This window comes from Physella acuta, unplaced genomic scaffold (genome assembly GCF_028476545.2).
Source record: "Physella acuta isolate Inbredline_101_S28 unplaced genomic scaffold, ASM2847654v3 ptg000466l, whole genome shotgun sequence".
In the NCBI taxonomy this organism is placed as follows: domain Eukaryota; kingdom Metazoa; phylum Mollusca; class Gastropoda; family Physidae; genus Physella; species Physella acuta.
Window position 1 is genome coordinate 893,558 of NW_026731985.1, and position 144,179 is coordinate 1,037,736.

General features: G+C 39.9%; 9 protein-coding genes across 13 annotated transcripts in view; 6 read left to right on the plus strand and 3 right to left on the minus strand.

The window, feature by feature from the left end:
* The window catches only part of LOC131943769 (uncharacterized), an 11,683-nt gene extending 6,772 nt beyond the window's left edge, over nt 1-4,911 (minus strand). The window contains exons 1-2 of one of the 2 annotated variants that reach the window (XM_059304037.1): nt 4,818-4,911; nt 2,157-2,224 (exon numbers count right to left, since the gene is read on the minus strand). The gene's annotated coding sequence lies outside the window, so the exon portion shown is untranslated. Of the gene's footprint in view, nt 1-2,156; nt 2,323-4,817 lie in introns of those variants that run through there. The other variant, XM_059304036.1, reaches the window with a different exon arrangement.
* Nucleotides 4,912-4,952: 41 nt separating this feature from the next.
* LOC131943764 (activating signal cointegrator 1) lies at nt 4,953-13,147 on the plus strand. Its single transcript, XM_059304025.1, has 12 exons — nt 4,953-5,091; nt 6,253-6,391; nt 6,544-6,678; nt 7,031-7,151; nt 7,403-7,521; nt 8,471-8,682; nt 8,998-9,307; nt 9,712-9,881; nt 10,253-10,374; nt 11,682-11,779; nt 11,919-12,015; nt 12,938-13,147. Exons 1-12 carry the CDS (start codon nt 5,021-5,023, stop codon nt 12,985-12,987), a joined length of 1,644 nt encoding a protein of 547 aa, XP_059160008.1. The 5' UTR covers nt 4,953-5,020; the 3' UTR covers nt 12,988-13,147.
* A 1,695-nt stretch (nt 13,148-14,842) lies between these two features.
* On the plus strand, nt 14,843-42,722 carry LOC131943759 (zinc finger protein 608). The gene is made up of 6 exons (XM_059304018.1): nt 14,843-15,400; nt 23,488-24,328; nt 26,870-27,101; nt 28,732-28,819; nt 30,912-34,366; nt 40,768-42,722. The coding sequence occupies exons 2-6, from the start codon at nt 23,630-23,632 to the stop codon at nt 40,827-40,829; spliced, it is 4,536 nt and encodes a 1,511-aa protein (XP_059160001.1). The 5' UTR covers nt 14,843-15,400; nt 23,488-23,629; the 3' UTR covers nt 40,830-42,722.
* A 4,259-nt stretch (nt 42,723-46,981) lies between these two features.
* LOC131943767 (sorbitol dehydrogenase) lies at nt 46,982-57,140 on the plus strand. The gene is made up of 10 exons (XM_059304034.1): nt 46,982-47,025; nt 47,357-47,419; nt 47,930-47,963; nt 48,958-49,122; nt 49,662-49,821; nt 50,077-50,195; nt 51,760-51,825; nt 52,158-52,333; nt 54,771-54,892; nt 56,740-57,140. Exons 2-10 carry the CDS (start codon nt 47,366-47,368, stop codon nt 56,903-56,905), a joined length of 1,062 nt encoding a protein of 353 aa, XP_059160017.1. The 5' UTR covers nt 46,982-47,025; nt 47,357-47,365; the 3' UTR covers nt 56,906-57,140.
* A 630-nt stretch (nt 57,141-57,770) lies between these two features.
* LOC131943781 (hemicentin-1) lies at nt 57,771-80,516 on the minus strand. The gene is made up of 14 exons (XM_059304059.1): nt 80,255-80,516; nt 76,882-77,276; nt 75,016-75,119; nt 68,388-68,595; nt 68,087-68,114; nt 68,046-68,053; nt 67,911-68,014; nt 66,197-66,401; nt 64,946-65,107; nt 64,099-64,224; nt 63,563-63,616; nt 60,152-60,272; nt 59,252-59,415; nt 57,771-57,987 (listed from the first exon to the last, which is right to left on the minus strand). The coding sequence occupies exons 2-14, from the start codon at nt 76,958-76,960 to the stop codon at nt 57,977-57,979; spliced, it is 1,374 nt and encodes a 457-aa protein (XP_059160042.1). The 5' UTR covers nt 76,961-77,276; nt 80,255-80,516; the 3' UTR covers nt 57,771-57,976.
* A 19,197-nt stretch (nt 80,517-99,713) lies between these two features.
* Nucleotides 99,714-101,712, plus strand: LOC131943782 (heterogeneous nuclear ribonucleoprotein 87F-like). Its single transcript, XM_059304060.1, has 2 exons — nt 99,714-99,760; nt 101,313-101,712. The coding sequence occupies exons 1-2, from the start codon at nt 99,714-99,716 to the stop codon at nt 101,710-101,712; spliced, it is 447 nt and encodes a 148-aa protein (XP_059160043.1).
* Nucleotides 101,713-108,409: 6,697 nt separating this feature from the next.
* Nucleotides 108,410-112,537, plus strand: LOC131943802 (oligoribonuclease, mitochondrial). Of its 4 annotated transcripts, none has more exons than XM_059304088.1 (7): nt 108,410-108,459; nt 110,235-110,341; nt 111,004-111,087; nt 111,180-111,257; nt 111,576-111,796; nt 112,062-112,115; nt 112,329-112,537. In XM_059304088.1, the coding sequence occupies exons 2-7, from the start codon at nt 110,270-110,272 to the stop codon at nt 112,393-112,395; spliced, it is 576 nt and encodes a 191-aa protein (XP_059160071.1). In that variant the 5' UTR covers nt 108,410-108,459; nt 110,235-110,269; the 3' UTR covers nt 112,396-112,537. The 4 variants fall into 4 exon arrangements, with proteins under 4 accessions (XP_059160071.1, XP_059160070.1, XP_059160068.1 ...); XM_059304087.1 differs by lacking the exon at nt 108,410-108,459 and adding an exon at nt 108,554-108,664; XM_059304085.1 differs by lacking the exon at nt 108,410-108,459 and adding an exon at nt 108,625-108,664 and having other exon boundaries at nt 110,062-110,341.
* A 2,253-nt stretch (nt 112,538-114,790) lies between these two features.
* On the plus strand, nt 114,791-130,110 carry LOC131943783 (transcription termination factor 2). The gene is made up of 24 exons (XM_059304061.1): nt 114,791-114,879; nt 116,645-116,741; nt 117,023-117,109; nt 117,577-117,643; nt 117,764-118,528; nt 118,653-118,776; nt 119,258-119,337; nt 119,599-119,701; nt 120,020-120,119; nt 123,154-123,293; nt 124,043-124,162; nt 124,562-124,715; nt 124,951-125,056; nt 125,134-125,321; nt 125,491-125,555; nt 125,842-126,019; nt 126,682-126,925; nt 127,237-127,392; nt 127,979-128,049; nt 128,244-128,397; nt 128,762-128,844; nt 128,989-129,063; nt 129,349-129,432; nt 129,661-130,110. Exons 1-24 carry the CDS (start codon nt 114,849-114,851, stop codon nt 129,719-129,721), a joined length of 3,333 nt encoding a protein of 1,110 aa, XP_059160044.1. The 5' UTR covers nt 114,791-114,848; the 3' UTR covers nt 129,722-130,110.
* Nucleotides 130,111-130,192: 82 nt separating this feature from the next.
* LOC131943743 (chondroitin sulfate proteoglycan 4) lies at nt 130,193-142,541 on the minus strand. The gene is made up of 3 exons (XM_059303991.1): nt 142,418-142,541; nt 134,383-138,948; nt 130,193-133,589 (listed from the first exon to the last, which is right to left on the minus strand). Exons 1-3 carry the CDS (start codon nt 142,539-142,541, stop codon nt 131,053-131,055), a joined length of 7,227 nt encoding a protein of 2,408 aa, XP_059159974.1. The 3' UTR covers nt 130,193-131,052.
* Nucleotides 142,542-144,179: the final 1,638 nt, after the last annotated feature.

A 144,179-nucleotide genomic window follows, 5' to 3' on the forward strand; every position in this document is an offset into this window, starting at 1 on the left:
CCCCACCCCCTCCCCCCCCCCCGTAAGTATTAGTAAGTATTAGTTGCCCCTCCTTTGGAAGTAAGTCATCCCCGCCTGGAGAAAAAGCCTGCAAGAAACCCTATTCCCCAGCTTAGTCCGCTTAGTGGGCTGTGTCTCCTTTCCCTGAATGTAGGACCCGTCTCTGAATAAAAAAAACAAACGAAGATTAACATGCCGATTATTTCATTAAAATATACTACTGAACGTATTAGGCAAATTACGTCACATTTTTACATCACATTGCCAGAAAAATCTTACCTCTCCACTTAACGGCATGAGATCACTATCTGGAAAATACTTCGAGCTTAACACACTATTTTCAAACTACACGAAGAACCAACTATATAAATTGCAGTGTTTCTTTTCACACTCCCCCTAAATGTTTGACGTCATTTAACTTGCGCCCCCTATACACGTACACCATCTCTCGAGATAGGTTAATAATAGCTTGCCATTGTGTTTGAGGCCAGGCTATGAACAGTCTTTCTTTGAGGAATCCCCCACGGATGAAATATATATATATATATATATATATATATATATATATATATATATATATATATATATATATATATATATATATATATATATATATATATATATATATATATACTTTAACCAGTGTCCGCCACCCCAATCCTCGGAAGGTTTAAGTACTCCACCCCACATCTGCGAGAAAAATGTCTGAAAGAAACCTTGAGTCCGCGATGAATGTCCCAGCTACTTTTTATAAGTTACTCAGGGGTCTCCAAACTACGGCCCGCGGGCCGGATGCGGCCCGCGAGGCACTCTCATCCGGCCCGCGGATATCTTTTTGTCCACAGAAAAAACGTTTGTTGGTGATGTCTGAGGAACTTTGCCCACATAAATGAAAGACATGCCGGAAGAAACTGGCCCCCGAACTGAAATTCGATAGTTAATGCGGCCCTCGGACTGAAAAGTTTGGAGACCCCTGAGTTACATCAATACCAAAGCCGTATGGAAAGTATTTGAAAAATGAAGACACCGGAGCAATACCGAACTAACGACTTTCGTTTATCACAGTTTTTAATGGTTGCATGTCCATACTAGATCTAAATCTTTGGATATTTTGAATATTTTTTTGTATTGTTCTGTTCTTGCTGTCGGTCTAGATCTACTCAAGGCCCCTAGGCCCTTAGCCTATATAAAAATTACACAGACGCCTATTTAAAAAGAAAGTTCTATTGGAGTCGTAGATTAAATTAGTTAATTATTAGATCTACACAGAGGCGTAGCGAGGGGGGGGGGGGGTGCGGAACGCACCGGGTGACACCACTTAGGGGGGTGACACCAAGGCAAAAAATAGTAAAATATATAGAGGAAAATTTGAGATGGTGTGCAAATCGAAAGTTCGAGGGGGGGGGGGGGTGCAAATCGAAAATTGAAAGTTTATCCCCGGGAAGAGTCGCTACGCCCCTGGGGGTGGGCGGTGTCACCATTAAGTGCCGCATCGGGTGATACCCGACCTCGCTACGCCACTGGATCTACATCTATATATATCTTAATCTAGTCTAGATCTAGCTTTATTGCAGCTTTGGGGGGTCATCCATAAATGACGTCACGCTTTTTTTGACGATTTTTACCTCCCCCTCCGTCACACATCGTCACAAAAAGCCAGACCCCCCTAAAATGACGTCACACCTCAGCCTACAACCCCCCCCCCCTCAAAATTGAATTTGTTTTTAAACATCGACATTTTTCCAAAATCTTGTCTGAACTCTGTCAAAATAGAGTATTTTAATCAATTCCTATTACAATTTATTAAAACAGTTTTCTAAAATGCGAAATAATGTCTATAATTCGTTTTCTAACATTGCTTTTTTATAATGCAAAAGTGTGACGTCGCACCATCTGAACCCCTCCCCCCTCCCCCTCATCACACACCGTCACAAAATTACGAACCCCCTCCCCCCTAAGAGTGTGACGTCATTTATGGACGACCCCTTTATAGTTTAAATTGATATTTAGATCTAGATCTAGGTCTAGACTCGGTCACTAGATCTAGATCTAGGTCTAAATTTATTCTGTTCAACTTCAAATTCTCCGAAACGGCAAACTTTTGTCTCGAAATAAAACTAAAAAGATGGATTACTAAGCACAGGCTAAAAGCTTACCTTACAGCTAAAGTCTAAAGGACCGGCATCCAGCTTTTGCCTGCCTCAGCCACCCCCCATGGAGTGTCCTAGAAATGTGAGAAGAGGTTTGTTATTCTCAATGGCCACTTAATTTTTTTGGCGTGGAAGTCCTTTGCGTACACTTATCGCAAATCTTTTACTCAATTTCAATTATAAATCTACACATTAAAAATGACGTCATTAACTTTAGCATTAAAGCAAAAAATATGGATTCTAATTACAAAATAAATTGACACAATTTAGAAGTAACAACTAAACAAGACTGCTTTACGAACAGCATTCTAAAAAAAATGTCTTAAAATTTTTAATAAAAACGCATAAAAATATCGCCTGCCACCTGCTTTTCAAAGCCTTATACCCAGAGTTTCTTCCAGGCATCTCATCTAACGCCCCCTCCCCCCCCCCCCCCTAGTGTCCCTCCCTCCTCCCCGAAAGTATCACCGGAAAAAAGTCTGGAGGAAACACTGCTTATACCACCCACCAGCCCAGCTTAACAACCCCTTCCGCGCCATGTTTGACACCCCCATCCATCCGACTGGACCCCCCCCCCCACACACACACACGCACACCACAGTCCCCTAAATTCGCGCATTACGTAAGCTACTGCCGACACTCAACAAACAATAACAATGTACACAATTATTACAATGTGGGCAATATGTTCCACACATTACTGAACGCTCCTCGCCCTTCTCGGCGTCACGTCACGAAAGTCAGGACACCCCCCCCCCCCTTCACCCCATTCCCCACTAGATGCATGGCCAAAACATAGAGAAGATCCATGCAGCTAGAATATGCTGGAAAGATCGGCGACAGACCTATGGTCTGCTGGTGAACGGAAAAAAAGTCACAGGAAACCCCCCCCCCCCCTCCCCCCAAAAAACAGTTTTTGCTAGGAAGAAAGTCAGAAAAAAGTCACAAAGGAAAAATTTTATCGGAAAATAAACTGGTAGTGATCTCCCCTAAACTTTCTCGAATATTCTTATATAAAACAACAGGGGATGGTAACTAGGGATATAGTTATGATTTTTAATCCATTTTAAATACTGAAACTTTTAAAAATAGAATAGAATCTCAGTAAAAAACAATTGCGCACCAAGCGAACGCCTAATAAAGGTGTGTATAATGGTGCGCAATAGTATTAGTACTTTAAAAATTTACATTAGTTTTTTGAGAAATCGGAAGTAGCGTAAATTACTACTTCCAGTCAACGGAAATTACTCAAAATTTAACAGAAGGTAGAGAATTAGATCTTTTACTTACATGTGAAATTTCATTTATCTATCTGAAATAGTACTCAAGTTATAGGCTTTTGAAAAATTCAAAGTAGAAAAAGTACCACTTCCGGTTGTCGGAAATCGCTCAAAAGTTGATACGGATCTACGATCTTAATATAATACTTATATATGAAATTTCATCAACCTAGCTGTAACGGTACTCAAGTTATCGTGTTTACACACGGACAGACACACACACAGACAGACACACACACACACAGACATACGGACAAGATTGCAAAATTATGTTTTTCCGTATCAGTGAGGTGTAAAACGTCGAGATTTGTAAAAATCTCGATTTTTTTTTTTTTTTTGCACGATTACAATACTTTCTCTATACTACGTATATACGAGAAAGTAAAAAGTCACAAAAATAAAGTCACAGAAAAAATGTCACAAAAATCTTTTAAGAAATATTTTGATTTAATTGTTAAGAATTGTAAATTTGTGGGTGTTTATTGGCGTGGGTTGTTTTTGTTTTAGCAGCATTTTATAAACGCAAAAGTATTATGGTTTTTAACAACAATACGTAAAAATAATATGACGTAATTTACACAGCAACCTCAACTTTTGTTACGTATTTAGTTAAATACTCGGTTAAAAAAATTAATTACAAAAGAAATTTTGGCACATCATTGTGCTTTGCATATTTGTTTTTGCCGTTGGCCATTCCTTGGTCGGCTTCTCCTCACTCGGCCTTGTCCGTCCATATTGTGTTGTTGACGTTTTGCATCAATGACAGCCTTTGTACCGTGTTGGTTTTCTGTTTTGTCCTTTGCTTTGTCATGTAATGAGCGTGATAAATGTGGGCAGAGGCGTATCGAGGGGGGGGGCGAGGGGTGCGGACCGCACCGGGCGACACCATTTAGGGGGAGTGACACCAAGGCAAAAAATAGCAAATTATATAGAGAAAAATAATAATTCCACTTAATTAAGTGATTAATTCGAGTGTTAAATAGTCTTTTAAGAGGTGCAAATCGAAAGTTTGAGGGGGGGGGGGTGCAAATCGAAATTTGAAAGAGGGTCGCTACGCCTCTGGGGGTGACACCATTAAGTGCCGCACCGAGTGACACACGACCTCGCTACGCCACTGAATTTGGGCAGTACAAGTGGTTCACCTATTGTTGCAATGAGTTGAGAGCAGTAAGTCACATTAACTACTTTTTTATGCCATTTCGCGCTAAATTAAATTTAGTATTGAACAAACACTATGAAAAAAGAGAAAGTTGGAACATTTTGTTAAATTCTAGATCTAATAAATATTAGATCTATAGTCTATATGTATAAAGGAATTAAAATGTAAATACTTCACATTAAATATTTACGTGTTATAAATATCACTATACGCATACAACCTACGCACATTTCATTAAGATTAATTAATCGTGGGGGGTGGGGCGGAATAAATTTTGCGGGGGCAGACACAAGTAGAAGTAGATGCCTGGAGTAAGAAACACTGATTCCACCCAAAAAGGGAAAAAAAGGTTTAGGCCGTAAGGGCCTAACTTGGAGTTCTTCAATTTTAAATAATCACTTTTGTTTGTTGTTTTCCATTACACATCAGAAATGGCTGGAGAAACAGAAAGGTGGTTATGTTCAGAGCTTGCAAAGTTTGGTTTAGCAGAAGAAAATGCCCAGTATGGTGTAGTTTTATAACTTAATTATTTTATTAATTAAATTTAGTCCAAATTATTTTACTTTATTATTTCAACGATTTTAATTAAAATTAGAAAATGTGGTTTTACTTGAGTGTTCGCTGTAGTAAAAAAAACTTTTTAAAATTAAAATTTTAATCGAGATCTTCGATCTGACCAGATGAGATAACAGATGGAGTGAAGAATAATAAAAAAAAAATTAGGCCCTATAGATTTCTAGATCTAGACTGTAGATCTATGTGATCTAGATCTAGATTCTAGATCTAGATACACTTTCTATTAGTTGTGCAATCTTTTCACTTAGTTTAGAGTTCAGAGTAGCCTACTCTTAGAACTCTTAGAATATTACTAGTGATTGTGTGACTCTTGAGTACTAGTTACTAGATCTAGTTAGTAATTAAGTAGGCCTAATTACTAGAGACCAGATTAGACTACTACTAGATCTAGAGACTAAAGAGAGAGATCCAACATTTTTCTTACAAGGCCTAGTTGCCTAGTCCTTATAATTCTTTTAGTGTAGCCTACGTTTATAATTTTATTTCAATATTAGGCCTAGGGCCTTTTTAATTTTTAATAGGCCTAATGTACATTTTACAGTGTCTCACCATTACTGTTTATTTAGTATTTTTTAATTTAGTCAATATTACTACAAGATGTAGATCTAGAATCTAGTCTAGTCCTCATAATTTTGTCAATATCATGCCGATTTATGACACTTCATGCTCATGTCTTTATAATTTAGCCTGGCCTATAAGATTGGGGGGGGGGGGGGGGGGGGGGAAGGCTATAATATAACCATTAATCTTATCAGTTATCACAGATAACTTATAACTATGTTTATTAATTAATATTAGGTCTCTTAGACTCCTAGTATTATGTCTCTGTCAATCTAAATCTAGAATTTCTAGATTCTATGCTGAGGTCAAGAAACATATAAGCTCTACTTCATCTGCACAGTGGATTGCTAAGTCTAAAGAGAAAGCTTTACTTTACTCACTAGTAACTAGATTCTTGTTTAAATCTAGACTTGAGCAAGTAAAGAATTGCTATGAAAATGTGATACAATTAGATTTAACACCATATTTATTTATATTTACTAATAGCTTATGGAAATGAAATTAATAAAACTTTGTTTTTTAACAGATATGTTTTGTCTATGGATGATGTTAATGACAGAAAAGAATACTTGCAAGGAGTTCTAGACTTTTCAGATTCTCATGTTAAAAATTTCTTTGATGAGTTAAGCAAACGCTTTGTTATTAAATCAAATCATAATATGCAGGTGATTCTATTTTTTTAAATTTTTAACCTTTTATTCTAAAGGAATTATTTTTAAAATTTATCTTTAAAATTTAACCATGTTGGCAATGTTTTTACATATATTTTAGAAAATACAATGTTTATTATGTTTTCTCTTTTTTTTTTTAAATCAAGGTTTATCAAAAACAAAAAGATATAGAGTTTGTTGGGAAGCCAAAATCTAAAAAGAAGCAAAAATTACCACCAAATGACTTGTCTACCTCTTCCAGTAATCAAGCAATACAAAAACCCCAAGTCTTTCAAGAAATAGTAAGCACAGACCTAGTTTTAACTAAGGATTACATTTAATACTTCATTAGAGGTAATCCCTTTATGGCATGCAGTACAAATTTTACAAATATTGAACTATGATTTAAATAAGCACTGAAATTTTATTTCAAACACTGGCACTGCAATTTAAATGTATACATTTGATTTTGTATGTAGACATGTTATTGTTCTTTACAGCATATCAATATATTGATGTTATTGTTAAATACAACAAATAAGTGTCTATATAGACACAAAATTCTACAAAAATAAACTTTTTCAGATTCCAGTGGAGTCATTAGTAATAACATACCTTTAATGATACATATTTTTATGTGAAATGTTATTTCAGAATGGTTTTTCAACTGCTTCGAATTTTAATGCTGAAATAGGAGTTGGCGCCAAAAAGAAAACTAAGTTTGTTCCATTATTCAGTACAGAGGGACAGGCCAAGTCAGTTGTTCAGTTGCCTGGTAAAGAAATTAATCACTGAGAAAATTGATTTTTGTTCCACTAACAGTTTCAACTCAGAAAATCTAAATTTTGTTTTTGTGTGCTTTCGTAGTTAGTTCTTGATACAAATATTTTAATCAATTTTTTAAACACTCACAAATACAGATATAAAATATAAATTTAAACTTTATGTAAATATTATCTCTTAACAGAACAGCAAGTATGCTATGTGAATTATTAAAAATGATTTTGTTTAAAAAAAAAATAACAGGTCGACACATATGTGAATGTCAATCAGCAAAGCACAAACTAATTAACAACTGCATACAGTGTGGACGTATTGTATGTGAGCAAGAGGGTGCTGGCCCGTGTGTGTTTTGCGGTGCACTTGTAAGTGGATTTTTAAAGTTTGGTTTTAATAATATAGTATGTGGTGTCTAATACCTTAATTACAATAATAATCTATATTATTACTACTTTATGTCATTGAGTTGCCAAACACCACTTCTACCCAATGCATTGATGCTCTTTAAAATGTCTCATTTGTATTGTCATTACATTAAAAATTCTGGATTAGAAAAAAATATAATTTGTTTCAATAATCACAATTTTCAAATATGTTTCTAAGTATTTCTTTTTAATTGCTGTTGAAAATCAGTTTTATTTATGTTCAGGAATGCAATATCACAAAACTATAACAGGTATTTAAGGAAACAAAATATTAGAAGTGAGAATATTTAATAAAGTACTGCAGACTTGTTGGTTGTCCTAACAGGTGTTATAAAAAATAGTTGATTTTACCAACCTGATAATTTTTAAGAGCTAGTACTAACAAATTAGATTTATTAGTTAGTTTATGCCAATCTTAGGAGCTTATTAATTCCAATAAGATATATTGATGTATATTTTTCTATTTATAAATTTATTTTATAAAAATTAGAATTATTAGCAGGTTTAGTTTTTATTTTGTAAATGTACATTACATGTGTTTAAAGAGTTGTGCCCCTTAGTGTTTTGTGTGGTGAAGGAATGTCTGCAGCCTTATGTTGAAAAGCCAATTTGTTAATTTTAATATGATTAACTGGACCAAATTAAGTAAAACAGCTATCTGGAATAGATTACTTTACAACCTCATTGGTGGAGTTAACATACATTCCTAGATAGGAAAATATCAAAACTGATAGAGCTATAAATAGAGTGAAGAAAACCCTTGAGAATTTTTTGAAAAAGTCTGCTATTTATTAATGGATCTATTCATTAATGGATCTTAACATAGAGTTTTTTTAACACTGGTTAATTTGTAATTTATGTTTGTAAAAAAAAAACAACTTTATTGTAGGTTTGTACTCCTGAAACACAACAGTTAATTGATAGTGGAACTAAAAAGGGGGAAAAAGTGCGTCAAAAACTAATGAATGGTGGAGGTCTTCCAGCTCATTTGAATGTCGAGGCAGAGAGCTCTTCGTTGTTTCCTGTCATTAGGCATTCTAAACAAGAATTTGAAAAAGCTGTTCAGCATAGAGATAAACTTTTAGAGTTTGATAAAAACAGGTTAGATTTCCTCTGTCTATTGTAGTTTGCTTAGAAGTCTTCAGCAATGGCAGAGGATTTTTTACCTTACAATTGACACTAATTAAGTAAATTAATGCTTAAATATGGAATGTAATTTATAGATTAAGTATTAAAATCAAGTAAACTATGTTAGTATGCTACATATTGACATTTAAATACTTTTTATTTTATGCCGAAAAAAGTTTTTTGAAAAAAAAATAGATAGATCATACATTTTGTATTTTTGCATAACATTTAAAATTAATTTACTATTCTAAAAATGTAATAAGTGATGTTTTTATATTTACTTTCTAGTGTCAGAAGAACTCAGGTGATAGACGATGAAAGTGATTACTTTGCGACAGACTCTAACCAGTGGCTAAGTAGTGAAGATAGAGAAAAACTTCGTAAACGTGATGAAGAGCTCAGGAAATCACGCCATGGTTCTAGACTAGAAAAGAAATTTACCTTTGACTTTGCTGGGAGAAGAATTATTGAGACAGAAGACGACAGTGCTAAAAAAATGTACAGCTTGGAAGACTCTATAGTTCAGCAGGTGCACTATGGAAAGGTTGCTGCTCAAAACACCCCAGAGTTTCACAACAAAGATTTTCAGCCATTGAAGGTAAAACTTTTTCTATGGAACCCGTATCTGTTTTACATCTACTCTCTGTAAGATTTTAGAAAGCAATAGGACAGTGATATTGCCCAGTGAGTTGTTCTACATAAAGATTTGTGGGCTATTTTACTGAATGTATAAAAGAATTGTATGTTACTATTTATCAAAATTATGTATGTTTTAAAAATGTTCAGTAGAATGGTGTAATTTGTTTTTAATAGAGTTATCACACTTGCCTACCAATATCAATCTTATCAAACTTGTCAGACATAATCATTCAATGAAATGTGCAGTGTGTTGTTGATGTTACTCTAATAATATTTGACATTGTATATTTGATAACATATTCTTACACCCATTCTTTAACATGTTTAATCATTCAATATGATTATTAAAAATGTTTTAAACAGTTTTTGGAAACCAATGAACCCGGTCGCAGCATCAAGCAACCTCTTGAGTCTGGCTTCAAGAAAGCTGTGAGTAGGATTCAGGATAAAGAACTGCAGGAAATGTCTGATGAAGGAATGTGTTTAAGCATGCACCAGCCTTGGGCGTCATTGCTAGTTGCTGGCATCAAGATGTGAGTTTAGTGCACTAGTTACAACGCAGCCATAATTTTAAGTTGTTACAAACCAAGTGGTTACTATATTGTATCACAAACCCCAATGCCATTTTTTTTTACAAAAAAGATATTTCATTTCTTCTTTACAAACCTAGTTGTTACTTCATTTTTTTTTTAAACCTAGGTGTTACTTCATTTTATAACAAACCTCAATATTAGTTCTTTTTATAACAAATCTAGATGCTAGTTCATTTTATAATAAATCTAGATGTTTGTTCATTTATAACAAAACCAGATGCTAGTTCATTTTTTTTTACAAACCATGGTACATGCTAGTTTATTTTTCTTATGGTTGAAAAAAAAGTCTGAATTAACTTTTTCTTTTTAAGGCATGAAGGAAGAGGCTGGTACACTGCTCACAGGGGCAGGCTTTGGATAGCATCCACAGCTAAGACCCCTTCGTCTGATGAAATCAAGGAGCATGAGAATATCTATCGTCATATCTATAATGGTAAGTTTAGAGCAACTTCCTTGATAAAACTAAAGGCTTATTATAAGTCAAAACTAAACCATATCTGATATAAAAGAGTTTACTGTGTATCATTATAAAGATATGTTAAATGTTAAAGCCTTTTTAACATTGTCATTCAACTAAGGGATGTATCAACACTCAGCTTTTTCACAAGAGTTAATAAACCAGGAGTGATCTCCCCTAAACTTTGTCGAATATTCTAATATAACACTACTGGGATGGCAACTCGGACATAGACAATATTTTTAATCCATTTTTTAATTACTTAAACTTTTTATAATAGAATAGAATCTCATAGAAAAAAGAATTGCACACCAAGTGAAGGCCAAATAAAAATAAAATATTATTAGTACTTTATAAATTCAGGTGCGTTTTTTTGAGAAATCGGAAATAGCGTAAATTACTACTTCCGGTCGATGGAAATTACTCAAAATTTGATAGAAGGCAGAGAATTAGAACATTTACTTACATGTGAAAATTTCATTTATCTATCTGAAATAGTATTCAAAAATTCAAAGTAGAAAAAGTTCCACTTCCGGTTATCGGAAATTGCTCAAAAGTTGAAACGGATCTACAATTTTAATATAATACTTAAATATGAAATTTCATCAACCTAGCTGTAACGGTACTCAAGTTATCGTGTTTACAGACACACAAACACACAGACATACGGACAAGTTTGCAAAACTATGTTTTTCTGACTCAGGGAGCCCTAAAACGTCGAGAATTGCAAAAATCTCGATTTTTTTTTTTTGCACGATTACAAGACTTTCTCTATACTTTGTATATACGAGATAGTAAAAATCAGAAATGTTGATGACCACTGAACTTTATGGGGGCTTAAAAAGCCACTTTCACTCAATGTTCTCTAATGTGTCAGCCCACTTTTAGGATTGAATCTCATAGACTTCCCACTTCTCTTTCTTACAACACCCAGACAGAACTTAAGCTTTTACTTCAACCAACTAGATCAAACCCACTTCTCAGTTCACTCACTTAGACCAACTAACTCCCCTTTTTCTCCACAACAACACAAAGTTGTCACTACCTTACATACAATTCATAATATTGTCCATTCATTATTTCTTTGCACCAACATTCATTCGCACCAAAATACCCTCATATAACACACTCCATAACAGTCATTATGAAAATAAAATTGCAATATTTATACCTAGCTTAAATCTCGCCCAACTAATGAAGTAGCCATGTATGCTATTGTTTTATTACTTCCTTGCGGACCCTTAAAACAGCATGTCTGATAAAGATTGATATTGTATCTCTAGATGCTTCAATAGAATTCCCCAGTAGTTACCCAACTGGCTCCCTACTTGGGTGTGTTAATGTTGATGACTGTCTTTCTCAGGATGAATATAGAGAACAGGTACCTAAATACAAATACTTTATACTGTTTAATAATTAATGCTTTTTACCAAAATTAAAAAATAAATGCTTATTATGTACTACAATCATGATCCTTTAAATTATGTTGCTCTCATGTTTTTATGTGATAAATGTTTCAGTTCCCCAATGGAGAGTCTTCATCTCCTTATGTTTTTATCTGCTCCAACCCTAGACAGTTGATTGTCAAATTTCCTATTAAAGGCAAGCATAAAATATGTAAGTAACATTTTATTCACATTTGTGGGTTTTTTTTAAAAGATGGAATCTACTTTTTATAATTTTGTCACTTTAGAAGAAAAGGTTGTGTCACATCTCATAAATGTTGATATAATGATTTAACTCTAACCTTTACCCTGCTCACAAATCTAAAAATAAATATTTAGGTCAGTGTTTCCCATGGGAGGAAGTATAGAGGTCAATTTGATTGTTGTTACAGTTTGATGCTTTTCGTGTGTGGGGAAAACCTGGAAGCTAAAATATTTTGACCTATTCTAGAGTACTAAATTTAGTTGTAAAATGTATCAGTACATGTGTCCTTAAAGCTAGTGCCAATTAAAATTATTTTGTCAAGAACAAAATGAAGACTGAGACTTATTCTACACACTGAAGTAAAATAACTTAAAAAGTTGTGATTTCCCACTTCAGTTGATACAGCCAGTGCTGGTGGTTTCTCTGATATTTCAAATATCATCAAGAATATCTATCATTAGCGCAAACAAATAGGCCATTAAAATTTTATTTAATATAATAGTTGATAATATGGCTTTGTGAGAAAAACAAAATGAATCATTTGCTGGTTTCAAAACATTGCTGAAAATAATAAAACTGAAGTTAAATATATTGGAAGCTGAATTATATAAGTTATTTTACAAATACTTAGATGTGACACAGTTCAAAACAGGTTGGGAAACACTATCAAGACAGCTTTTAACTTTTGTTTCTATATTTTCGGTATTGGTTTTTAACAATTCACACTTTTTTGTTTGCAAAAATAATAAATCACAACATGAATTAACAGCTACACAAGTAAAACTAGCTCTGTTGTAGTCCTTTTGCAACCTTCATTCATTTTCACCGAGCTCTGGGTCTAGTATATTTCATTTATAGTTATTTTTTTAAAAACATTTTTTCATTTCAGATAAATTAGAGCAAAACATTCATCAAGCTGCTAAAAAGGGAATTAGGTAGCAGTAATCCAAGTTTCTATGGATATCTGCTACAAGATTTTACAAGAGATGTTTTTTTAAACTGTAAGAAAATCATCATAAAACAAATAACTTATTGTGATTCACACTGTACCCACTAGGCCTATCTGACCTAATAAAGTCAACATTATTTATGCTATCAATAGATTTGTTTGTCTTTTTTTTTTAAACATAGCTCTGGTGTTTGCCAAACTGAAGCAGCTGGATTAAACTTAATTAATAAAAAATTTAAAACTCATTATTTTAGTATAGAAGTTTGCTTAATAATAGCTGTGAAATGTAATTCCTTACTGTCCAATGTGACATGCCATTTCCACATTGTCAAATGAGACATGTAATCTCCACTTTGTACAATGTTATATATCTATATGTAATTTCCAATGGTTTCCAATTTAAAAAAAAAAAAAAAAAAAAAATCAGCAAAATTTAAGTCCGAATATAGATTCTATGGCTTACACGTCAAATTTTAGGCCTCAAGAAAATGAGTGTTTAAAAATAAAATAAAATAAAAATGCCGGGCAAGCAGTAAGCAGCAGGTTTATTGAACCACTTTTGGATTTTAAGTATGGGGGGGGGGGGTGTAAGAAGCTCAAGCGCCATGTATCAAGGCGGAACTATCCAACAATCATGATTTTTTTTCCCAAAGACCATGCTAGAATGAGTTTTACAGTATCTTGGGTACCAGAGTTATATCTAAATCAAGTGGGCTGGAGTGAGACATTTAAATCAATAAATAGTTCGATCAACGAAGAACAGACAATCTCTCAGCGATCAGCAGAATATTTTATTAAACTCTTAAATTCTTTATTGTTTCCCTTGTTTATTTGATGTATGGTTTATCCTATTTACACCACTTAATGCTTGACGCGTTATTTATTGAAATAAAAACTGCAGGTAAAATACTGTGCCATAGTTGGATCATGTCTTGTTCGCCTCAACCCAACAACCTTCCCCACACCACCCCAATAATGGATTGCCCTTAGCCAATCAACACGCAAGATTCGCAATCCTCGAACGCTGATTGGTTCACGCCATAGGCTAGACAACAAGCGTATGCGGCCTAAATCTCTCGAGGTAGGCTAGAGAGAGAGCGACTGAAATAGAACTACGTGCAGAAAGGCCTTTAGTGTTTATCAATTTGAAGAAACGTGAGCAGGTGCATGAATTTATTACGTTACGTGATTATTGAACAGACCCACCTTTTATAATGACATGAATTTGGGCCTATTTACAAAAAAAATAAATAATGCGTAGGCCTAGAATCTATATAGATTCTAATTCTATCTACACGGCGTTTAATGCACATGTATTGTTTAAAAAATGCATTTGATTGAGTTCCATAATTAGGCATCCACTTAACCACAATATGGGGTTAGATTTAAAACTTGCAGTTTTTTTTAAGTTTTTATTTTTAATACAGCTACACCAAGTAATAAAACAACCGTAATAGGGAAGAACTAAAAAATCTGTATACAAAACAACAATTCGTGTTTACATCAGCGAAGTATATCTTGCGTAATCCAATCGCCGTCATTTTAATCATCAACATTAAACAAAGAATATTGAATGTGAGGTTTTAAAGCCACAACCACTGGCTTAAACTTAAACGTCATAAATACAGTTATACTAAAATCTAGATTATAAAAGTATATTTTTAAAGCGGGCGTTATTGATTGTTAATTTCACGCAAAATTATGCTTCGATAGTTCTAATAGATTTATAGAATCTGGTAAGTATTTCACTATATGTTTCGTTGCCCCATTTTTAAAAAGTGGCCGTACCCCTTTTTTTTTCATTTTGGTTGGAGGTCTGTGTAGTGGGCCTGTGCTAGGGGTAACCAGCTACGCAAAGCGTTTCCTGGTTATATTTAGAACAGTTGTTACCTTTTTAAAATAAAACGTTTTTAATTGTGCAATCGTAACACGGCGTTGATGATACGAGTGATACTAGTGTTTATAAATATTTCATTTCCAGATAGATTCGCATTATAACGACGTTTCTGTGTGATGAAGTGAGAAGTGGATTGCCACGCTCCAGCGATCCTACTACAACCGAGTGTACTGGCGTCACTACGCTAGAAACTAGTTAGGTGAAATGGATTCCAGTGTGTTGATTGGCGTAGTGTGCTCCGTGCATTTAAGTGTGTTTTAACCAACGGTTTCGAAAAAATATTGGATTTATATTGTTTTAAATATATTCCTACACACATTTTACTGTTTAGCGTTAGAATTAATTGGATTATCTTTAGCTGAAGCGCTGACTGACACATTTGCCTGCATGTGTTAGTGTCAGTCACCTCAAGCCCTAGGCTCAGAGATGGAACAACGAAAGCGGATAGAGGAAGAGGTGTAGTTTTGGACAAAGAAGGCACAATCTTTTGGATTTAGAAAAGCATGGTATGTTATTATATATTTTTAGTGAGTTGTAGCTACAATATTTTAGTTTAAAAGTTTAATACAGTTGTGAAATTGAGTAATTATTATAGGGCCTAATTATATCATTTGAAAATTTTTTTTTTTAAAAACTTTGGAAAACTTTTTGTTTAGGCCTAGTCTAGCCTTTTTAAATTTTTATCTTTCTATCTAGACTCTAGTTTCTAGTTAGACTATAGATCTACTAGATTTCTAGATCTAGATTTCTATATGAATATGGGACTATGAGGTTGTTGTACTCAGAAGCCTAAGTCCTTAAGTCCTACAAAGCTAAGACGGCCCAAGTAAAAAAAAAATATTCTAGAATAATCCTAGATTCTAGATCTAGGCTATATTAAATTATTAACTATTAACATCGTAGTAGGCATAGGCAATACGTTGGATTAGATAACAAATGCTAACCTTTTAAAATTAGGCCCTTTAGTTTAGTCCTATTATTATATTATATAATATAATTCTAGGTTATAGGCCTAACGCCCTAATGGACTAAGATTGATGAAGTTAAAAAAAATTGGCTAATTTAAAGTGCCCTATGGTTTTGAATAGGCCTATGATATACTATCTGTAGTCCTGTATTACACTATCTAGGCTTATGTGTCTTTGATATATAAATCTAGATCTACTATATATTACACCCAGGGCTTGTATACTCCAGTTAGCCCCCCCCCTATATTCAATTTATTAATCACAGTCCTATCTAGATCTAGTAATAGTAGTAAATGTTCTTGTCTATGCCTTACATTTATGCATTGAAGTTCAATGTAAAATAAATAATTTGGTCCTTTAGGTAGACCTATTTATACTTTATAGCCTAGCTACAATAAAGTTACTTTTATATTGGAGTTAATTAATCTCACTAAACAAGCCTAACATAGTTGGCATTGCTAAAATTATTACATTCTAGCTCACTATTGTTTGTTACTTAGGCCCATTCAGTTTATAATACTTCACAGGTTACTTAAAATAGAAAATAAAATATGGGACCAGTTGGGACATGAATAATCTTAATAAGCCTATTATCATATTATGCCTGTAGGTTACATGCTTATAAATATGTTAATAGACCTAGGCTTAACTACATTCCCAATATGCTAATTCTAATAAGCCCGCAGGCTATTTCACACCAAATTTTCTTAATGTTGTTGGGGGTTTATTTAGTAATAATAAAAAGTTGTAGATTCTAGATCTAAGTCACTGTAATTTTTTAAAAATACGAACAGGATCTAGATCTAGATCTAGCTCTACCAGATCTAGAAATCTACATCAAGTTTAGTTCAAAATCTCAGTTAAAAAAAACAAAACAACGATGGTTTTAAATATCTGTAGTTGACATACGCCTGCTTTTTTTTTCTCGCAAAGAAATCTAATTTTAGAAATTACAAATCTAAATCTAGATTCTAGATCTAGTCTATATCTTATTTTAATTAGTACTGATAGACCACCCCGAGCCTAAAATTCCAGTTTTTATGCAAGCAAACGGATTATATTCTACTTGATTTATAGGCCATTGAATGGCGGACTAAACATTATTGGCGATTAGTTTTTTTTCCCCGCAATAATACGAACTAAACGAGGCGTGAAGTGTTTTTTTAATGGATGAAAGCCGATACGTACTACATTTTTTGTTTAAAGAAAGTCATGAGAAATTGAAATTAGTTGGCTATTCATTTAGCCTTTTGAAGTTCTTAAAGAAACAAATCTTGGGAAGCGCCTCATCCGGTGGATCCTGTCATATTTTTGTTGAAAAGAAAAAAAAAGAGCGAAACCGAAGGAGGAAAACATGAAGGCTGAGGCCTGCCTCTCTGATCGTTAATGCTTCAGTCAGATCGACACGAACGCTGTGTGGAGAAGGGGAGTAGCTGGTTGTCTCGTTTTGGTCGGTAATGATTTTAGTTTGCTGTCGAGTTATTAGTTAAATAAATAGCATGTTGGGGGGGGGGGGGACGCTGCGCTTGTTTAATGTTTTCGTATTTACTAAATAATTAAAAAAAACATTCCTGTCTTAGAATTCTTTTCAATAGCCGTGGTTAAACAGTTTTAGAAGTTTTAGTTAACTAAAGACTAGTTAGGCTAGACTCCGAGTGTTTTTGTTTTAAATAACTGTGTATAGCTGTACAGCTTTATAAATTGTGATTAATATTATTTAACCGCTGTCGTCCAGTGGGACATACAGAAATACCATCACTCAAACCAAAGCACTGCTGATTTTCCCCCTCATACTCAGCCCCCCCCCCCCCACACACACATACGGGCAGAAATACCATCGCTCATTTCTCACACATGCCCAAAGACCCCTCCATACCACACGCAAAAACACACCCAAAATATCTTTCAAAAACTAAATGTAGATCTATAGCCTGGGTTAGATTATTAAAAAGCTGCCTGTCAAGTTTAAACAAATTTTACCGTCTGTAAATAAAAAAAAAAGCCGTGATGTTTTGTTTAATAAATCTAGTGGCTCACGTAATTGATTTAAAATGGATACTTTAAGGGGGGACCAGTACTTAAAAATCGCAATTTCATTATCTTTTTGCCTATGTATATTTAATAGTCTAATGCAACTCTAACATCCCATCAATTACTTGAACTAATCTACTGTACTCAAAAATGTGTTGAAATACTTATTTTAGTGTTTATAGATGCCTAGTTTTGATAACATTTTATTTTTTACAAAAATAAGCACTGACACTTTTTGGCCTACTCCAAATTTTCTAGAGAAGAAATATTAAAAACTGTCTTACAGAATACAGTGAAACTTGCACAGTCTTTACAATATAGGTTGTTCTGCAAACTGATAGAAGCTTTTAATGATACCTTTCTTTATTTAATTTTTATGGTTGTTTAAAGTTCATGTCTCTCCACAAAGACTCTTTTTTCTAAGTGACTTTGAAAAAAATTCATATTTTAAAAAGTTTGTGTTTAATCTAAACATCCTTCTATCAGTTTGTTCTGTAACCATTTCTAAATGTGGCTTTTACTTTGTGTGTTATTATGTCTTATACGTACTGAGATTTTTAGCATACAAAATTGCATATAAAAATACATATAAACTCAACTTTTTGGGGTTCAACATTTGTTCTCAACATGTTTGAGATATGTTATCTTTAAAACATATCAATATCTTTGTTTTAGCTATGTAGACAATGTTCAATTGCTGATCTTTAATAAAATAAAAATTAAGTACCGGTCCCCCCCTTAAGGGTATCGAAATAGTGATCTTTCAATTGTTAGCGCTTAGGTTTTGGTTCGTTGTTTTAGTCCATCCTTTTTGTCTAACTAGCGACTGGAAAAATCGTTAACTACCAGGTACACAAACCGTAACTCGCAGTGTTTTTTTTTTACTCCCCCCCTTCCTTTCCCTACTACTGTTGCCAACAAAATCAAAGCCTACTGTCAGCAATCCCGACGGTCATTTTGTAAACCTTTTACAACTGTCAGTCAGAATGTGAACAATAGCTCCACACCCCTACAAGACTAGGGCCACAGGGTCAGAGGTCGGTGGCTGGTTAGAAACCATCTCGCCTTGCCGTGTCGGTGTGTAGTCGTCCTTGTGCGTGATCTACTTGTAAATGTGTACGTGCCGTGTTGCTTTCTCTTTCTTTAATCTGAGTAGAGTTTTTATCTGCGTGTTTTGTGTGTGTGGAAAAGGGGGGGGGGGGTATATAGTCTATAAAATGTTCATTTAGTTTTGTTTAAAATCATTTGTTGACTAAACGCGTGTACTTATTCGTTCAATTGCTTAAAATACAACATAAATAAACAACTGGTGATTTCTGCCCACATCACCGCTGATTGGCTTATATAGACAATTTATTACAGTGTAGTAGTTGTACCAAGTATGAGCCTCAGTGAACACATGTCTACAGTACAGTAGTTGTACAAAGTATAGGCCTGAATGAACACATGTTTACAGTACAGTAGTTGTGCCAAGTATAGGCCTCAGTGAACACATGTCTACAGTACAGTAGTTGTACAAAGTATAGGCCTGAGTGAACAAATGTCTACAGTACAGTACTTGTACCAAGTATAGGCCTGAGTGAACACATGTCTACAGTACAGTAGTTGTACCAAGTAAGGGCCTCGAGTGTGGTGGCATGAACTTAATTATGACCAGGATAAAAAAAAACACTTGGCTTTATTTTTTTTTCTTTGTCACCTCACATCCCGTACATAAGTGCTTCCTGCGTATCGCAGAAATTTCTGCTTGGTAGTTCTGTTTAAAATCGCTTCACAATCTCCTACCAATCATTCTTGGCTTATCTCTACTGTTAGGCTTGACCTTATACACGACAGACAAATACAGGCTAAAAAAAAAAAACAAAAAAAAAAAAAACACTACAGGCTAGCATGTGACGCTACATATAATATTCAGTAGTTGGGCAATAGCAAGTATTTTTATACTTCTATGGTTAGCTATGTTTTTTATATTATAAAACATATTAATCTGTGCACAAAATAAAATTTCTAAAAGATCCATTTTCCCTTAATTTAATAAAACAAATAAGAAAAAAAAATCCATTCGATGAGCACGTGTAAGCCATTAGACCCGAGCAGCTGTTTTTTTAGCGCTTAAGTCGGCCCATTAAAAAGGTTTTTTCCTTTTAGCCCAGCACAAGACTACGACCCCTGTGTTTCCTCGTACACTATCACGCTGGCTTTTTTTTTTTAATGGCGAACAAGAAACTACTGCATCCACTTCTGCCAGTATCTGCTGCATGACGTGGTGCCACTGGCTGGAATTCAAGGCATTTGGCAGATATTCGGTCTGCATCCCTCGGGTCTGTTGTTTCCCCCGATCTAACTACGTGTTGTTCTTCACGTACGATTGTTGTATCTGTAATGATGCGCGTACACTGTACGCTCACTTCCACCCGACAAATAGCCCTAGGGGTATGGGTAGCACATGGTGGGAACCGCTGTTGTAGCGAGTGTTGTTTTGAAGCTGTTTTTTCACAAGCCTAGCCAAACATTTATACACCATTTAAGCTACACACAATTGTCAATTAGTAATTAGGTATGTTGAACGGGTCTGTGTTAAAGCTACACATAATTATGTGTGCTGAACTGGTCTCGGTTAAAGCTACACATCATTATGTTTGTTGAATCTGTACGTGTCAAAGCTACACACCATAGTGCGCTGAGCTGGGCTGTTTGTTAAAGCTACACACGTTTACGTGCCCACAATGTCATGCCTGCAAGGCCAGTAAGAAGTGCTGAATCTGTGCAGATACAATGTAAGCTATTTCATGCATGCTTTACAATTTGTTAGAGAGAGGGAGGGGGGGCGATAAATCTTCACCGTGAAATAAATGTATTACTATTAGCATTACCTCAACTGGACTCCTTTCCCGTTACACATTCAGTGTTTGTTTAAATGTGTAGAAATTATGACCTGGTTTAGAAGTCATGTTGGTCTAAGGAGGCTTTATTGTGCTCGTTGGCTTAAAAATTCTTATCATGATCGCACCTTATTGACAGAAAGCCTCGACCAAATCAGTTGAAATTGAATTATGCTAGCGTTTTGAATACCCGCATTTTAATAACCGACGGATCGATTTATTTCTGGAGACTACTTGGTGTGGTACAGTGGGTCCCCCCCCCTCTCGGTGTTATACATTGGTCCGTCTCCTTCCCCCCCCCCCCCCCCCCCCCCATGTTCTAATCGTTTGTCCAGACGGCGGGTTAGTACAAGCCAAAACAATTTCCCATTTTCTGCGTTACGTCTCCCGAAACAGCTGTGTGCCCCTGTGAATAGTTCACCCCCTGATTACAGGGAGGGAGGTGGTCTTTGTGTTGCCGCGGTCGGCTGGTGGGACGCGGGGGAAATACGTGCGTGGGGGAGGGAGGGGTGCTGGGGGACAGAGTCAGAAGACATCGGTGATAGAGACATCATATGCGGTTATTTAAATATCGTTTGCATCTCTTTAATGTTGCGGCTGTCGTGTTCTCCTAATGTCTACTCTTTATGCCTGCCTCCACGCTCTCCCGCCGAATACCGCAGTATCAAATGTATGACTCAGAAGCAATCTACCCCCCCCCCCCATCCCTCACCACAGCCATGTTTTTCTTTTAAGTGGGGTCGAAATGTGTATACGGTATCACACAAGTATGTGGTCAAGCTATAAGTTTGACTTAAAATATATTCAGCTACTAAGAAAAAACCCATCTTGGGGGCCCTTACTAAGTAGGTTAGGGTTATAGGTAAGGATTTGATATCTTCAGCGTTTTAACATCATGACTGAGCATGCATCCAAATTGGATTACTTTTTTTAGTCACGTCATGTATCTTACCATATTAATGTGCGTGGCGATAAAAACATCTTCGAATAGATAATACAGGTAATAACGCAAGCTCTAAACTAACTACTGCCAGCCCCATTCTTAACCTTATCCTAAGGGTAAAAATATCGGCATTATTGCTGTGTGAGACAATCAATAGGAACCCACACAAGTTAGGCATGTATCAATATCAGGCAACACATTAATGTTGTGTGTCACCACCATGACTGTACACAACCTTACCTTCACATGTTTGCTGTGATAACCATTTACCTAATTATTTTTTGCTTCTCAACTTGCTCAAAGTTTGATTGACAGCACCTTTTGAAGATAAAAAATAACAACTACTACAAAATGTCTTGTAAACTATAAGTCAGCATACACTAAGCTAACTACTATTATGCTCATTTATTTATACTGTTCAGCTTTTCTAGATTAAAAAATAAATCACTTGTTTACTGGCAAAAGCTAAAATTTCTTTAAGCAATTGCAAGCAAAGAGATATTTTGTCTGTTTGATGTTTCTTTTATTCTGTTTGTAAAATCTTATCAAATAACAACTTTAAAAAAAAATCCACCTTTATTACAATTTTAAAAATAATTTTATTAAAGTCTGTACTAATTGTTATATTAGTTAAATTTTGGTATCCACCATCTGATTAAATAGTAGCTACTGCTATATTCCCCTGTGTATATTTTGTCAGCCTAATTCTCTTGTAGCAACAGCCTTATTCCCCTGTATGTGTTATGTAGGCCTAATTCTCTAGTAGCAACAGCCTTATTCCTCTGTATGTGTTATGTAGGCCTATTTCTCTTGTAGCAACAGCCTTATTCCTCTGTATGTGTTATGAAGCCTATTTCTCTTGTAGCAACAGCCTTATTCCTCTGTATGTGTTATGTAGGCCTATTTCTCTTGTAGCAACAGCCTTATTCCTCTGTATGTGTTATGTAGGCCTAATTCTCTTGTAGCAACAGCCTTATTCCTCTGTATGTGTTATGTAGGCCTATTTCTCTTGTAGCTACTGCCATATTCACCTGTATGTGTAGTAGGCCTAATTCTCTTGTAGCTACTGCCATATTCACATGTATGTGTAGTAGGCCTAATTCTCTTGTACTTCCATATTCCCCTGTATGTGTTATGTAGGCCTTATATTCACCTGTATGTGTTCTTGTGGCTACTGCCATAACCCCTGTAGTGTGTAGGTCTGATTATCTTGATCCATTACTTAATAGAAAAAAATATTTATTGTATTTACTCACTTGCAGAATAGTATGAAGGTGGTTTATTTTTTCTAACAAAGCAATGTTGTTTTATTGATGGTTTATCTGCTGGTACAGCAATACCTTCAAAAACTAGCTTTGATTTAGCTGGGATGGTATATCTGGGCCATAGTTACATTTATATCTACCTGTGTAGTAAATCAGTTTAATTGCATGAGTTTTTTTATGACTAGAAATGTTTGTGAAAATCTTGAAATCATAGATCTATTTGCCTTGTAACTACTGTGTTTCTTTATTTTTTCTTTTGGTTTTAACTGCTGCATCTTCTTAAAAGAGAGTGTATTACTGTACACCTCTATTGATACAGGTGCAATAATTTATTGATGTTTGGCTACAAGGTTACCTAGTTCTTAGAACTGATGCAATAATCTTTTGCTGTGTTAGGTATGAACCTGGTGCAGTGTAGGCCTATGGGAATGGAAGTGGGTGCATGAACTGTTGTTGCTTTGGCCAGTATTTGTCTGTTGTTATATGACTCCTTTCTTGTTGCAGGCACATGTCATGTTGTTCAACATGTCCCCGGTTACTTACTGTTAGCTGATGCGGCCTGGAACATCACTCATGTAGTGCCATATGTAACCATTACAGGCACTTCTTGCTGTTGGTGCCCTCTTTGCACCACACTCCCCAAAAGATGAGCAGCAACAACGTGGCACATGTTGCCTCTGTGGATAAGGGTCTAAAGATGAAAATCAAACGCACAAAAGGAATAAACAAAGTTGATTCTAAACATGAAGTTGTCAAATCAGATTCACCTTCCAAAACTTCCACGGTAAAACCTGCTGTCTCATCCCCTGTAGTGTCATCGTGTGGGGTCGCCATGAGCAGCACTACACAGTCTTCTCTCCTGACTCTAGTGACATCGTCAGCTCCCACGCTGGTTGTCACTTCTACAATGGCAGTCACCAACCCCACAGTGACTCTGCTCAAGGCAGTCACAAACACACCAGCTGCTGAAAACCTTTCAGCCAAATCCCCCCTTAAGACACACACCCCAACAGGAACAGAAAGTAAAGATGGGAAGTCCCCCAAATCTAAGGCAGCAGCAAACAAGAAGGGCAAAGACATAAAAGCCAAGCCAGATAATTGTCAATCTTCAGCACCAAGCCCAGCATCCAATCTTTCTTGCTCACCATCCCATGCAGGCTCGCAGATGTTCACACCTGTCACCTCTACAAACTCAGGTGGTAGTAATTCTAGTCTCACGTCTGAACCTAGACCTGGGGATACTGTTCATGTCAAAAGGGAAAACCCACTTCATGATCCCTATGAATTTAATGCCAAGGTTGAGGATAAAATTGAACTTCCCCCAAAGAAGTTAAAGATTGAAAAGGTACTAATTTCTTTTTCATTGTTGTTTCTAGTCATTCATGTCAAAGCACTTTAAACTTTCCTTCACTCCTACACCATCTGACAACTAAGAAAATCTAAAAAATGAAATTACACCTCCCTATATTTTACACTAAGTTCAGTGATACGAATTCCTACCTAGCTATTCTCTTATGAGTAAAACAAATTTAATCCAAAATTAAAAACACTGTTTTTATTAATTTTATTGATTCATTTTCGGCTGCCATTCAAAAATATTTTTTTTTTGTTTGCATAAATAATTAAATGGAAACTGGGTTTTTATTTCCAACATTAAATGCTTAATTACACTGATTTCTAACTTTATAGCTGGAGTATTTATTACATTGATTTTGTATAAAGCTGATTTCTCACTTTATAGCATGAAGTATTTATTATATTTATTCTGCAAAATAAAATAATATTCAGCATCAGACTATAATAAATATACCACCAGGAACTTATAAATTATAATGTAAACAAGAACTTAAGAATATTAAACAATCTTATTTACTTATTTATTATTAAACTTTTTTAAACAAATGCATCACATTTTCCTCATGTGACTTTATCATGTATGTCACATTAGCCTGGACATACAAGCTACTGTTTTATTATAAACTTACACCATATTTTGTCTCACTCCTTTAACACTAAACTTTGGTAACATGAGAGATACAATTATATGCCCTATCTCAGTTTTGGAAGTAATTTTTAACCTGAAAACTATGCTCTAGCTTTTAATGTCTAAACTTACTTTGGAGAAACATAGAGTTGTGGTACAGGGTCAGTGGAACAGTAACAAATCAGTTTTTGGGGTGGTTACATTACATAAACAGTGGAACAGTAACACATTAGTATTTGGGGTGGTTACATTACATAGACAGTGGATCAGTAACAAATCAGTTTTTGGGGTGGTTACATTACATAAACAGTGGAACAGTAACAAATTAGTATTTGGGGTGGAACAGTAACAAATCAGTTTTTGGGGTGGTTATATTACATAAACAGTGGAACAGTAACATTAGTAACAATGTGTTTTTGGTTGATTACATTACTTTGTTGATGGATCAGAAGCAATCTGTTTTTGGGGTTGTTACATCTCAATGTCATTTGTACATATGGCAGCAATCTTTATGGCCCACATTTTAAACAAAGAGTTTAAAGTGTTTTTCAACACGCTACATAGAAAGAGGTACAGGATTAAGTCATTGTAAAGTCAGAGCAGTCCAGGTGAAATCTGAGTCCAACACACTACACATCTCTGATTCACCTGCCTATCACACTTCAGTTCAGATGTGGAATTACTACCACCAGAAAGGTGTCACTTGATAGCTGGTCTTTTTCAACATGGCAGTGAACTATATTTACACTGAAAACTGACACACACACATTGACAATGATAAAGACATTGAAGCTTCCACACATTTATGGGGTTAACCAGATATGAAAGAGGATCTTGTCAAAGATAAAATGTCAAGCAGGCTGTGTTATCTTCCTTCCAACTGAATTTGGCCAGAAGTAGTTTCAAGTTATTAGTGCAATTTTTTCATTTCTTAAATCTTAGCTTGAGTCAGGAGATACATTAAGTTTTTGGTAACAGTTTTTGGTAACACAAGCATTAAGTCCAGATTCTCCTTGTTCTGAAAGTTAAACATCTACAAATAGAAATTTAATGTTCATTAAAAACAAAGTCAATTTGAAATATTGTTTGCTTTATAGGTCTATAGTTTTATTATTATTTTTAACTTTAAGGGAACAGATGAGATAAGTGTATTATACTGGATTAAGTATCCCCCCCCCCATTTAATGGGACAGAAGAGATCTAGGTATTATACTGGATTAGGTATCCACCACATTTAATGGAACAGATGAGATAAGTGTATTATACTGGATTAAGTATCCACCCACATTTAATGGGACAGATGAGATAAGTGTATTATACTGGATAAGGTATCCCTCCATATTTAAGGGGGCAGATCAGTTCTGTGAGGTGTTGTGTGCTGTGACCTAAATACCTGTACACTTTATCTTTAAGCTTTGGTTATTTGTTCAACTCTCTTTACCAATATGGCCAACCACTCTACAGCCAACTATTCTAAAGTGAACCTCTCTTAAGTCAAACAATCTTAATCTGACCATTGAATAATTCTATTGGTTACCTTGTTGGTAATGCTCACAAACTATCTACACAGTTGTTGAATGTATTGCTGTTTGTGTGTTCAGATGTTACACATGTTACATTGAGCAAAAAAAAAGTCAGAGTTGTTGTGTGATTGACATTGTGTGAGGGTAGTTTATGGTGAGAACAAATGTACAGATGTGTACTATTGCCACATTAGTTGTCAGAACAGTTTAGTTGACTGTTGTCTTTGTAAGAGGTACTTAGCTGCCATATCCTAGCATACAACATTTAGTGTTTTTTCTTCAGGCTGACTGCATAGAAACAGTTACAAATACAACCCACAAAGTTTTTTTCTTTAGGCTGACAACTATAAATACAACCTTGAGTGTTTTTTTTCTTCAGGCTGACTGCATTGAAACAGCTATATCCCCACAACCTCAATTGACCTCCACCTCACCATCCATGCTACTACCACCCCAACAACCATCAGGCCAACCTGAAGCACCACAGAAACGGAGTGTTGCTGTGGATGCTTGTAGTGTTGGTCTCCTTACAGAGCCGGACTGTCTCGGCCCATGCGAGCCTGGCACCAGTGTGGGGCTGGAGGGGATTGTATGGAAGGAGACGGATAATGGTAAGTTTTTGGATAACAAACTTTTACTCTGAAAGCAATACTCATTTTTTTTTTAAAGTCTTTTTCTTAAATTTGAAAGGATACTTTCTTTAATGTTTCAATATAGTCAATTCAACTTGAAGATGTCGTAAAAAACCAATCTAAATTAATATTTTTTTTTAGATTATTATTATAATTACATGCATCTAACAATAATCTGCATCTACATGATAATTTCAAAATTTAGACCTCATGGAAAATTAAAACAGAATAGTTTTTGCTTGTACATTTACTTATCATTATGTTAAGGTTAGGAAAGTCAGAATTGTACTTACTCCTGGTGTTAAGGTTAGGAAAGTCAGCAGTTATAAAATTATTTTAGATATTGAGTTTAGGCAAGACAAAGTAAGCAAGATGTAGCATTCAACCATAGAGAATACTAAGAAAGCCTCTATTCTTCTTACGCTGCTATGAAATTTTAATGATCCATGACATATTTTAGTCTAAAGCTTGTGCTAAGTTATGTTATAACAAGAGTGTATGAATTGCTAGTTAGATGAGTGCTTGTTACAAGTCTGGTCTAATTAACAATTCAAGAGATGGGAGATTGTCATAAAAAGTGTGTTGTTCTATTATTAGCTTTCACAAGGCTCAGCTGACACTATACAATTTATGAACCTTCTAGATAACAAAGTTATGTTGTAATTAGTTCTTTAATTAGTTTGTTTATTTACGGTTTTGGATTCCCTGATTACTTTTAAATATGCGTCTTCAAATAACTGATGCCGTTTTAAAAATTCTAAAATGTGAATAAAAAAATGAAGCTGAAACCAGCTTCCATAAATCTTGAAAAAATATGGTTATCACATGAAAGCAATGCCAAAATAAAAAATAAGCAGAATGTTGAAGTGGGGTAGGGAGGGGTGGGGGGAGGGGGGGTGTTGGGAAGAACAGGCAAGGGAAAAAAATTTTTTTTTAAAAGCAGGATGAGCTGAAAGAAATTTGTGTGAATCTAAGAAATGTAATCTTAGCTCTCCCAAAGGAAGCAAAAGGAATAGTAAAAGGATTTGTTATCAAGCATTCGTTTTTTTAAAAGAATGAATATTCAGTATAATGGCACCAATTCATGTCTGGCTGAAGAGAGAGCGCTGCTGGAATGAGAATTTTAAAAATGGCTGCATGTAAGAGAAGAGAAACAACTTGTGAATGTATTTCATACAGCAGAATGTTACACATTGATTCATTATGCTACACCAACAAGCTCATACACTGTTGATAACTTTTATTTTCTCATGCAGAGCCCATCTGAATAAATAATTGGCTAGTTACATTATGTTCTTTTATCTTTCTGTATGCCTTTTATCATCTGCATCTTTTGTCTTGAAAGGATTAATCTGTTTCTTTTCATAGATACTTATAAATACACAAATGCATACATATTATATATGATGTATATATATAATATGATGTAAATGTGTGTGGGTGTTTGTGTTTGTATGTACATATGTGTGTGTATATATATATGTGTATGTATGAAAAGAAAAGTGTATAATATTATACTGTACTGATGTGTATTCATACATACACACATACATACATACAAGTGCTCCTGTAGCTGTAGCCTGAGTGTAATAATGTGATGTTGTTTCAGGCTTGCTGGTGGTAAATGTTACATGGAGAGGTAAAACCTATGTTGGTACTTTAATGGATGCCACCAGATATGCTTGGGCACCTCCAAGGTAATTACCTTTTTTTCTTTTATGTTTAATGCACATCTGGCGTTGTAATGAAATATTTGCACACCATGCTAAATTTTAAAATATTGTAATGATTTTGGGCTTCAGCTTTTGTGTGCTTATCCTGGTATGCTTATTGTGTGTGGATTAGCTTGGTTGTGGTTTAAGTAAATCTGATTAGTGACTACACTGTGCATTAGTCCTTGTTTGTCAAACCTAGGACTTTTCTCTCAAACCTATGACTGTTCCCTCAAACCTATGACTGTTCCCTCAAACCTATGACTGTTCCCTCAAACCTATGACTGTTCTTAAACCTATGACTGTTCCCTCAAACCACTGACTGTTCCCTCAAACCTATGACTCTTCTCTCAAACCTATGACTATTCCCTAAAACCTAGGGCTGTTCCCTAAAACCTAGGACTGTTCCCTAAAACCTACGACTGTTCCCTCAAACCTACGACTGTTCCCTCAAACCTACGACTTCCCTGAACCTTGACTGTTCTCTCACCTTACACTGACTCTCCATTACATTTGAAAATGTTACACTTAATTAGATGCATGTTAAGTTGGCAAATGCAACTTGAACTTGATGGCAAGAATGTCGTCATGTTGACATAAATTTTAAAAGTCATTAATTCGTACTCAGTAGAACATGCTAGTTAGATCTGGCAGTAAAACTTACAGGCTATCTATTTAGTTAAACAGTAGCAGTCCTTGTTTTAATGTAAACAAATTATGTATGAATTCTGTATTACGACACATCTCTTCTGCCATAGCCTATCTACATTTCAATATTCCATTAGCACTTGTATCAGAAATCCTGCATATTTTTCCCACTCCACTCTGATATTATTTGGTATGATAAACCTGCCAGTTTCTGCCTTGTATTATTCAAAGCTTATTTACAAGCAGCACTTGATGGCCACATGGCCTCTAGAGTTTTCTGCATTGGCCAGAATTAAGGGCTGGGTAACACATTTATCTCCTCTTGGCAGCAGCTGTGTGATTGGAAGCAAAATACAATTTGGTCAGGCCAATTGATTGCTGGCACATCACCAGAAATAGCAGGCATGGAAGGGCTAGTGGCATCAGCATAGTGGGTAGAACTTTGGCAATATGGTAGATATAGGCATAGAAGTGTTTATGGCTAGTGGCATCATCATAGTGGGTAGAACATTGGAAATATGGTAGATATAGGCATAGAAGTGTTTATGGCTAGTGGCATCAGCATAGTGGGTAGAACATTGGAAATATGGTAGATATAGGCATAGAAGTGTTTATGGCTAGTGGCATCATCATAGTGGGTAGAACATTGGAAATATGGTAGATATAGGCATAGAAGTGTTTATGGCTAGTGGCATCATCATAGTGGGTAGAACATTGGAAATATGGTAGATATAGGCATAGAAGTGTTTATGGCTAGTGGCATCAGCATAGTGGGTAGAACATTGGAAATATGGTAGATATAGGCATAGAAGTGTTTATGGCTAGTGGCATCAGCATAGTGGGTAGAACATTGGAAATATGGTAGATATAGGCATAGAAGTGTTTATGGCTAGTGGCATCAGCATAGTGGGTAGAACATTGGAAATATGGTAGATATAGGCATAGAAGTGTTTATGGCTAGTGGCATCAGCATAGTGGGTAGAACATTGGAAATATGGTAGATATAGGCATAGAAGTGTTTATGGCTAGTGGCATCAGCATAGTGGGTAGAACAGTGGAAATATGGTAGTTATAGGCATAGAAGTGTTTATGGCAGCCAGCTTAGTTGGTGGAAAGTTGGCAATATGGTAGATACAGCAGCTAGCAATGGCGCAGTGTTAATACATACATGTTGAAATAAAGGATAGCATAAACAATTTAGTCTGATATTGATTTGCTTTATCAGTTGTAGGCATTAGTGTGTGAAATAGTTGTAGCATAAAATATTTGTTTAATGTACTTGAAACAGGCTATTAGTTTGGTCTCATGCAGATAGTTCAAAAGTAAGAAAATTACAGTATAAAGTTATTAGCTGATATTTAGGCATTCATATCAAGTAAAAGAATATTAAAATGTAACGTAGTCAATAGAACTGTTTCTTGTTTTCCAGACCAAGTGGATGTGAATCCCCAGTAAGTGATTTTGAATCAAGGGCCCCTAAAGGCAGAGGTAAGCGCAACTGTAGAAATACTGCACAGCTGAGTGAGAGGCTACCAGAGGGCAGGAGGCTGCGTAAAGGGCGTAGAGGGACAGTGAACAGTGCTAGCAGCAACTTCACAGCCCCACCCAGCCCTGCCAAGTCTGACATCAGCAGCCTCAACTTGAAGAGGAAGGCTCGGGTTAATGAAGTGGACTGTGAGAAACCCAAACGAAGTCGCTCCTGTTCTAGAGGGGTGACTGAAAGCCCCACGCCAGATGGGTACATCATTTGTCCTGAGCCTAACTGTCATAAAAAATATAAACACATGAATGGGCTACGGTACCATCGAACTCATGCTCATGGTAAACATTCTTTGAATGATGATGCTAAAGATGAAGAGGAAGAGGAGGAGGAAGAGGAGAAATGTGAGAAAAAAGAAATGACAACGAGGTCTGAGAGGTCAGAGAGAATGAGAGCCAAAGAAAGGCAGAGACTGAAGGATGAGCAGAGAAGCTCTGACCGCGACTCTAAGGACTCCCTGGATGATGACATTCCACTGAAAGAAATAGCCAACAAAGCCAACAAACCTGAGGTCAGCAGCTGCTCTAGGGCTGAGGAGAACCCAGAGCCAGGTGGGGCTGTTGCTGTCAAGATTGAGCCGCAGGTCGTCCTGACCCACTGCCCCTCCCCCACCTTAAACACATCAGCCAGGAAGCCTGATGTACCCCCTACAGTGCCTTGTATCCCCCAGTCAGCTGGAGTTGTAAACACTAGCAGTCCGGCTCTGACAGCTGTAAACACCAGCAGCCCAGCTCTGACAGCTGTAAACACCAGTAGTCCAGCTCTAATGGTTGGAGCTGTAAACACCAGTAGTCCAGCTTTAACAGCTGGAGCTGTAAGCAGTAGTCCAGCTCTGTCTGGAGCTGTAAACACAAACAGTTTATCCCAGACAGCTGGAGCTGTAAACATCAGTCCAGCTCTAACAGCTGTAAATACCAGCAACCCATCTGTAATGGCAGGAGCTGTAAACACCAGCAGTCTAACAGTCCCCCTGGTGACCACCCTCAAGTCCCCCATCACCTCACAGGTGTACCAGCTCTCCTCCATGAGCGTGTCCCTGGTGTCCCACACCAGCACCACCCTGGGGCTGGTCTCAGCGCAGACCCTCCCCCTCATGAGCTCAGCAGCAGTAGGCTTGCCAACATCCACACTGACCAACACGGTGACCACCTCAGCTGTTGGCATGTCCATCTCAGTAGACAGGCAGTCTGCGGGGAAGGGGACTGCCTTCTGTAAAACTGCCACAGCTCGTCCAATAGTTCCAGCCCCTTCCCCTCAGGTCTCAGGACACGCCCACCCTACAAACTTGTCCTCATCTATGCAAGCCCATAACCCAGCACTCAAACCCATACAACCTAAACCTACAATTATGGGGGACTACTCAACACTGAGTCCTGCATTAGCAGATCTCAACAGAGAGAAGTCGCGGAAAATGAAGAAAAAGAAGGAGAGGAACAGTCCAGCTACTACCCCTGTGAGTTGTGTGGGCCATAAGCCCCAATGGAAAGACAGTTTACCTGCAGAGTCTATACCTCAGGAGGACAAATCTGATAGGTCAGCTGTGATAAAAAATTCAAATCCGTCCAAACAATTTGAAGCTTCCAGTCCTGGCCTTGAGGGGTCAAAGTCTGTGTGCTCACCATTCCAGTCCTCACAAGACTCTCCCAAACTACACAAAGTCAACCCAGACTCTCCACTCACTGGTGGCTCCCGGCTGGCTGTTCCTCCATCCTCCCTCCCTCTGTCCACAAGTTTGGACAAGTCAACCATCAATGAAGATGTCCATAGCCCAGCTTATTCTGATATATCAGATGCTAATGATAGCAACTCTCCCCCTTCACAAGACAGTCCAAAGAAAGATTCAAAGAAAGAGGGCCAGATGAATGGCCCTTCACACATGGGCTCAAGTACTCAGCACTTTGGCAACATGTACTACTACGGAGGGCCAACCAATTATCTCCCTCACAACCTGAGCCCCCAGATGTCCTCCCCTACCATGCCCAAAGGCGGCATGAAGAAAGAAAATGGTGATGAGAAAAGATCCAATGAGCCCAGTGACAAGAAAGATGCTGGCAGGTCAGCTCAAGAGGAGGAGCAGAAGTCTTTCTTGAACTTTTACGCCCACTATGGTGTATCACCAGCAACCATGCAGTACCTGGCTTCCTACAGCCCCGGCTCATTGGAACCCTACCACGCCCAGATGCTTGCCCAGCAGCAGATGGAGCAGCAGAAGCGACACATGCAGCAGCAACAACAGCAGCAGGAGAACCCCAATAGCATGGAGGACAACTCAGGGAAGCAAACACCTTCAGGGGCAGCACAGATGAACAGGTCCATGGGCTTTAGTGGAGAAGACCGGCGCCATGACGATAGGGAGCAGGCGCTACGGGACAAACAAACTGAGAACCACCAGATCCTGAAGGAGAACATTGAGCTCAAGTCTCAGATGGCGCACCACCACGACCAGCAGCACCAGTACCAGGACTACCAGATGCTCAAGCAGCAAAACGACCTGCGCACACAGATGTTTCAAAAACAGAAAATGTTTGAGAACCAGCGTCAAGAAAAGCGTAAAGGACCCCCAGAACTGACCAACTCAAGTCGTGGTTCCCCTGGTCAGTCTGCATCGTCCAGACAGGATCCCAAGCCCATGGACCTCATCCCACACGACATGATAAAAAAGGAGGTTGTCACGTCTAAAGATGTGTCTCGGCCAGATTCACGTGTGGGGATTCTGGATTCCAGAAGGTTTGACATCAAGGAGGAGAACCCTGGCTCTAGACCACCATCTTCATCTTTAGACAAGTCTGGCCCTAGTCAGCCCAACCCAGCTAACATTCCTTTAGTCAGCTCATCTCTCCAGCTAGCCTCCCCCTTACCAGTTCCCATGGTGGCCACCATCCCAGCGCCCCCTGGTGCAGGCTTCCCCTATGCCCCCTACTACCACCCCATGTACAGAGCAGCAACACTCAATTCTCACATTATTGGATACGCTGCAGCCCCAGCCTACCTGGGCTATAGAGTTCCCTTGGACCCGGATAAAATCACTGACGGGAAGTTAGTTGTTTCCCCTGATGTGGACAAGAACCTGGAGCCAGCTGGATTTCCTACTGCTAATGTGCATAAAATACACGAGCTTCAGGAGAAAGGTCGCAGTGGTTCAGGAGTACTTTCCCCTGCGCCCAGCAAGCCTGGGGCAGAGTCTTCAGCCACCGCCCCCTCCCCTGGGCATACAGGCGAGAAGGTGAAGGACAAACAGAGGGAGTACTCCAGTTCCCCACCCACCCAGAGACATGTCCACACTCACCATCACACACACCTGGTGGGCAGCTTCCCACCTCTTTACCCACCTGATGCCTACAGTGGTGAGTAAACCTTTAAACACATCTTGTACAACATTGGTTTATTTGACAGCCCTAAACATTGTTTTATGTGACAGCCCTAAACATTGGTTATGTGACAGCCCTAAACATTGGTTTATTTGACAGCCCTAAACATTGTTTATGTGACAGCCCTAAACATTGGTTTATGTGACAGCCCTAAACATTGTTTATGTGACAGCCCTAAACATTGTTTATGTGACAGCCCTAAACATTGTTTATGTGACAGCCCTAAACATTGTTTTATGTGACAGCCCTAAACATTGTTTATGTGACAGCCCTAAACATTGTTTATGTGACAGCCCTAAACATTGTTTATGTGATAGCCCTAACATTGTTTTATGTGACAGCCCTAAACATTGGCTTATGTGACAGCCCTAAACATTGTTTATGTGACAGCCCTAAACATTGTTTATGTGATAGCCCTAAACATTGTTTATGTGACAGCCCTAAACATTGTTTATGTGACAACCCTAAACATTGTTTTATGTGACAGCCCTAAACATTGTTTATGTGACAGCCCTAAACATTGGTTTATGTGACAGCCCTAAACATTGTTTATGTGACAGCCCTAAACATTGTTTATGTGATAGCCCTAAACATTGTTTATGTGACAGCCCTAAACATTGGCTTATGTGACAGCCCTAAACATTGTTTATGTGACAGCCCTAAACATTGTTTATGTGACAGCCCTAAACATTGGTTTATGTGACAGGCCCAATTATATGTTGGTAAACAGACCTAATTAAAGTTAATTTTCGTCTTTTATTTAAACTGACCCATTTTTAAAATTTTTTTTTTCTTATGCTAAGTTTTGAGTTTTGTTTTTCATTTACTTTCCCAAAAAGTGAGCAAAAAACTTGAGTCCATAAAGTCGTTACAAGTTAACTGGTGGTGGCAGGCGTGAGTTTGAGCAACATTTACTTGTTGCGAGTGTTGCGTGTGAGCTCTAATCCCCCCTCCCTCCGTCTTACTTGATCCTCTTCCACTTAGGCTGGTGGTATTGATTGACTCCTGGGCAGGAGGTATCCTCTCCTCTCCTCACCCCCCCCCCCCCCCTGGCGTGCCAATCTAAGCCGTGGCCAGTGATTAGCCCAAAGTGTGGAGGGTTTCTCCGTCCTAGCTGCCACTGCTACGTGTGGCACCATAGAATTCTTTCCCTCTTTGTCTAACTGCTCACTTTCACACACCCCTTCCCGTCTTACCCTTAACCAGTCCCCCCCCTTCTCAACTGCTCAATCTTAATCCCCTACCTCCCCCCAAAGTGCACGGTCTCTTCCCCAGCCCCTACCCTATGTGCCTGGCCACCCAGCCCCCAACCCTATGTGTTTGGCCACCCATCCCCAGCCCCTCACCCTATGTATTTGGCCACCCATCCCCATCCTCCCCAACCCTATGTGTTTGGCCACCTATCCCCAGCCTTCCCCCCACCCTATGTATTTGGCCACCCATCCCCAGCCTTCCCCCACCCACCCTAACTGCTCGTTATCACCCCTCCCATGTTGTTGCTGCCAGTAGTTTACTTAGGCTGTGAATTAGATGCAGCAATAATTCTTTATTACATCAAGCCGTCAACTCCTCCCTCTAGCTGTATAACGCCCCCCCCCCCCCCCCACTTTCACCCAGCCCCTGTGATTTCAGTGTGAAGAAATGTGTAACACGTCAGACAGATTAATCGGATGTGTGTAGGGTGTGGATGTGTGTGTGGGGGGGGGGGTGAGGTTATTTGATGAAGATATTGATCCCTCTATGGCAAGTTTTTTTATTCTCCTTTAGCAATATTTTCCCCTCCAGGCTGGCGTGTCTGATGATAGGAGTTTTGATAGGTCTGGTCAAATCAGACGGACATGGGGGTGGTGTCCAGTATGGCTGGTTCATTGAGTATCATCTCGTTAGTTCAGACACCATTGTGTCACGGGTCAGACTAGTCATATTTTTAATTATGTCAAGTTTCATTGTTTTTTAGTTCGTTGGTCTGTTTACAAAAATGCCGGGGAAAAAAACCAGCTTAAAATGATAGGGATAGTGTTTTAACAAAAGTGATTGTAGAAAAAAAAAAGTCACACGAAAAAAGGTTACAGAAAATAAGTTATAGAGAAAACAAGTTATTAAAAAAAGTCACAGGAAATAAGTCACAAATGTATATTTACATGGAATTTAACACATTTATGTAATATTTAATCAGAAAGTGCTAATGCCATTAAAGTTTTAAAAACATGTATAAACATCTACAATTTTTACAATTCTCAACAGGAAATTAAAATATTTCCTATAACATTTTTTTGACTTTTCCCCATAAAAGTTTTTTTTATTGTGACTTTTTTTTCTGTTAGTTTTATTTCCCTAGCAAAAACTGATTTTATTTCTGTAACTTTTCCCCCTGTAATTTTTTTTCCCCGCGTACCAACATAACCACGGTACAGAGCTCGCGTTTTAACGTAAACAGTTATACCCGATAAACCAACCAAGTCATGCATAATGTCAACTGACGAGCTGTTAATTTTTGGCGGGAATGTGGACTTGTAGGTCTTGGCCTGCCGTTTACCTGCTGTATGGAGTGTGACCATGACCACCTTCTACTTTCAGATACCTGCTAAGTTAGTCATACCACGGAAAGACAAAAATGATGGTTAAACGTAGGACGGGCCATGATTGTTAAACGAGGGACGGGCCATGATTGTTAAACGTAGGACGGGCCATGATTGTTGAACGAGGGACGGGCCATGATTGTTAAACGTTGAACGTGGGACGGGCCATGATTGTTGAACGTGGGACGGGCCATGATTGTTAAACGTAGTACGGGCCATGATTGTTAAACGTGGGACGGGATTGATTGTTAAACGTGGGACGGGATTGATTGTTACACATGAGATGGGCCATGATTGTGGACCCACCTACTGTCACGTTTTGTTATGATCCATGAATCATATTGTCAATTATTGTCGTTTCTCGCCCCCTGCGCCAACTGCCTGCGGCGCTAATAGCGGGAGAACACACCTCATGCCTGTCCTACTTGCCAGACGGCACACCACACATTTCGCTCTCCGATAGCCAGAGAAGCTATAAGCCATCTGGTTGGTGGTGATTTTATCTCGTATGCTCGGCTGGTACAGATGAAATACCAACACTACATAGTAGCCTAGTGTACAGTTGGTATATTTTGTCGTAGACTTATACCACTCAAGGCCCTAAAGTAGCCTACTCACGTCTATATTGGCCTACAGAACACACAGACCCTTTATTTTTTCTATATTTAGCTTACGGTTCAGTACTGTAGTACACAGAGGCCAGACTTACGCTCTATCACTACGTATTAGCTGTTGTATTGCTTCTTTCCTCGTGTCTCTATTTCCTATTTTTATCTTTTTCTTTCCATCTTTTCAACGCGAAGTGGGTAATTTGGGGGAAAATAAGGGGGATGGGGGGGGGGGGGGGGGAGAGCTCGCGTTGCCCGCTGATGTTGATCCGCGTCAAGTAAACAATGGTGTATGGCTAAACGTGTCATATTCCTCGTGTCATGACATCCAGACATGTTTTCTATTTAATGATACCCCCCCCCAACATACATTAGGTTGTGTCTCGGTATGCTCGATTAAAAAAAGACAAACCGAAAAAGACACCATTAGGAATAATGCTAATCTGAAAGTTGCAAACCCGATTAACTTTAATTCAGGGATTAATGCAGCTGGGTGCGTTCAGCTTACCGAGGTTGATTTGTAAAGGCTTAAACTTTATATACAATATATTCTCTTCTCCTCCCCCTCCCCACCTCTTCTTGGTTCCCAGTCAGTCAACAACTGCAGGTCAATAACCAGTGTTTCTTCCAGACTTTTTTCTCCGGGGGGGCACTTGAAATCTTCGGGGGGGCGGTAAACTTTCTTCGGGGGGGCGGACACTGTTAAAAGTATATTTTTTCTATATAAATTATATAAATTTCCTTTGGTTCGGGGGGGCGGTAAAAATTTTTCGGGGGGGCTTCGCCCCCCCGAAGAGATGCCTGGAAGAAACTCTGTCAATAACGTCTTGGTGAAACGATCAAATCATTTCTTAGCGTATGGCTAAAGGCTTTGGTAACTTGCCTTCGCTCGCTCGCTAGACTTGAATCAACAGTGGCTACCATCTTAAGCCGAGAGCCACGAGGGACGCTTTTATGTGTGTGTTTAGTGTTGGGGAGTGTGTGTGTGTGTTTAGTGTTGGGGAGTGTGTGTGTTTGGGGGTGGGGAGTGTGTGTGTGTGTTTGGGGAGTGTATGTGTGTGTGTTTGGGAGTGGGGAGTGTGTGTTTGGGGGTGGGGAGTGTGTGTTTGGGGGTGGGGAGTGTGTGTGTTTAGGGCTGGTTAGTGTGTCTTTGGGGGTGGGGAGTGTGTGTTTGGGGGTGGGGAGTGTGTGCTTAGGATTGGGGGATGGTCCCAAATACTGTGAGATATTAACACCGGCAAATAACATGTTTACGTTCCAGTTTAAGATCTAACTTTGTGCTTCAATTAATAACTGAGCCAGGGGCACCAGAGCCGAGTCATGCGATATATTGAGTGGAGGGGTGGGGGAAGAAAGGAGAGGCTCCAGCGTAATGGCGTGAGAGGCGGGTGTTGAAATCGACACCCAAAAAAAAAAAATTTTCATTTCTGGACGGGTCTATCTATGAGCGTGGTATGACGTGTCTGAGAGGTGACATCGTCACACACTTGGTGTGTTTTAAATTAACACACACGCTGTTTTATATAGATAGGTCGGCGCTTACGTCCTAGTGGGCTGACATTGATTATTTTACCACTTACTTTACACATTTTCGTTTGGTCTAAAATCTAAAAGAAAAGTTTTTTTTATTCATTTGATCTCTATCGTCAACTTATACTTAACAGTAAGAGATAATGTGCCTCTCGTAAACAACAGGACAACAGCTTACTCCGTGCGATCTACAGGTCTAAACCCCACCCTACCCATGGTGTATGTGGCCAGGCTAACCTTACACAAATATTTCTGACATTTATTTTTGATGGGCTGTTGTGGACGAAACCTCTAAGTTATAAACGTCTCTTCCAAACGTGTTGCATGAGCAAGCACGACAAAGCTTATCAGTAGCTGATCACTGCATGTGTACTGTAGTCTACTTTTAACCCGTTTATCGATAGCCTGCTGAGTTACAGCCGGTCTCTTGATTCGTACAACACGTCCTTAACGTTCCCGAGCAGAACCCAGTCGTATGTCTCCCATGTTATGTCTCCCGTATGTCTCCCATGTTATTGTGTCTCCCGTATATCTCCCGACAACTCTCGCCAGACATACAGGAATTTAATGTCATAAACTGTTGTTCATTGTCTAGTCTTGCATTAAGCTCTCAACTCGCATTAAACTCCCACGTAACATTAAACTCTCGTCTGGTATTGTTTCAGCTGAAAATTAATCTCCTGTCATAAACTTTGCCCTCACGGTTCATTAAGCCCCTGTAATGGATTAAACTCCTCCCCGCCCCCCCCATTAAGCTCCTGTAATGGGTTAAACTCCTCCCCGCCCCCCATTACCGTAGACTTATTCTGAATATTAGGCTATTGTCTTGCATGTATCCTCTCTCATTGATTAATTAAGCTCCCACAGCATATTAATTTCTTGCTGTTCATTAAGCTGCTGTCATAAGTTAATCAGCTTCTGTCATACATAAGGCTACCAAAGCTCTAGCAACACTTTAAGCTATGAACTAAGTTCCCATTATATATTTCATGGAGTACAAAGATCCTGTAGGTCATTAAACTCACTCATTACACTAAGCTATGGGGACTTGTCCACATTTTAAATCTATTTTATGTGTTAGTGTTTGTTGAAATTTGCCAAGTGCTCAATTTTTTTGTTTGATGGGCCAGTTTGTCAAGAGCAATATTTCTTTAGCCTTAAAAAAGTTCTTCCAGTTTGTCAAGAGCAATATTTCTTTAGCCTTAAAAAAATTCTTCCAGTTTGTCAAGAGCAATATTTCTTTAGCCTTAAAAAAATTCTTCCAGTTTGTCAAGAGCAATTTTTCTTTAGCCTTAAAAAAATTCTTCCAGTTTGTCAAGAGCAATATTTCTTTAGCCTTAAAAAAAAATTCTTTGTCTGCCAGTTTGTCAAGAGCCTTAAAAAATTCTTTATATGCCAGGGCCAGTTTGCCTGGATTGTTTTTATTTGGTAGTTTTGTCCCTGGTCCTTTTGATGCTGTGTGTTGACATGTAGCTTACTTGTTACACTAAGTTACAATAGTTTTCATACCATTTGCATACATTTGAATAAAAGTATACTTCAGTTCATTAGACTTGTAATAGCTACATACTGGTGATACTTTGTTATACAAGTGTGTGATACTTTGTTATGCAAGTGTGTGATACTTATGTCACTGAATAAAAAATTCTATTTGTTTCAGCCATGTTTCATCCTGCTGCACCATCACTACCATTTCCTGCCCCACCCCCTGCACCAAAGTAAATGTCATCTCCTGCTGGACAAGAGAATAAGCACAAAGTTGGACCACTTGACCTGTAGGCACAGGTGGACACTGACCCATAGACATAAAGCTGGGCACACTATACACCTGCGTAAACATTACATACATGGAATAATGAAAACTTGAATTTATACTTCTGATTTAATAAGCAGTTGGACTTAACGAGCTTGTATAAAATGTTGTCCTGAACTGTATGACCTCTTGAATGTGTTGAGTCAGCAATTAGTTTTACCATGTGATTTCTGTGGTTGTCCTCCAACCATTTCATATTGAAACTGGATTGAGCATAAGACTGAGTTTTTTTCTTATACTTTAGTTAGAAACTCTTCCTCTTTGTTTTAAGAGCGATCACATATGGAAGTCTGTTCCAAGAATCTGAGTGCTACATCACCCTGCAGATGTACATTGAAATTATTTCTGTTTGTCTTGGACTAAAAATGTATTTGTCTAAATGTAATTAATGTTAGTTGGATTATAAAGAAACATGCTCAAAACGTTCTAATTCTATTAATAGTTTTCTAATTTTTATAATGATAAGAAAGACAGCATAAAGACAGCTGGACTTACAGATGGTGTATGTCTTTTTCAGCCTGTGCTAATAATTTAGTCATCAGCTGGAGGTTTCCTTGAAGTGTTTTACATTAATTTTTAACTGCGTTGACAGTTCAAATATGCTTCCTTTGATTCTAATATTTAGAGTTGCCATACAATCATTTATGTTTGCTAATTGTGTTATTAATGTGCCACAGCAGGCAAATAAAAGAAAATATACACAATGTAATTTTAATGAGAAAGTAATGATTGTGATGTGAGCGGCAAGCAGCCCTGACATTGACATCAAACTTTCTCCTGACATCAAACTTTCTCCTCATCACAGACTTGCTTTGTTCAATGATTTTGTTCATGAGAGGCAGCATAAAGGCTTTGTACTTAAGTTGATTCTAGAGTAGAGTTGTTGTGTGGTCACACCACCATATGCAATACTGACAGGCATAACGCTTGTGTACACAATTCAGCAATAACAACTAGTTGGGGGCTGTGTTTATAGCTCCATCCCTACAACTTCATCACACAATAACTAAATAATTTTAAATCATTTTTTATGCTACTTCATACATTGGTTGAATTTATTTAGAAGACTAATTATTTAATGCAAAGGACTTCTGATATCCTAGTGTAGTTTTTCTTACTTGATTTTATAGCCAATTTTTGTTTGGGTATATTTTTGTATTTACTTGTATAAATGAACTGTCAGTGATTTCACATTGAAAAACAATGTATACAAACTTTATATTGAAATGTGTTGGTTTATTTTCAAACTATGTTTTTGTAAAGATATTGAATTTCATTTTAAAATTGATGGTGTTTTGTGGTTTTGATAGATAGTATGATAATAGGGGCAGATGGTGATGTATTAGTGGTAATGATCCTAGTGTGTTTCAGTTTAGATGCTGATGTTGTGGTACTAGTTTAAATTGTGGATGGAGTGTTGAATCTGGTGTCTAACCAGAGTTATGATGTTGTAGTATTTTAACTGTGTAGATGTGGTGATACGGATGCTGTGTTGAATCTGGTTTAAGATGTTTCTCCCCCCCCCCCAATGGTGATGTGGATGTGATGTTAAATCTGGTAGATGTCTCTTCTCTCCCCCCCCCCCCCCAAGTGTGATGTTGTATCACTCAGTATTTGCTGTAGATTGTTCAATGATTCCTTCCTCACACGCTTTCATTGATTTTGTTAAAGGGTTCTTGTGGAATCTTTTAGTCTTTCAATCACTGACTTCATCACGTGTAGACTGTACCATGTGTATATATAGTGGACATTAGTTGGATGCTATTTTCTTTCAACGTCATTAAGCAGCATTTTCTTTACTAAATAAATATAAGATTTTCAAATAATGCTTTGTTGTTCATTTGATCAGTGGTTGAAAACTTCATCTCAATACAAAATAAATAAATCTTGATAGGAAGCAGTAAAAACTAAACCATCCATCAACAGACACTTGGAATAACCATGTAGGACATTAGCATACCAAGTCCAACATGGCCGTCACCTCGCCCAACACGGACAGCTACTGGCCAGTTGGGGCAAACTAATGTGTGACGTGCCCAGGGTGATATAGAGGCAGTTGATAAAGGATGGCTCCAATTATATTATAGGAGGGGGGTGGGTGTCTCTCACAGGGTAAATACAGAATGTGAACATCACTTGTGTTTGGGGGGAATCGAGGTTTGGCTCCTTGTATCAGCTTAGCCTTGAACGTTGGGCTGCACATGTTGGCTTAGCCTAGACAGTTGGCCTACACATTGGCTTAGCCTAGATTTGAGCCTAGATTCTGGCAGGTGCCGAACACATTAGCTGGGACTAACAAGCGGCCATTCTAAAAACCTGGCTATCATAATGATAAACCCAGACATTTCCTAATTTCTATAACCTACACGCTAGCCTAGCTGCGGTAAACACGAGTTTCTCCCTGCTCGCTGTCTACACACTAGCCTAGACAAGGTCTACACATTAGCCTAATTAGACATGGTCTACACTCTACACATTAGCCTAGGCGGTGTACACATTAGCCTAGACATGGTCTACACATTAGCCTAGCAATGGTCTACACATTAGCCTAGCAATGGTCTACACATAAGCCTAGACATGGTCTACACATTAGCCTAGACATGTCTACACATTAGCCTAGACATGGTCTATACTCTACACATTAGCCTAGACATGGTCTACACTCTACACATTAGCCTAGACATGGTCTATACTCTACACATTAGCCTTGACATGGTCTACACTCTACACATTAGCCTAGACATGGTCTACACTCTACACATTAGCCTAGACATGGTCTACACACTAGCCTAGACATGTCTACACATTACCCTAGATCGTCATATCCTTACACACCAACTGAGCCTAGATTTTCGCTAGCTAAGACAGATGGCCTGTGGGTGAATCAATTGGACACAGCTGGTCCTATAGCTGACCACTCACAATGCTAGTCCGAATGTTATTACTAACCAACAAAGAGGGAAATTTGTTAATTACTTTTGTTATAGTCTTATTAGATAAGCTCACGTGAAAGGGATCAAATAATTTATCTGATATTTGAACTTGAAATTAGCAAACAAAAACGAAATGCATTACTCTTAGTGGTGGGTGATCTTTTTCAAATTAGTTTTTGGGTTTTTTTTTTTCATTTAAAAAAAAATTAAATTTTAACTCTTCTAGTTCCCAGCATTTGTTGTTTTGTGATGTAAAATATTTGTGCAACTATAAAAACGTCTGCTAGATCTAGACGCCACGGGGAAAGAGACGCGAAAATTCCCGTGATAAGCTATTGAGTTGTAACATCTTTTATTGAAAGAAGAGTTCTTATAAACAGATGTTTTACAGTAGCCTTCTACACGTAAAAAAAAAAAAACCCGCGGTTTCGCATTTCACATAGCTCGTTTGACAAGAACAGCGTCTGCCTGAATGGGGAGATTGCTTTTGTTGGTGTTATCGGACGATGCAGGTGGAGGGTGGCGGGAACGGCGGGGTGAGACGGTTGTGACTTCTTGAAGTTGTTGAAATTTTTTAAACGGTCTGTCGAGCCGCCCCACCCACTCTCTCCCCTAACAAAGTGAAACATCTCCCCCCTCCCTTACTTGTTCGGTGTAGTCTTTATGTGACGGGATGGGACGGGGCGTGGTGGGGGAGAAGGGTGTGTGTGTGTGTGTAGTAAACGATACGAAAACCAAGGAAAGATAACTACAACAGTGGTCACTTTGTGGTCACGTCTCAAGGTCATCCAGTCCCGCACTTAAAGCAATTTATGGCCGACCGGTGCGCTAGTTGTCTGGTGAGACAGTTCAAGGAAAGTTACAGACGATAAATGGACCGAACCCTGCTGTCTGTCTGAACCCGGCGCCTCCACACAAACCCGAACCCCGCAGATCCACGTGAATCTTATAATGGGAAACAAAAGACCGAGTCACGAAATAAACCCGTGGTTGAGATGCAGGCGTGAATTAATTCTAATCTTGTCAGTGAAGTGAACAACCAATTAGCAGACGAGACCAGCTTCAACGCGCGTGCCTCTGTAGCAGGGTGCACGTGCGAGCAGTACTCACAAGGAAATGTTTAATTATTCTATTAGCTCTTCGGGAGGAAAATACATTAACAACCAATTAAAACCAATCAAATGATCAACGCTTTTTTTTCAGTGTACAGGCCAACAAATTCATGTAAAGTGTCTTACACACTCATAGCGTCATAAGATCAGTCATGGCCTTACACAATCATAGCCTTATAGGCCTAGTCATGGCCTTACAGTCTTACACAATCATAGCCTTATAGGCCTAGTCATGGCCTTACACAATCATAGCCTTATAGGCCTAGTCATGGCCTAACACAATCATAGCCTTATAGGCCTAGTCATGGCCTATCACAATCATGGTTTTACACATTCATGGCTTTGTACAATCTGCCTATGCACAAACATAGCCCCACGCGATTGAGGCTTTAGTTAGGCCTACATATTATAACCTTATACAATCATCGCTAAACTTAAAAGCTTGGTTATCGTACTTAAGCGTTTTCAACAATTTTTTAGAGGCTATCGTCAAACGTGGTATTATAATTAATTCTGAGCAGTGGCGTAGCGAGGTCGGGTGTCACCCGGTGCGGCACTTAATGGTGTCACCCCCCCCCACCAGAGGCGTAGCGACCCTTCCCGGGGACAAACTTTCAAATTTTTTATTTGCACCCCCCCCCTCAAACTTTCGATTTGCACCCCCCCCTCAAACTTTCGATTTGCACCCCCCCCTCAAGTTTTTCTCTATATATTGCTATTTTTTGCCTTGGTGTCACCCCCCTAATTGGTGTCACCCGGTGCGGTCCGCACCCCCCGCACCCCCCTCGCTACGCCCCTGATTCTGAGAGAATGTTTGCTTCTTGTCTAGTCTAGCTCAAGGCTAGTAAAAAGGAATGAAAGGAAACAGGCACTTCAGCGCCACCTAGCGTCGGAGTGTTTTTCTACAGCACGTTAGACACGCACACAAAAACCAGATGTGTTCCCTCCCCTCATCTGGTTCATCTGGAACAAAACAAAAATCTCAAAAAAAAAAAAAAAAAAAGGAATAAGCCTAAATGCTTAAAATAGTGAGCTTTAAAATGTTACTCCCTTAATAAATAAATCACAACTAGAAGCTTACATTTAGTTGTATTCAAATTGTTTTATTGATGTTTTTGGCAAAAAAAGTTTTCATACCACAAGTTAAGATTTTAAGATTAAGGTTATCGTTAAGACGCTTACGACTGCAGATGGGGTACTGGATTTAAAAACCTAATCCAGTAGGCAGTTCAATATTTTAAATATCAACACAAAAAGGGTTCATAGTCACATTTTATTTGAAATGAATATTTAAAAAACCCAAAAGATAAACCACGAATAACTGGTTTTATTTGTACACAATTTACGAGATGTTAAAAATCTTTACTATAACCTTTAAAGAAATCCAACAATATAAAGGTCTATCTTTTTTAAAAAGTATATTTTTTTAAAAAGGAGGTAACCCGTTTATAAATATCTTCAGGATGTTTAACACAGTACTTGCCCCTGTTTGTACAAAAGACTCATAATTAACAGCTTTCAGACTAGTAGCATACAGATTTACTCGCACATTAATCTTAATCTCCAGGCGCAAAATTCCATTATCTTACGAGGCTAAAGGCGCCATATGTAGATCTATATGTAACAAGGATACATATACAATATTTAAAGTTAGGAGTAAAAAATAAAGAGAATTAAAAGTTATAGAACACAGTGCTCCATACAGTGCTAAATGTTATAGAGCACAGTACAAAAGTACTAAACGTTATAGAAAAGAGTACTTTAATATAGTACTAAATGTTATTGAAAAGAGTACTGTCATAATGTACTAAATGTTATAGAACACAGTGCTCCATAAAGTACTCAATGTTACATAACAGAGTACCATGGTAAAATTAAAGTCTGAAAATACATTCAAGTTAGATAGCTGCTGTCACAATCATGACATAATTGAGTTCACGTTAATTACCAAAATCTTAATTGGTTGGTCACAGGCGACACGGCAATTTTTGCCATTTAATTTTTACAAAACTAGACATCTATAAGTTTAAGTACGTCTTTAAGTTACATCCACCGTCAAGGTAAGACCTAGATTTATTTTATTGCAAGTAGGTAGTTGGTATCAAGTAGAAAATGCACAACTATCATTATAAAGTTTGCTTGCATTGAAGATTTATTTAAAACTCGAATGATTTCAGCATGTTACAGTGAACATATGTTGTACAATATTCCAGTCACAGCTAGAAGTATCATTTACTGCAGAAATTAGCTATATGTCAGCTCGAAATGACATCTCCGCTAGATGTCATTCACTAAAGCACTTAGCTTAGAATTGTCTTTAATTGTCAAAAGTAAATCACAAATTTTCGATTTCAACAAAAACAAAATCTATTTTCCCTGTTTTTGTTTTAGAGACACAAAATGGAAGAGAAGAACCTGACCTTGACACTTTACGGGGTCAAGGACCTGCGCCTGGTAACAATATTTTGTTTAAAGTTAAACATTTCCTCCTATACTTCTCGCTGGAAGTTTATTTTGAACAATTTTGTTTCTAGAATTAGATGAATGCCAAGTGCAATTTCATTTTAAAAATAGATAAAAGAGAAACAACTCCTACAATAATAACATTTATAAATTATTTCATGGTTGTCTCCCCGGACACACGATTTACTCTTCCATTTAGTTATACAGATGGTGCAACATTTAAAGAAATTTAAAAAAAAATTTTTTATCGCTTTTACTGACTATAAAAATGTTTCTTATTAAAAACACAATAAATTTATTATTAAATATACTACATCTAAGATTTAAATAAAGAAAAGAAAAACTGCTGTAAACAAAATATGACGTATCTGATCTAAATATAGTATAACGTGAACCCTGAGTTGCCTCACGCCTCTATCTTTACTACAGGGATGAAGGGGGTTTAAAACTCATTGACACTCACCTAACAAAACTGAACTGATTTGTGATTTTAATACGCAGGTGGAGAAACCAGTCCGTGAGCCACAGTATGGAGGTGAGTGAGAGTTTACACGTGATCTGTAACCTGAAGGATTGGGTAATTCTTACATTCCCCTCACCTTATTCGGACATTCCATTCACCTTTTCCGGACATTCCCCTCACATTATCCGGACATTCCCCTCACATTATCCGGACATTCCCCTCACATTATCCGGACATTCCCTCACATTATCCGGACATTCCCCTCACATTATCCGGACATTCCCCTCACATTATCCGGACATTCCCCTCACATTATCCAGTCATTCCCCTCACATTATCCGGACATTCCCCTCACATTATCCGGACATTCCCCTCACATTTTCCGGACATTCCCCTCACATTATCCGGACATTCCCCTCACATTATCCGGACATTCCCCTCACATTTTCCGGATATCCCCCTCACATTATCCGGACATTCCCCTCACATTTTCCGGATATCCCCCTCACATTATCCAGTCATTCCCCTCACATTATCCGGACATTACTCCCTGCCATTCTGACAATCTCTCTAATCATCTGGACAACCCCTCCCCATTGTTCGGACATTCACTTCACCCCCCCCCCCCCCCACATTTCATCTCGTCATTCGGACATTCCCCTACCCCTACCGCACGGACAAACTGGACATCCCCCACCCGGACATTTCCCCCCATCACCATAAGGCAAACAATAGTTCTAAATTTACCCCCCTCCCCCTGACCTTTGACCCCTCGTATCGATACCTAGAATGGGACGGAGTGGTCTAGCGGTAGAGAGCTGGACTGCTAACCCGTAAGCCTCGAGTTCGAATCCGGGTTCAAGTCAGTAAACCGTCCCTGAGTCCACCCAACTCTGATGGGTACCTAACTCACGTTAGGGAAAGTAAAGGCGGCTGGGCATAGTGCTGACCACACTATCTCTTCATATGCCGAGGTCACAGAAACAAGTGAACTCTACTTCACTTGCCCCATAGACCGTCAGGCTTGAAAGGGAAACTTTACTTTTTTACTTTTATCGATACCTAGAGGTCCAGATCAGTGTTCGATCTGTTGGAATCTGCGGCTCTGACGTCACCTACTGGCAGACGGGGAGGATCGGTAGCGTCGTGGTCACTGACCCGCTGGACATGGGTCATGAACCCAGTGGGGTGGTCAGCAAGGTGGGAGCCGGGGTCACTGACCTGAGAGTAGGTAAGTCACGTGGTTGTCCAGGTCACTGACCTTACTGATACATATGAGATAAGTAGCATCAGACTGACATGTGACATGATATGAGTATCATTAGATTGACATCAGACTGACATGAGACCCATGTCATGAGACCCATGTCATGAGACCCATGTCATGAGACCCATGTCATGAGACTGACATGAGACCCATGTCATGAGACCCATGTCATGAGACTGACATGAGACCCATGACATGAGACTGACATGAGACCCATGTCATGAGACCCATGTCATGAGACCCATGTCATGAGACCCATGTCATGAGACCCATGTCATGAGACTGACATGAGACCCATGTCATGAGACCCATGTCATGAGACTGACATGAGACCCATGACATGAGACTGACATGAGACCCATGTCATGAGACCCATGTCATGAGACCCATGTCATGAGACCCATGTCATGAGACCCATGTCATGAGACTGACATGAGACCCATGTCATGAGACCCATGTCATGAGACCCATGTCACGAGACCCACACAGCTCTATCCCTGTAGGTGACAGAGTTGCCATAGAGCCCCTGATTTCCTGCCAGAGTTGCCGTTACTGCCGGCTGGGCAAGTACAACGTATGCAGCAACCTGAAGTACCTGGCCTCACCCCCAACTGACGGATGTCTGACCCGATTCTTCTGTCACCCCGCCCACTCGGTTCACAGGTCGATACAACCAATCACTCAACAATCGTCAAAAATGGAATTAATAATTTTATTGTAATTTCCATTCTTTGAGGGTTGCTAAAGATCATTACCCCCCCCCCCCCATTCCTCCTCATCAAAGCTTGAATAACATTTTTTAGTCTAACCGTAGGTCCTGTTAAAACTTAACATATCTAGATAAATTTATGAATATTCAATTATTCTAAGATTAACCTAATACCCTTGACCCCGTGACGCCCTTTGAAATGGTTCCAGACTTCCAGACAACGTGAGCTTTGACGAGGGCGCCCTGGTGCAGCCTCTGGCACTCGGCTTCCACGCCTGTGAGAGGGGGGAGATCACTGTAGGTCATTACGTCCTGGTGTCTGGCGCAGGTGAGTCCTGATGTCCTAATGTCCTATTGTGTCCCTAATGTGACTTGACTTACTTGACTTGACTTAGTCCTCTTTGCTCCTTATTGAACATAGGGCAGGGGTCGGCAACCTTTTGAAGCAGAAGAGCCAAAAGTTACAATTTTCAAAATTTCCCTGGTTTTAAAGAGCCACTAACATTTTTTTTATTTCAAATATTTTATTTTTTAGCGCAATTTCCATTCTGGAGAATTGCGTTTATTAACCCGTCATTTCTGGATGTATGAATGGATGGATGGATGGATGGATGGATGTGTGTCCGCAGCTTTAAGTCGCATCTCCTCCTCAACGAAGCAATATCGATGACTAGTTCCAAAAGCAATTATGTTAAGCAAGTTACGAGGATGAACATAGGCTATAAAAATTCCGGGTTTCTTTCATGGATTTCCCGGAAAAGCCAAAAAACCTCGAAAAAAAGCAGTTTTTTGCCCATATCTCGGCAACCAGACCACTTAGCGACTTGAAACATGTACCAATCGATTCCTGCCATAATTTAGAACAATATTGCCGAAGAAAGTTTTCAAAAATATCCTTTCGTTCGGTCACAAAAAAATTTTTGAATTAATTAAAATTTGGACCGAATTAGTAGGCATTTTTTCCAACCACACCACACGCGTCATCACGTTCAATAGCTGCACCATCACGTTCTATGGCTTCGTCATCACGTTCAGTAGCTAGGCGCGCAATGGTTTTTAGTCATGTAACTCTATTGTAAATAAAACATGTAAAATACTGAAATTTTTTTTTAATAAAAAACGTTTTAATAACTAACCAATGGTTTTACTAACCCTGCTCTTGATTTACGCTACGACAGAGCTATTTTTAAATAACATAAGGAAATTGCGCTAAAATTGTCACTAGACTTTTTAATTAACTTGTTTATTAAGATTATTAGTATTTGTGCAAGGAGCTGGAGAGCCGCATCTTGATATCAAAAGAGCCGCATGCGTCTCGCAAGCCACAGGTTGCCGACCCCTGACATAGGGCCTCCACCATTTCCTTCCATTTCTTCCGATCCCCGGCTATTAATTTTGCCATCTCCCAAGACATCCCTGTTGGCTTCAGTTCTTCGAGAAGACTCCGCCTCCTGGTCTGTCTTGGGCGCCCTCTCTTCCACATTGCCCTAATGTGCTCGTGTCCGTTCATTCCGTCTGTGCAGTGAGTGGTGGTGAAAGATGATTTCCTTTACAATAGACCCTTTACATGGTCCTTTACATTTAGGTACATTTGGTCCTTTACATGCTTTTACATCTGTGTACATTAGGTCCTTTACATCTGTGTACATTAGGTCCTTTACATCTGTGTACATTAGGTCATTTACATCTGTGTACATTTGGTCCTTTACATCTGTGTACATTAGATTCTTTACATCTGTGTACATTAGGTCCTTTACATCTGTGTACATTAGGTCCTTTACATCTGTGTACATTAGGTCCTTTACATCTGTGTACATTAGGTCCTTTACATCTGTGTACATTAGGTCCTTTACATCTGTGTACATTAGGTCCTTTACATCTGTGTACATTAGGTCCTCTGGGAATGTCCGTTGTGCTGGCTGCTAAAGCTTTTGGAGCTGCCAAGATCTGCGTCACAGGTAGGTCACACTGCTGTCAGGTATAGGTCATACTGTTGTCAGGTGTAGGTCACACTGCTGTCAGGTCTAGGTCATACTTTGGTCAGGGGTAAGTCATACCGTTGTCTCAGGTAGGTCACACTGTTGTCAGGTGTAGGTCACACTGTTGTCAGGTGTAGGTCACACTGTTGTCAGGGGTAGGTCACACCGTTGTCTCCTGTAGGTCAAGATGTTGTTTTTGTTTTTCACCTGACTTGTTCCTACGTCATTGATCGCAAAAGAAAGTAATCACAGACTTCTAAATAGACACACACACAAAATACTCAAAGAATTCTCGACCTACTTGTATCTAGACATCGACCAGAGTCGTCTGGATTTTATAAAGAACATCGGAGCAGGCGTTACAGTGACTGTCGGCGCCGAAACACCGGAAGTGACGTCACAGAATGTCAAACAAAGTTTGGGGCGCGATGCAGACGTCGCCATTGAGTGTAGCGGAGACCAGAGGGGCGTGGCTAATGTTATATATGTAAGTCATTTGGCTAATGTTATAATGGGTGGCTAATGTTATATATGTAAGTCAAATGGCTTATGTTATATATGTAAGTCATGTGGCTAATGTTATATATGTAAGTCATATGGCTAATGTTATATATGTAAGTCATGTGGCTAATGTTATATATGTAAGTCAAGTGGCTAATGTTATATATGTAAGTCATGTGGCTAATGTTATATATGTAAGTCATGTGGCTAATGTTATATATGTAAGTCATGTGGCTAATGTTATATACATATATAACATATATATATATATATATATATATATATATATATATATATATATATATATATATATATATATATATATATATATATATATATAACATTACCCCCCACCACATGTGGCTAATGTTAAATGCAAGTCGAGGGGTTAATGTAATATATGTAAGTTTTGTGGTTAATGTCATACCATATGTAAATATCGTGGTTATAACACAATATGCTACTATGATAGTATCAGTATAAACCAGGGGTCGGCAACTAGCGCATCGCGAACCGCATGCGGCTCTTTTGAAGTCAAGATGCGGCTCTCCAGTTCCATGCACAAATATTATTAGTTATTTTATTTTCAAAACTCTTTAAAATATCATTAAAAAAAAAACACTCATCACTGACCAATGGGAGTAGGTGAGGTAGAAAGTATACGGACAGCTGACAGCCGCTTGGGTACCAGGCCCAGCCCCACATTCGTGCTGTAGCCAGCCCTGGGGCAACGATTCCACTTTTTCGAATATCCTTAAATGGGGAATGTTATTTTATTCAGAATGCATTTCTCTATGTGTCAGAAATCGTTGATTTGACGTGAGTGACGTAGTTTTTTTAGTTATTAGCTTCCTACTGTTGAGCCGGGTACTGGACGGTGGGGTACGAGTTTACCCTGGGCTCTGTGGGGTGGAAGATAAACCTGGTGAGAACCAAAGGACAGAAGGACAGAAGCGACCGATACACTGTTATCAAACCGATATCCAAGCCAGTTAGTCGGCGTTTGTCGTGTTGAGGCTTGCCTGGCTAATGTAAGACACCGACTGAGCCGGTGATGTCAGTAAAGAAACAAAAAAAAGTCAACTAGTGGATTGGGATAGTCCTATAGTTTTATTTTTTGATTACTAATTTCATTTTTCTGGCGAAACAAGTGCATTTTTTATATGAATAAATATTTTTTTCATATTTAAAGCTATTTATTTTGATTAACAAATCAAATTTATTTACCTAATCCTATTCAAATAATCAAATATTGAAAAACATTTTTTAGCGGCTCTTTAAAAACTGGGAAATTTTGAAAATTGTAACTGTCGCTCTTCCTTCTCAAAAGGTTGCCGACCCCTGCTATAGACTGTAATCCTCTGGAAGTGCTATTTAAACCCTCACTGATGTTTTTCCTTTTTTTTTTCTTTAAAAAAAAAAAACAAAAAAAAAAAACGAAAAAAAAAAATGGAAATAAAAAAAACCTCACTGATAAAAATTGAAACATCAAATAGAACAAAATGTTCAATTAAAAAAATGAATACTATTAAATTAACAGTTTAGGTGTCTACTACTTATGAAATTAATTGGGTAATGATCTAGCCCTTTTCTTTTTTGATTAAGTAATAAAAGCAGTTTTAATTTTAAAAATTTGAAAATAATGATGTCAATTATGCCTTTATCAAAGGTGTATCTAATTAAGGCAGAATAAATAACAAAGAATATTTGTTTAATAGTGCAATGAATGCTTTCTTACAATTATTAACAATTAAATTATAAGTTGTTTCCCTTGTTTTGATCCTGAAAATAATATGGATGGTAATTAAAACAAGCCGAGTGTATTGTAAAGAAAGGGCTTAATAGACCCTATCTCTTTCATTGAGCTTTCGTGGCTAAAATAAACAAACGTGTAACGCATAATTAACACAGCTATTTAAATTATATTTTTTAAAATATAAAGTTCGACCTTCAAACATGGAGGCGCATAGGGCAGCTGAAGTAGAGTTCACCTATTTCTGTGACTTCGGCGTATGAAGGGATTGTGTCGTCCGCACTATATCCAGCCGCCTTTACTTTCCCCAAAGTGAGTTAGATACCCATCACAGCTACGTCGACTCAGGGACGTTCTACTGCCTTGAACCCCAATTCGAACTCGAGAACTTTCGGGTTAGCAGTCTAGCGCTCTACCACTAGACCACGTCGTCCCATTTAAAAACAAAGACGTTGAAAATGAAGACGGGTAGATTGGCCCCTAAATAGCTACGGTCAAACGGACGTTAGGACTTCAGGTTCGGGGTTCAGCCATCATTACCATGGCAACAAAGGTTACAACGAAAGCTGCTCAACTGTATTATTGATACAGTAGCACCTTCCTCCCCTCCTGTTATATAACTTCGCTCCCCATCTACTCATTGGTTGATTCGAGTGACCTTGACCCACAGAGCACCAAACACACGGGTAAAGTTGTGATCGCAGGGTTTGGTGACGTCACAACGTCCGTTCCGCTGGTGGAGGCGACCTTGAAACAGCTTGACCTTCGCGGGATGATTCGGTTCGCTAACAAGTGAGTACCATTCTTCTTGGCTCTTAATTCTAATGAGTGCCCGACTTTCATCTTTGTCATCCAACCCTAGCCGTAATTCGTGTCCCCAACGTATGTGTTGATATTTATCTTTCACTGTGTGATGCAGGTCCCGAATGTTTTCCTGTGTGACTCCCAAATGTTTGCCTGTATGACTCCCGAATGTTTTCCTGTGTGACTCCCAAATGTTTCCCCGTATGACTCCCGAATGTTTGCCTGTATGACTCCCGAATGTTTTCCTGTGTGACTCCCAAATGTTTCCCCGTATGACTCCCGAATGTTTGCCTGTATGACTCCTGACTGTTTCCCTGTGTGACTCCCGAATGTTTCCCTGTGTGACTCCTGACTGTTTCCCTGTGTGACTCCCGAATGTTTCCCTGTGTGACTCCCGAATGTTTTCCTGTGTGACTCCCGAATGTTTTCCTGTGTGACTCCCAAATGTTTCCCCGTATGACTCCTGACTGTTTCCCTGTGTGACTCCCGAATGTTTTCCTGTGTGACTCCCAAATGTTTCCCCGTATGACTCCTGACTGTTTCCCTGTGTGACTCCCGAATGTTTTCCTGTGTGACTCACGAATGTTTTCCCGTGTGACTCCCGAATGTTTCCCTGTATGACTCCCAAATGTTTCCCTGTGTGACTCCCGAATGTTTTCCTGTGTGACTCCCGAATGTTTTCCCGTGTGACTCCCAAATGTTTTCCTGTGTGACTCACGAATGTTTTCCTGTGTGACTCCCGAATGTTTTCCCGTGTGACTCCCAAATGTTTTCCTGTGTGACTCACGAATGTTTCCCTGTGTGACTCCCGAATGTTTCCCTGTATGACTCCCAAATGTTTCCCTTTGTGACTCCCGAATGTTTCCCTGTGTGACTCCCGAATATTTCCCTGTGTGACTCCTGTTTCCCTGTGTGACTCCCGAATGTTTGCCTGTATGACTCCCGAATGTTTTCCTGTGTGACTCCCAAATGTTTCCCCGTATGACTCCCGAATGTTTGCCTGTATGACTCCCGAATGTTTTCCTGTGTGACTCACAAATGTTTCCCCGTATGACTCCTGACTGTTTCCCTGTGTGACTCCCGAATGTTTCCCTGTGTGACTCCCGAATGTTTTCCTGTGTGACTCCCGAATGTTTTCCTGTGTGACTCCCAAATGTTTCCCCGTATGACTCCTGACTGTTTCCCTGTGTGACTCCCGAATGTTTTCCTGTGTGACTCCCAAATGTTTCCCCGTATGACTCCTGACTGTTTCCCTGTGTGACTCCCGAATGTTTTCCTGTGTGACTCACGAATGTTTTCCCGTGTGACTCCCGAATGTTTCCCTGTATGACTCCCAAAAGTTTCCCTGTGTGACTCCCGAATGTTTTCCCATGTGACTCCCGAATGTTTCCCTGTATGACTACCAAATGTTTCCCTGTGTGACTCCCGAATGTTTTCCTGTGTGACTCCCGAATATTTCCCTGTGTGACTCCTGTTTCCCTGTGTGACTCCCGAATGTTTGCCTGTATGACTCCCGAATGTTTCCCTGTGTGACTCCCGAATGTTTTCCTGTATGACTCCCGAATGTTTTCCTGTATGACTCCCGAATGTTTCCCTGTATGACTCCCGAATGTTTCCCTGTGTGACTCCTGAATGTTTCCCTGTGTGACTCCCGAATGTTTCCCTGTGTGACTCCCGTATGTTTCCCTGTGTGACTCCCGAATGTTTCCCTGTGTGACTCCTGTTTCCCTGTATGACTCCCGAATGTTTCCCTGTGTGACTCCTGTTTCCCTGTGTGACTCCCGAATATTTCCCTGTGTGACTCCTGTTTCCCTGTGTGACTCCTGTTTCCCCAGCTACCCCACTGTGATCGAGGCTATAGCGTCAGGCCGTGTGAACGTCCTACAGCTGGTTACCCACAGGTTCCCCCTGGAGAGGGCGCTGGACGCCTACAACATGGCGCTGAGGAGGGAGGGCGTCAAGATCATCATCGACTGTCACAAGCCAGTCACGTCACTCTAGTGCTTTACCACAGGACAACGGTCAAGATGACACGTCCAGTTTAAAATAAAGCAAATGGACAGTCCTCAAATCAATTCAAATTTCCGGAGTTTTCAAATTTACAAGGTTTAAAGCGTCAAATGTCTGTAATCTTTCATGAGCAGCTTTAATGTCATGATTCGTGTTGAACCTTTCACCTCTATAACTCCAGCCTTTCTCTGTTAAAATTCCAGTAAAAATTAACAAAAATACAAATTGTCTTTGTTTTTATGTTCGGAATTCTATGGCAACCATAAAAACAACTATATTTTTTTTAGCCACCAAACATTGTTTTAATGTTGTTGAATATAGAAATTGTTATGTAAGTGCATTCTGAATGATAAGATATTGGCCTAAGTCGGGGTGTCTTGATGTTGGTATGGGATAATTTTGGTCAGGAGCCGTCCTTTGGGAGTTTGAGGTCATTGATCTCAGTAGGCATCGCCAACTTATGAGGCGTCCCTAACTGCACAGTGCGTGATGTGGGATGTTCCCAAGCACTCATAGATGGTTTGGTGGGCCCTGGGGTTGCATGGTGCTACCCGGCACCCTCACATGGTGTCATGCGCCAATGTGTTGTGGGATGCTGCATGGCGCCCATGCCCACACCCAGTAATTTAATTTTTTTTTTTTTTTTTTTAAATTGTTTTATTATAATTTCTCTAAGTCCTTTGATAACTGTTTGCTGCTGTCACAATAATGTCCTAGACTTTTCAACTTTTACCCAGTAATTTAATAAAATAGTAATTTCCACACTGCTGTACGGATTATATAATAACGCAGAGTTCACGGCTTTACCTAAAAATAAAATGTAAAATACAATGGGGAAAAAAATACACAATTCAAATTTAATTAAAATTGTTTAATTTACATGGGTAATTAGCGAGGAAAATTCAAAAAAGTAATTAAATATATAATCAAAGTATTGTAGTTCTGGTCTGTAAACAAAAACAGATGACAAGTAAACACAACACCCAGTAAGGTTTGAATCACCAGGCGGAGTTGCTGCCCTTGAGCTGGTTGACACTGGCTGGACGAACTAAGGGAGACAACTCAGCGAATTTCTGTTTTGATGAAAAAAAAAGTTTAAAGTTTCAAGCCAAAGGTTATATTTTAAAAAGTTACAAGCCAAATTTTATACTTTAAAAAAGTTTTAAGTGAAGGTTTATATTTTTACCTTATTAAGTAAACTTAACCCTCTAGCCCTAAGCCTCAACTTTTATCCCTGACAACTAAACTTAACCCCTGCCCTGACAGCGATGGCAGAAGGAAAAAGTCTGGCAAGTGAGCTGGCAGAGTTTTATTAATTTAATATTTTGATTGACAGCAGTCACGTGCTGGACAAATGGAGCGGAAGTGGGGGGGGGGGGGGTGATTTTATTCACGTCTTTAGTAGGACTTGACCTAGGCAATAGACCTAAGACTTAACCTAGACAATAGACCTAGGACTTGACCTAGGCAATAGACCTAAGACTTGACCTAGGCAATAGACCTAGGACTTGACCTAGGCAATAGAACTAGGACTTGACCTAGGCAATAGAACTAGGACTTGACCTAGGCAATAGAACTAGGACTTGACCTAGGCAATAGACCTAGGACTTGACCTAGGCAATAGAACTAGGACTTGACCTAGGCAATAGACCTAGGACTTGACCTAGGCAATAGACCTAGGACTTGACCTAGGCAATAGAACTAGGACTTGACCTAGGAAATAGAACTAGGACTTGACCTAGGCAATAGACCTAAGACTTAACCTAGACAATAGACCTAGGACTTGACCTAGGCAATAGACCTAAGACTTGACCTAGGCAATAGACCTAGGACTTGACCTAGGCAATAGAACTAGGACTTGACCTAGGCAATAGACCTAGGACTTGACCTAGGCAATAGAACTAGGACTTGACCTAGGAAATAGAACTAGGACTTGACCTAGGCAATAGAACTAGGACTTGACCTAGGCAATAGAACTAGGACTTGACCTAGGCAATAGAACTAGGACTTGACCTAGGCAATAGAACTAGGACTTGACCTAGGCAATAGAACTAGGACTTGACCTAGGCAATAGAACTAGGACTTGACCTAGGCAATAGAACCCCCGACTTACCATATAGCTCTATAATTACCCCCCCCCCCCCCCCGACTTACCATAAAGCTCTATAATCACCCCCCGACTTACCATAAAGCTCTACAATCCCCCCGACTTACCATAAAGGTCTATAATCCCCCCCCCCGACTTACCATAAAGCTCTATAATTACCCCCCCCCCCCCCCGACTTACGATAAAGCTCTATAATCACACACACACCCCCACCCCACCCCCCGACTTACCATAAAGCTCTATCTTAAACATCGTCCGTCCCAGGTGGTTCATCCCCACACACTCGTACTCCCCGTAGTCCCGGGTCACCACCTGTAGGACGGTGAGGGAGGAGACGGAGGCGAACCTCCCCTCTGTCGACACGTCAAGTTTGTACTTGTGACTGTCAGCCACCCTGTGGACAGGTTGTACAAATTAACTAATTAGTACTAATTACTGGCTCTGTAAACAACTTACTAATATAAGTGTTGAAGTAACTGAATGGAACAACATGATTTTGACTTAAATACTGACTGATAGATCTAATACGAGCATGTTTTATTGAGGAAATGATGTTTTTACTTTCTCGTATATACGAAGTATAGAGAAAGTATTGTAATCGTGCAAAAAAAAAATCGAGATTTTTACAAATCTCGACGTTTTACATCTCACTGATACGGAAAAACATAATTTTGCAATCTTGTCCGTATGTCTGTGTGTCTGTCTGTGTGTGTGTGTGTGTCCGTGTGTAAACACGATAACTTCAGTACCGGTACAGCTAGGTTGATGAAATTTCATATATAAGTATTTTATCAAAATCGTAGATCCGTATCAACTTTTGAGCGATTTCCGATAACCGGAAGTGGTACTTTTCCTACTTTGGAATTTTCAAAAGCCTATAACTTGAGTACTATTTCAGATAGATAAATGAAATTTCACATGTAAGTAAAAGATCTAATTCTCTACCTTCTGTTAAATTTTAAGTCATTTCCGTTTTTTTTTTTTTTTTTTTTTTTTTTACATATGATCCACATGATGTACAACGTCCTATGGGTTTACTACGTGGTATACTTGTACACGAGTCATAGATGGTAAACTGGTGTGTGTGTTATACATGGTATAAAGGTGCCTGGGTGTTCTACAAGACTTACTCTAACTGGTTTCTAAACCACCGGATACTTGGCCTAGGGTCGCCCACAGCTGTGCACCGAAGCGTGACCGGATGACCACGAATCTGACCCACACGTGACTGGGAGTACACCCTGGGGGAAGCTGTGGAGAGGAGGATGAGCTTGTCACGTGATCATGATGTAACGTTGGAGACGTGACACACATTGAATGACGACACTAACGTTGATTACGTTGTTAATTAATGAGTTCCTACCTGGGCCATGCGGCACAAAAGTTGTGGTTATAGCTGATTTTAAATTAATGAGTTCCTACCTGGGCCATGTGGCACAAAAGTTGTGGTTATAGCTGATGTTAAATTAATGAGTTCCTACCTGGGCCATGTGGCACAAAAGTTGTGGTTATAGCTGATGTTAAATGAATGAGTCCCTACCTGGCCCATGTGGCACAAAAGTTGTGGTTATAGCTGATGTTAAATTAATGAGTCCCTACCTGGGCCATGTGGCACAAAAGTTGTGGTTATAGCTGATGTTAAATTAATGAATTCCTACCTGGGCCATGCGGCACAAAAGTTGTGGTTATAGCTGATGTTAAATTAATGAGTTCCTACCTGGGCCATGCGGCACAAAAGTTGTGGTTATAGCTGATGTTAAATGAATGAGTTCCTACCTGGGCCATGTGGCACAAAAGTTGTGGTTATAGCTGATGTTAAATTAATGAGTCCCTACCTGGCCCATGTGGCACAAAAGTTGTGGTTATAGCTGATGTTAAATTAATGAGTTCCTACCTGGGCCATGTGGCACAAAAGTTGTGGTTATAGCTGATGTTAAATTAATGAGTCCCTACCTGGCCCATGTGGCACAAAAGTTGTGGTTATAGCTGATGTTAAATGAATGAGTCCCTACCTGGCCCATGTGGCACAAAAGTTGTGGTTATAGCTGATGTTAAAGTAATGAGTTCCTACCTGGTCCATGTGGCACAAAAGTTGTGGTTATAGCTGATTGTTACGGGCCAGTTGTAGGTTAGTTTAGAATAGGTTAGAATAGTCTAGAACTAGGGGAGAGAGCGTGTGTGAGTGGAGTTCACCCTACTGTGTAGTTACCCTTGTGTGTTTATGTCTTGTAATCCCAAGGTCGAATGCGGGTATAAAAGGGCGAGTGAACGATTGTGGGGGGCAGACAGCGAGTTAGTAGCGGTTAGGACGAGGGCTGTTCTGGTACGCTTGAATGCAGTGAGAGACGAATAAAAGGAGTGAAGTTATACACGAAGTGTTGTTGATGATTTGAAACGAACCCAGAACGTAACAACTGGTGGCCAGTATGAATCAAGTAGAAGCATAAACTTGATGCTGTCCTGTCGTTTGCCTGATGCTGTCCTATCGTTTGCCTGATGCTGTCCTGTCGTTTGCCTGATGCTGTCCTGATGTTTGCCGGTTGCTGTCCTGATGTTTGCCGGTTGCTGTCCTGATGTTTGCCGGTTGCTGTCTTGATGTTTGCCGGTTGCTGTCCTGATGTTTGCCGGTTGCTGTCCTGATGTTTGCCGGTTGCTGTCCTGATGTTTGCCGGTTGCTGTCCTTATGTTTGACGGTTGCTGTCCTGATGTTTGCCGGTTGCTGTCCTGATGTTTGCCGGTTGCTGTCCTGATGTTTGCCGCTTGCTTTCTGATGTTTGCCGGTTGCTGTCCTGATGTTTGCCGGTTGCTGTCCTGATGTTTGCCGGTTGCTGTCCTGATGTTTGCCGGTTGCTGTCCTGATGTTTGCCGGTTGCTGTCCTGATGTTTGCCGGTTGCTGTCCTGATGTTTGCCGGTTGCTGTCCTGACGTTTGTTGGATGCTGTGGGGATGCAGTTAGCCCGACGCTATAGCTGTTTGACAGAGTATGTAACAACATCGACTGTGAGTTGCAAAATTTTGATGTAGAATGGTTGAGATATAGGTAGGAGTCGTAAACCAGTGTAGCCATAGAGCGCAGGTTGACTCAAATTTTTTGTGATGTAGAATGGTTGAGATATAGGTAGGAGTCGTAAACCAGTGTAGCCATAGAGCGCACAGGGTAGACTCAAATTTTTGTGATGTAGAATGGTTGAGATATGAGTAGGAGTCGTAAACCAGTGTAGCCATAGAGCGCAGGTTGACTCAAATTTTTTTGTGATGTAGAATGGTTGAGATATGGGTAGGAGTCATAAACCAGTGTAGCCAAAGAGCGCAGGTTGACTCAAATTTTTTGTGATGTAGAATGGTTGAGATATAGGTAGGAGTCGTAAACCAGTGTAGCCATAGAGCGCACAGGGTAGACTCAAATTTTTGTGATGTAGAATGGTTGAGATATGAGTAGGAGTCGTAAACCAGTGTAGCCATAGAGCGCAGGTTGACTCAAATTTTTTGTGTGATGTAGAATGGTTGAGATATGGGTAGGAGTCATAAACCAGTGCAGCCAGAGAGCGCACAGGGTAGACTCACATTTTTGTGATGTGGAATGGTTGAGATATGGGTAGGAGTCATAAACCAGTGCAGCCATAGAGCGCACAGGGTAGACTCACATTTTTGATGTGGAATGGTTGAGATATGGGTAGGAGTCATAAACCAGTGCAGCCATAGAGCGCACAGGGTAGACTCACATTTTTGTGATGTGGAATGGTTGAGATATAGGTAGGAGTCATAAACCAATGTAGCCAGAGAGCGCACAGGGTAGACTCAAAAAAAATGTGGTCTGGAAAGTTCTTAGATTCGGTACCATGCAACTGGGTGTGTATGATTTTGTTTGTTTGTTAGTTACACGGATGATTTGTGCTAGCTCGAAATTGTAGCAGTTCTGTATGTTGTCATTATGTATTTCATTGTATATACAATCTGTCATATACATTCTTCGGAATGTATATTTTTAACTTGTCTACTAGTGTATGTGTATGAAAGGCTTTGTGTTTTTTTTTTAGCTAGGATTTGTTAGTCAGTATTTGTAGTTATTACTACAAATACTTAGGTGGGGGGTAGTGTTACGGCCCAGTTGTAGGTTAGTTTAGAATAGGTTAGAATAGTCTAGAACTAGGGGAGAGAGCGTGTGTGAGTGGAGTTCACCCTACTGTGTAGTTACCCTTGTGTGTTTATGTCTTGTAATCCCAAGGTCGAATGCGGGTATAAAAGGGCGAGTGAACGATTGTGGGGGGCAGACAGCGAGTTAGTAGCGGTTAGGACGAGGGCTGTTCTGGTACGCTTGAATGCAGTGAGACGAATAAAAGGAGTGAAGTTATACACGAAGTGTTGTTGATGATTTGAAACGAACCCAGAACGTAACACTGATGTTAAATGAATGAGTCCCTACCTGGCCCATGTGGCACAAAAGTTGTGGTTATAGCTGATGTTAAATGAATGAGTCCCTACCTGGGCCATGTAACACAAAAGTTGTGGTTATAGCTGATGTTAAATTAATGAGTCCCTACCTGGCCCATGCGGCACAAAAGTTGTGGTTATAGCTGATGTCGTCGTCTCTGGCACTGTACAAAGAAAAAATAAATTCCCCATTAAACATTTGTCTGAGACTGCGGCTTTTAAAGTTTACACACCCCAGCTCCCCTTTAGAAAAAAAAATGCGCCCCCACCCCTTCCCTGTTAATTCATATATAAATATATTTTACCCAAATTAAATAGTTATGATATAATATTAAACGTTATAAGTGAACATCAAAAGAACAGGCCCTCAGTAGTTTCTCGAGGCTTCAAGTAATGAGCACCTTCCTGGTAGACCCCACTCACTAAGCTTAGACTACTAACGCTGCATGCTCGTGCAGTGTTTCTTTCAGGCATTTTATCAAGGGAGGTGGCGGACGTAAATCTCCATGGGAGGGGGAGAGACACTGGTTAAAGAATGTATTTTCTGTGTAAATTATTTTTTCAATATCGTTTGAGGAGGGAGGGGGTCTTCCACGAAGAGATGCCTGAAAGAAACTCTGCGCCCGTGTCTTTAGACCCCACTCACTTTTGACCACTAGAACTGTCTTGCCTTGACCTTTAGGCGTCTGACCGTTGTCTCCCACACACACGTAGTCCCCTGCCTGCTCGGGGGTGACGGACTGGAGGGTGACGCTGGAGCCTGTCCCGATCACTGGGGGGAGAGGCAAGATGCTGGCTCAGGTGGTGTCGCTCATTTAACGGGTGTGTGCGTGAGTTGTGTATGTTTGGGTGTTTGTGCGTGAGTTGTGTATGTTTGGGTGTTTGTGCGTGAGTTGTGTATGTTTGGGTGTTTGTGCGTGAGTTGTGTATGTTTGGGTGTTTGTGTGTGAGTTGTGTATGTTTGGGTGTTTGTGTGTGAGTTGTGTATGTTTGGGTGTTTGTGTGTGAGTTGTGTATGTTTGGGTGTTTGTGTGTGAGTTGTGTATGTTTGGGTGTTTGTGTGTGAGTTGTGTATGTTTGGGTGTTTGTGTGTGAGTTGTGTATGTTTGGGTGTTTGTGTGTGAGTTGTGTATGTTTGGGTGTTTGTGTGTGAGTTGTGTATGTTTGGGTGTTTGTGTGTGTGCGTGAGAGAGAGTGCGTGTGTGTGTGCATGCGTGAGAGTATAAGTTTGTGTGCGTGCATGCGTGAGTGTGTGTGTTTGTGTGTGTGCATGCGTGAGTTTGTAAGTTTGTATGTTTGTGTGTGTATGCATGCGTGTGAGAGAGTGTGCATACGTGACTCTGTGTGTTTGTGTGTATGTGCATGCGTGAATTTTGTGTGCGCTTTTTGTAAGTGTGTTTGTGAATGTGGGGGGAGTAACATAGTAACACAATACTTCATTGGTCATCTAGGGAGGATAGCTAAGTAACGCGAATTGTGATTGGTCAGCTTACAGTCTTTGCCTTTCCCGTCACTGGCTTTCTTGTACCACGTGACCTCGGCCGGCGGGTTGGAGGCAAAGTTGCAGGTCAAGGTGACCGTCTCTCCCGCCAAAACCATGGCTCGCTTCTGGTAGTGGCTGTCTTGTAGCAATACAGGGGAAGATTTGACTGGGGCTGTGGACGGCCAAAACTTTAACACAGGGGAAGATTTGACTGGGGCTGTGGACGGCCAAAACTTTAACACAGGGGAAGATTTGACTGGGGCTGTGGACGGCCAAAACTTTAACACAGGGGAAGATTTGACTGGGGCTGTGGACGGCCAAAACTTTAACACAGGGGAAGATTTGACTGGGGCTGTGGACGGCCAAAACTTGGAGTTTAGGACAAAACATTTTTTACTCTTATTGCTTCGTGTTTACTAATTACTTTAATATGCAAGGCATGATTAATCGAAAATAAAATGCTTCAATTGTATAATTTAAAAAAAAATGGCAGTTTATCTACTTAACTAAAAGTCTAAGCCAGGGGTCGGCAACCTTTTGAAGCGGAAGAGCCAAAAGTTACAATTTTCAAAATTTCCCTGGTTTTAAAGAGCCACTAACATTTTTTTTATTTCAAATATTTTTTTTTTATTAAGATTATTAGTATTTGTTCAAGGAGCTGGAGAGACGCATCTTGATATCAAAAGAGCCGCATGCGGCTCGCGAGCCGCAGGTTGCCGACCCCTGGTCTAAGCCATTAGGTTTGGGTTTAAGATTGTGTTTGGATACTTGGGTTAGTGTTAGGTTTATGTTATCGTTAATCCTATTGGCTAAACTAGCCAGTAGATTATCTTCAAACGATATGGCTAAGTCCCAAGTAGATGCCTCTTGTTCATCTTAACAAACGGTATATTGACTGAACTGAACCAAATTCCCAAGTAGATGTCCAATTTTCATCTTATACAATAATATATTGACTGAACTGAACCCAAGCCTACACCTAGCATATGAAAAAACAATGTATCTCACGATGTAATCGCCCCAAGAAAGAAACACCTAACTGACTGGATGCCACCAGAGGCGTAGCGACCCTTCCCGGCGCCCGGGGACATACTTTCAATTTGGCGCCCCCTTGGGAGCAAATTTTCGATTTGCACCCCCCCCTCGAACTTTTTATTTGCACCCCCCCCTCAAACTTTCAATTTGGCGCCCCCCCTAAGGTCGGCGCCCGGGGACATATGTCCCCCCCCCCTCGCTACGCTACTGGATGCCACCAAACTACCTGAATTGATGACCTCCACTGATCGGGTCAATACGGGGTCAGAGTTCACCATGCACGTGTAGATGCCGAAGTCATCTGACCGGATGTTCTTGATCCGAAGGCTCCACTCTGGTGCTCTGTCGTGGACGATTGAAAACCTGGAGTCGCCGAGGTAATTTTTTTTCCTGATGCTGATGATTTCATCCTTGTTGCTCTTCCAGAGAACCTGCGGGAATGGGACACATTAGAGCAGGGACTGATACTTTTGTGAGGGACTGATACTTTTGTGAGGGACTGATACTTTTGTGAGGGACTGATACTTTTGTGAGGGACTGATACTTTTGTGAGGGACTGATACTTTTGTGAGGGACTGATACTTTTGTGAGGGACTGATACTTTTGTGGGGGACTGATACTTTTGTGGGGGACTGATACTTTTGTGAGGAACTGATACTTTTGTGAGGGACTGATACTTTTGTGGGGGACTGATACTTTTGTGGGGGACTGATACTTTTGTGAGGGACTGATACTTTTGTGAGGGACTGATACTTTTGTGAGGGACTGGATACTTTTGTAAAGGACTGATAGTTTTGTGAGGGACTGATACTTTTGTGAGGAACTGATACTTTTGTGAGGGACTGATACTTTTGTGAGGGACTGATACTTTTGTGAGGGACTGATACTTTTGTGAGGGACTGATACTTTTGTGAGGGACTGATACTTTGGTGAGGGACTGATACTTTTGTGAGGGACTGATACTTTTGTGAGGGACTGATACTTTTGTGAGGGACTGATACTTTTGTGAGGGACTGATACTTTTGTGAGGGACTGATACTTTTGTGAGGGACTGATACTTTTGTGTGGGACTGATACTTTTGTGAGGGACTGATACTTTTGTGAGGGACTGATACTTTTGTGTGGGACTGATACTTTTGTGACATTAGGAAAGTGAAAGATTTTACAATGTTTATTGTTCAAGTTTTTCGACTCTGCTTTTGATAACGAAATAACGATTTACCAACCTCTTGAGCACTAACACAACTTTAAAAAAAAACAGCTTTAGACACGAAGATTGTATTAGGATCTAATTACTGATTTAATTGTAACTTAATAATAGACAGTACAGAAGTTATTTAAAATTTATATAAAAACAATTAGAACTTGATAAGATCAGCTCTTAAATAAAATTTAAAAACAATAAAGGTAAAACTATATCGCCGGATCATCAATATCGACAATTGAAACATTGTCTACGAGAAAACGAAAAACCTCATCTACAAACACAACACGCCAATGGATGCATTGTTTGGATAGGTTTATAATTTGACTGACCACGCTGACCAACACACTGTACACACTGACCAACACACACGACACACTGACCAACACACACGACACACTGACCAACACACACGACACACTGACCAACATACACGACACACTGACCAACATACACGACACAGTGACCAACACACTACACGCTGACCAACACACTGGACACACTGACCAACACACTGACCAACACACTGACCAACACACTGACCAATACACTGACCAACACATTCACCAACACACTGACCAGCACACTGACCAACACACTGGATACACTGACCAACACACTGACCAACACACTGACCAACACACTGACAAACACACTGACCAACATATTGACCAACACACTCGACACACTGACCAACACACTGACCAACACACTGGACCAAATGACCTTGACTCACAATTTTATTCCCTATGTTAGCCACGTGACACGGGAGGATGACCGTGGAGCCAGAGCTGGACTCGATGGTGCTGTTGGTGGGTAGCAGATAGGTGCCCGAAGTTCCTGCAACAGAAAAGTTGGATCAGATATGTGCCGAAGTTCCTGCAACAGAAATATGTTAGAAGTTACTGGAACAGAAAAATTGTATATGTGCCCGAAGTTCCTGGAACAAAAACCTTGGATTAGATATGCGCCCGAAGTTCCTGCAACAGAAAAGTTGGAGATATATGCACGAAGTTCCTGCAACATAAAATTTAGATCATATATGTGCCCGAAGTTCTTTGAACAAAAACGTTGGATTAATAAATGTGCCCGAATTCTTGGAATAGAACAAATAAATTATGATATTAAAAAAATTCCGTGAGAAATTTATTTATTACAGAGTAGTTGACACCATTACCGTGCCATGTACCTGTTTGAGTCTAGGTCAACTCACCTGACTGGAAGTTGATAGACAGCACCTGTGCTATGTACACCTGGCCGGTCAGGCGGCACTGGTAGGCACCTGCGTCACGGGTCTGCAGGTTTTTGATGGTCAGCGTGTACGACTTGCCGCTCCTGCCAATCTTGTACCTTGACACAGGTGAGAACTTGGTGTTCCCCACGGAGATGGGGTAAGCGTCGGACATCTTGCTCCAGATTACCTGTACAAGCCAGAGGTAACCACGTGAGTGACACAAGTCAGAGGTAACCACGTGAGTGACACAAGCCAGAGGTAACCACGTGAGTGACACAAGCCAGAGGTAACCACGTGAGTGACACAAGCCAGAGGTAACCACGTGAGTGAACTCACCACAAGCCAGAGGTAACCACGTGAGTGACACAAGCCAGAGGTAACCACGTGAGTGACACAAGCCAGAGGTAACCACGTGAGTGAACTCACCACAAGCCAGAGGTAACCACGTGAGTGAACTCACCACAAGCCAGAGGTAACCACGTGAGTGAACTCACCACAAACCAGAGGTAACCACGTGAGTGACACAAGCCAGAGGTAACCACGTGAGTGACACAAGCCAGAGGTAACCATGTGAGTGAACTCACCACAAGCCAGAGGTAACCACGTGAGTGACACAAGCCAGAGGTAACCACGTGAGTGACACAAGCTAGAGGTAACCACGTGAGTGAACTCACCACAAACCAGAGGTAACCACGTGAGTGACACAAGCCAGAGGTAACCACGTGAGTGACACAAGCCAGAGGTAAGCAGGTGAGTTAACTCACCACAAGCCAGAGGTAACCACGTGAGTGACACAAGCCAGAGGTAACCACGTGAGTGACACAAGCCAGAGGTAACCACGTGAGTGACACAAGCCAGAGGTAACCACGTGAGTGAACCCACCACAAGCCAGAGGTAACCACGTGAGTGAACTCACCACAAGCCAGAGGTAACCACGTGAGTGAACTCACCACAAACCAGAGGTAACCACGTGAGTGACACAAGCCAGAGGTAACCACGTGAGTGACACAAGCCAGAGGTAACCACGTGAGTGAACCCACCACAAACCAGAGGTAACCACGTGAGTGACACAAGCCAGAGGTAACCACGTGAGTGACACAAGCCAGAGGTAACCATGTGAGTGAACTCACCACAAACCAGAGGTAACCACGTGAGTTAACTCACCACAAGCCAGAGGTAACCACGTGAGTGACACAAGCCAGAGGTAACCACGTAAGTGAACTCACCACAAACCAGAGGTAACCACGTGAGTGACACAAACCAGAGGTAACCACGTGAGTGACACAAGCCAGAGGTAACCACGTGAGTGACACAAGCCAGAGGTAACCATGTGAGTGAACTCACCACAAGCCAGAGGTAACCACGTGAGTGAACTCACCACAAACCAGAGGTAACCACGTGAGTTAACTCACCACAAGCCAGAGGTAACCACGTGAGTGACACAAGCCAGAGGTAACCACGTGAGTGACACAAGCCAGAGGTAACCATGTGAGTGAACTCACCACAAGCCAGAGGTAACCACGTGAGTGAACTCACCACAAACCAGAGGTAACCACGTGAGTGACACAAGCCAGAGGTAACCACGTGAGTGAACTCACCACAAGCCAGAGGTAACCACGTGAGTGACACAAACCAGAGGTAACCACGTGAGTGAACTCACCACAAGCCAGAGGTAACCACGTGAGTGAACCCACCACAAACCAGAGGTAACCACGTGAGTGAACCCACCACAAACCAGAGGTAACCACGTGAGTGACACAAACCAGAGGTAACCACGTGAGTGAACTCACCACAAACCAGAGGTAACCACGTGAGTGACACAAGTCAGAGGTAACCACGTGAGTGACACAAGCCAGAGGTAACCACGTGAGTGACACAAGCCAGAAGGTAACCACGTGAGTGACACAAGCCAGAGGTAACCACGTGAGTGACACAAGCCAGAGGTAACCACGTGAGTGACACAAGCCAGAGGTAACCACGTGAGTGAACTCACCACAAACCAGAGGTAACCACGTGAGTTAACTCACCACAAGCCAGAGGTAACCACGTGAGTGACACAAGCCAGAGGTAACCACGTGAGTGACACAAGCCAGAGGTAACCACGTGAGTGACACAAGCCAGAGGTAACCACGTGAGTGACACAAGCCAGAGGTAACCACGTGAGTGAACTCACCACAAGCCAGAGGTAACCACGTGAGTGAACTCACCACAAACCAGAGGTAACCACGTGAGTGACACAAGCCAGAGGTAACCACGTGAGTGACACAAGCCAGAGGTAACCACGTGAGTGACACAAGCCAGAGGTAACCACGTGAGTGAACCCACCACAAACCAGAGGTAACCACGTGAGTGACACAAACCAGAGGTAACCACGTGAGTGAACTCACCACAAACCAGAGGTAACCACGTGAGTGAACTCACCACAAACCAGAGGTAACCACGTGAGTGACACAAGTCAGAGGTAACCACGTGAGTGATACAAGCCAGAGGTAACCACGTGAGTGACACAAGCCAGAAGGTAACCACGTGAGTGACACAAGCCAGAGGTAACCACGTGAGTGACACAAGCCAGAGGTAACCACGTGAGTGACACAAGCCAGAAGGTAACCACGTGAGTGACACAAGCCAGAGGTAACCACGTGAGTGACACAAGCCAGAAGGTAACCACGTGAGTGACACAAGCCAGAGGTAACCACGTGAGTGACACAAGCCAGAGGTAACCACGTGAGTGACACAAGCCAGAGGTAACCACGTGAGTGAACTCACCACAAACCAGAGGTAACCACGTGAGTTAACTCACCACAAGCCAGAGGTAACCACGTGAGTGACACAAGCCAGAGGTAACCACGTGAGTGAACCCACCACAAGCCAGAGGTAACCACGTGAGTGACACAAGCCAGAGGTAACCACGTGAGTGAACTCACCACAAACCAGAGGTAACCACGTGAGTTAACTCACCACAAGCCAGAGGTAACCACGTGAGTGACACAAGCCAGAGGTAACCACGTGAGTGACACAAGCCAGAGGTAACCACGTGAGTGACACAAGCCAGAGGTAACCACGTGAGTGACACAAGCCAGAGGTAACCACGTGAGTGAACTCACCACCAACTGCTCACGATATGCCTATGGTTAGATAAAGGATGGAGTGAGCAAGTACAGGCCGGCAATTACGTGAGCCGGTTGCTGCGTAGTGCCGGCAATTACGTGAGCCGGTTGCTGCGTGGAATTCCGGATGAAAAGGGCCGGTAAAAAATTTAGAGATAAGAAAAAAATAGGCACTTAATGGAAAGACAGGGGCAGATAATTCACGGCACGCTTTTGGGCTGGGCATGGGATTTAGAGTTGTCTGGCCTTTTTTATACTTGGATACAACACATAAGTAGCATATAGAGAACTAACATCACATAGAGAACTAACATCACATAGAGAACTAACATCACATAGAGAACTAACATCACATAGAGAACTAACATCACATAGAGAACTAACATCACATAGAGAACTAACATCACATAGAGAACTAACATCACATAGAGAACTAACATTACATAGAGAACTAACATCACACAGAGAACTAACATCACATAGAGAACTAACATCACATAGAGAACTAACATTAGAGAACTAACATCACATAGGGAACTAACATCACATAGGGAACTAACATCACATAGAGAACTAACATCACATACAGAACTAACATCACATACAGAACTAACATCACAAAGCACTGACTGTGATGTTTTATCCTAGCGATGCTATGATACTGAACACGTGACATAACAAGGAATGTTTCCGTTGCCTAGCAACCACGGGATGTATGTGGCAGGCAACATGTTAAATATTAACCAGAGCATCGTGTGGGACGTTAATATCGATCTAGCGAAACTTTAACGGTAACATCACACATCAGACCATAAGACATCTGACATCTAGCATCATGTATCTAACATTTGACAGCAGGCATCAGCTATTAAACATCTGACATCTGACATCAATATCTAACATCTGGCAGTTAGACCAACGTCAAGATTGTTTCACATAATGAATACGACGACAAGATTGTTTCACATAATGAATACGACGACAAGATTGTTTCACATAATGAATACGACGACAAGATTGTTTCACATAATGAATACGACGACAAGATTGTTTCACATAATGAATACGACGGCAAGATTGTTTCACATAATGAATACGACGAACATATTTTTTTAACAGACGACTAACACATTTATTTGACAGACGACCAACGGATTACTTGACTGTCCAGCGACTAAGGTTGGATATAGAGTATAGAGCGAGTGCTCAAATCGATACTTAGATTTCTTTAATCAGGCAGGATCAGACAAACTTTAATGACGTGTGGTTGTGGTTGTGGCAGGATCAGACAAACTTTAATGACGTGTGGTTGTGGTTGTGGCAGGATCAGACAAACTTTAATGACGTGTGGTTGTGGTTGTGGCAGGATCAGACAAACTTTAATGACGTGTGGTTGTGCTTGTGGCAGGATCAGACAAACTTTAATGACGTGTGGTTGTGGTTGTGACAGGATCAGACAAACTTTAATGACGTGTGGTTGTGCTTGTGGCAGGATCAGACAAACTTTAATGACGTGTGGTTGTGGTTGTGACAGGATCAGACAAACTTTAATGACGTGTGGTTGTGCTTGTGGCAGGATCAGACAAACTTTAATGACGTGTGGGTGTGGTTGTGGCAGGATCAGACAAACTTTAATGACGTGTGGTTGTGGTTGTGACAGGATCAGACAAACTTTAATGACGTGTGGTTGTGGTTGTGGCAGGATCAGACAAACTTTAATGACGTGTGGTTGTGGTTGTGACAGGATCAGACAAACTTTAATGACGTGTGGTTGTGCTTGTGGCAGGATCAGACAAACTTTAATGACGTGTGGTTGTGGTTGTGGCAGGATCAGACAAACTTTAATGACGTGTGGTTGTGGTTGTGACAGATCTAGAATCTACTGTGGCTTCAATGGGAGGACCTTGTGGGTTTAAAGATCAGAGACTAGGTGGGTGTGGGGTGGTGCGGGAGTTAGTTGATAGCAGCGCGAGAGTTGGGCGAGAGTTGGATGAGAGTTGGACGAGAGTTGGACAAGAGTTGGGCCAGAGTTGGACGAGAGGAGGGCGAGAGTTGGGCGAGAGTTGGGCGAGAGGTGGGCGAGAGGTGGGCGAGAGGTGGGCGAGAGGAGGGCGAGAGTTAGACGAGAGTTAAACGAGAGTTGTGCGAGAGTTGGGCTAGAGTCGGACGAGAGTTGGGCGAGAGTCGGGCGAGAGTTAGACGAGAGTTAAAAGAGAGTCGGACGAGAGTTGGACGAGAGTTGGTCGAGAGTTGGGCGAGAGTCGGACGAGAGTTGGGCGAGAGTTAGACGAGAGTTGGGCGAGAGTTGTGCTAGAGTTGGGCGAGAGTTGTGCGAGAGTTGGACGAGAGTTGGACGAGAGTTGGGCGAGAGTTGGGAGAGAGTTGAGCGAGAGTTGGGCGAGAGTTGGGCGAGAGTTGGGCGAGAGGTGGGCGAGAGTTGGGCGAGAGGTGGGCGAGAGCAGGCTGAGAATATGGAGACAGCTGTGAGATGTTTGAAGAAGATTATTAGTAGCCCGACACAAATATTGAGAGAGAGAGAAAGCATGAGATCTAAACTGAGAGAAAAAGAGAGATAGAGGGAGAAATATATACATCAAGAAAGAAAACGAGAAGGAAAAAGAAAATTAAATTGATAGAGAAAAGGAAGCAGAATGGCGAGCGAAGAGAAAAGACTCAAGAAAAAAGGAAGCCAGGGAAACCTTATATTGTGACAAGACAGATAAAAAAATAGATTTTTATAAATGCTTCACTGACATTCACTGTCATCAACAAACTGAGACAACATAAATACAATCTAATTGTTGCTGCATGATAAAAAAAACAACGCTAGTCTCCACGTTGCTCAACATGTCCCTGATGCAGAAATCAATGCAGATTTTACGTCAACATTATACACTGGAAACTTTTGTGCGTGAATGTTTCAACAATTGGTAGAGTCTAGAGATCAACTATAGCACTAGCCCTAAACCATATCCTATCTTTGATCTAATCAGTTATACTTGATTGTAAATCATCGATAGAAAGCAGAGCTTCTTTAAGGTACCCCCCCCCCCCCACCCCTATAGCAAGTCCCGTCATTCTTGTAGCAAGTTCCATCAGTTGTGCGACCCCCCTCCCCCCCCTGAATGTTTTAAGTGCCCCTCCCCCCAAACAAATATCTGAAAGAAACCCTGGTAGATGGGTTAACAACTTCTAACTTGCCACGTAAATTTGAGAACCTTTAAGGTTAAACTGCGCATGGAGCAGATGAAGTAGAGTTCATCATTTTATTCCACATCTATCTATGACAAGAAAGTGAGGTCAAATCTATACCGAGCCGAATTTACCCAACTCAATCCAGGTACCCAACAGAGCTGAGTGGACTCAGGCACAACAAATATTCCCAAGCCGTGAAGCTAACACAGGACTTTCGGATTAGTCTTTGTGCACTTGACTACCATCATATTGTTCCCTTTTTTTTAAAACGTTGCACGTGGATCACGTGATAACCGTGGACTCACGCGACGGGTGCCAATGTCATCCACCGTGCACGTGATGACGGCGGTCTTGTCCTGTATCTGGTGCGTCATACGGATCCCATTGTCCGCGGTCTGTGACGTCACACCTGATGATGGAAAGGACACGAGTGAAATATTGATGGAATAAAAGCATGATGGTAGGTGTGGGGTCTAAAATATGATGGTAGGTGTGAGGTCTAAAAACATGATGGGTATGGTCTAAAACATGATGGTAGGTGTGAGGTCTAAAAACATGATGGTAGGTGTGAGGTCTAATAATATGATGGTAGGTGTGAGGTCTAACAATATGATGGGATGTATAAGGGTATGATAATATAGAGATTATGAGAATTGTATCTATCTCTTATGCCTGTTAATTATTTGGACGAGTCAATTATCTTTTCAAATTTACCGATCGCCAACGCCGTTTCTATCTAAATGTTTTTTTAATAAATGTCTGTCTTATTTCGGCACCTCGATAAACAAAAAGCGTCCGTCTACACGTCTGTCTGATGTCTGCATGTCTTCCTCTTGTCTGTCTACACGTCTCTCGCGTTCTACAAAAAAAATTTTAAGCAATAAAATTAAAACCCGCGTTTTTAGCACATTTCGCATACAAAGCTTCGCGGCCTTATTTATTGTTTTCTTTTATAATATTAAAACCAAAATGTGTTTTAATTTTTATGAACTTGTACACGTAGATCTAGGCCGTCCGTAATGACGTCACGCCATTTAAACCAATTTTAACTCCATCGCCTACCACGGTCACACAAGAAAGACCCAATAAAATAAGATCAGCGTTCCTGCCCGTCTTCATCGCGTTAAAACACTGCTAGTAGTAGGCCTACTACTGCTAGTGAACGTCTTAAGTCTCCCCCACACCTCACCCTAGCACAACTGGACACGTCTGACCAACGGAAGTAGCCCTGAAACATCTGGTATGTCAACACCCCCCCCCCCCCAACCTCCCAGTTTGAGAATCACTAAAGTGCTTTAACTGACTCGATAATGTTTCGCAACAACAACAAACAGCATCGAGTGACGGACAAATTGCTTTCAATTATTCCAGCATCAGAATTGTATTTTTAGTACCCACTTGACTTAACCACAGCAGCTTTCTAAAGCTCGTGCCTCACACGTGATATAGCGCTGACATTTGATTGGTTGTTGAAGATTGTAGCAAATTAACAGAAAATATGAAGTCGTGTAGTCTATGCTTTGAAAAATGACACAAAAGCCACTCATCGTTAACAAGCTAATTATCTTAACAGCTTCTCGAACGATCTTTTGAAAACACGTTTTCTTTTGCCCGCATTAACAAAAATATCACTGTATTGTGGGCACTGTGGGTATATGTGTGTGTGTTGGGGGGGGGTACACTGTGCTGTGGCTTGTTAGTTTGTGTATATGAAAGACAACAGCGGCTGTAAAAGTGTTGCACATAAACAGTCTATAGACATTCTATGTGGGGGGTAGGGGTGATCAACATTTGACAATTAGAACTACTAAACTGTCATAAATTTAGTTCTATATATTTAGAAAGACACATACAAGCAGTACACACAGACATAAAAACAGACATACAAACACACAGACATACAAATACAGCCATGCAAACACACAGACAAACAAATACAGACAAACAAACACAGACATAGAAAGCTACAAATATAGAAAAACACGAATACAGATGTACAAACAGAGACATACAAATAAAGTCATGCAAACAAACATACAGAGACATAAAAACACATATACAAACAGAGGCATACAAACACAGACACAAACGCATAAAAGCACACAGACCCACAAACACGGACCCACAAACACAGACACACTAGTTCCAAACATAAACATACAAACTCTTACCTTGATATGGCAGTAACACAGGTCCAACGAGCGCCAATAGAAAAAGCTGTTTCATCACCATCTTGGGATACGTGTCCATCTCTAAACCTTCTGACCACTGGTCCAGCACGCGTGTAGCTGTGAACACGTGTGTAGCTGTGAGCACGCGTGGTGTGTAGCGTTAAGACGCGCTGTGTTGGGACACCATCTCAAGTCTCACACAAAAAAAGTGATCCGTTTATCAGAGGATAAACTGTCCGGCCACTAACCAACCACTGACCGGGTTGTCAACGCTAGCCAACCCTGCCCGTAGTCCCGGGATGTTTACACAAGGTTGACTCAGGTATTTCAGGACCTTGATCTAACGATTGGACGTAATTTTCAAATTCTTGAGACGTCAGTACTTCCAACTCGCTCTGAGAGATAATAAAAAAAAATGTAAACAAAAGTTCATGTAGGTCAAAGATGGCCGAGTTAGTACACTAAGGAGATTAGCTCACGTCATAGGGTTAAGGAGATTAGCTCACGTCATAGGGATTATCTGAAGTCGTAGACAAAGTTAGGGAAGATAATTACAAACATTACAGACAGACTTTCGTTACAAGTTAAGATGGGGATCTTATTTTGGCTGATCCATGATCTGAAACACAGACTTAGGATACGTGTAAAATGTTACACACATTTGAAGAAATATCAAATATACAGACATCTTGATATACGTCCTAGAAGAAATGCGATCTCAAAAATGTGTTGCTACGCACATCTAAAATGTGCCACTACGCTCATCTCAGAATGAATACAAGACATTACATACATATCAATACAAATGTCACTACGCACGCACACCTATCTAATTGTAATGTAAGTACTATACATTACTGCTACACATATAAAATATATCTGGGAAAGTGTGGGCCCGCACATTAATGTAATGTGCCACAACGCACAACTCTTAATGTGTGTAACAACGCACATTTCTCTAAGATATATCACTAAAATTGTCTGTAATAATGTGTCACGACGCACAAGTATATGTTACACGGCACATTTCTCACACAAATGTAACTACGCACAACTTTCCTACAGCCTGTATTGCCCTATATCACAACAGTAACTACGCACAAATTTCCTTCAGCCTGTATTGCCCTGTATCACAACAGTAACTACGCACAAATTTCCTTCAGCCTGTATTGCCCTATATCACAACAGTAACTACGCACAAATTTCCTTCAGCCTGTATTGCCCTATATCACAACAGTAACTACGCACAACTTTCCTACAGCCTGTATTGCCCTATATCACAACAGTAACTACGCACAACTTTCCTACAGCCTGTATTGCCCTATATCACAACAGTAACTACGCACAAATTTCCTTCAGCCTGTATTGCCCTATATCACAACAGTAACTACGCACAACTTTCCTACAGCCTGTATTGCCCTATATCACAAGAGTAACTACGCACAACTTTCCTACAGCCTGTATTGCCCTATATCACAACAGTAACTACGCACAAATTTCCTTCAGCCTGTATTGCCCTATATCACAACAGTAACTACGCACAACTTTCCTTCAGCCTATATTGCCCTGTATCACAACTGTAACTACGCACACATTTCCTTCAGCCTGTATCTCGATGGCCCGGCTTGTAGATAGAAAAAGATCGACGTTAATGAACTCAACTTAATTCTAGCTGACATGAGAAGACTGGTCACGAAATGTCACGGGGGGGGGGGGGGGGGGGGGGGGTGAAGGGGCATCATTCGTGGTGGTAATAATCAGGTCATGAGATAGTGTGGCATTATGTAACGTCATTTAGTACAGTTTGCTGTGATGCAGCTCAATGTGACGTCGTGTATGACGGGGTACCATGATTTAGCACGCTAAAAGGTCTTTTGGTTTGACATCACGTGTCTCGGGGTAATTTTAAGTAGCGCTGTATAAGGTCATGTGACGTCATGTAGCACGGCGTGACCTGCTACACACTTGACATAAATCCCTGAGTTATGACACATCAGACACCATTCATCATTGGTGGTTTTTCCCACTCTGACACAAACTTTCTTCCTCCATTGCCGTGATTGCCTAAATTACGTCTACACATCTTCCCGTATGCCTAGCTGTAATTTACGACTATATATTATAGGAGCCGTAAATTGTCTGGGCCGCCTGCTAATGAGAGCTGTAATGAGCCAGCTTTAACTGCTAGCTGTGGTGAGAGCTGGCCCAACTAAAGCTGACCCCAGCTCCAGACGGAAAGCCGGTATAATCTGGGCAGCTTAGACCATCAGCTGTGGTAGTGGCTCACTGAACTTTGACCTTTGGGGGTTATCATTAGTAGCCAAACTCAAATCCGAAGTTGGCCGGCTATTCGTAACGCATAATCCAGTTGACCGATTGTTGGTTATACAAAATCCAAAGCTGGTCATTTGTTGGCCATATAAAATCAAAGGATGTCCATTTGTTGGTAACAAAAAAAATCTATATTTGGCCAACTATTGATTGCGAAATAATCCAATCTGTCAATGTGTTGATCTGACAAAAATAATTCCAGGAATTATGGCCCGCAGGAGACATCAAAACATTTCCGTTTAGCGCTTGTACTCTGAGGGTGTTAGATCACATCAAAGAAAACAATTCATAGCACGATGTAAACAAATCTTCGGCCGTGGACAGGTAAGAATACATGAAGAGTAGAAAATATAAAGAATTCGGCTACACACTAGGGACACATTGAGGCACACACCTGAACTAAAACACACCACCAGAGATTAAATAAGCATCTCATATCTTGCACTAATATTAGACCATATACATAATAAAACATACAGAATAGAACACATAATAGAACACACATAATAGAACACACATAATAGAATACACATGATAAAACACAATAAAACACACGTACTGCAACACATAATAGAACATACTTAATAGAACACATAAAAGAACACACAGAATAGAACACAGACTGAGCACAGCGCATTAAAATATCTACTTCTAGATCCAAACCTTCGGGTATCCAAAGCAATCAAGGCTCCAATCGGCCCCCATAATACATCGGTGTAATTAGGCCTCTTTAATCTAATGAACTAAGCCTCCACACCTACAAATGCAAGCACTGTTTGATTACTGGTAGTGCTACACAGTTTTCGCTTTGCATAACATATGAAATGGTGAACACACCACCAACACATGAAATAATGAACACACACCATCAACACATACAGTAAAGAACACACACCATCAACACATGAAATAAACACATATTTCAACAAATCAAATAATATCCAATTAGTATGAAAAGCTGCGCAATTACGACAATGATCTAACGCAGTATATTTAAGTTGAATTATCACTCGGATTGCTAATCACAATACAACATACATACATTATGATAATCCAACTTGTATCATGATACTTGTATCACGAATATCCCGAGGCTTTTAACATGGATAAACATCACTCACCGGATTGAATAAGTCCGATAATTCAGTCAACAAGTCGAGGGAATTATCTCCCTTGGTCTATAAATACACCGTCGGTAGTTTCTACGAGAACGAGTCGGAGATGCGCACTAATGCGGCTCATTAGGCGAGACCGGCGCGAGCTAATGCACGGCTTGTGAAGCTCACTGGAGTGTGTATGACGAAAGTGTGTGTGGGTAAGTGCCGGATCCTGGAGTACGTGGGGCGGGGAGGAGAGCTCACCAAGACACTATGTCAACACGTACATTAGGCTGGATCGAGTGGGGGCGGGGCAAGGGGGGGGGGGGGTTGAATGCGCCATAGTGTCGGACAAAAGTGAATGTTATACATTTGTTAAGTGGGCGAAAGAAAAGGGGTGTTGAGGGGCGGGGTGGAGGCGGTGTTACTGAATGTGTGGAGGGTGAGGGGGTGGTGTAAAAGTCATTTTGACTAACTCTTATTCTATTACTGCTGGTAGATTTAGGATTTGGGTAAATGTTAGGTTTTTGTAGAAATTGGTGGATTTTTGTTTTCTAATTAGTTGCGATGTAGATGGTGCAAAGGCGTAGCGAGGGGGGGGGGGCGGGGGGGGGGGGGGACATATGTCCCCGGGCGCCGACCTTGGGGGGGGCGCTAAATTGAAAGTTTGAGGGGGGGGGGTGCAAATCGAAAGTTTGAAGGGGGGGGGGGTGCAAATGAAAAGTTCGAGGGGGGGTGCAAATCAAAAATTTGCTCCCGAAGGGGGCGCCAAATTGAAAGTATGTCCCCGGGCGCCGGGAAGGGTCGCTACGCCTCTGAGATGGTGTGTAGTTTTGTGGGTTGATCCTTGGGTTGCTGTGTGGGTTGATGTTTGTTTCTATTTGGGTTGTATGTAATTGTGAAGGTTTTGGTGTGGGACATATTGTGGGTAGTTGTGTGGGTTGTTGTGTGGGTAGTTGTGTGGGTTGTTGTGAAGGTTATAGTTTGTTGATGTGGTACTGATCAAACTGGTTCGATGGTGTGGCTAGTGGTGTGGCTAGTGTGAGTGTTTTGGTTGATGTTGAGTTGTCACCATGTAAAGGTGTTTTCTGAGGTCAACACAAACATAGCTTGACCATGGGAACAACATTGAACCTGGGAACAACCTTGACCCTGAAAACATCATGAGCATTGACAGACCCTGGTCACAATGTTTCATTCCTTATCCACATCAACCAACTTACGGGAGCGACTCTTGGGCTAATTCAGACTTTTAAAACAAATGTGTTATAAGGTTGGCCACTTGATGGAGTTTACATTAGCTGCATCTGTGTTGGCCATGTTATATTAGTTTCTATCTAGTTTGGCCATTTTACATTAGTCACGATCTAGTTTGGCCATTATGCATTTGCTTACATCTAACTTGGCCATTTTACTTTAATCACGATCTAGTTTGGCCATTATTAGTTTCTATTCAGTTTTGGAGCCACACACACACACAGATACACATATACACACACACAAAACGTAAACACACTCACACACAAATACTCTACCCCCCCCCCCCCAACACACACACACACACTACTAACTCATTAGATAATACCATGCATATGGATTATATGTCTGTCAAATCTAGACAGCCTCTTACAGACCAACATGGCGACAGTTGACGTCTGCAAAACTTGAAATGACTCACGCGACTGGAAGTGACACTTGACCCCTATTGTCTGGTCTGCCATATATTTTAATTTTTTTTCTCCATGCCAAATATGACAAATCTGAAGTACAACTCAGTGTGAACAAATCTGAAATAGCTAACAATGGCAGGTCATATGCTAATTGTAGAGGTCATATAATAAGGTGTCATATAACAACGAAGTAGTCATTTTTAACGATTAACCCCCCCCTCCTCCACCCTTTGCCTAGTTGTTACCAGAGCTTCTTTCAGACATCTCCTCTGGGTGGAGGGGGGGAGGGGGTATAATCACCCCCCCCCCCTCCTCGGACGAACTAGAAAAAATTATAGCCTATAATTATCGGACTTATAATTTATGTAGAGGAAATATACTTTCGAGTGCCCCCCCCCCCCTTTCCCCACCTTCCCCGGAGAAATATGTCTGAAAGAAACTCGAATCGTGACACAGCATCACAACCTGGCGGACCCCTTCCCCTACTTCCTCCCCCCCCCCCCCCTCGCCCAAAAATAAATCTTGCCATCATACCTAAGCTTATTACCTCTCTCAAACTGAATTTTCCTTTTTAAAAAAAAACTGTCTGATTCCATCCGGAAGGAAACACACATGTTCAGTGGGAGGAAATTTTTTCAAAGAAAAAAATAATTTCTTTCTTATATATTTACTGAGCTCGGTCAACATTGAGTGTATCGATCGATTTTATTGTCTTTTTAAAATAAACAATCAAAACCGCGAAATAAAGGCTCAACTCAGTTTCTACCATTACGTTTTGAAATGCAAGTGTGTCGTCACACTTTATGAACCTCCCCGTCCCGAAAATTAAAAAATTGGCGTCGTTTATGGACGACCCCTAATCTAGATGGGGGGGGGGGGACCACGTATCTGTTTACTTTTATTATTAGACCGTAGAGAACAGCAACAGCTTATTTTCGTGAATTATTGGTGTACACACATTGCTGACCCATCTGGGTGAGTGATGTCATTGGTGTACACACATTGCTGTCCCATCCGGTTGAGTAATGCAGTTTGTTTAAACATTCATTTTCTAACGCTTTTTCATGCCTAACCATGGCATGTTTCTTACGTACACGTACACGTACACGTACACGTACACGTACACGTACACGTACACGTACACGTACACGTACACGTACACGTACACGTACACGTACACGTACACGTACACGTACACGTACACGTACACGTACACGTACACGTACACGTACACGTACACGTACAATGGTTGGTTTTTGTGTGTTTTGTTGAAACGGTCATTAGACTAAAACAGGTTTTGTAAAGTCTTCTATGAATAATCAATAGCAGTAGTTGGTTAAAGTCAGCGGTTTAAAGTAATTTAGACATCGTAGCTCGTTTGTGTGAAGTGTAACACAATATGTAACTGACAAATCTTATAGATAATATGTAACAAATGTTACATATAATATGTAACATACAAATGTTACAGAAAATAGGTAACAGGGAAATGTTATAGACATTATGTAACAGATATCTAACAATTTATGTAACAGACGATATATACAGGCTACAACATGAAAGAGTTTGGTTTTAAACAAAGAAATAGTTTAAGTGGTTATTTTCCTTGGTAAATTAACCATCACCATTAGGCCTCTTTACATCTTAGGATCTAGGCCTCGACACCTTCAAATGCAAGCACTGTTTGATTACTGGTAATGCTACACAGTTTTCGCTTTGCATAACACATGAAATGGTGAACACACCACCAACACATGAAATAATGAACACACACCATCAACACATAAAGTAAAGAACACACACCATCAACACATGAAATAAACACATATTTCAACAAATCAAATCATATCCAATTAGTATGAAAAAGCTGCGCAATTACTACAATGATCTAACGCAGTATATTTGTGTTGAATTATCACACGGATTGCTAATCACAATACAACATACACACATTATGATAATACAACTTGTATCATGATATTTGTATCACGAATATCCCCAGGCTTTTAACATGGATAAACATCACTCACCGGATTGAATAAGTCCGATAATTCAGTCAACAAGTCGAGGGAATTATCTCCCTTGGTCTATAAATACACCGTCGGTAGTTTCTACGAGAACGAGTCGGAGATGCGCACTAATGCGGCTCATTAGGCGAGACCGGCGCGAGCTAATGCACGGCTTGTGAAGCTCACTGGAGTGTGTATGACGAAAGTGTGTGTGGGTAAGTGCCGGATCCTGGAGTACGTGGGGCGGGGAGGAGAGCTCACCAAGACACTATGTCAACACGTACATTAGGCTGGATCGAGTGGGGGCGGGGCAGAGGGGGGGGGGGGTTGAATGCGCCATAGTGTCGGACAAAAGTGAATGTTATACATTTGTTAAGTGGGCGAAAGAAAAGGGGTGTTAAGGGGCGGGGTGGAGGCGGTGTTACTGAATGTGTGGAGGGTGAGGGGGTGGTGTTAAAGTCATTTTGACTAACTCTTATTCAATTACAGCTGGTAGATTTAGGATTTGGGTAAATATTAGGTTTTTGTAGAAATTGGTGGGTTTTTGTTTTCTAATTAGTGTAGTTTTGTGGGTTGATCCATGGGTTGCTATGTGTTTCTATTTGGGTTGTTTGTGGTTGTTGTGTGTGTAGTTGTAAAGGTTTTGGTGTGGGTCATATTGTGGGTAGATGTGTGAGTAGTTGTGTGGGTTGTTGTGAAGGTTATAGTTGGTTGATGTGGCACTATTCAAACTGGTTCGATGTGGCTAGTGTGGCTGTTTTGGCTGATGTTGTGTCGTCACCATGTAAAGGTATTGTTTTCTGAGAACATCACGAACATAGCCTGACCCTGAGAACAGCTTTGACCATGGGAACAACCTTGACCCTGAAGACATCATTAGCATTGACAAACCCTGGTCACAATGTTTCACTTCTTATCTACATCAACCAACTTACGGGAGCGACTCTTGGGCTAATTCAGACTTTTAAAACAAATGTGTTATAAGGTTGGCCACTTGATCGAGTTTACATTAACTGCATCTGGGTTGGCCATGTTATATTAGTTTCTATCTAGTTTGACATTATACATTAGTCACGATCTAGTTTGGCCATTATACATTAGTCACGATCTAGTTTGGCCATTATACATTAGTCACGATCTAGTTCGGCCATCATACATTAGTTTCTATTTAGTTTTGGGGACACACACGCACATACACAAATACACACATAAAAAACATAAACAACTCACACACACAAATACTCTACCCCCCCCCCCCAACACACACACACACTACTAACTCACTAGATAATACCATGCATATGGATTATATGGCTGTCAAATCTAGACAGGCTCTTTCAGACCAACATGGCGACAGTTGACGTCTGCAAAACTTGAAATGACTCACGCGACTGGAAGTGACACTTGACCCCCATTGTCTGGTCTGCCGTATATTTTTAATTTTTTCTCCATGCCAAAAATGACAAATCTGAAGTACAACTCAGTGTGGATGAATCTGACAAAGCTAACAATGGGCAGGTCATATGCTAACTGTAGAGGTCACATAATAAGGTGTCATATAACAACGACGTTGTCATTTTCTAACGATTAACTCCCCTCCTCCACCCTTTGTCTAGTTGTTACCAGAGCTTCTTTCAGACATCTCCTCTGGGTGGGGGGGGGGTATAATCACCCCCCCCCCCCCCCCTCCTCGGACGAAATTATAGCCTATAATTATCGGACTTATAGCCTATAATTTATGTAGAGGAAATATACTTTCGAGTGCCCCCCCTTCTCCACCCTCCCCGGAGAAATATGTCTGAAAGAAACTCGAATCGTGACACAGCATCACAACATGGCGGACCCCTTCCCATACTTCCTCCCCCCCCCCTTGCCCAAAAATAAATCTTGCCATCATACCTAAGCTTATTACCTCTCTCAAACTGAATTTTCCTTTTTAAAAAAAAAATGTCTGATTCCATCCGGAAGGAGACACACATGTTCAGTGGAAAGAAATTATTTTTTTCAAAGAAAAAATAATTTCTTTCTTATATATTTATTGAGCTCGGTCAACATTGAGTGTATCGATCGATTTTATTGTCTTTTTAAAATAAGCAATTAAAACCGCGAAATAACGGCTCAACTCAGTTTCTACCATTACGTTTAAAATGCAAGTGTGTCGGCACACTTTATGAAGCTCCCCTTCCCGAAAATTAAAAAATTGGCGTCGTTTATGGACGACCCCTAATCTAGATGGGGGGGGGGGGGGGGGACCACGTATCTGTTTACTTTTATTATTAGACCGTAGAGAACAGCAACAGCTTATTTTCGTGAATTATTGGTGTACACACATTGCTGACCCATCTGGGTGAGTGATGTCATTGGTGTACACACATTGCTGTCCCATCCGGTTGAGTAATGCAGTTTGTTTAAACATTCATTTTCTAACGCTTTTTCATGCCTAACCATGGCATGTTTCTTACGTACACGTACACGTACACGTACACGTACACGTACACGTACACGTACACGTACACGTACACGTACACGTACACGTACACGTACACGTACACGTACACGTACACGTACACGTACACGTACACGTACACGTACACGTACACGTACACGTACACGTACACGTACACGTACAATGGTTGGTTTTTGTGTGTTTTGTTGAAACGGTCATTAGACTAAAACAGGTTTTGTAAAGTCTTCTATGAATAATCAATAGCAGTAGTTGGTTAAAGTCAGCGGTTTAAAGTAATTTAGACATCGTAGCTCGTTTGTGTGAAGTGTAACACAATATGTAACTGACAAATCTTATAGATAATATGTAACAAATGTTACATATAATATGTAACATACAAATGTTACAGAAAATAGGTAACAGGGAAATGTTATAGACATTATGTAACAGATATCTAACAATTTATGTAACAGACGATATATACAGGCTACAACATGAAAGAGTTTGGTTTTAAACAAAGAAATAGTTTAAGTGGTTATTTTCCTTGGTAAATTAACCATCAGCAAACTGACAAGTGTGCTGATGTAACAAGTTTACATTGTGACAAAAAATATAAATTGGTCTACATGAGGTTTATCAAGTAAGGATTACATTGAACTGAACATAAAAATCAATGTTATAATTATCTTCACATGGGGATATAGGATTTGTAAGATGGGAGGCGCTCATCAAACTGAAGGACATTTTCAGAGTAAATAATTTGTTTCTTCTTAGCGGTAAGAAAATGCTTTGATTGATGTTGTATGTATAGAAAATAGACTGTATGATACGTTGGATCTGTCCCAGTCCGCTATGATTTTAGAATTATATATATATATATATATATATATATATATATATATATATATATATATATATATATATATATATATATATATATATATATATATATATATGTGTGTGTGTGTGTGTGTGCGTGTAGTGTATCTGTATCATTATATGTGTGTATATGTATGTATATGTATACAAGTATGTGTGTGAGTGTGTTTGTCTGTCTGTATGTGTGTGTATGTGTGTGTACGTGAGTATGTTTGTGTGTATGTGTGTGTATGTGTGTGTGGTACTAGTAGCTCAACATATTGAGACACGCATGATGGGACCTAGTCGGATGCTTTCATCCATGGGGGTGTCACCAGACCAGCAGAGAATCTTAAAATTATAACAGACCAAACAAAGCTTTGACGTGTTATACTTTACCCGTTAAATTAAACGTTTAAACACGTGTTAAAATGTACACAAAATGTTACATACAAAATCGAGTAATTTTAAAAAGAAAAATTACGCTTTAAAAAAAAAACCTAACCCTATACCTAGGTCTTGGTTTCCAACTCCTTATTTTAATGTCTAGTTAGAACGTTTTATTTCCACTATCTAACTTGAGGGTTAATTCGGTGGGAATGGCCAACCAAACGATGGGTCGGCTAAACTAAAGTGTGAAGATGGCCAAGCTAATATACTGGAACATGGCCAGCATATGTACGGCCATAGATGGCTGGCCAATCCAAGTAGCACTTGATCTGGCCGCATGGTAGAGTTGTAGCATTTACTTTTATATCAAATGCAATTTGATTTATTAAAAACATTTTTTTCCATTTTTTAAAACTTTTTTACAACGTTCTTTATCATTCGGTTATGAACAACTACATGTAAATTTGTTTAACATGGTACTAGACAATAACAATTACACTTAAGTTACATAAATAAATAAGTAAATAAATAAATAAATAAATAATATAGGCATATATATATATATATATATATATATATATATATATATATATATATATATATATATATATATATATATATATATATATATATATATATATATATATATATATATATATAATGATAAAACAAGCAAGAAACCAATACAGAATGAGAAGAGACAGTAGTACAACATGGACGGACAGACTCAGACAGACAGACAGACAGGCAAACAGACGGACAGACAGACGGAGAGACAGACAGATAGTTGAAATGTGTTTGATTACCTCTAGAGGCTTGACTGCACTCACCGATCACACACGTTAGATCTTGTACAGCCGCCAACTTTATTTACAGGTTTTATCGAATCCGGTTCCAGAATCACCGTTCTAACGCCCCCTCCCTCACCACCCCCTCACCCCCTGGCGCGGCCTAATTCCCTCACTCCCAGACCGGCGGGGGAGGGCTGTAAACTTTGGTGCCAGTGTGGTGCCACTGTGGTCAAAGCTAAGTCTGGCGGAGTGGTCATTGGATCTAGGAGTGGTCGGTCGTGGTAGTGATGTTTTTAGAGGGGTCGTTGTAGAGGGGTCGGTGCTGGTAGTGATGTCTTTAGAGGGGTCGTTGTAGAGGGGTCGGTGCTGGTAGTGATGTCTTTAGAGGGGTCTTTGGTCGGTGGTGGTAGTGATGTTTTTAGAGGGGTCATTGGTCGGTTCTGGTAGTGATGTTTTTAGAGGGGTCGTTGTAGAGGGGTCGGTGCTGGTAGTGATGTCTTTAGAGGGGTCGTTGTAGAGGGGTCGGTGCTGGTAGTGATGTCTTTAGAGGGGTCGTTGTAGAGGGGTCGGTGCTGGTAGTGATGTCTTTAGAGGGGTCTTTGGTCGGTGGTGGTAGTGATGTTTTTAGAGGGGTCATTGGTCGGTTCTGGTAGTGATGTTTTTAGAGGGGTCATTGGTTGGTGTTGGTAGTGATGTTTTTAGAGGGGTCATTGGTCGGTGCTGGTAGTGATGTCTTTAGAGGGGTCATTGGTCGGTTCTGGTAGTGATGTTTTTAGAGGGGTCATTGGTCGGTGTTGGTAGTGATGTCTTTAGAGGGGTCATTGTAGAGGGGTTGGTGCTGGTAGTGATGTTTTTAGAGGGGTCATTGGTCGGTGCTGGTAGTGATGTCTTTAGGGGGGTCATTGTAGAGGGGTCGCTGCTGGTAGTGATGTCTTTAGAGCGGTCATTGGTCGCTGCTGGTAGTGATGTCTTTAGGGGGGTCATTGGTCGGTGCTGGTAGTGATGTCTTTAGAGGGGTCATTGGTCGCTGCTGGTAGTGATGTCTTTAGAGGGGTCATTGGTCGGTGTTGGTAGTGATGTCTTTAGAGGGGTCATTGGTCGGTGCTGCTAGTGATGTCTTTAGAGGGGTCATTGGTCGCTGCTGGTAGTGATGTCTTTAGAGGGGTCATTGGTCGGTGTTGGTAGTGATGTCTTTAGAGGGGTCATTGGTCGGTGTTGGTAGTGATGTCTTTAGAGGGGTCATTGGTCGGTGTTGGTAGTGATGTCTTTAGAGGGGTCATTGGTCGGTGCTGGTAGTGATGTTTTTAGAGGGGTCATTGGTCGGTGTTGGTAGTGATGTTTTTAGAGGGGTCATTGGTCGGTGTTGGTAGTGATGTCTTTAGAGGGGTCATTGGTCGGTGCTGGTAGTGATGTTTTTAGAGGGGTCATTGGTCGGTGTTGGTAGTGATGTCTTTAGAGGGGTCATTGTAGAGGGGTCGGTGCTGGTAGTGATGTTTTTAGAGGGGTCATTGGTCGGTGCTGGTAGTGATGTTTTTAGAGGGGTCATTGTAGAGGGGTCGGTGCTGGTAGTGATGTTTTTAGAGGGGTCATTGGTCGGTGTTGGTAGTGATGTTTTTAGAGGGATCATTGTAGAGGGGTCGGTGCTGGTAGTGATGTTTTTAGAGGGGTCATTGGTCGGTGCTGGTAGTGATGTTTTTAGAGGGGTCATTGTAGAGGGGTCGCTGCTGGTAGTGATGTTTTTAGAGGGGTCATTGTGTCTATGAGTTACGTATGAGTCTGCATTGAATGGTGACGGTAACTTTAAAGAGGCCATTGCTGAATTTTTACTATCTAGCTTTATTAATATGGCTGTAGTTCTCTGAGATGATCAACGCTGAGTTACCCGGTCTAGCGGTCAGCACTTTGTAATCAATCTGGTTTTTAAAGTGGTCAATTTATCGCAGAAGTGAATTTAACGAGAGCGATCCAAGACAAAAAATTCTGGCAGCAATCCACTAGACAGGTGATTAGATTTTTTTGTGAGCGAGATTTGAGTGGGGGTTGGTGGGGGAGGGGTTAATGAAGCAGCAAGACAAGACGAGGAACTGTTTTAATGTCAAGTTAGCGAGCTCGTCATCTTCTTGTCGAAAGGAGTTAGAGGATGTCTTTTGATGGTGCTTGATATAGAAAATTTTCCTCAGAGAATCGTCGTTAGAACACCTCCTATACAACACCTTCGTCAGAACATCTCTGTTAGAACATCTTCGTTTGAACATCGTTGTTAGAACATCGTCGTAAGAACATCTTCGTTAGAACATCGTTGTTAGAACATCGTCGTTAGAACATCTTCGTTAGAACATCTTCGTCAGAAAATCTTTGTTAGAACATCTTTGTTAGAGCCTATCTTCGTCAGAACATCTTTGTTAGAACATCTTTGTTAGAACCTATCTTCGCCAGAACACCTTCGTCAGAACATCTTTGTTAGAACCTATCTTCGTCAGAACATCTTCGTCAGAACATCTTCGTTAGAACATCTTCGTCAGAACATCTTCGTTAGAATATCTTCGTTAGAACATCTTCGTTAGAACATCTTCGTTAGAACATCGTCGTTAGAACATCTTCGTTAGAACATCGTCGTTAGAACATCTTCGTTAGAACATCGTCGTTAGAACATCGTCGTTAGAACATCTTCGTTAGAACATTTTCGTTGGAACATCTTCGTTAGAACATCGTCGTTAGAACATCTTACCAGAACTGGCTAAAACAGCTTGAGAAATTATCTAACTTAAAAACAAACAGGTGCATGGAGATGACTTGATACACCTGTTACCAAATGAGCGCTTACCTGTGCTAAATGTACTTGATAAGCCAGCCTTATCTCTCCATAGATGTGCTGTGTTGTTGTGGGAATGTGATGTAAAACTTTTTTTTAAATAAAATTTATTGGCGTAAAGCTTTATCTAATCTTTTGTTATCAACTGTGAGTTTTTAAAGTCATATTTTTGGTAAACTTATGCTGCTGAAAAAAAAGTCAGAATTTCCCAATTCCCAAATGCCGCAAAGCTCCATCTCTCCGGTAACTAAAACCCCATTATAATGCAGATGTGATGTGTCCCTGACGTAGAAGTCTGACGTCATTGAAGGTCGACCGCTAATTAAAACCTACCATCCAATTTGGTGTATGTATTATTTGATTTCACAAAAAGCCGCCCTAAAAAGTTCTATCTGTTTTGAACAGTTAAATTGGTGTCAATTATCGGACTTTGAACCTGCACTTCAAACATCACGTGAAATCACGTCACTTAAAAACTTCCAAATGTCTGACCCTTACTGACCACTGGTGCCATCTGAAATGGCTGGTATCTTCCAGACAAAAGTTGCAGGGGTATCAATTCCTTTTATGGTCAAGTACTATAATATCACATTAGTGTAGTATATTGACAGTTTTAAACATACTTCATTAAATTTCCAGCTTTGTTGTTTTTATTGTAGGTAGTAAGCTTTCTTCAAAAGTGTTTTGACTTAGATGCTAGATATAGATGTTTCTCTGGATGATTTGTCATGTTGAGGTTTTTTTCTTCTCTTTGACGTAGTGATCATTTGATTGAAATACGGTGATACTGCACTAGCAAATTAACAATTCATAAAGTATAGATTTTTTATCCCATTACCCCATCATTACACATCATCTCAAAAACTGTCGTCTACACTTGTTCATTGTTAAACAGCTTTTTTTTCATTCGAAGATATAATTCGATCGCGTTCTATTTTTTTTCCATTTTGAATCTATATATATATATATATATATATATATATATATATATATATATATATATATATATATATATATATATATATATATATATATATAATGCTAAATGACCTATAAAATTCAGTTTTAAATATACATTTTTTAAATGCCTAAGTGTGTCGACACTTTTTCTTACCCCCTCCCCCCTCTAATTCTACCTCTACAAAAAAGTAAAACATCACCCATGTACCTAGAGTTTTCCCATCCTATTTTATTTGTTATTCTACAAACCAAAGCATGAGTAACCTCTCACAAACAGCGACTTTACGATCAGTCAAAAACTGTTTTCATCAAACGCTGTCCTGATAGTTTTCTCCATCCATCGATTGTTAGAATTGTAAAAATTGATATGGGTTTAGGTAGGGCGAAACCGTTAGAACAGTGATTGAGGAAGAATTGATGAAAGGACAGAACGAAGAAGAAAAAAACGAAATGGTCGATGATGCGTCCGGAGGATGATGAAATGTCATTTGGGCCTCAGCAGACGTCACTAGCGGCCTAAGCAAACAGTAGTAACCGGGTGAACACCAAACAATAAAATATGTCATCAAGTCCCGCCATCTCTTGCCAATAGTTGGGCAATGGAGAATTTTTTTCATTTTGTTGTCCGATGTATATATATATATATATATATATATATATATATATATATATATATATATATATATATATATATATATATATATATATATATATATATATATATATATATATATAGCGACACCCACCCTCACGTATACATAGATTTTGGCGTTCACTTAATATAATTTAGTTAACTAGCATAATATTGGGAGAAAAATTGAATTTTATAAACATTAGCTAGATCTTAGAGACGATAGCTAGATCCTAGCGATATCTAAATGTTACAGACATGAGCTAAACCTTATGGACATGAGCTAAACCTTATGGACATGAGCTAAACCTTACAGCCATAAGCTAGACCTTACAGACATGAGCTAAACCTTACAGACATGAGCTAAACCTTACAGCCATAAGCTAGACCTTACAGACATGAGCTAAACCTTACAGACATGAGCTAAACCTTATGGACATGAGCTAAACCTTACAGCCATAAGCTAGACCTTACAGACATGAGCTAAACCTTATGGACATGAGCTAAACCTTACAGCCATAAGCTAGACCTTACAGACATGAGCTAGACCTTACAGACATGAGCTAAACCTTACAGCCATAAGCTAGACTTTACAGACATGAGCTAAACCTTACAGACATGATCTAAACCTTATTGACATGTGCTAAACCTTACAGACATGAGCTAAACCTTACAGACATGAGCTAAACCTTACAGACATGAGCTAAACCTTACAGCCATAAGCCTATAGATATCAGAAACTTCCCATAACATCATCAAACCTGCTTATGTTATCATGAGCTTCAATCTAGCACTAATGAGCAATCAAGCAATGATTTTCGGGTAAAAACTCCTCCCTCTGAAATGGCGTGAGAGAATGTGTTTAAAGATTGGGTGAACGCAGGTTTGATTACGGCGCTGGTCAAGCTTCGATTGGCGGAATATTCTGGTGGAGTTTTTATGTTTAGTGTATGGAGCAGCGTGCATATGGTGCTGGGGGTATATGCTGTTGTTTTTTTTAGGGCTATTTGATGCGGAGTAGTGTAATAGCAGGGGGGGGAGGTGGCGAGTACATGATTCAAATAGACAATGGGGTAGGGAGGTGTTGAGGGAACGTGGGGGCGTAGGTGTAGGAAATGTTAATATGAGGGACATTTTAATTTTATATTTGGTACTTCTTTAATAGAACTTTTTTTAAACACATTCCTTATATCTAGACATACAAATATATGTATGTCTACATAGATGTCTATATATATATATATATATATATATATATATATATATATATATATATATATATATATATATATATATATATATATATATATATATATAATCCGTCTCTCACAGCTATCCGTTATCTACACGTTGTTCCCGAGATCTGAATAATTGAAACAATGGACTGGATGACGTGATGTAATCATTGAATGGGGAGCTGGGATAAAAAAAATGGAGAACTCACGGTTTTTTTTTCTATTGAGACAAATCTCTGACCCACTCAGCAGAGGTCACACTGAATTCAGTCATTGAGGCAAAGGTTGATATTTTTTTTATTTGTCTCAAATTTTACTTAACATTCTATAACATCATTGACATTCTGACTATTTTATAATTGAACTATAGTTTTCTAAACCCCACATCTAATGCCCACCTAATCTAACGCCCCCCCCCCCCCCATCTAACACCAACTAACACAAATCTACTATTCAACTATCTCACATCTAATGCCCACCCAATTACTTCCCTCCCAGCTGATATCCATGCCCCCCCCCTCCATCCAACATGCCTATAACGCTGTATTAGGACCCTAGACAAATGCCTGTTATCAAAAATCAATCCCTCCCCCCCCCCCCCCCAAACTATTTTCTATCAGCTGATCCACTGTAAGAGAGATAACTCTACTTCCACTTTCTATGGAATTCTATACGTCTGGATTATTTACTGCAAACTAAACTCTCTCCCCTGTCCGTACACCCCACACACAGGCCCGATTAAATTTAAAATTATTACCTCACCAGAACCCTAAAACACCACACCAATTCCTGTCGAATGTGTGTGTGTGTGTGGGTGTGTGTGAGGGGTAGCTAGAGTTTACTGCCTTGGCTTTTTGTAGTAGCATTGGACGAGATCGATTTGGTGAATTCGATCTGATTTTTATTACACACTGTTACATCGTACACTTTCCTACAGCTAAGCCAGCCATGTTGGCCTTTGTGTGGTTGTGGCTAGAGACGGAGCCTGAATACTAGTCGTTTTACCCGCCCTTGTGGGTGTGGTTGTGGCTAGAGACGGAGCCTGAATACTAGTCGTTTTACCCGCCCTTGTGGTTGTGGCTGTGGTTGTGGCTAGAGACGGAACCTGAATACTAGTCGTTTTACCCGTCCTTGTCGGTGTGGTTGTGGCTGTGGCTAGAGACGGAGCCTGAATACTAGTCGTTTTACCCGCCCTTGTGGGTGTGGTTGTGGCTAGAGACGGAACCTGAATACTAGTCGTTTTACCCGCCCTTGTGGGTGTGGTTGTGGCTAGAGACGGAACCTGAATACTAGTCGTTTTATCCGCCCTTGTCGATGTGGCTGTGGTTGTGGCTAGAGACGGAGCCTGAATACTAGTCGTTTTACCCGCCCTTGTGGGTGTGGTTGTGGCTAGAGACGGAGCCTGAATACTAGTCGTTTTACCCGCCCTTGTCGGTGTGGTTGTGGCTAGAGACGGAGCCTGAATACTAGTCGTTTTACCCGCCCTTGTCGGTGTGGTTGTGGCTAGAGACGGAGCCTGAATACTAGTCGTTTTACCCGCCCTTGTCGATGTGGCTGTGGTTGTGGCTAGAGACGGAGCCTGAATACTAGTCGTTTTACCCGCCCTTGTCGATGTGGCTGTGGTTGTGGCTAGAGACGGAGCCTGAATACTAGTCGTTTTACCCGTCCTTGTCGGTGTGGTTGTGGTTGTGGCTAGAGACGGAGCCTGAATACTAGTCGTTTTACCCGTCCTTGTCGGTGTGGTTGTGGCTAGAGACGGAACCTGAATACTAGTCGTTTTACCCGTCCTTGTCGGTGTGGTTGTGGCTAGAGACGGAACCTGAATACTAGTCGTTTTACCCGTCCTTGTCGGTGTGGTTGTGGTTGTGGCAAGAAATGGAAGCAGAATACCCGTCCTTGTTGGGCTGTCTCGGGCTTTGAAGTCTAACACCCAGTCTGTCGCTTCAGTGGATTGGTACATGTAAATAAAATGTGTATTGAAAACATTGCTAATCGACCATACACAACTAGACTACACTGTAACAAAATATACCACGGTGTAACAAAACTTGATCATAATGTAACCAACTTGACCACACATTGTAACAAAACTTGACCACACTGTTACAAAACTTGACCACGCTGTAACAATACTTGACCACACATCGTAACAAAACTTGACCACACACTGTAACAATACTTGACCACACTGTAACAAAACCTGACCACACTGTAACAAAACCTGACCACACTGTAACAAAACCAGACCACACTAACAAAACTTGACCACATTGTAACAAAACTTGACCACACTGTAACAAAACTTGATGACACACTATAACAAAACTTGATCACACTGTAACAAAACTTGACCACACTGTAACAAAACTTGACCACACTGTAACAAAACTTGACCACACTGTTACAAAACTTGACCACACTGTAACAAAACTTGACCACACTGTTACAAAACTTGACCACACTGTAACAAAACTTGACCACACTGTAACAAAACTTAATCACACACTATAACAAAACTTGACCACACTGTAACAAAACTTGACCACACTGTTACAAAACTTGACCACACTGTAATAAAAATTGACCACACTGTAACAAAACTTGACCACACTGTAACAAAACTTGACCACAATGTAACAAAACTTGACCACACTGTAACACAACTTGACCACACTGTAACAAAACTTGACCACACTGTTACAAAACTTGACCACACTGAAACAAAACTTGACCACACTGTAACAAAACTTGACCACAATGTAACAAAACTTGACCACACTGTTACAAAACTTGACCACACTGTAACAAAATTTGACCACACTGTAACAAAACTTGACCACAATGTAACAAAACTTGATCACACTGTTACAAAACTTGACCACACTGTAAAAAAAACTTTACCACACTGTAACAAAACTTGACCACACTGTTACAAAACTTGACCACACTGTAACAAAACTTGACCACACTGTAACAAAACTTGACCACACTGTAACAAAACTTGACCACACTGTAACAAAACTTGACCACACTGTAACAAAATTTGACCACACTGTAACAAAATTTGACCACACTCTAATGATACTAGAGAGTGTAACAACCTCAAACTTAGACCCACATGAATTTAACGCTATGAGAGTTCCTAACTTAGCGAACAGTCCAGTCCATCCCAGCCCACCAGCCCTGCCCCTGAACTGACCACATTTAATCATCCTTCCTGCCAGACGGTCAGCTCTGTCTAGAAGCGACCAGTGGTCAGACGGGGCGGAACAATCTTTTACAAGTTAATTAGTTTTACTTTAGCTCATGCTAATTACACTCACGGTCTAGGTGTAATAATGGCGTCCAATTACAAATGTAATCAAGTATATTGCTTAATCTTGTGTTCCTGTTCGTGTGTGCATGTGTTTATATATATATATATATATATATATATATATATATATATATATATATATATATATATATATATATATATATATATAATATGTATGTATGTGTGTGTATGTGTAAATATATTTTAATTTAAAACCAAGTGCTGGATAAATCCACCAACTTAAAGTGCTGGATAAATCCATCAGCTAAAACAAAGTGCTGGATAAATCCACCAACTTAAAGTGCTGGATAAATCCACCAGCTAAAACAAAGTGCTGGATAAATCCACCAACTTAAAGTGCTGGATAAATCCATCAGCTAAAACAAAGTGCTGGATAAATCCACCAACTTAAAGTGCTGGATAAATCCATCAGCTAAAACAAAGTGCTGGATAAATCCACCAACTTAAAGTGCTGGATAAATCCACCACCTAAAACAAAGTGCTGGATAAATCCACCACCTAAAACAAAGTGCTGGAGAAATCCACCACCTAAAACAAAGTGCTGGATAAATCCACCAACTTAAAGTGCTGGATAAATCCATCACCTAAAACAAAGTGCTGGAGAAATCCACCACCTAAAACAAAGTGCTGGAGAAATCCACCACCTAAAACAAAGTGCTGGATAAATCCACCACCTAAAACAAAGTGCTGGAGAAATCCACCACCTAAAACAAAGTGCTGGAGAAATCCACCACCTAAAACAAAGTGCTGGATAAATCCACCACCTAAAACAAAGTGCTGGATAAATCCACCACCTAAAACAAAGTGCTGGAGAAATCCACCACCTAAAACAAAGTGCTGGAGAAATCCATCACCTAAAACAAAGTGCTGGATAAATCCACCACCTAAAACAAAGTGCTGGAGAAATCCATCAGCTAAAACAAAGTGCTGGAGAAATCCACCACCTAAAACAAAGTGCTGGATAAATCCACCACCTAAAACAAAGTGCTGGAGAAATCCATCAGCTAAAACAAAGTGCTGGAGAAATCCATCAGCTAAAACAAAGTGCTGGAGAAATCCACCAACTTAAAGTGCTGGATAAATCCACCACCTAAAACAAAGTGCTGGAGAAATCCATCAGCTAAAACAAAGTGCTGGAGAAATCCACCAACTTAAAGTGCTGGATAAATCCACCACCTAAAACAAAGTGCTGGAGAAATCCACCACCTAAAACAAAGTGCTGGATAAATCCATCACCTAAAACAAAGTACTGGATAAATCCATCAGCTTAAACCAAGTGCTGGATAAATCCACCAGCTAAAACCAAGTGCTGGATAAATCCACCAGCTTAAACCAAGTGCTGGAGAAATCTATCAGTAAAAACAAAGTGCTAGATAAATCCACCACCTAAAACAAAGTGCTGTAGACCAAGGGACATCTAATGAACTTGGCATCTTCTGTGCTCTCTAGAAATAACGGCTGTCCAGGGTGACGAGGTCACGTGACCCCAGCACTGCCGTCCCATTGGGTAACGTCAATTTATTAGCCACTTTGTTAAAGTCGAGTGAGGAAACCAGCCGGCATTTACGGCTGTCTAGCCGGCATTTGGTCCGTCTAGCCGGCAACCGGGCTGTCGAGTGGCTTTTTGCTAGCGTCTGTCAAATTCAATTTTAAAAGTTTTTTTTAAAAGATCGTTGTGAAAAGTTTTAAATTTAAAGAAAGGCAAAGGCATACGAAAGTGACGTGATTTGGATAGTGAAGCGACATGCCTAGGGATAAGGATGTGACGTGGTTAGGAATAAGGCTATGAAGTGATTAGGGCTAAGGATGTGATCTGACGTGATTATGGATAATGAAGTGGCATGGCTAGGGATAAAAATGTGATCTAATGTGATTACGAATAGTAAAGTTGCAAGGCAAGGAATAAGGATATGAAGTGATTAGGTATGAAGAAGTGACGTAACTAGGATATAAAAACTATCAAAACCCCAGTTTAAAAAAATATCTCCAAAGGCCTACCCAAATTACACAAAATTCGACGTAATTTACAAATTAACACGCAAAAATAACATGTTATCTTCAGACTCAGAAAAGGCCACAACAGACTAAAACAGCACATGTGTAAAAAAAAAAAAAAAAAAAAAAAAAACTAAAAATTTGGTATGGCGAAACTTGCCCATGTTGCATGGCCCCGGATAATACAGAACGTCCTTAAGGACTGCTCCTTATATATCCAGGCACGATCCAAACACAGGCCCCTATACACCCCACTCAGGGAAGAACTATATGGGGGACCTGCAGATATGGAGACCACAGTCCAGTTTATTCACGAAGTTGGACTTAAAATCTTCCACCATAAACTGTATTAAGAACACACAAGAAGAAGATGGACACTTGTCACGAGTAAAGAAACAAACAACTAGTTCCATGATTACGTCGTACTGTGTTTTTATAACATCTAAGCGATTCTATTTTTAATATAGCTTCTTTCTTTTATCTATTTACTAATACAGCTTTTTATTTTATCCTCCCTTTTTTCGCTCGAGGTAAATTTTTTCTCTGGTTTAAATCTGTATTTGAAATTCTCAATTCTTTCCTCCACCTTTTTTGTCTATGTATAAGTACAAGTTTTTCTTGCTGAGAAAAATCTCATCTTGTCCACGCCGGCGATTTTAAATTGATCTTCAACTCCCGGGGAATGGAGGAATCCCGGGGACGTGTCTGAGTATCTGGCAGCCGGGAGTCGTCCAAAGACCGGCCGGTGTAATTAACAGCACAAGTGCCCACACACTTGGAAACTTCACCCAATGAAAATACCCAGGAGGCAAAACCGAATTATACATGGGGGAGAAAATTGTGTTATTGTTTTGTTGTAACGCTGCGTTGTTGAATAAAATAGGAACATGAGTGCTTGTCTGTTGCATGAAGTGGTTTCTGGTTAAATTATACAATTATAGATACACACACATACACATATATAGCCTATATATATATATATATATATATATATATATATATATATATATATATATATATATATATATATATATATATATATATATATATATATATATGAATATATATATATATATATTATATATATATATATATATATATATATATATATATATATATATATATATATATATATATATATATATATATATATGTATATATATATATATACATATATATATATATATATATATATATATATATATATATATATATATATATGGATATAGATATAGATATAGATATATATATATGAATATATATATATATATATATATATTCATATATATATATATATATATATATATATATATATATTATATATATATCTATAGGGCCTGTAAATATATATATACACTAATATATTACCATTTTCTTATAGGTTTGTAACTAGTTGATATAGACAAAGTAATACTTCGGAGTTATTTATGTAACACATAATTCAGTTAACAAATTTCGGGTTCCATTCTGGTGTCGAGTGCCGCGGACTCCCAGGAGGTTTGTGGTAATTACAATCGTAATTCAATCATCCTGGCTGTGCTAGTTTTATGTGAGCCGAGGTTTATTAAATGATCTCAGCCCGTGTCTTTATGCGTGTGATTCGGATAGTGGGGTGGATGAATGCATCTCATGGCTGTTTTATCTCGGTGCTAAGTTTTATTTTTTGGCTTTATTAACGTCTGGGGATGCATGTCCCTGTTATGTTATGTAACAAGTAAAGTAAGTAATGCTACCAATTCGGACGTAACTATAGATGTAGATGAAGTAGAGTTTATATGTTTCTTGGCCCCCTGAATATGAAGTTATGGTATGGTCAGCATTATGCCAAGCCCCTTTTACTTTCCCCAACATAAGTCAGGTACCCATCAGAGCTGGATGGACTAAGGTACTCAGGGGACTGGGGGACTCGACTGGGGGACTTAGGGGACTGGGGGACTCGACTGGGGGACTCAGGGACTGGGGACTCAGGAGACTGGGGGACTCAGGGACTGGGGGACTCAGGGGACTGGGGGACTGGGGGACTCAGGGGACTGGGGGACTCAGGGGACTGGGGGACTCAGGGGACTGGGAGACTGGGGGACTCAGGGGACTGGGGGACTCAGGGGACTGGGGGACTCAGGGGACTGGGGGACTCAGGGGACTGGGGGACTCAGGGGACTGGGGGACTCAGGGGACTGGGGGACTCAGGGGACTGGGGGACTCAGGGGACTGGGGGACTCAGGGACTCTGGGGACTCAGGGACTTCGGGGACTCAGGACCTTCGGGCTAGCAGTCGACCGCTCTACCTTTATATTACTTACTGTTCAAATTGGTTGTGCCTACCAAAGCTTTCCATTACTGACACTAGCATCTAGATCTACCCTTGGTGCTTGTGTGGCGGATAGCTAGCTAGACCCCAACAATACAGAAGTGAGTACAGTTTTAAGCCAACATTGCACTCAACTACACTCACAGACACCATGACAACTGTTAACACAGCCAATGTTAACAGTTTTTTAACAGTGTAACAGTTGCTGCTCTACATACTTAACGTTAAATCAAGATATGATGAGTCTACGTGTGAGCAAGGTAAACCCCACCCCTGCTCACCCATTACAACTTACCCGTATCGTGACGTCTGGTTAGTGTAGACGTTCACCTGTTAATCTGGGTTTTTTAACAGGTGCAAAATCTTGTAGAGTTGTAAAATTGAAGTGAAATTAAACTTCATAAGCAAGAACAATCTTACCTGCTATCTTGTTAGTTTAAAACTTACATGCTGTTGTAAGATTATAGTGCTATTGTAAGATTATAGGCTGTTGTAAGATTATAGTGCTGGGGTAAGATTATAGTGCTGCTGTAAGATTATAGGCGTGAGTAAGATTATAGTGATGTTGTAAGATCATAGAACTGTTGCAAGATTATAGTGCTAGGGTAAGATTATAGTGCTGCTGTAAGATTATAGAATATTGTAAGATTATAGTGCTGCTGGAAAACTTATTGATATTTACACACACATATATATATATATATATATATATATATATATATATATATATATATATATATATATATATATATATATATATATATATATATATATATATATATATATATATATATATATATATATATATATATATATATATATATATATATATATATATATATATATATATAAACTCTATCCACGGGAGGGGTAAGGGGGGGGGGGTACACCCCACTGATCGGAAGTACAATGCCATATAATCTTGATTGGTAAGTAATTAATCCAAACTTACTTTATTAAGTTCATATAACAGCCTCCGAGCGTGTTTATCTGTGTTTCTTAGGGGGAGGGGACACCTGATACAGATAGTAAATTGACTGGTAAATGCAATATTTTGTTATGCATCATTCCTTGCAAAATTTCTTAATATATTAATAGATATTGAATAGCTCAGGGCAACCAGTACATGGTGCATTTCCGTATTGCAGAAAGGATGAGGAAAAATTAGCTTTCAAACCTTAGCTGTGTTCAAATTAAAGAGTCCTTACAGTGATTCAATTAACGGACATGCGACTGCCTTAAGGTAACTTAAAACGTAATGGACGTCATGTTTAGTATTTTAAATTAATAATTAATTGCAGAATTTTAGAATATGCCCCATGTTCTCAATCCTATCTTAGATCAATTTTAAGCTGTTTTTGCCGGCTATGTAAGGAAGTTAATTATTTTGTTACGTTATTAATCTTGCGTTAAAAGTTAGATTTCCAACACTACAGTAGACGATCATCTGTATTGGAGAAATCAAAGTGATCGATATCGGGAGCTGCCCTAGAGTTTATCGCACTGAACAAACTCTGCAGAAATCGAACACTTATTTAAGTGTTTGATTTGTTGAACTGCATGACCTTATTGAATTTGAGGTTTGATTTTATAAAGGATTTAAAGAACAACAGGAAAATTTTAACCACAAGTACTGACCAGATACAGTTTTAGCCCTCCACCAGGGTGGACTAGCTAGTCAAAGAGTCCCAGGAAATTTTAAATTGCACATTTTTTCTCAATCAAAGGCCTGAATTTTACACCAGGTATAAAGAAATTGTAAATTACTAACCATTTTTAAAAGATCAATACTAAAAGGACTATACAACACCGTTCATAGTGGCCCACCGAGATATTTTCCTGAGGGCCCACCGAGATATTGTCCTGAGGGCCCACCGAGATATTGTCCCGAGGGCCCACCGGGGGCCAGTCCACCTCTACCCTCCAGCGTGCAAAATGTGCACAGCTTTTTTTGTGTAGATTGGCCCCCTCCTTAGACGGCCTACAATTTTAAGTAGTTTTACAATTCAACTTAACATTGCTTAGAATTGGAACTTTGCCTGAAATAGAAACAAAGTGTCTTCCATGTGGCACGTCTGTCTATTGTTTAAATACCTACACGGTAAAATTTTGTTTCAAGGCAGAATGGTTGGTTACTTGCATTGTTGGTTATCTTTTATATAATCAATTGTCCTTTGATTGTAATCTGCTGGTATAAAAAAGTAAAGTTCCCTTTTCAAACATGACAGTCTATAGGGCAAGTGAGTAGAGTTCACTTGTTTCTATGACCTCGGCATATGAAGAGATAGAGTGGTCAGCACTATGCCCAATATGCTGGTATAATTTCCTAAATATTTAGCACTTTTTCAGTTGACGTTTAAGGACATCCCCCCCCTCCATCCCCTGATCAATAAAACTCCTGTTCATCACCCCCCCCTCTCTGTACTGGAATGACAGGAAGCCGTTGTATGCTACAAGTGGTTTTTTCACTGCTCACACATGAAAGTGGTTTTTTCACTGCTCACACATCAAAGTGTTTTTTTTCACTGCTCACCCTTAGTGTATTTTTTCCCTGCTCACCAATGGAAGTGTTTTTTCCTCACTGCTCACCCATGAGAGTGTTCTATCAAGCAATAAACCACAACTCCGTCGCTTATTCTAATTTGGTTTTTATTAAAAGGGGCGAAAACCCACGTTGTTTACAACTCAACCCGCTAATAATAGAAACCCGATAAAACACCTCCCTCGCCCCCCTCCTCTTCACATCACCTGATATACAATGTTACTATGTCTGTATTTTTGCTGTCCATGACCCAAATCGCTACTGTAATAGGTTGTTATTGGAGCCGGACTAATCACGTGGACAACCGTTAAAGCACCCCCCCCCCCCCTTCAGTAGTTCTTGGAAATCCTACACAGCTAATATTTTAAAGCCTTAGATTTTAAAAATGAGGAAAAAAGGATTTCTCGTATTTTGTTTCTTTTTTTTTAAATTCTGATTAAAATATCTTCAAATTAGATGTAATTACACAAATTCAATGTTTTGGATTTTTTATTATTTAAAAATGCATTAATGAAATGACCTGTGGTTATTTTACGCAAATAATTTCTATTCCATCACATACAAAAATAACCCTGAGCTCGAGAAAAAAAAATAATCTCTAAACCGTCAGAAGAAAATCTCCAGTCCATCAATGGTGAGTGCGATGATATCATGCTATGAGTTCTATCAAATAACCCCAGGGAGAAATCATTGAAAGAAACAGAAGGGAGAATTTGATAGAGGGCAAATTGACGCGGGGAGGCATACGAGCGAGTGACGTCATCGATTCCGGGGTAAACAAACCTAGATACTGGAGCAGCAATAGGATGACGTCATTAGCTAGAGGGCCCTGCTTGCAAATAAATCACATTTCTTACAGTAGATTACCTTTATTGCCTAGCAGACGACGCTAAAGTACACATCCGGGTGTGCAAACAGGGTGACCAGTGGCTGTCATTAGAGTTACGTTAACAGATGAATCTGTTCGGTGTGGCGAATCAGATCAAATGGAATATGTATAATGTCGCCCAGCGCGGTAATGTCACATTGAATGTCATTTCCGGTCAAGTGGGGAGATACAGCCCGGGTTTATGATTCAGAGTAAATGTCATTTGTGTTAAATGTCAACAGTTGATCAACTATTATTCATTTAGCTGCTAGATCTGTGGTTGTGTTTTGATTTCATCCTAACTATAACCCTCTCCCTCCCCATACTCCTAAATGAAGCTGTGGCCTTAAACCTTTTAACCTAGACCCAAATACAGCACCCGTTCAGTGTTTCTTCCAGACTTTTTTTCTCTTTTGGGGCACTGAAATTTTCGGGGGGGGGGGGGGGCGGACACTGTTAAAAGTAAATAGTTTCTATATAAATTCCATTTCGTTCGGGGGGTGGGGGGGTAAACTTTTCTTCGGCAGAGCCCCCCCCCCCCCCCCCCCCTCCCCGAAGAGATGCCTGGAAGAAATTCTCCACCCGTTGTCTTTTAACCTAGACCCATATATAGCACACTTTGTCTTTTAACCTAGACTCACGGGCAGTGTTTCTTCCAAACTTTTTTCTCCGGAGGGGGGGGGGGGGGGGAGGCGGACAATGGTAAAAGTATGGAGGGGGGAGGGGGTTGAAGAGATGCCTGGAAATAAGCTCACGGTACCTACACAGTCAGGAAATTTTTACTCCATTAGTTCCCAACTTCAAATCAAGATATCGCTTCATCTCGTGAACGGTACTCATAAAACAACAAGTAAAAACTCACGGCCATCATTGTATTACTTAAATTATCCTTGTTTTTGTCTAATGTCTAGTCTGACATTACTTGTGTCATTTTTCCCCGGTCATTTTCTCAACGCGACGCTTTTAATGTAATGAATGTATTGATGGAGACTGGAGAGGCGACCACTGATTTTCTATCAGCTTGATGAAATTGAAATAATAAATTATATCCTTTTTTTCTTGTAACGATTGAAATAAACATGGATCCCGAGTTTGTCCTGGTAAGGGACGTAATTAAATCTAAAAATAATGACATTGATCCTGTAAGAAAACACCCTTGAGCTTACCGCCCCTTATCTGTCCTAGAAATCGAAGGTTTCACCCGGCGAACTGAGCTGAGCGCTCAGGCCTAATGTGATGATATTGTGATCACTACAGCTGTAAGAATGGGACCAGACAGCTCTTTTCTAGTTAGAACAAGAACACTTGGACAGCTTCTCTCGACAAATAACATTAAGTATAACTAGGAAGGGGAAGGTTACAGACTGGATGCTCGAGAACAAAGGACAATCAGTTTATGTGAATTGCTGCTAATATTGTTATGTTATCGTCATCATTCTTATGATTAGTTAGGTACGATAATGATTTAACATCTAGGGGTCGCCCATCACAGGGTTTCTTTCGGACATTTTGCTCCGAAGGAGGGGTGGGGACACTAGAAATTACCGGAGGATGAAAGGGGGTAAGGGGGGGGGGGCAAAAAGATGCCGACAGAGACAAAAAGGTGAGATGGATAAAAGGCCGACATGTTGAAAGGCCGACATGGATAAAAGGCCGACTTTATATTAAGCCGACAACACAAGCCCTGGCAGTAGAATGAAACATTAAAACTTTTAACATTTAAAACAGTTTGACAGTGTGGTAAAACAATATAGCATTGCGCCCCCCTTTCACAAAATGTAGAATTGCTTTTATATTTAGGCCTACCTCAACATAACACAGAAGCAAAAGTTTCACTCAATGATATTTTGTTATTAGATTAAAAACAGATTTTAACCAGTTGTACTAGGAAATACAAGTTTCTCATTTATTAGCAAGTATAATTTTTAAAGCAAGAAATAAAACTAACCATGTGTTGTCGAATAAAATTTGTATAAAGCAATGTGCTATGTACGGGAAAAAATTAAATACAATTATAATTTTGTCATTATTCATAATGTAATTTGGTCAAGGATAGCGATCGCCGATCGTCCTACTTCAGCTGGTCTTCACCGTTTGTTGGCGAAATAAGGTAGTATTGCAACCTACCTGTTTATTTTGTGTGTGTGTGTGTGTCTGTGTGTCTGTGTGTGTCTGTATTGTGAAGGGGGGTAGGGTGGTGGGGAAGGGGAATTCAGGTGGTCTTTGATTTCGATAATTGATGGTTGTCTCACTTCGTTTACATAGCGGCATAGTTTCTTTCAGGAGCACGTCTTCCCCCCCCCCCCCCCCCTTGAATGTTTCAAGTGCCCCCCCCCCCCACCGCCGGAGAAAAAGTCCGAAAGAAATACTAATAGAGGGGGGAATATTCCAAATAGCAGTATCCAATATTTCGCAGCGTTAAAGTGTTTATATAAGACACTCCCGTTATCTCCGGTCACATTGTTTCATCTAGTATTGTCTCTTAGACACACACACACACATACACACACACGCACACACATGCGCACCCACACACACACGCACACACACACCCACACGCACCCACGCATACACACGCTCACACACGCGCACACACACACATACACTCGGCGCCCCGGCTCCCCTTGAGCACTTAATCGCGCCAACGTTCGTTTTAAATAGTGCGATACACTATGGATACGTTGTGCTACTGTAAGCGTTGACTAAATCGAATCAGGTGTGTCCGCTTGCGCCCCGGCGGTTGGGTGACCTGTAGCACTCCGGCTGCCCAATGAATACTATGGCGCCTGCATTCGTTTTAAAGGGCAACGGTGGAACCCGACAATTAAACCAAATCATGGACCGAACCCGGCGCCCCTGCTGCAGTGTAACCAGTGGCGTAGGCAGGGGGGGGTTAGGGGGGGTCATAATCCCCCCCCCCCCCCATAGACCCCTCGGTATAGATAAAAAGTATGAGGGGGGGGTGCAAATCGAAAGTTTGAGGGGGGGGGGGTGCAAATCGAAAGTTTGAGGGGGGGTGCAAATCGAAAGTTTGTCCCCGGGTAAAAATTGGAACCCCCCCCCCCATTGAGACGATCCTGGCTACGCCACTGAGTGTAACCGGTGATTAACATACACTCAAGGCTTTCATGCAGCATGGACTGGGGCGTCTGGGCGGTAGTATGGACAAACGGGCCAACAACTATGAGCAAGAAATATAGCGCCTTCTTTTAACCCACAAAGTCACGTCAAAAAATACACGATTGGTATGCATTGATAAAAAAAATCCTGTTAAAATATTGTGTCAGTCCGCAGCAAAGTAAGTTTTCAGGAGCATTTTGGTTTCAATTTGTGAGCACTTTAGATTTATTTATTTTTTACTGCTAAAACTGCTATTAATTTGGTTAAAAACTAAAAAACTGATACAACGAAATTCGCTTACCAACGTTAATTATCAGTATTTTAAAAAAATTAATAGTCTAGATTCTAGATCTAGATCTAGAATCGAGATCTTATAGCCTAACGTATGTAATAGATCTAATCTAGAACTAGATCTATGTATTATGTATCTAATCTAGATTATTCTAGGTCTAGATTCTAGATTAGTAAGATTACTGATTATTCTTGATCTTTGTAACACAACACTCACGCCTTAAGCCGCCCGCCTTATTAAAAATGATAAAAATTAAAAATGCTTAGGGCTTAGGCCTAGCCTACCTAATAATTCCTATTAAATAGGGTAATCTATCGCTTTAGGTACGCAAAATCTGCCGCGGCAAGAAATTAACTTTAAACAGCAGTGTTTGCGAGAAGGTTTGCTGTATAAAAAGCGGCCATCTGTAAGTTAAGAGTGGCTTCCCCTGAATATCGCGGTATAAGTTTACAATAAAAAAAACGAAGTGTCTACTCGGAATAAGATTTTTCTGCAAAAGATAGTTCTGCGCATGCGCAGTGACCTATGGCTAGGGTTAGGGCTAGAATGAGGGTTAGGGGTAGGATTAGGGATAGGGTTAGGGATAGGGTTAGGGATAGGATTAGGGATAGGATTAGGATTAGGGATAGGATTAGGGATAGGGTTAAGGATAGGATTAGGGTTGGTATTAGGGTTCTGCGGTTGTAAACACACGCATGCGCAGTACCATCGAAAACATCGCCGCTAAGTCGTAGTTTCTCTCCATTGCGCATGCATATCGCATGCGTATCTTACTCCGACTAGAATCGGCCTAAAAAAAATAAACCAGATGGCTGCTGTAGTATAGTAAATGAGCATGGTTGCATCTGTTGGAAACATCGCTAGTCTTCATTTATTACTGAAAAGTTTTAATTCAATTGTTTAAAAACATGTAGGTAGGCCTACAGCCTACATAAATGAAACAAGGAAACATTTTCGTATTTTTTAAAACATGTGAAATAATTATTAAAATTTAAGGAGTCACCTGTTTTTCACATTACTAGTCGCGGGCGATTTTACGTAGGCCTACCTAAAACCATAGATTACCAATTAATAAGATAGATCTAATATTAATTAGTAATTAGTTTAATTAGGCTATTATTATTAATTATTATTACATTAGCCTAATAATTTAGGCTAATATACAAATATACTTAATTTTTTATTATTAAATAACTGAAATAAAGGTGGTAGTTAATAGTTATTTAGTACATCTTTAGTATCTGGATGTGTTAGGCCTAGATCCATAGAAATCTAGGTAAAATCACGATATAGCTTCGGAAATTATTTGGTAATGTTTGTTGAGTTTTGGCCTATTCATGATATTTTATTAATTTTAAGATTACTACTACCAACAGAACATTCATTTTTTATGGAAGAGTCCATTGTCAGACACTGGTGTGTACAAAAAATCTGTGCTAACTATATTATGAAACTTGTTTTAGCTTGAATTTCTCTTCTCTGGTCTAGTTTTAATCTGAAAACCATGCAGAGGATTTTTGGGTCCCAGTTTCTGTTTCTTCCAATGTTAACTAGAAGCAGTTCCACCTTGTTTAAAATAAAGCCTCCTAAATATGCTAGACAGTTACATTTCATCAAACATGCCACCAGCATGTACATTCTACCTATTTTAATGAAAACAGAATTCAGTTTATCCAGAAAGACAAGCACATTAAGGATGAAGGATAAAATTTTACAAGAAGATATTAAAACTAAACCATCATCAAGGCTTGTATGGATTGATCTTGAGGTGAGTTTAGTTACATTTTAAAAAATGGTATTTCAATAAAACTTTTTAATGAAAGTGCTAGTGTTTTGAGCATATCTTTTCTCTTAGGCAGCATTTTCCTAAGTTTTTGTCACTGTGCCTCTTTTGAATATCCAAATAACCTTGGTGCCATCCTACTTCTATTATCTCATATTATTTTTTTTACATAAATGTTTATAATGTTTGGTAAAATCATTGGCCTAGCCTTAGACCCACTATTGGTCAAAGGAACAAACCATCAACGGTCCCACAACTTTGTAGCTAAAAAAGGAATAAAAACTTCTGATTTGCTTATTCATTGCATACATCCATTGAAGATTTCTGCATTTCTTCTGTGACAGAATATAATTTTTATGACATAAAATATAACTATTTATTTATTTATATCTGAATAATTTATATAGATTGTTCATATTGATGAAATTTTGTGCACATTTCTCGGTTTGGAAGCTGCCTATTTAAATATTATTAGTATTATAAATATGTTGGGTTTTACATGTGCATTGATGGAACACAGTTTACCATATGAAAGCCTTTTTTTAAAAAAATAATTAAGATAACCTTGTGTTCTATTCTATACACCAAATTAATAAACTTGTAAGTAAATCAAATTAACAATTAAAAAAAAAAAATTTTAATCGTAGATGACAGGCCTTGATGTTGATAAAGAAAGAATTATTGAAATTGCTTGTGTTGTAACAGAAGAGGATCTTACAGTTGTTGACAAGGTTAGCATCTAAATTCTTATTTTATTATCATTTGTCGGGTTTGTTTAATGAACGTTGTCAAAAACTCTAAATATTGTATTTTTATCTGCTAGTGCCCAAGTATCATCATCCATCAGGATGATGAGCTCCTGAATCAGATGAGTGATTGGTGTGTTGAACATCATGGAGAGGTAGGGAAAATGGGTTCATCCTTCAATTCTTGTGGGGAAGTTTAATTACTACCTCTATTTCATTTGTTTGGTTTAAGATTAGTTTCAAATATTTGATTCTTATTTTCTTTCTTCCTTGCTTCTTAAATTTGTGTTCAAAATATACTGTTTACTTTATTCTAATTAATCGATTATCCATTTATAGCAGTAGTGGTTTGTAAGGTCTGTTCATCTGTTCTACTGTGTGGTGATGTCCCTTTGGGTTTTAGGCTTTATTGTAGCATGGAGATTGTCATTTTTAACCACATATGCATTGTCTCCCTTCCCTACAACTTTCAGTCTGGTCTGACAAATGCTGTGAAACAGAGTAAAATAACAACAGAAGAAGCAGAGCAGATGGTGCTGGAGTTCTTGTTAAAACACACCACCCCTGGAACCTGCCCCTTAGCTGGGAACTCTGTGGGCATGGATAAAAGGTTTATAGACAAATACATGCCTCGGCTATCACAGCATCTTCACTACAGAATTGTTGATGTGAGCACTGTGAAGGAATTGTGTCGGTAAGAATTTTTTAAAACTCTTATTATGTTCTTTCATTTGCCATTAGTTATTGTTTGATAAGCGATTAAGTATTAGAACTTGATACTTACTTTACTATCATATGTCCATGATGTGTCCCTCATTGCAGGTTAGTGTTATATTATTTTTTTCGAAATAATATCAATTTTAATAATTTAAAAAGAATAATTAGATCCTAAAGTTGTATTTATATATGCTGTATATTTAACTTTTTCACCACACATTTTCTTTTAAATTATTCTTTAGACGATGGTATCCTGAAGCGTTCAATATGGCTCCAAAGAAAAAACTATCACACAGGTAAGGTTTTTGTTCATAGTATTGCTCATTAATATGGCTGCAACATTGATATCCATTCATTCTAAAATTGTGTAGAGCTTTCATTTGCTTATATCCCTTGAATGAACATGTGTACTTTTAGACCTTTATGAGGATACAAAAGAGGTTTTTTTTTTGCCTTCTTTATAAATCAGCTGTGCTTCATCCTTTTAATATGTGTCTGTGTGTTTTCAGGGCATTAGATGACATCCTAGAAAGTCTTGATGAACTCAAATATTATCAATCTGTGATTTTCAAATAATTTATTTGAATATGCTACAAAAGAACAAACATTTCTTCATCTGAATGCAGACTACATTTGGATAAATTCCCGCCAATTGTTTTAAATTATGTCTTCAAAATAGTTGAAAATTGTGATGTTCTAAATTACTAAAATGTTTTAACTAGGGGGAGGGGGGTGGGGGGGGGGGTGAGGTACATATTTTATTTTTTTAATGTAAGCTAGATAGTAGCTAAAACTATACATGTGCTCATATCTACTGTGCATAGTGTACATCTTTTTTTTTTCTGATTTTAGCATCTGCGCTCATCCTCTTTTTATGTTTCAACTAGCTCTCCTTATGTATGATTATTCATCAAAGGTATCCACATCTGCCATTACCGGACTCACTTTTTTTTTATCTCGTCTACTGGGTTTTGTGGCAGATGTATGGCTTTAGACATATTTACTACTGGTGGCATTTTGTTACATAAGTCCTATAGGGTCATATCATGTCATCACATTAATCTTATCTACAGCAAATAGATCCCAAATGTAATTACATGGCATTAGTTTATTCAATATTTGAGATTTTTTTAAGGGCATTGATCTATCATGTGAAGTATAGAGCAACAATTTTAGTTGCCCTTTCATTTCAGTAAATGTCTGTATAAAATTGTTCCCATGTTACGGCATTATGATATTCTACTCAGCCTTATATTAGGGGAGTTGTCAGGTGGTTCCACAGATCAATCTCCTAGTGACCTGTCACTGCAGTGATATTGCTGCCTGCTCAGGACCATCAACCTCCTTGCTCGTTAACTAAGCAGATTGGTATTGTTTGTCAATCTGATTTTAATTATTGTAATTAATTATTCACAGAAACTGTGAACTATACTTGAAGTAGCCCTTGAACTATTGTTCTCTTAATAAACTGGGTCATAATGCAAACAGCATTTTTAGCTAATTTATTTATGTTTATGTCTGTATGTTGCATCCTTGGATGAGAATCTCTTGTGTGAAGATGTAATAAATACAGCAGGCAGCCTATATAAAGATGTAATTTTCAGTCAAGAATAAATTATAATAAACAAACTTAAGTTTGTCCTATTGTCATTTTTACTAGCTGTTTTAGTGTTAACAATGTCCGGATATTTGGGTGGGTATGTGAGCTTGTGGTCAAATCATGTATTTGCCTCTAATGGAGCAATTTCTTTCAAACTTTTCACAGATTTCATTTCAGATGATAATTCATTATCTAATTTTCAGTGCAATTAGATAATAAATTAGTCAATTTAAAAAAACTAATATAAAGAATGAAAGATTGTTATATTCAGTATCAAAATGGGAGATAACAAGATTATAGTAGAATATCAGGTGTTCATTGATATTCTCAAGCTAGCTAGCACAGATTCTCTGAAGGGGAGATAATTGTTAAAGCTCCTATCTCTAAAAATTTGGTATTGCAGCAAATACTTTTGTTTGTGCCAGGTGTCAACTTAATTATGATGTAAACTACATAATGGCCTCGACCCAGAAACTCAGAGTGGAGATTGTTTATAAATGAGCAGTGTTGTTAAATGTCATTATAAAAACTTGATTGCGGTTGTACTTATTTTTTGGTAGATTAACAAAATATGAAGAAACATTACTGAAAAGAAAAGCATTGGGTGCTATAATATGTATTGAATACCCTTACTTAACTAGATCTAAAATTGTATGAGCAAAGTTACTCTTTAGTTTTATGAGTTATGCCGACTCGGGCATGTATGTTATCGAATTCGGGGAAAGGGGGGGGGGGGTGAAATTATGAAAGTGGGATAAGCTACAATTGATTTCTGCGTTATTAATTGGGATAAATCTGCTGAATGCTTTAGTTTTCTTGCAAGTAAATAGGTTTTTTTTAAATTTTACTTAAGAAAGGTCGTCCATAAACTACGTCACACTTTTAGTGAAGATATGTGATGTCGGGCGTTATTTTGCATGTAAAAAAAGGGGGGGGGGGAGGGTAAAAATCGTTTTTAAAAGCGTGCCTTTTTAAAAATGGAAAACCCTTTAATACCAAAATAGGCATTTATGGTTTGTCCACGTGTAGGTTTATAATAACAATAAACTGTTATTTAATACAATTTTGTGTTAATAAAAATTAGCATGTACTTTAAAAAAAACAACCTCAAAGCTCTTACAAAGCCCCGATGTGGTCAAAACCACCTACGGTTAAAGTTTTTAAAGTCACTGTGCGTGGTCTAAGCTCCGCGTACTCACAAGTATTTACATTATATATTTATTTAAGAGCGAAACTTTGCTGTGATATTCTTTATTTACTTCCGGTGTTCCACTTTTGCTTTCTGTTCGAATATTGAATAAGAGAACTGCCTTATTCTAATAATTAATATTTTAAAACGTTTTAAACTTGTACTTGTCATGTAGTCTAGACCTATAGACAACGAGCGTTTTTAAACAAAGCAACTTTTATTGAAATAGTCATATAAATAATGGAGCCTTTTTCTTGTCCCAAACACACTGGTAAATTTCCTTCTCTCCTCAGCTGCAACTTCTTAGCCAACTTCACAACTGACTCAACTCTCGGGTTAAACTCCATTTTAGTATGATTTTAGCGTATTTTATTCTCCGCTTCTTGTTTACCTCCAGTTGAGCGTATTTTATTATAATAACCAAAACATTAGGAAAACATGATTTATTTATTTGTATTGTATTTTTGTTTTAACAAATGAATTTAAAAAAAGAGACTGATTTTGTTTTAGATTTTGATAATTTACTTTTGTCAAAACTGGAGAAAAATCCAAATTTAGAATATTGAGTGTACTATGTTCGTGTGTCAGTTAGAATTTTCATGGCCATGGGTGAAGTACGTAAACGTAACTCACAATTGCAAGGCAGCTTGTTAAGTTTGTATTGTTACAAGTATCTCCCAGGCAAGTTACTATAAAGTTATAAACTATAAATAAACATTTATGAACTTACAATGACCCCAAAACTGAGGCCAACACAATTTCAAACAGCTATTGCCCGAGCTATGACGTATGCTGATAATTAAAGTCAATGTGAACTCACGGTGAACCCGCGACAGTGTAAGGATTTTTCTCCCGCTGACGATCACACGATATTTAATTGGAACTGTTCTAATGCTCTTTTATGTTGTTTTTTTATCTTTTCTAATTAAAAATCACATTCATTAAAAAAAAGGAGATCTAGTGCTTTCCAAACGTTTTTGTGTGTTTCGGTTGTGTTTATAATAAAATACGCTCAATTGGAGGTGAACGTGAAGCGTGAAATAAAATACGCTAAAATGGAGGTTTACCCAACTCTCGGTTCTCTCTCAGCCACTCTTGTAAAGTTTCCCTTTCAAACCTGACGGTCTATGGGGCAAGTGAAGTAGAGTTCACTTGTTTCTGTGACTTCGGCATATGAAGAGATAGTGTGGTCAGCACTATGCCCAGCCGCCTTTACTCTCCCTAACAAGAGTTAGGTACCCATCAGAGTTGGGTGGACTCAGGGACGGTCTACTGACTTGAACCCGGATTCGAACTCGAGACCTACGGGTAAGCAGTCCAGCTCTCTACCGCTAGACCACTCCGTCCCCTCAGCCACTCTTACTAAATATATATCTAGATCTAGATCTACGTCTCTTAAACCTACATCACATAAATCTAGATCTGCTAGCAAAATAAAAAGAAAACTATTATTAAATATCATTCACAGACACTGCCTTACTCCTTTTTTTAAAAGTTAAATTTATAAATACAAGTACTCTTTCAAACCTTGTGGTCCATCATCAATGGAGCAAGTACTGAAATACTCATTTTAGAGTGTAGAGTACCTGTTTCTGATTCTGTAACCTCAACATATGAAATAAAGGGATAGTGCAGTCAGCAGTACACCCAGCTGTGTTTACTTTCCCTAATGTGAGTTAGATGTAGAAATCTACATCAGAATTCGGTTGACTCAGGGACTTACTGCTGACTTAAACCTGGATTCAAACTCGAGACTTTCAGGTTGCAGTCTAGCTGTGTACCGCTAGGCCATGCCGCCCCCACCCCCCCCCCCCCCCACCCCAATACAAGTTTAAACTTAACTGAACTCTATGCCTAGTCTTTTGACTTTTGTGACTCTTTTCTCTATCTTACTCTGAGGCTTAAGTAAATATACAGATTAAGTCACCAAGTATCTTAGGTTAAAAAACCACATATTATTAGTAGTCCTTTGAATGTTAAATTCTTTCATTAATATTGCATTGATCACAGAGTCTACAATCTGTGTACATTTTCAGATTCATATTGCTTGCTTAAAACTGGAACAAAACCAGGCGCTTCCAAGGGTATCAGTTTTTATGTCTGTGGACAATGCAGTTTTAATAAAGTTACTGAGTAAGTATTTGTATTAAAAATTATTATATTAAGAAATATCTAATTCAATTTAGCCATAAATTTAAATTAGGCTTCAACTATACTTTCGCTTTAAAACAACAACACTCAGTTTACTATTATATTTATAAATTTAAAAAAAAAAAGCCTAAAATAAACTTAAAATAATTGTTTCATTCTGTTTCTCAATTCTCAAATGTGCATTGATAAAAAATCTTACAAAAAGTAAATCTTTTGTTATTAAAAAGTTTTATTAATTGCAAAGCACTATCCCCTCTGACCAGGTTAGCCCCTATCCAATGTAATGTACATCCTACACATGTGATAGATCTTCAGTCACTAGTCAAGACCAAGTCACCAGAGGTTCTTCGGTAAATACATTTATTTTTTACAAGTATTCCCTTTACTATCAGTCTATCAATGTAGTCTTTCAAAATAGTTGTTTTAGTTTGTTAGCAGTTATAATTTAAGTATTGTAATATCAATTATAATGTGAGGGTTAGAGCTATTTAAGGATTCAGTTATTTGAGAAAGCCATCACCCCATTTTTAAAGAAGATTCCATTATGGAGGCATTCATCATTTTTATTGGACAACAGTATGAGGAATACATCAAAATGTGACCTGATCTGAATAAATAATTTATTTCGTTTTTAGAACATGTTAGCAAGAGAATTATTGTGTTCACTTATCCACATCACACACATTTATCAACTTTTATAATTATTAAAATGTGTAAATGATAGTTGTAAAGTTTACTTAAACTTATATTAAAAATTTTTTTATTGATTCTATTTAAAGAAATTTGGGTTTAAAATGATGTCTGATTGAATTTGCAGGTGCTACTACAGATGTCATGGAAGAAAAACTGGAGATTCTTGGTGTGGTTATTCCAAATATAGCCTGGTAAAAAAAACATTTTTATTAGAAGTTTAGCCTTATCAGTTATTTCTTATTATAAATCAGCAAAGCAAAGAGCACAATTTTAATTTTTAAGTTTTAAATTTATTTTTTATTGTTCCTAAGCAGAATACCAAAAAGTGTGATGAAATAGAGCATGAAACAATGAAAATACAAAAAGAATGTGCAGCTGTTCCGTCCCAAAAATCTGCCAGCACTGATGCCAACAACAGTTCCCTGGACATGTCAGTCAGCAATGAAGTCTCTAATGAAGAGCAGACGGCAGAAAAGAATACTTCCTTCATGGAAATCAGTTTTGCTGACCTCAGCAAATCTAGACCACCAACCTCCAGTGATATGAGCTTTGCCAGTAAATCTTTTCATCAGTACAGAGATTCACCAGGCCCAGCTAAGGTCAAGCCAAACACGATCATCATATCAGATTCAGAAAGTAGTGACGATGAGGCTGTGAATGAGGCTAGTTTTGAGCTGAAAAAGTTGACAGTCACTGAGAAATCACATTCATCACATGTTTCAAAGACCAGTTCAAAGCAGTCCAGCAATTTGGTGGAACAAGCTCCACAAACCAGTTCTAAACAGTCAGGCAGTGTTCCGGCACAAGTTCCAAAGACCAATTCTAGCCAGTCCAGCAATGTTCTGGCACAAGTTCCACAGACCAGTTCTAAACAATCAGACAATGTTCCAGCAACAAGAGATGAGAAACAAGGTGTGCAACAAAACCAAGTTAACCTCTCTAATGTGAAGGTCCCTCAATTAGGTCAAAGTTTACAGCAAAATCTGCAGGATGTGACAGGACCTGCTGTAGGTCAAAATTTGACAAGTTTAATGAACACAAGAGAACAACTCTCCACTGAGCTTAAAAAAATACAAGTAAGGTTTGCACCATGTTTGTTTTCATTTGTTTTATGTTAATAAAGATATATTTTATTTGTTGTAAATAAATATGGCAGCTCAAGGTAAAATAATTGTTTAAGGAAAGGGTTTGATTTTGTAGGCCAGTATGAGGGGTGTGAACATCTCCAGCCTACCAGATAAGGGAGCTCGTATTCTCACCAAGCTGGCATCAACCCAGGAGGAAATCAAGCAGAATGATAAGCAGATTCAAGCCATTCTAGAAGGTATTCAACTTCTTTATGCTTTCATTTTCACAGCTTTTTAATATTTCACTTGGTAAAGAAAATAATTAAAAACTTTTTTCCTACATGTTTGAAAAAGTGTGTTGTATTAGCATTATGTTAAGCTGACAAACTTAAGCTTGCTCTATGTGTTAGCACTTATATGGTCATCCATTTGACACCCAAAAGTAATTATTTGACACTTCAACACATCCACTCTAAACTGAATATACTTTAAATGACATCACAAAAGGATAATTCTATATCCTTCACTTACTTCTCCTAATTTTTGGGCATCTCTAATGTGTCATTAAAATGTTATAACCTTTATGATCTATGTTAATTGCCTGGCCCTTATATTTGTCTTCATACAGACTCAATTTCTGTGAAAATGTGAAAGATTTTGTTGTTTGTTAAAAAGTTTGCTTCACCATTCAGATCTCTCCTACAAAGGTTAATGGGTCTGTTGATTTTTTTTTTTAAGCTGGGGGTGGTCAGATAGAAAATGTATCCAACAAAACAAGTAGTGGACACATGAAGCATCCACCAGGTGGTCAGCAAGAGGTGAGTACCTCATAATTTTGTTGGTTACATCTTTTTCCATGGATACGTTAGATCTGGACAGCCAGAGAAGTTAGAACAGTTAGGACCACATGAAACAGTAGTTTAGTTAACAACCACATGAATTAATTGCTGTAGTACCATTTTGAAAGAAATAATAAAACTTTATGTAGATACTTCTATTTACGCCATGTATATTACTTATCCCTGAAGTAATTTTTGTTAACTTTATATCTGTACTTTTATTTTTTTTAACTTAATTAGAAAGCAGCCTCTAATGTTGGTGTATTCCAACAAAGAGAAGGACAGCACCTGAAGCAACCCCATCAAACATATCTGCCACACAGTCTACAACATTTATTAGACAGTGAGGGTTTTCTTGATGCTGATATATCTTTTTATAACCAACATGTTCACTGTTTTAGTCCATCTATCGTATTACTACAAGCACTCATCTGATTTTTTTAACTTTATTCTTAACCCTTTCTTAGCCAAACATCATCAAAATATAGCTATGTCTCAGTAACTTTTTGTTAACCCTCTCTTAAACAATCATCATTAAAATAAGCTTTATATAACTTTTTATTAACCTTCTCTTAACCAACCATAATTTAAATAGTAGCTTTTAATAACTTTTTATTTCCAATCATCATTAAAATATAGCTTTTTATTAACCCTTTCTCAGCCAACCCCCAGGCTATGACACTGTATGGTGGTAGAATGACAGCACAGAGATTGAAAGAAGTGGGATCAATCACCACTGAAGCTATTGAAAAATTGCACAAGTAAGCTTACTTGAGACAGTCTACCATTAGCGTCTCTCTCTTGTCCAGGCTCTGGTCAGTTAACTGTCTCATGTGACTGTTCAGGCTCTGGTCAGTTAACTGTCTCATGTGACTGTTCAGGCTCTGGTCAGTTAACTGTCTCATGTGACTGTTCAGGCTCTGGTCAGTTAACTGTCTCATGTGACTGTTCAGGCTCTGGTCAGTTAACTGTCTCATGTGACTGTTCAGGCTCTGGTCAGTTAACTGTCTCATGTGACTGTTCAGGCTCTGGTCAGTTAACTGTCTCATGTGACTGTTCAGGCTCTGGTCAGTTAACTGTCTCATGTGACTGTCCATGTTCTGGTCAGTTAACTGTCTCATGTGACTGTTCAGGCTCTGGTCAGTCAACTGTCTCATGTGACTGTCCAGGCTCTGGTCAGTTAACTGTCTCATGTGACTGTTCAGGCTCTGGTCAGTTAACTGTCTCATGTGACTGTTCAGGCTCTGGTCAGTTAACTGTCTCATGTGACTGTTCAGGCTCTGGTCAGTTAACTGTCTCATGTGACTGTTCAGGCTCTGGTCAGTTAACTGTCTCATGTGACTGTTCAGGCTCTGGTCAGTTAACTGTCTCATGTGACTGTTCAGGCTCTGGTCAGTTAACTGTCTCATGTGACTGTTCAGGCTCTGGTCAGTTAACTGTCTCATGTGACTGTTCAGGCTCTGGTCAGTTAACTGTCTCATGTGACTGTTCAGGCTCTGGTCAGTTAACTGTCTCATGTGACTGTTCAGGCTCTGGTCAGTTAACTGTCTCATGTGACTGTTCAGGCTCTGGTCAGTTAACTGTCTCATGTGACTGTTCAGGCTCTGGTCAGTTAACTGTCTCATGTGACTGTTCAGGCTCTGGTCAGTTAACTGTCTCATGTGACTGTCCATGTTCTGGTCAGTTAACTGTCTCATGTGACTGTTCAGGCTCTGGTCAGTCAACTGTCTCATGTGACTGTCCAGGCTCTGGTCAGTTAACTGTCTCATGTGACTGTTCAGGCTCTGGTCAGTTAACTGTCTCATGTGACTGTTCAGGCTCTGGTCAGTTAACTGTCTCATGTGACTGTTCAGGCTCTGGTCAGTTAACTGTCTCATGTGACTGTTCAGGCTCTGGTCAGTTAACTGTCTCATGTGACTGTTCAGGCTCTGGTCAGTTAACTGTCTCATGTGACTGTTCAGGCTCTGGTCAGTCAACTGTCTCATGTGACTGTTCAGGCTCTGGTCAGTTAACTGTCTCATGTGACTGTCCAGGCTCTGGTCAGTTAACTGTCTCATGTGACTGTTCAGGCTCTGGTCAGTTAACTGTCTCATGTGACTGTTCAGGCTCTGGTCAGTTAACTGTCTCATGTGACTGTTCAGGCTCTGGTCAGTTAACTGTCTCATGTGACTGTTCAGGCTCTGGTCAGTTAACTGTCTCATGTGACTGTTCAGGCTCTGGTCAGTTAACTGTCTCATGTGACTGTTCAGGCTCTGGTCAGTTAACTGTCTCATGTGACTGTTCAGGCTCTGGTCAGTTAACTGTCTCATGTGACTGTTCAGGCTCTGGTCAGTTAACTGTCTCATGTGACTGTTCAGGCTCTGGTCAGTCAACTGTCTCATGTGACTGTTCAGGCTCTGGTCAGTTAACTGTCTCATGTGACTGTCCAGGCTCTGGTCAGTTAACTGTCTCATGTGACTGTTCAGGCTCTGGTCAGTTAACTGTCTCATGTGACTGTTCAGGCTCTGGTCAGTTAACTGTCTCATGTGACTGTTCAGGCTCTGGTCAGTTAACTGTCTCATGTGACTGTTCAGGCTCTGGTCAGTTAACTGTCTCATGTGACTGTTCAGGCTCTGGTCAGTTAACTGTCTCATGTGACTGTTCAGGCTCTGGTCAGTTAACTGTCTCATGTGACTGTTCAGGCTCTGGTCAGTTAACTGTCTCATGTGACTGTTCAGGCTCTGGTCAGTTAACTGTCTCATGTGACTGTTCAGGCTCTGGTCAGTTAACTGTCTCATGTGACTGTTCAGGCTCTGGTCAGTTAACTGTCTCATGTGACTGTTCAGGCTCTGGTCAGTTAACTGTCTCATGTGACTGTTCAGGCTCTGGTCAGTTAACTGTCTCATGTGACTGTTCAGGCTCTGGTCAGTTAACTGTCTCATGTGACTGTTCAGGCTCTGGTCAGTTAACTGTCTCATGTGACTGTTCAGGCTCTGGTCAGTTAACTGTCTCATGTGACTGTTCAGGCTCTGGTCAGTTAACTGTCTCATGTGACTGTTCAGGCTCTGGTCAGTTAACTGTCTCATGTGACTGTCCATGTTCTGGTCAGTTAACTGTCTCATGTGACTGTTCAGGCTCTGGTCAGTCAACTGTCTCATGTGACTGTCCAGGCTCTGGTCAGTTAACTGTCTCATGTGACTGTTCAGGCTCTGGTCAGTTAACTGTCTCATGTGACTGTTCAGGCTCTGGTCAGTTAACTGTCTCATGTGACTGTTCAGGCTCTGGTCAGTTAACTGTCTCATGTGACTGTTCAGGCTCTGGTCAGTTAACTGTCTCATGTGACTGTCCATGTTCTGGTCAGTTAACTGTCTCATGTGACTGTTCAGGCTCTGGTCAGTCAACTGTCTCATGTGACTGTCCAGGCTCTGGTCAGTTAACTGTCTCATGTGACTGTTCAGGCTCTGGTCAGTTAACTGTCTCATGTGACTGTTCAGGCTCTGGTCAGTTAACTGTCTCATGTGACTGTTCAGGCTCTGGTCAGTTAACTGTCTCATGTGACTGTTCAGGCTCTGGTCAGTCAACTGTCTCATGTGACTGTTCAGGCTCTGGTCAGTTAACTGTCTCATGTGACTGTCCAGGCTCTGGTCAGTTAACTGTCTCATGTGACTGTTCAGGCTCTGGTCAGTTAACTGTCTCATGTGACTGTTCAGGCTCTGGTCAGTTAACTGTCTCATGTGACTGTTCAGGCTCTGGTCAGTTAACTGTCTCATGTGACTGTCCAGGCTCTGGTCAATTAACTGTCTCATGTTCTCTTAGACAGTTGGACACCTCCCCAACTGACAGCACAGAACTAGATGACCCTGCAGGTTTGACAGTGACGTTAATGCCACATCAGCGACAAGCTCTGGCCTGGCTGACCTGGCGAGAACAGCAACATCCACCTGGTGGAATTTTAGGTACAAATTGTTTCCACTGTCATTAGCAGCATCCACCCGGTGGAATTTTAGGTACAAATTGTTTCCACTGTCATTAGCATCATCCACCCGGTGGAATTTTAGGTACAAATTGTTTCCACTGTCATTAGCAGCATCCACCCGGTGGAATTTTAGGTACAAATTGTTTCCACTGTCATTAGCATCATCCACCCGGTGGAATTTTAGGTACAAATTGTTTCCACTGTCATTAGCAGCATCCACCCGGTGGAATTTAAGGTACAAATTGTTTCCACTGTCATTAGCAGCATCCACCCGGTGGAATTTTAGGTACAAATTGTTTCCACTGTCATTAGCATCATCCACCCGGTGGAATTTTAGGTACAAATTGTTTCCACTGTCATTAGCATCATCCACCCGGTGGAATTTTAGGTACAAATTGTTTCCACTGTCATTAGCAGCATCCACCTGGTGGAGAGAGAGTTACATATTCCCACCTCTCAGCTGCTGTATTACTTATATGATGATTCAGTTGTATCTATAGATGTCATTGATTAATATGAATGATATTATGTGGGACTCACAATGTCATGCAACTCCCCTTATACATAAAATTTTTTTTACATTCAACTGATTACTACCCTTAGGGATATAATTATATCTATATAACTGACCAAAGCAACCAGCTGAAATGTCATTTTTGGATGATACACTGACCACCATAGCTCTGGTCAAGTCATCATAAGATTTAGTCCAATTGTTTCTTCCATCAGCTGATGACATGGGACTGGGCAAGACACTGACCACCATAGCTCTGGTCCTGAAACAAAAACTAGACACACCAGACACAGTACAGGAGGGCTGGCTCAATTGGAAAAAGGAAGTTGAAAAATGTAAGCACTCACTCACTGATTTTATGCTTCTGTTAAGTACAACATAAGACATTTTCTTCTAGGATTTTCTAATATTGTTGTAAGCAGCATTATTACATAACAAATCATTATTGTAACAACTATAATGAATGTTCACATCTTTGCTGTATTAGATCAAAGGTGTAAATTACTTTCCCCATCTCAAGTTAGGTACTCATCAGGGCTGGATGTAGTCACTGTTGTCATTTTGAGTTAAGCCCAGGAATCAAACTAGACACATTGCCACATAAATCAAATCAACCTACACATTGTTATTGTAGCAATTATCATAAACAAAGGAATCCCCATAATGGTGTTAACAAATGTAAACTACAGATTACCATTGTAGCCATAAGCTTGATTGTTATGTTTTAACCTCAGTGAACAAAGCTATGAAGAAGAGCCGGGCTACCCTAATCATTGCTCCAGCATCTCTGGTACACCAGTGGGCCTCAGAGATTGACAGGAGGTGTCGACCGGGGGCCTTAAAGTATATTGTGTATCACGGACCTAACAGAGAGAAACATATACACAAGTGGGTCACTTTTTTATGTAACATAACATACTTAATTCATAGGCATCATATGATTTTTTAAAATATGGACAAAATGGTCCTTGTTTAAATAAAAATGTGTAGTGTTTTATTAATTACGTAATTAAAAAGTAAAATAAACATTCACTGTACAAACAGTCTTACTTGACATTGATTGATTACTTGTCATTGAGGTTATTTGTATTATACACGAGTTGATGAATACAATATTTTACAGGTTGATAGATAATGATGTAGTGTTAACCACATACACCATCATTGCTAAGGAGTTGGGAACTGACAAAGACACTAATGCTGAAACTCCTATTGAAGATTCTGAAGAGGTCAGTGGTTAGTTGGTTTATTGACAAGTCCTGAACTGTTTCTATTGGCCAAGGCTAAACTTTTTGTATTTATTTAGTGTTCAGCTGATCTTCCCATGCTGCTGAAAGTAGGCTGGAAAAGAATAGTGCTGGATGAAGCTCACAACATCAAGAACCACAAGTCAGCTACTTCTATTGCTGTCTGCAAACTCAGAGCTGTCTGTAGGTGGGCGCTCACTGGAACTCCCATTCAGAATGACCTTCTGGACATGTATGCACTGCTCAGGTACCATATTTTACATGGATTAGAAAAATACACTATGAATTTTGGTGAATACAATTTTGTAAGGATTTTTACACTTTTATCTAACTTCACATATTGAAAATTGTGGTGTTTTTTCTTCTGTAAATAACCTCTTGCACTGATACTAATTTTTATTCGGTCACTTTTCAAGATTTTTAAGATTCAGCCCATTTGATGAATACAAAGTTTGGAAAAGGCATGTGGACTCTGGAAAAGGTGCTCATTTTCTTCTATTTCTATACAAATATCTTTTTACTTTAATACAGCACATTTGCAATTATATAATGTTCTTATCTGAGAAATGTATTTTTAATATGTGACAGTATTTAATAATAAATTAATAGTAAATAATAGAGATGATGCAAGTTCTTGGCTAGCATGTAGTTTATTTGTAGTTTATTGGCCTATACATTTTCATTAAATACAGTAGTTAAACTAATTACTTATTAAAATGTTTGACAAATTAAAACCTTGGAGTTTCTCCCAAATCTGTCTGTTCTAGGAGAGACAAAGCGGATCAACACAATAGTCAAAGCCCTGCTGTTGAGGCGCACCAAGGATCAGATCAGCAAAGATGGCAAGCCACTTGTGTCCCTTCCCAAGCGATCTAGTCAGACAATCCTAGTCAACCTCTCCACACAAGAACGAACAATTTATGACAAGCTGTTTCGCAAATCACAGTATGTTATACAGCCAGTTCTCATACTATTTAATTTCATGTTGTACACAAAATTAATATAAGAAGTATAGTTAACCTCTTTTTAACCCCTTTACCGTGTGTCACGAGTTAACTCGTCATATAAAATCTTGTGCTTAACCGTACATCACGAGTTAACTCGTCTTCAGATAAAAAAGTCGTCTGTGTGCCGTGCGTCCCGAGTTAACTCATCTTGATACGAAAATACGAAAATAGCATTGGAAATCAATAACAATGTAGAGGGAGGCTAATCTAACAGCCAATTTAACAGCGGATGATAAAAATAGGTCATCACGTGATGTGAAAACGAAAGTGGAAAAAAAAACAATAACACGGTTTCCAAAAAAAATAAAAAATTTTCCACTGTAAAGGGGTTAATAATGATTATAAATTAGGCATGTGGTAGTGAACTATTTTTACACATTAAAATATTGATGGAAGTCACATCAAAGCAACACAACTATAAAAATGTTAAAAAAGATAAAAATAAATGAATACAACATAATCATGTTATTCGGAAAGTGTTTTTTCAACATAACTGTTTTTTAAGACTTCCAATTCACCCTCTCATCTATTAGGATGCTTTAAAAAGAATTTAATTGAAAGAACTGTGATGAAAGTTAAATAGCCATATTCATAAAACAGGTCAACTGTCCGAGCTTATGTGCAGCGACATCAAGACAAAGATCTTGACCAAGAGAAATGGAGGACTCAAAACAGAGCTGGTGTCAGTAATTCAAGAGATGGCCCTAGTGACTCTAGAGATGACACCAGTGATTCCAGATCTAGCATTCTGCTGCCAACCCCAGGCAAAGCTTCAGGCAGCCAAATTCTTGTCTTGTTGTTGAGGCTGCGCCAGAGCTGTTCACACCTCAGTCTTTTAAAATCTGTACGTTCAAATTTGTTCATTTCAGCTCATAAAAATATGTGCATTCATATTTTCTCTAGGTCAGTCTTTTAAAATTTATAGGCTTGTTCTTAAATATGAAGGCTGATATATTCTCTAGTTCTCATAAATCTGTTTCATTTGCTTTAAAAGAAATGTTAAATATATGTCTGTTACCCAGATTTATTTATATATTATTTTCATAACTGACCATTAATTTGATGAGTTTTTTTTTTATGGAAGTTAAATTGTTTGAACAATTATCAATAAGTTTGATTCAGCAATGTTTAATATTATGTTTTTACTATGTTTAGCATTTGGAGAGTGAAAATTTAGAGTCAGATGGTATAGAGCTGACATTGGAAGAACAACTGCAGGGCATGGAACTGAATGACTTGGTGGCAGACACAACTGTGAAAGATTCACCGCAAGTCACTGAACTCTTCCAGTCTTCTTTAGTCAGCTCCAAGGTCTCTCAATACTTTATATACAATACTTGTAACTCATAACAAAGTGTTTTCTGTTGTTTTTTTTTTAAACGCTGTTTACATTTTGTGAGTTTTGATTGATAGAATATATTTAATGGCTAAGGGGTCGCCAAACATGACATCCACACAGAGATGGGTTTAAATAGTTGACTTTTGTATACATTAAAACAGTAGGGCAAATATGTTTTTAAACCCACTCAGCAGGCAATTATTTTATCTATATTTATAAAATTAATACCTCTGTGTTAAGAAAAATATAATCATTGAACACCCTGCATTTCAATGGGAGGAAAGAAAAAATCAAATGTTAAAAATTAAATTAGCCCTCATCAAATAGATCTAGATCCCTATTAATACTTAAAAAACATTTTCTTCTCAACATTCTAGACTCTACTTTTTGTAATAATGATAGAGGCTCCCAAAAAGAATAAAGCACTATGTATAATGTTGACTTTGTAAAGTACCCAGTTGTAAAAGTGGAGGGGTTCTAAAAATTTGGTCGACATCATAAAGGTATGACCCCTAAAAGCCCTAACACAACTAGCACTGACAATTTATTTAATTACAGCTACACTCAGTGCTGGAGAAGTTAAAGGCCATACACTGTAGTGAAACTTCCAAACATTCACTGGAAAAAAGGTGAGAGAAGTAGATGGAACAATCAATGAGACTGACTTGTTTTTATTTGTATAGAATAAAGCTTATAAATATTTTTGAAGTTAGCATACAAAGGTAATAAAAGTACTTAATAAATATCTTTATTAAGATGAAATTTTATTATCATTCTTGAAATATTTTAGTTGGTGGGTTAACAGATTTGATTTATATTTTAGTGTCATTGTGTCGCAGTGGACTCAAATGCTGGACATAGTTGGCCAGCATTTAGACAAGTGTGGCATCACCCACAACATTATCCAGGGGAATATTGCTCCTAAAAAAAGAATGGATATTGTGGATGATTTTAATTTAAACCCTAAAGGCGCTCAGGTGATTGTTGTGCTTGTGAAGTAAATGTTGGATGTTTTAGTAGTTAAAAGTTCGGCAAATGTTGTGTTTTGTTTGTTTAAGAGCATTAGTGGGTGATCGGTACTTAATCAGCCAAAATGCTTATTTCTAAACCTAATGTTATTATATTTAGCATATAGTTATAATACAGAGTTAAGCCTAAAAAAATGGCCAAAAATTTTTAGCGGTTGCTATGGTGATGGCTGCCATTTTGGATGTCATATGTTTTATTTGTTAAGTGTTGAATGTTTTGTATAGGTGTTACGCAAATGTTGTATGTTTTGGCAAAGTATTAATCAGTCTAATTTTTACTCTGTGATCTGGTCATCTGGTTTATTTCCCTCAGGTCCTTCTACTCTCCTTAAAGGCTGGAGGAGTTGGTTTGAATCTAGTGGGGGGAAACCATTTATTTGTGCTAGACAACCATTGGTAAGTTCTAGACACAGTTCACTGAACATTTTACCCATGATACATCCCATTAAGGTCTATATGGCTTGACAGAAGGTCCCTTAGGTTGGTGTTAGTCACATGACTGACCATGTGACCGTTTTATAATGGTGTACTTCCTAACAGGAACCCAGCCCTTGAAGAGCAAGCCTGTGATAGAATTTACAGAATGGGTCAAAAAAGGGATGTTTACATCTACAGGTATTTTCACACACATTTGCCTCAAACTTTTTTCTGATTACTAATCTCTCTGCTATAAAATCAATAAGTAGCATTTGGTAAGAAATCTGTAGGCTCTTTAGTTTTCTTTAAATATAAGAACATTGCAAACTGAGCATATTTACATGGCAAAGTGTATTTTTGTTGTTCAATTTTCTTAGCTAATGATTATTTTTAGTTAGTTTTAAACTTAATTTTTTCCACATAAGATCTCACATCTTTGAAAAATAAAAATTAATGTTTTCTCCAATGTTTTCTACTTCACAGATTTCTGTGTAAAGATACAATAGAAGAAAAAATAGTAGCACTTCAAGAGAGGAAGTTATCTTTAGCAAAATCTGTTCTTTCTGGGTAAGTTTTGTCTTTTTTAGATGTCTGTTTTTCCCTGATTTTTGTAACTTTTCTATACTTTCCTGATTCTTTAGTCTGTGTTCTCTTGTATTATCAAATAGAACTTGTTTAACATCTTCATATTGGACTGCTGCAGTGATTTATGTCATTCCACATGATTTCTATATTGTACCTTGTAACATTGTCTATTTATGCTTAAGATCTACATGCACTAATACTTTTTTTCAGTGCTGGGGCCAAAAATCAGAAACTCACACTCAATGATTTACGCAGCCTGTTTGGTGTCTAGTAGCTGTTTCAGTGGATCACATGATATTTGTTATAAGGTTACAGTGATAATGTATTTATTCTCTTAAACTAGTAGTTTTTTTTTATAGATACACACTACATGTATGTGAACTTGGTGAACTAATGTAGCCTTTGCATTTAATAAACCCGGTACTTTTTGTTTTCCTTTATATTCATGTATATTAATTTTAGACATCTATTCTTTTATCATTATATTATGCCCTCCATGGTTTTGTAATAATTGCCAAATTATTTAGTTATACTGTAAACTAAAATAAGAGTGTGAAAGGGCCTGCATTTAATTAACTACAAGTGTTAATATTAATATTGTACTTGTATACTGCTCTTCTCATGCAGTTCTCCCTTTTTAAAAATCTGTCTTTAATGAATTAAAACTCATACTATTTCTGACATTGTTTCTCCCAATCATTTTCTTTCTGAAGAATAAAAGCACAAAACCATTTTTCAAATCTTTATTAGTTTGTTTAAAATAACAAGCAACAATCTGATTGGATCATTTGAAAAAGTTGTTAAAAGCGTGCAGTCTACATAAAACCAAAGTGACTGGCAACCTTATTGGTGAGACAGATGTATCTCTCTAGTTAATATCAAATATACTTGACTCCAGTAAAAATGTACAAAAAAATGGTTTAGTTAATATAACTATATAAATAAAATGTTGAATGACACTGTTGTGTAAAACACAAGCAGCATCTAAAAGCAAACATACAAGAAATATATTGCACATTCAAACACAGCACAAAGTGGGGAATTAAGATTTGGTTGGACGGGTACATGACAGATTGACTGGCCAAGTGCACTGGAACTTAACAAATCTACTGGCCAGGTGCACTGAACTTGACAAATCTACTGGCCAGGTGCACTGGAACATGACAGATCTACTGGCCAGGTGCACTGGAACTTGACAGATCTACTGGCCAGGTGCACTGGAACTTGACAGATCTACTGGCCTAATAAGCTGAAAAAAATGACAGATCTACTGGCCAACTAATCTGGAACATGATATAGCTTTGCTAATTCTAAAATGAACATGAGATTCAATAACTAGATTTGACAAATGGTCATGATATTTATTAAAGTTTACAAGTTAACATCATTAGCAATTGAATAACTCTATAAGTAGTATAAGTACTAATTATGGCTCCCAAGACTTGGAGCTCAGTAGATAAAAAACACTTTTTGAATTATTTCTAACAGTAAAAAATGAAATTATCAGTATTTTTGTAGCTGAAACTTGAGCATTTCACCTCAAAGTGGTATCATATGTTGGGTAATTAGAATAAAAGAACAAGTAACTTAAAGGAACAATAGTTACAGCCAGTATTGGTTGGTTCTTAACACTGGCGTGGTGGGGCGAAAATGTTGAAGTAACTCTGGGTCCAATAGTGTCCAGTCCATTAAGTCATTACTAGCATTAGAGCCTCGACCACTGGTCAACATGGAAGAGCTTTCTAATTCCTCAGAAACTGGTTCAGACTGGCTATGTGTTGGTGATGTAGTCTGAGCAGAAGGGCTGGGAGCAGCTGAATGTAACTGGTACGACGAGTCGACCTCGTGGCTCTTGTTGATGTGCGAGCTGTTGACGTAGTCATTCTCCACACTGTGTCCCTCCACTAGAGACGTGCGACTGCCTGGCGAGGCCAGACCCTTGCTGACTGGTTCTAACATCACATGAGATTGTTCCAGCTGCAATGGTCCACTAATCAAAGGCCGGGGCTTCTCATACTTCATTTCCTTCTCAGCATTGCCCCGTTTCCTCCGCCTCCATCGAATAAACAATATAACCAAGACAACAGCAATGACCAGGATAAATATCAGGGGCAGGATGATGGCGATCACCGTGGTACTGCTGTTGCTTGTGTCTACACCTGACTGAGTTTCACTCTCAGAGCTCAGACTTGTGTTGGCTTCATCAGGTGTGTTGTCTACCTGCGCTTCCTCATTTGTGCTGCCAGTGTCGTCCTGTGACTTGTCAGCCTCTGCCTCACCAGACTGTGTCACTTCTATGACCAGTTGGCCTTCTGCCGGTGGGACGCCACGTGCCCGTAGTATGTAAGTCATGTTGTCCGTCTTGACACCCCTGTTGACACCACTGGCCACATAATACATCTTGGTGTACAGGATGTCTTCAAACGTAAACTGCTTCACTGGCTGGAAGTGGTTTTCAAGTGTTGCTTGGCGCCGCTGCCTGTGTCTGCGCATAATGCTGCCATATTTTGGAGGCACAGTGATCTCAAACTGTGGGTTGTCATTGGTCAGTTCTGCAAGTTCGCTGGCATCTAAGCTTGCAATGGTTATGGCCACATGTAAGCCATTAGAAGTCACAAGAGGGCCTTGTTTAACCAAAGGCTTCATGATGACTTCAAAAGTCACAAGATTATCAGCTTGGAAACGGCTACCTAGAGTGATGTTGCATGTGAAGAAATCATTCCCAGGGGAATCTTTATTCTGGAGATAGGTCAGCTGACCGCTGTCAACATCTGACTGGCTAAACTCCATGACCGCGGCATTCATCTTGAGCAGCTGGCCAAAGTGAGGGGGCTGTGTGACCCTGTAGAGGAGGGTGTCATAGTCCCCATTGGTGGACACCTGCATGAACTGATTGGACAAGACAACTGACCTGCTGCCCTGAACCAACGGGACATGCCTGCCTTCACCAACCACGATATTTAAAAGCTCCACAGAAATCTCCATGCCGGCCGTTTGGGGCCCAAACACTCCGTCCCACACTTTAAATCTCATGGAACTTCTAGACTTCCTGGTGCCATTATGTTTAAACACAATTCTACCGTCATTGATTTCCTTCTGGGTGAAAGTTGTAATGGGACTATTTGAGGAGGAATCTCGGACAAATTTCCCGTGTTCTGGCTGCTTGATGATGGTGTACTCAATCCCATCTGGTCCAGTGTCCAAGTCAACTGTGGTCAGGTTATCGGAGGTGACCACAACTTGCCCCCCCTGCTTGACTGCAATCCTTGGGTACTGTGTGACCATCACGAACCCACGGTCATTGACTGGTTGGATAAAAATGTGAAATTTAAAAGTTTTGGCTACGGAATGGCTGGGTTCACTAGATGACCTAGGGACTAATATTTTGACTGTAAAATTAAAAAAGTCAAGTATTGAATCAGAGTCATCATGTATGTAATCCAGTTCTCCATTGTTTAAATTCTCTTGGGTAAAAACCTCATCTTTTTCTACAGACCTTCCTTTGAACCATAAATATCCATGCTTGGTCAAGGATGCAAATGACAGCTCTACACTAACACCAGGCCTAAAGCTTTCAACTTTTTTAATAAATCCTGTAGCATCAAAGTACTGATGATTCAGATGCACCTTTTCTCCCTCTTTTAGATGAGGAAATTTCAAATTTAATAAACTTGGATAGTTGTCTTCATTAATATTTAACAAGGAGATATCCAGTTTTAAAATTTTGTTTTCAATAGGTTTGGCATAAAGTGTTGAGATTTCAAAGCCCACGTGGTCAGTGTGGCTCCAGTTGACCATGGTGTGGTTGGTCTGGAAATAAATTAGACCATCATTGATGTCATCTTGTGTGAAGGAGTTTATCTCAACAAATCTCTGCTGGACTTTGGTCAAGAGTTTCCCTAGAGTGGGCCTGGGCTCCTGGACTGTGTACACTATGGGGTGGGAGAAGTTGGCGGAGGAGGTCTGGGCCAGGAGGGAACTGTTGGTGATTGGCTGGACCACACCTGGAAACACCTGCACCGAGTTGTTGACGCTGACAGAAATCTGGACAGGTCTGGCACGAATTTGGAAAATTTGCCGGCGCTCAGCTGTGTTGTTGCCGTCAGTCACATCAAATTTAAAATCTCCAAACTCGGCACCTGTGGAGGTTGATAGCATTTAATATACTGGATCTAAGGAGTTTTCTACTATCCTGTAGTAGAACACAAATAGTTATAAATAAATAGTACCAGATCTTAAAGCTGATATATGCCTCCCTTTTGCAAAAGATCAAATTAGAGAACAAAACTAATAGCTCTGGTAGCTTTTTATAACACATGCTGAATAGGCAACAATCATCCCCATTAAAGCCAGAGACATGAGGAAGATAAAGTAGAGTGCATCTGTTTCAATAACCTCAGGATGTAATGGTCAGTACTATGCCCAGCCATCAATAACCTCAGGATGTAATGGTCAGTACTATGCCCAGCCATCAATAACCTCAGGATGTAATGGTCAGTACTATGCCCAGCCATCAATAACCTCAGGATGTAATGGTCAGTACTATGCCCAGCCATCATAGCTTTCCCTAACATGACTCAGGAATCTCTTACAGAATTGAGTCAGGGTGCAAACTCAAGACTTTTGGGTTCGTAGTGACCAGCAGCTTTACAAGGTAAGGACAAGAGGTGCAGTCTGCAGTGTGTGACATTATATAGGGGGTGACACTAAATTTAATAATTGTCAAATTTTCTGTAAAAAGTTTTACCCAGTTTAAATAATAAAATAAATGGGGAAAGGGGTGACACCAAATAAATGGAATATGCTCAGTTACAATACCAGGTGACACCCATTCTATCTACAGCACCACATCCAAACTGTCCCTCAGCAACACTACAGACCTTATTCTCTTTAAAAAGAAACTACTTCAGCATTCATATACAGGTGACTTACCTTTGTGTACAAACACGACTTGCTTGTTGTCTATGTCCATCTGGGTAAACCTGGAGATACGTTTGAATGTGTTGTTGAGAAAGGCCAGGTGTCCATTGGTGGGAGAGGAGGTCTGGTACAGAATCTGACTGCTGCTGGAGTCTGGGTCAGAGGCTTGCAGGTTGTCACTTGTCAACAGCTTTAAGGACCCGGTCCACAAATCTAAGCCTTTGTTCAACACAACCCTTGGTGCTTGGTCATCCACTGGTGTAACTTTGATGGACACGACATAGGTCTGCGGGCCTAGACTGGCGTCCGTGGTCTCAGCTATGATGACAGCTTGGTCCAGAAGGCTCTCACTACCATCGTGAACATAAGCAATCTTGCTGCGGCCCACATCCTCCAGCGTGAAGTTGTTGACCTGAGCATCCTTCCTGCCATTTCTCAGCACAATTTTCCCATGTACGGGGCTCTGCTGGATACGATATATCACCTTACTGCTCTGGGCTAGCCGTCCCTTTAGAGCCAACACATTGTTTGAGAGAGTGACTGTTCCACCCTCCATCACCGTTACATTGGCCTGCACTCTTTGGGGTTTACGGGGTAAGATCTCAATGAGAAATTCTAGCTGTCTCAAACTTTGGAACTCTGTGCCGACATCAAACCTAAAGCTGTCTGACATGCTGTCTGGACTGTCACTGGTGTAGATGATCAGCTTGTCGTTAATGTCTTGTTGGGTGAATTCTGGAACATTCCCAGCTTTAACATCGATGCCTTTGACCACCAGATGACCATACTGGGGTAGCTGTGTTATGATGTACTCAATCTCTGCCGCAGGGTACCGCTTGTGGTAGACTTTGAGGACATTTTCTGAGATGGTTTCAGACTGCTGGGCTGGCACCTTGAGAATTTGGTTGTGTACTATTTCAGGCGGGTCAGACAGCCCCTCAGTGATGACCTTGACCTGGATGTCAGCCTGGGTCTCAACTTGACCCAGGCTGATCAGGATGGTGAACTTGTCTTCCTCTCCCTGGTCACCATTGTGCCAGTACTTGACCTGCCCCTCCAACACATCCAGGTAGGTCAGCTGTTCCGCCTGCCTCCCTCTGATCCACAGCCCCCCATGTGCAGGTAGCCGCATCAGTTTGAGGCTAACCTCATCAGGCTTGTAGTTGAGGTTAGAGTCCATGCTCAGGTTGGTGCCATTCAGCAGGACTTCATCTCCCTTGCCCACCCGCACACCTGTATTGTTTACAATCTTTATATAAGGCTTGGAGGCCTGAATCTCAAACATGCTACTGCTGAAGAACTCTCCATCTGTGACTGTGATTTGTGTGCGGGCGTAGTTTTCACCAGTGTGTTGAAACATGAGGGTGCCTGAGATTAAATCACTTTGTGTGAAGCTGTACACAGGGTCCTCTGTCTCTGTGTGCAGGATGTCACCATTTGATATAACTTGCCTGGTGTATTTCAGCTGGGAGTCATCAAAGTCTATGTCAGGGTCGGTGAATGACAGGTCATTGATGGTCAGCACTTTGGCATGACCAATGGCCACCTGAAATACCTTGTTAAAAGTCCTGAACGGTGGATTGTCATTTTTCATCTTGATAGAAATCTGGAACTTCCCAGAATATTCCTGGAACTCATCCCCCGAGTCAACCTGTGACTCTTCAAGAATAGGGGTTGTAGTGAATGTGAAGAAGTCCTGATCATTCTCTGAGTCATCGTGTTTGTACACAACCTTCCCATCCTTGATGTCAGACATGGTGAAGGAGGAGATGTTGCTCAGCTGTTCTAGCTCACTCAAGCTGACTGACTCTCTCGAGCGGACTGACTCCCTCAAACCTATCCTCCCATGGTCAGGAGGCTTTACAATCCAAAATGTAAACTTCTTGTACTTTTCCATTTCAAGGTAAAGGTCTTGTTTGGTTATGACAACAGCGCCTCCTTCTGGAACATTCTTCAGACCATTATTAACAAAACGAATGTCAATTTGTTCAGGTGAGAATTGCACGCTCAGTCTCACCCTGTTGTAGAAGCCAAAGTAAGAGACAAGAAAACTGGTCATGTCGTCTGTTCTTTCATAGGCCGTCTTGTCAAATTTATAATACAAGAAGCCTGCATTGACATCCTCTTGTGTGAAGGTGCTGTTCTCCTTCAGGGGAGTGAACTGGTCAAACACCCCAGGATTGTTTATGTTCTGTTGGCTCAGATAGAAGTTACCTTTCTTTGGGGATCTCTCCATGGTGAACTTGATGCTGTCAGGATTGTGTTCAACATTGACAACAGCCAACAGTGTTTTATTGCTAACTTTAGCGTACAGTGCTTGGTGCAACACTAGAGTCACACTCTGGTCAATCACAGGTTTGACAGATTTGATGCGGATGAGAAATATCTGGGTTTGTGTTTTCACATTCTTGTATATGACCTCAAATCTAAAGCTGTCCTGGACTGACATGCTGCGCCCGGGGTGGTGGGTGTAGCGCACTCGCCCTGAGTCTATCTGGCTCTGTGAGAAGGAGGACACCTCGGACCAGTCACTGGACCCGTACTGAAAGACTTGCAGGGAGCCGTGGCTGGGTGGTTGGGTCACCTGATACCTGAGGTCCAGGTCCTCTAGGTAGGTGTTTGCTGTGCTGCTGAGGTTCTGGCTGGTGATCAGAGAGCTGGAGCCGTAGTACAGAGTGGCGCCTGTGTTGTTCCTGGTGCTCAGCCTCATCTCCTCCACTTTAAAGCGCAGGTCCACGCCACTACTGACAGCAGCGCCATCTGTGACATTAAACCTGGTGTAAACAATGTTGTCTCTACTGTGCTGGAACCAGATGAAGCCGTCTTGGACATCTTTTAAAGTAAACGTTTTAATTGCTTTCCTCGGATCATTAGAGTGATGGAAAAAACTGCCAGACTCACGTAAAAATATCACAGAAAATATCAGGTTGGAAGGGTCTTGTTCAGGTGATTTGACATTGAGCACTGCGGGTGTGATCCGCACCTTTGCTCCTAATGAAATAACCAAATAGCCTCCGCGGGGTAGTGTGACCTCCAGCTTGTTGACACTTTTTGCTATGATTGTTATTGGCAATACAAATGTAAAGTGCTCAGGGTGGGAGGTAGAGCTGACCCCCATGTCAAAAGTGACACTGTCCAGTTTTGGTGGACCACCCAGATGCTTGTAGTATACAGAGTTTTCTGTGAGGTCTCTCAGAGAAATGCTGTCCTTGCGTCTCGTCTCAATGATGCCATCTTTAGGGGGATCTTTGACCACAAAGAAGATGTTTTCATCCCTAATCATCTGGCCCAGAGATCTTTTATTGACCTGAATAACGCTGGAGTTGATGACCACTGACCCCCCGACTTCCACTTGAACTCTTCCCACCGACACAATCCCCCGCTGGTTCTGCTGAGAGACTGGCTTCACACACTCTTCATCAGGGCAGTGGCACTCGAACTTTGACCCTTGGAGCTCCTTACACACAGCAGTTGAGATACACGGGTCCTCTGCACAGGGGTACTCCCACCTACACACCCCGTCCACCTGCCATGACGACTGAACCTGCTCAAACCCATAGCTGCGCGAGTTCATGCGGATGTTTTTTACACACCCCAGCAGTGATCCAGGCATGACGAGGCCAAGTTTAACAGCCTGGGGCCTGGCCTTGACCCCCACGCCACCAACATACAGATAACCCCCAAGATTTAATTTATTCTGGTTACCCAGATAAAAGGTGGTGACATTTTTCCGGCCATCTATACCAATCTCTACCGTGTTTTCACTGAGAGCCAGCTCCATCTGGTGCCACTTGCCATCATTGATGGCCACGCCCAGCGCCACTTCTATCACCCCTCCACCTTTGTCTACAGAAAGCTTAGGCTTGCCGTCCACCAGCTCCACGGCTATGAAATCCTTGGATGTGGCACCAACGCCGGAGTTGAACAAAACCAGGGCATTAGAGGACCTGGTTTTGAGCAGGCAAGCAAAAAATGGCTGGTGTTCTGGGCCGATCCTAATAAAAGGTAAAGCTAGATATGCGGACTCGTGGTTCATGCTGAAGGGTGCAGACGAGGGCATGGAGAAGACATCATCACACTTCCAGGCCACCTGGTGCTGGGGGATGCTTTTGACCTCCTCCAGGATGTTGTGCCCATTGAAGTGGACTTGCCTCATACAGCCCCTGAAAGATTTAATGCTGTGGTCAAAGTCTCGCTTCAGATCCCCAGTGCCTCCGAGAAACACACCAAGATCTATATTTAGATCATGGTACGACCCTGGCGTGCTAGCTTGACCTTGACCTACTCCATCCAGTTCAAGATAGACTACATCTTCAGTGCGATTTATAACTAAAGAATGCCACCGTTGGTTGTCTAGTCTCACACCTCTTGCAGACAAGATGACCGCTTCCCCGGAACCAAGGTTGACCCTGACCTCTAAAGTTCCAGCAATCAGCTGTACGATGACGTAATCTGTCTGTCCAGCAGCAAGCAGAAGTAAGCCATGAGGCAGGCCAGTCTGGAACTCTAGCTGGATGCGAGTCTGGCTGCTGGCATCCTTTAGGGAGTTCTGGATGTAGCTCTCTCCATACAGGGACACTGGGGACAGAGAGAGACACTGTGAGGGAGGAATATAGTCTGAGGTAGAACTATATAAACTGAGGGAGGAATAAGAGACTTTGTGAGGGAGAACTATATAATCAGTGAGGAAGAAGAGATTTTGTGAGAGAGAAATATATAGAGAACTATAGAGAATTTGTTAGGGAGAACTATAGAGAAATTGTTAGTAATATAAAGACTTTTACTCAAGGAACGTTGTGATTTGTCTGATGACCTAAATACAGCGTGAGTGTAATCAGGTGTCAATGGGGGGGGGGGGGGCAGTTGACTAGGACAGCCGTCCAAGGAAGTGTTTCTTCCAGACTTTTTTCTCCGGGGGGGGGGGGGGGGCGGTCAACATTTTTAGTATATAAATTCCATCTCGTACGGGGGCGGGGGGGCGAAGAGATGCCTGGAAGAAACTCTGCCAACAAAATCTAGAGTTTCTCATATGGAGATCTGTACTGCACACGAAAAATAGACTTATCTATGATCTAAGAGCACTCCAACAATCAACAAAATAATGAGACACTCACACCTCCAAACAAAATATGGTTCACTAATGTTCACATGTTACTGACACACTCTCCTATACACCCCCCCCCCACGTAAATTGTTAGTGTAAAAAAATTGTCCTATTTAGAGTGGTTACAGCTGGACTCTATAAGTACATGGTCAGCACTAATCAGCCGGTCGACCAGTACTTACTTATCAATGGTTTAATTAGCCGTAATTGCCTGATACCAAGTGCGGACAACTCCAGACGTGTTGGCCCGGCATCCGTTCATGGAGTGAGCACCTACGACCGTGCGTGGGACAGTCATTCACGTGACGGACATGTGTGTTGGGAATCGTGAATATCATGGAAGTGTCTAACTAGTGGCTTATTGTATTGTAGTCAAACATTGGACCGTTCTGGTTGTCTAACGCAGGGGCGTAGCGAGGGGGGGGGCGGGGTGCGGACCGCACCGGGTGACACCATTTAGGGGGGTGACACCAAGGCAAAAAATAGCAAAATATATAGAGAAAAACTTGAGGGGGTGCAAATCGAAAGTTTGAGGGGGGGGGGGGAGCAAATCAAAAACTTGAAGGGGGGGTGCAAATCGAAAGTTTGAAAGTTTGTCCCCGGGAAGGGTCGCTACGCCTCTGGGGGGTGACACCATTAAGTGCCGCACCGGGTGACACCCGACCTCGCTACGCCACTGGTCTAACGTAAGGCCGGTGCCGGCTGTCTAGCCTAGGGCCGGTTGTCTAACGTAAACCCGCTGCCGGTTTTCTGACGTTACGGTTGTCTAACGTAAGCCCGATGCCGGCTGTCTAGCCTAGGGCCGGTTGTCTAACGTGGGACCGATTTTCTAACGTAAGGCCGGTTGTCTAGCGAATAGAAAACACTCACATAACTAAGTTAACCAATGCAAAACGAACCGTCAAAAACTAAAAATACATCGATAAGACGCTATTGCCAGCTGGTTGATGGCTGACGACATAATAGAATGTCACTTCATTTAGCCGTAGCGCCCCTGACCCGAATGTATTATTATTACACCCCTCAAGGACATGTATAAACTCTTTTTAAAGAACTGAAAACTTTGCAAATGATAACTGAGCCCCACCCTTCCCTCCACAACTGGGAAACCTTGATCTAACGCTAATCGCTAGAAAGCCACAGGAATGTTGAGATGAGTGAAATCGTTGTGATCTGGTGTAGCCAAAGGAGCCACACACTCAACCGCCCGTGGCGAACTGAAATCATTTGACTGATCAATGTCCATTAACGTTTCGACCTAAACATTTATTGACCTGCTGTACTGCCGATGTAGAAAACTATCCATCTTTAAGGCCAGAATGTGTCTACAACTTAGACTCATAATTAAGGAATGCAATCATCAAAAAGAGCATTTTAATATTTGTACCGCTTTGTGCTGAGGACGGCCGAACTCCCCCCCCCCCCCCCCCCCCAGCTGACTAGGCGGCTGGGTGAAGGAATAATACGGCAACCAGACGCCAGTATGCTGAATCTGATGTAACTGGTTACACGTTAAACTCAAAGCTCCGAGAGTAACTTGCAGACATTTGCCCATTGTGTGGGAAATGACGCAAATCTCATCCCAAAAAAAAAAATGGTCAGATAGTTTAGTTATACCAGAGCAGTCTTGTAGAAGACGGTGTGGGCTAACTCCTCTCTAGTTAATGTAACGAGATCTATGGCCATCCCGCTTGCTGAACTATTTTCTCTTCCGTCAATGCAAGAAGCGGTCGATAATGACTAATTAAAAAAGCAAGGTACTTAATTCACCAACAGCTTTAATTAAACTGTTACTCAGTATGTTATGCAAATGCTATGTATCATACACATGGCGTTCCCCCACCCCTTCCCCCACGCTAAACAGGTAAGGGGGGGGGGGGTTAAATAACAAAAGCCGCTTTGTTTGGATGACTCGCCGATACATCCAATGCTGGTCCAACCCCGTGACCCCGCGAGCTAAATGTAACATGACAAGGTAGAGCGGGTTCCTGCCGTGAGCCCGCCATTGTTGACATTACATCTGTGGTTCACACCCCGCTGATAGAGCATCGCCATTGTTGACATTACATCTGTGGTTCACACCCCGCAGATAGAGCATGGAGCTGCGTAACAGGGAAAACCCCGTCTGCGTCACTGTCTTACCACGTCCCTCTACAGCCAGCCCCACCCTCGTGCTGCCCCACCCGTCCCGCTACCCACATCCCGACTACACGTTGGGCCATCACAGATGGAGGAGACGCTAGAAAAAATGTCTGATGTCGTCATACTTTGTTTACAAAATAATAGGGCTCTGTGGAGTAGGGCTACTACAGTGTGTGGGGATTTATATATGACTTGGGTGCTGACTTAAGTCTTTGGGTGATATAAATGGTGGGTGGTGACTTTAAACTGTGGGGTGGTGACTTTAAACTGTGGGGTGGTGACTATAAACTGTGGGGTGGTGGATTTAGACTTGGTGGTAATGGTAGGAAAAATTTTCACATTTGTCAACCCACTGTAAAAAAAAAAACTTGAGAGCTACTGCAAGAAGTAACATGGATACTTAAAGCTACTGCAAGAGGTAGCATGGATACTGACAGTTGTTGCAAGAGGTAGCATGGATATTGACAGTTGTTGCAAGGGGTAGCATGGATATTGACAGCTGTTGCAAGGGGTAGCATGGATATTGACAGCTGTTGCAAGAGGTAGCATGGATATTGACAGCTGTTGCAAGAGGTAGCATGGATATTGACAGCTGTTGCAAGAGGTAGCATGGATATTGACAGTTGTTGCAAGGGGTAGCATGGATATTGACAGCTGTTATAAAGGTAGCCAAAAGGCAGGCAAATGTAAAATATTTAATAAACTCTACATCAACATTGTTAATCATAACAATTTATGTTGAAATTTTTTATATTACACACCCCCACAACTAAAATCACCAGGAAAAAAACATGTTCTTACCTTCATCTGTTATGGGGTTCCCATGAACATTTTCAATGTTCAGTAGCTGACCAATAAAACAAGTCAGTATAAAGAAAACTCCACCACTCTGACATAATGACAACAAATTACCATCAACAACCATGGTGGACTGGGGATTAAAATAAACAGCTGATGATAACTCCAAATATTTTCTTTGTTAAACTAAAAATTAAAACTTTTTTATTTTATTTTAGAGTCACTGAATTCCTCTCTTTGATGAAATGTAGCAATGTGTTTGTTTAGGCTGTAATAGATGGATTGATTAGTAAACATTTTTAGTCATTAAAAACAAATGATTAAACCTGCATAATCTAACTAACTCCATACAATGAGGACTGACATCATCTCTTACAGTCACATATACTTCGGGACCCTAGAAGACTAAGAAGGATAGGCTGTAAGTTGAGATCTACACCTCCAGAAATGCAGTCTAGACAATATGAGAATCTAGATACTGCTCTTTTGGAACACAGAAAAAGATAAAATCTATTATTTAGGAATTCCTACCTCTTACCTTTAAAACTTAGCAAAATAACAAGCCAGAAACCTTTTTACCTTTTTTTTTTACATCGATCATCATCAGTTCTTTTTTAATGAGTAAATGTCAAATTAGGGACGGTGTGGCCTAGCGGTAGAGAGACTGCCACCCCGAGAGTTTCGAATTTGAATCAGAGTTCAAATACGTGGAACGTTCCTGAGTCCACCCAGCTCTGATGAGTACCTAACTCACATTAAGGAAACTAAGGCGGCTGGGCTTAGTGCTGGCCAAGCTATCCCTTCATACGCAGAGGTCTCTAAAGCAGATGAACTCTACTTCATCTGCCCCATGTTTCTTGGGCACGAAAGGGAAATGATGATGATGAAATGTCAAATAGGATATTTATTAATTTTTAAATATGTTATTTTGGCCTAGATCTTACGGACTTTTACACAAACAAGACTAGAGTCTACATAATAAAAATAAGACATACACTTTGAAACTGTTGTTTGTAGATTTATATTATTTTTATGTTTATATTTAACTCAATGACAATGCAACAAGCCTGCCGGTTGGTTGAGGCCACGCTGAGGGGGGGGGGGGGGGGGGGAGAGCGATCAGTCCAGGATTCAAAGGGTCGATTCTAAATTATGTATTATGTAATAGTCTAAATTTAAATATTTAAAATATCATCCAAATTATCTTTTTCTTATTGTATTTTGTTGCTGGAGACTCAGGGAGAGTCAACAGATTTAACTACCTTTTTGTAAAATATTTTAAAGTTTAAAGTAAGGTAATTTACTAAGTTTAGATCTAAACTAAAGTAATCTAAAGAGTAAAATACTACATTTTAAATTTAAATCTTCTAGACAGTCTAGTTCAGAGGCGTAGCGAGGGGGGGGGACATATGTCCCCGGGCGCCGACCTTATGCCTTAGGGGGGGCGCCAAATCGAAAGTTTGAGGGGGGGTGCAAATGAAAAGTTCGAGGGGGGGGGGGTGCAAATCAAAAATTTGCTCCCGAGGGGGCGCCAAATTGAAAGTATGTCCCCGGGCGCCGGGAAGGGTCACTACGCCTCTGGTCTAGTTGAGTCTAAGTCTAGGCCTCTACTACTAAGACTCTAACTAAGGCATAGAATCTTAATTTATATAATATATAATAATTAATCTATTCTAGACTAGATCTAGAATCTAAGCTAGATCCCTTTAGTACATCTAGAATCTAGATATAGATTTCTAGATCTAAGTCCTAAGAAATAGATCTA

Coding starts and splice junctions, on each gene's coding strand:
- LOC131943764 (XM_059304025.1), top strand. CDS start 5,021: ATGGCTGGAGAAACAGAAAGGTGGTTATGTTCAGAGCTTGCAAAGTTT. Junction 11,780..11,918: donor AGGATGAATATAGAGAACAG/GTACCTAAATAC, acceptor TAAATGTTTCAG/TTCCCCAATGGAGAGTCTTC. Junction 12,016..12,937: donor TAAAGGCAAGCATAAAATAT/GTAAGTAACATT, acceptor TTTTCATTTCAG/ATAAATTAGAGCAAAACATT.
- LOC131943759 (XM_059304018.1), top strand. CDS start 23,630: ATGAGCAGCAACAACGTGGCACATGTTGCCTCTGTGGATAAGGGTCTA. Junction 24,329..26,869: donor AGAAGTTAAAGATTGAAAAG/GTACTAATTTCT, acceptor TTTTTTCTTCAG/GCTGACTGCATTGAAACAGC. Junction 34,367..40,767: donor CCCACCTGATGCCTACAGTG/GTGAGTAAACCT, acceptor TATTTGTTTCAG/CCATGTTTCATCCTGCTGCA.
- LOC131943767 (XM_059304034.1), top strand. CDS start 47,366: ATGGAAGAGAAGAACCTGACCTTGACACTTTACGGGGTCAAGGACCTG. Junction 47,420..47,929: donor GGGTCAAGGACCTGCGCCTG/GTAACAATATTT, acceptor TTTAATACGCAG/GTGGAGAAACCAGTCCGTGA. Junction 47,964..48,957: donor CCGTGAGCCACAGTATGGAG/GTGAGTGAGAGT, acceptor ATCGATACCTAG/AGGTCCAGATCAGTGTTCGA.
- LOC131943781 (XM_059304059.1), bottom strand. CDS start 76,960: ATGGACACGTATCCCAAGATGGTGATGAAACAGCTTTTTCTATTGGCG. Junction 65,108..66,196: donor AGTGGAGGTCATCAATTCAG/GTAGTTTGGTGG, acceptor GGCCGTCCACAG/CCCCAGTCAAATCTTCCCCT. Junction 63,617..64,098: donor GACAGTTCTAGTGGTCAAAA/GTGAGTGGGGTC, acceptor TTCTTTGTACAG/TGCCAGAGACGACGACATCA.
- LOC131943782 (XM_059304060.1), top strand. CDS start 99,714: ATGGGGGACCTGCAGATATGGAGACCACAGTCCAGTTTATTCACGAA. Junction 99,761..101,312: donor CAGTCCAGTTTATTCACGAA/GTTGGACTTAAA, acceptor GGTACCCATCAG/AGCTGGATGGACTAAGGTAC.
- LOC131943802 (XM_059304085.1), top strand. CDS start 110,078: ATGCAGAGGATTTTTGGGTCCCAGTTTCTGTTTCTTCCAATGTTAACT. Junction 110,342..111,003: donor TTGTATGGATTGATCTTGAG/GTGAGTTTAGTT, acceptor TTTTAATCGTAG/ATGACAGGCCTTGATGTTGA. Junction 112,116..112,328: donor AAGAAAAAACTATCACACAG/GTAAGGTTTTTG, acceptor GTGTGTTTTCAG/GGCATTAGATGACATCCTAG.
- LOC131943783 (XM_059304061.1), top strand. CDS start 114,849: ATGGAGCCTTTTTCTTGTCCCAAACACACTG. Junction 125,322..125,490: donor GACATGTATGCACTGCTCAG/GTACCATATTTT, acceptor TCACTTTTCAAG/ATTTTTAAGATTCAGCCCAT. Junction 128,050..128,243: donor AAACATTCACTGGAAAAAAG/GTGAGAGAAGTA, acceptor TTTATATTTTAG/TGTCATTGTGTCGCAGTGGA.
- LOC131943743 (XM_059303991.1), bottom strand. CDS start 142,541: ATGGTTGTTGATGGTAATTTGTTGTCATTATGTCAGAGTGGTGGAGTT. Junction 138,949..142,417: donor GAACCCCATAACAGATGAAG/GTAAGAACATGT, acceptor CTCTGTCCCCAG/TGTCCCTGTATGGAGAGAGC. Junction 133,590..134,382: donor AGTCGTGTTTGTACACAAAG/GTAAGTCACCTG, acceptor CAACCTCCACAG/GTGCCGAGTTTGGAGATTTT.